This window comes from Dipodomys spectabilis, unplaced genomic scaffold, assembly GCF_019054845.1.
Source record: "Dipodomys spectabilis isolate Male_0828 unplaced genomic scaffold, ASM1905484v1 ptg000257l, whole genome shotgun sequence".
Classification (NCBI taxonomy): domain Eukaryota; kingdom Metazoa; phylum Chordata; class Mammalia; order Rodentia; family Heteromyidae; genus Dipodomys; species Dipodomys spectabilis.
Window position 1 is genome coordinate 24567 of NW_024870934.1, and position 143301 is coordinate 167867.

The 143301-nt window shown below is 51.9% G+C and overlaps 1 pseudogene; it reads left to right on the top strand.

The window, feature by feature from the left end:
• The first annotated feature begins 61461 nt into the window (after positions 1–61461).
• LOC122124979 lies at positions 61462–61928 on the top strand (annotated as a pseudogene).
• Positions 61929–143301: the final 81373 nt, after the last annotated feature.

The following is a 143301-nucleotide window of genomic DNA, read 5'->3' on the forward strand; positions in this document are numbered from 1 at the left end:
ATGCCCCCACGCTACCCCAGAGCTCTCCAATGCCCCCCACCACCCCAGAGCTCTCCAATGCCCCCACGCTACCCCAGAGCTCTCCAATGCCCCCACACCACCCCAGAGCTCTCCAATGCCCCCTACACCACCCCAGAGCTCTCCAATGCCCCCACACCACCCCAGAACTCTCCAATGCCCCCACACCACCCCAGAGCTCTCCAATGCCCCCTACACCACCCCAGAGCTCTCCAATGCCCCCACACCACCCCAGAGCTCTCCAATACCCTCTGTCACCCCCAGAGCTCTCCAATGCCCCCCACGTCACCCCAGAGCTCTCCAATGGCCCCATGTCACCCCAGAGCTCTCCAATGCCCCCACGCCACCTCAGAGCTCTCCAATGCCCCCCACGCCACCCCAGAGCTCTCCAATGGCCCCATGTCACCCCAGAGCTCTCCAATGCCCCCACACCACCCCAGAGCTCTCCAATGCCCCCACACCACCCAGAGCTCTCCAATGCCCCCCACACCACTCCAGAGCTCTCCAATGCCCCCCACAACACCCAGAGCTCTCCAATGCCCCCCACCACCCAGAGCTCTCCAATGCCCCCACGCTACCCCAGAGCTCTCCAATGCCCCCACACCACCCCAGAGCTCTCCAATGCCCCCTACACCACCCCAGAGCTCTCCAATGCCCCCACACCACCCCAGAGCTCTCCAATACCCTCTGTCACCCCCAGAGCTCTCCAATGCCCCCCACGCCACCCCAGAGCTCTCCAATGGCCCCATGTCACCCCAGAGCTCTCCAATGCCCCCACGCCACCTCAGAGCTCTCCAATGCCCCCCACGCCACCCCAGAGCTCTCCAATGGCCCCATGTCACCCCAGAGCTCTCCAATGCCCCCACACCACCCAGAGCTCTCCAATGCCCCCCACACCACCCCAGAGCTCTCCAATGCCCTCTGTCACCCCAGAGCTCTCCAATGCCCCCACACCACCCAGAGCTCTCCAATGCCCCCGACACCACCCCAGAGCTCTCCAATGCCCCCCACGCCACCCCAGAGCTCTCCAATGCCCCCACACCACCCCAGAGCTCTCCAATGCCCCCACACCACCCCAGAGTTCTCCAATGGCCTCCTTGCTCTGGACACTGGGGGGACATTCAGAGGAAGGGAAGGCACTAGAAATGGTGGTTGGGATAACTAGAAGGTTCCACTTTTCTGGCTTCCAGAGAATCAGAGTCTGCTACATTTGTTCCTTTCTATGAAGTTCCTTCTCGCGTATGGCAGCTTCCATTTCTAGAGTCCCAGCCCAGCACTCAGAAGCAGCAGAGAAATGGCCATTGTGGGCTCACTGGGGTGAAGGTGGAATGGGTCTTCGCCTGGTCTATGGACCGTGGACACCAGTGATGTTCCTTAACGTCAGTGCTCAGTCTGTGCTTCATAAGCATGCCTGTGAGTTCTGCTGTCGCGTCTCAGGTTCTGCTCTGGCCAGCGGCTGTGGGCAGGACAATCATAGGGACAGACAAGCATCGGCAACAGTGAGAGAGATGCAAATGAGCGGTGGTAAATAGGGAGCATGGCAGCAGGAGGCACAGGCCTTATGAACAAAAGCAGAGGGCACGATGGGCTAGACGTTCAGAGTGCAGGTGGGCAAGGGCCTCTGAGCAGGTGACACGTCATCAGACGCCTGAGTGAGCAGCAGGAGGAGAAAGAGGAGGTGCTCAGGCCAGGAGCCTGGGGGGAGGGGCTCTCGGGTGTGCTGCACGTTGATTGGTTTATGCTGGAGAACTGGGCATTCAGATGATCTCCTGCGGACGTGATTCCACTGGAAAGGTAAGGGGTCGCTGGTATTTTGAGATGCAGTTGGCTTTTAGTTCTCTTTTAGCTGACAAACACTTAGGACTGAGCAAGTAAAATGTCATTGTTATAAGCTCAAAGAGCCACTTACCCTTCCTCTCCCTCACCCCACCTTTATCTTTTCTCTTTGTGTGCATTCTCCTATCCATCCACTCAGCCACCCACCCATCCTTCATTCCACTCAGGGATCCACCCATCACCAATTATGCATCCATGCACGCATGCATCCATCATCATCATCTATTATTGATCCATCCATCCATTGATCTATTGATATTTTCCCCCAGTGTCTCAACCACTGCTCTCTGAGGGCTTCCTCTCTGCAGCATTAGCCCATTATCCTCCATTGGTTTGGGTAACTCTTCAGGCACCCAGGTCTTAGGACAGTTCAGAAGGGAAGTCAGTGTCCTATGTCTGGCCAAGGCCAAGCTCTATGCTAGAGATGGGGAATGCAGAGGACCGGGGAGGTGGCTGCCCCCACGGATCACCCAGCCTGGGCTTGGATTTCTTCATATGGACAGAAAGGCACACGGGAAGGCTGATCTGAACAGAACGTTTTAAACATCCCAAGCTGACTGACAATAGGGTTGTTTTTGTTTCCACTGCCAGAGTGGGTCTTTCAGAAGTTTCTTGAGAATCACTGGATGATCCTTTCCTGGACGATTTCATTCTAGAAGGTCCTATAGCTCCATCAGTCACCAACAGACCTGGAAATGGACTGATGTTCAACCTGGCAAGCTCTTGATGATTGCTGGCATGTGGACGAGCTCTCTGGCTCTGGACGTCAGAGAGAACTAGTGACTGCTGGCTCACGCAGGCCTGGGAAGGAGGCTGGATCCTAACAGACTTAGCATTTGGAGGAGGAGGAAAAGGGCTAAGGAGGTCCTTCCCAGTGGTATCCCATAGTGTCTGATTTGGGACATGTCCCCGATGGCCAGGTCCTCGCAGAGACAAAGATGTCCCCCAGGTGGCAGAGGTGCCCCTCAGCTTCTATTCAAGGCCTCAATGCATGGTGCCAGGAGAAATACCAGCTGTAATGGTCTTTGCACTCAGGGACCAGAGGCCTCGTTCTCTGCTTCCTGATTCTTTTTTTTTTTTTTTTTTTTTTTATTTTTTTTTTTTTATTTTATTTTTTTATTGTAAAGCTACTATACAGAGGGTTACAGTTACATGAGTGAGGTAATGAGTACACTTCCTCTTGAACATTGTTACCCCCTCCATTGTTTTCCCCCTACCATCCCCTCCCTCCCTCCCTTCCCCGAGGTTCTTTTTTTTTTTTTTTTTTTGATTGTGATTAAATGATTACATAATTTCAAAGTCACAAGTTCATTCTAACTTCCCTGGAGCAAATTGTCTACCACAGTCTGTAATATATAACAGTGTTCACATGTTATATACCATATTTGTGATCAGCAGCATGAGGATATTTAGTAGTGGTTCAACCAGATGAGCGGGAGTTCTTTGTTTCTTAAGTCCTGTTAGTTTTGTCGTATCACCTAACCTTTTGGATTTAGCATCCACTTATGAGGGAGACCATGTACCGTTTGTCTCTTCGTTCTTGGCTTACCTCGCTCAACATGATTCCTTCTAGCTCCATCCATTTCCCTGCAAATGCCATTATTTTGTCATTTCTAATGGCTGCATAATATTCCATTGTGTATAGATACCACAATTTTTGGATCCATTCATCTGTGGTGGGGCACCTAGGTTGTTTCCATATCCTAGCTATTGCGAACAGTGCTGCAATAAACATGGAGGTGCACGTGTCCTTGTATATTGGTTCCTGTTGTTCAGGGTAGATGCCTAGAAGTGGTATGACTGGGTCGTAAGGGAGGTCAATCTTTAGCTTTCTAAGGACCCTCCAGACTGCTTTCCAAAGTGGTTGTATAAGTGTACATTCCCACCAGCAGTGTAATAGGGTTCCTCTTTCTCCACATCCCCTCCAGCATTTGTCGTTGGCTGATTTGTGGATGTGGGACATTCTGACTGGGGTAAGGTGGTATCTCAGGGTTGTCTTTATTTGCATTTCCTTCACCACCAGGGATGATGAACATTTCCTCATGTGTTTCTTTGCCATTTTTATTTCTTCATTTGAGAAGTCCCTCTTTAGTTCCCTTGCCCATTTAGTAATTGGTTTGTTAGGTTTGGGAGGGATTAGTTTCTTGAGTTCCCTGTATATACATGATGTTAACCCCTTGTCTGATATATTGCTGGTAAATATTTTTTCCCAATTAGTTGGTTGTCTTTCTAGCTTAGTTGCGATAGATTTAGCTGTGCAGAAGCTTTTTATTTTAAGGTAGTCCCATTTGTCGAGTCTCTCTCCAACTTGTTGTGACCCTGGGACTCTGTTCAGGAAGTTCCTTCCTGTGCCTATTAGTTCAAGTGTCTCTCCTACTCTGTCCTGCAGTAGTTTCAGAGATTCAGGTTTAATGTTAAGGTCTTTAATCCATTTTGAGTTGATGTTGGTGCATGGTGATAGGCTGGGGTCCACTTTTAGTTTTCTGCATGTGGCTGCCCAGTTTTCCCAGCACCAGCGGTTGAAGAGGCTGTGTTTCTTCCATTGTATGTCTTTGGCTCCTTTGTCGAATATCAGCTGGCTGTAGGCCTGTGGATTTATATCTGGATCTTCTATTCTGTTCCATTGGTCTTCGGGTCTGTTTTTGTGCCAGTACCATGCTGTCTTTGTGATTATAGCTCTGTAGTAGAGTTTGAAGTTCGGCATGGATAGCCCTCCCATATTGTCTTTATCCCCTAGAATTGTTTTGGCTATTCTAGGTCTTTTGTTGTTCCATATAAATTTTTGGACTGTTTTCTGTATTTCAGTGATGTACGTCATTGGGATTTTAATAGGAATTGCATTGAATTTGTATATTAATTTTGGAAGTATCACCATCTTTACTATATTAAGTCGGCCTATCCAGGAGCATGGGAGGTCTTTCCATTTCCTAGTGTCTTCTGCAATTTCTTTCTTTAACTTTTTATAGTTCTCATTAAATAGTTCTTTTACATCTTTGGTTAGGTTAATTCCTAAATATTTTATTTTTTGGGAGGTTATTGTGAATGGGGTTGCTCCCTTTATTTCCCTCTCTTCCTGTGCGTTATCAGTGTATAGGAAGGCAACTGATTTTTGTGGGTTTATTTTGTATCCTGCTATTTTGCCGAAGTGACTTATGATTTCTAAAAGTTTGGGGATGGAGTTTTTGGGATCGTGGAGGTATAGTATCATGTCGTCTGCAAAAAGGGATAGTTTCACTTCTTCTTTCCCTATGCGGATCCCTTTAATGTCTTTTTCTTGCCTTATTGCCCTGGCTAAGGGTTCTAGGACTATGTTGAAGAGGAGTGGAGACAGTGGACATCCTTGCCTTGTTCCTGTTTTTAGGAGGATTGGTTGTAGCTTTTCCCCATTAAGTATAATATTGGCTATTGGTCTGTCATAAATGGCTTTTATTGTTTTTAGAAATGTTCCTTCTATTCCTATTTTCTCCAGAGCTTTTAGCATGAATGAATGTTGAATTTTATCAAAGGCCTTTTCTGCATCTGTGGCGATAATCATGTGATTCTTGACCTTGGCTCTGTTGATATGCTGGATTACATTTATTGACTTACGTATGTTAAACCATCCCTGTGTCTCTGGGATGAAGCCTACCTGATCATAGTGTATTATTTTTTTTATGTGTTTCTGGATTCTGTTAGCTAGAATCTTGTTAAGGATCTTTGCATCTGTGTTCATCAAGGAGATTGGCCTGTAATTCTCCTTTTTGGTTGGGTCTTTGCCTGGTTTGGGGATGAGTGTGATATTGGCTTCGTAGAATGAGTTTGGGATAGCTCCCTCCTTCTCTGTTTCTCTGAAGAGCTTGAGGAGTATGGGTATTAGTTCTTCTTTAAAGGTCTTATAGAATTCTGCTGTGAATCCATCTGGTCCTGGGCTTTTTTTTGTTGGAAGACTTTTGATAGCTTCCTGTATCTCATTATAGGATATTGGCTTATTTAATTGGTTAACTTCTTCTTTGCTCAGTTTGGGTAACTTGTATTTCTCTAAAAATGCATCCATTTCCGCCAGATTTTCTTCCTTTAGAGAGTATAGCTTTTGAAAGTAGTCTGTTAGAATTGTTTGGATATCTTGGGTACGTGTTGTGATGTTTCCCGTGGCATCCCTAATCCTATTAATATGGGTTTCCTCTCTTCTTTTTTTAATTAATCTTGCCAACGGGCCATCAATTTTGTTTATTTTTTCAAAGAACCAGCTTTTTGTTTGGTTTATTTTGGTTATGGTTTTCTGATTTTCTAATTGGTTAATCTCTGCTCTCAATTTGGTTATCTGGCTTCGTCTAGTAGCTTTAGGTCCCATTTTTTCTTGTTTTTCTAGCTGTTTTAGTTGCAACATGAGATTATTTACTTGGTCTGTCTCCATTCTCTTGATGTGGGCACTGAGGGCAATAAATTTGCCCCTCAGGACTGCTTTTGCTGTGTCCCACAAGTTTCTTTGTGAGGTGTTTTCATTTTCATTGAGTTCTAGGAAATGCTTTATTTCTTCTCTGATCTCTTCTGTTACCCAGGCCTTGTTAAGGAGTGTGCTGTTCAATTTCCATGTATTAGAGAAATTTCTGCGGTATGCTTTGTTATTGAGAGCTAGCTTGATTCCACTGTGGTCAGATAGGATACAGGGGATTATGTCGATCCCTTTGTATTTGCTTAAGTTCCTTGAATGAACTATGATATGGTCTATTTTGGAGAAAGTTCCATGAGCTGCTGAGAAGAATGTGTACTGTGTTGTTTTAGGGTGAAATACTCGGTAGATGTCAGTTAATTCCGCTTGAAGTATGGCCTCACTTAATTCGGTAGCTTCTTTGCCAATCCTCTGGTTGGTAGACCTGTCCTTTGGTGAGAGTGGCGTGTTAAAGTCTCCTAGTATTATCGTATTGGGATCTATTTTATTCTGTAAGTTTGAGAGCATTTGTTTAACATATCTGGGTGCACCGATATTTGGGGCATATAAGTTGATGATGGTTATATCCTCCTCTTGGATTGTTCCCTTTATTAATATGTAGTGTCCGTCCTTGTCTTTCTGTACTGATTTTAATGAAAAGTTTATTTTGTCAGATATCAGGATAGCTACACCTGCTTTCTTATTGGGGGAATTTGATTGGTAGATCCTTTTCCACCCCTTCACTCTGAGTTTGTTTGTATGTTTGGCTGAGAGGTGGGTCTCCTGAAGGCAACAGATGGATGGGTCTTGTTTTCTGATCCAGTCCTCAGTTCGTTTTCTTTTAATTGGCGAATTCAGCCCATTTATATTAAGAGAAAGTATAGAGAGATGCATTGTTGTCCCTGCCATTCCGTTTTCCTAAGTTTTTCTTCTTTCCTTTCCTCCTGTGCTTGCTCAGTTAGACTTTGAGTAATGCCTGTTTGGGGCAGGTCCCAGTTCCTGGTTGCTTTCTTCAGGTTGTGTCCCTCCTCTTAGAATTCTTTGTAATGCTGGCTTAATGTTTATGTATTCATTTAGTTTTTCTTTGCTATTAAAAGTTTTCAGTTCTCCATCGAATGTGAATGCTAGCTTTGCCGGGTATATCAGTCTGGGTTGGCAGTTATTGGCTCTCAGGGCTCGTATGGTGCTTTCCCAGGCTTTTCTTGCATTCATTGTTTGTGTGGAGAGATCTGCAGTGATTCTAATTTTTTTCCCGTTGTAGTATAGCTCCTTCTTCATTTTTGCTGCATGCAGGATTGTTTCCTTATTATTCAGATCCATCATTGTTACTATTATGTGCCTAGAAGTGTTTCTCCTGGGATCTTGCTTGTTGGGTGTTCGATAAGCTTTTGTGATGTAGTTAAGATGGTCGTTTTTGAGGTGGGGAAAATTTTCATTGACTATCTTGTTAAATAGGTGTTGCATTCCCTTGCTCTGGAATTCCTCACCTTCGTCCACTCCGATTATGCGAAGGTTAAATTTTTTAGCATTATCTGCTTGCTCTTGAATTTCCCTTTGGTTTAATTTGAGTGATTTTTCCATATCTGTCACTTTTTGGTCCAGTTGGTGTATTCTGTCTTCTGTATCTGACACTCTACCTTCCATTTCATTCACTCTGTTGACCGTGGCTTCTATTGTGGTTTGCATGGTGGAAATGGATCCCTTTATGGATTCAATGTTGGTTCTCAGAGTACTGATCTCACCTCTCAATGAGGTGATATCAGTATGCATTACCTCTAATTTGGCGTTTATCTCACTTCTTACTGAGGTTTGTGCAGCTTCTATTTTTGCATCCAATTTTTGTTTGATATCCTGTATATCTTTTGATAGTTCATCCTTGTGCTCTTTCAATTTCTGATCCATTTCTCGCTTTATTTCTTGAGTCATTGCCTCCAGCAACCCTTGGATGTAGTTTTTGTCTTCCATTCCTGCTTTGCTCCCACTGGGGCTCTCCCCTGCGTGGCTGCTGGCTTTTGAGGTGAGCTTGCTGTCCTGGGTAGTGGTAAACCTTGTGATTTTTCTCTGTGATTTTCGCATGGGGGTTCAGGAGACTGCTCTTCAATCTTGTTTTGGTGTGTCTGTCTTTGCTTGGTTGCTGATTCTCTATTGGTAGAGAGAGTCTGTGCCTGATCTGGATTCTGTTGGGAGCCTATTTCCAGCTGCTATTCACTTAGGATTCTCAGCTCTCTGCTGTAGCAATTCCCGCCTTTGGAAGGGTTGAGCAGCCTAGACTGCTTGTGTTTGCTCCTGCGGGTGCTCTTGGGAAGATCAGATGCTCTGGATGCACTCTCCCAAATACTGGAGTCTGCTATGGGCTCCTGATGTGTTTTTGTTTGTTTGTTTTGGGCTGGTTGTGGGCTTGAACTCTAGGTTTGGGTGCTGTCCCTCAGCTCTTCAGCTCAGGGCTGGCACCCTACCATTTGAGCCACAGCCCCACTTCTGACCCTTTTTGCTTTGTTCAGGCGCCGGTCCCCTGGCCTGGTTCCGGCCCCAGCCTGGAGCGCGCTCGTTAGGCCTGTGCTAATGTGTATACCACCTTGGTTATGCAGCCTGGAGGACACAGTTCAAATTTCTTCTACTGTTGGTAGTCTTGACCCAGGGGCACTGTTCCTGGCTTGAGCCTTTAAGCTCCCTTCCCGGGGCGCTCTTGCTCTGGCCTGGCCAGCAGAGTGTGCTCCACCAGCTGGTGGGGCTCTCGAACAGTTCCCAGTTTTAGTGGGTCCTGTGGTCCGGGTGTTGGGGTAGGGAGTCTAGGTCAGGGTCTGGGGATTCCCTCCAGCTCTGGTCTCCCTTGATGGATTCCCTGTCCCCTGATGGGTACTCACCCTGTAGGTCGTCAGTTGTTGTTGCAGTCTGTCAGTTGTTGTTGCAGTCCGAGTTCAGTTGGGGTGGTTGCGGGCTGGGTTGGGCGGCCCCCCGCCGGGTCGTTGCGATCGCGATTGGGCGGGCGTTCTGCGGACAGGTCCCTTTGTGGCGCTGCTGGTGCCGGGCGGCTTTGGCGGGATGGAGCCTCTCCGCTCCGGTGGAGAGTGATGGGTGGGGTGGGATCCTCCTGGAGACTCCCGGCTGGTAGGTTTCTCTGTTCCTGGCGATCCGCTGTTCTGCAATCCGGTACCTGGTGATCTGCAAGCAGCCCCCTGTGTCTCTGTGGCTCCGGCAGCCCCTGCCGGGCCGGCTGGCCGGCGGCTTGGCGCACTGCCGCGCGGCCAGTAAAGGTTGGGGGAGGGGTCTTCGCTCTTCTCTGTTCTGAAATTCTTCTTTTCCTCTCTTTCTTTTTTTGTTATTTTCCACCTCTGGTTTTTCTCTGAGTGTTCGTCTTTTTGTTGTTGTCGGTCTCTTGGGGAGATTAAAGGTTGGAACTCGAACTCTCTTTTTGGTTGGAGAGAGCTGTGGCGTTTCCCTACTGCCCCGTCGCCATCTTCTTCCTGATTCTTTTTTAACCCAAAGCTATTTACAAAGCCAAGCCCCACGCTGGGTACTTCCTCATGGCTTCTGGGTAAAATGAATGCTGCATGGTTCATCTCAGTGGGAGGAGAAAGGCCAGCAGAGACCCCGGATGCTGATGTCAGCTTGCAGCCATGTTAGTCAGGGGTCAAGGGCGCATCTGCCCTGCAGCCCTGGCTCTCCTGACCCTGGTGTCTCTGCCTGGAGCGTGCTCCCCTCCTCCTAACTCAATGAGGAAGAGCCGTTCTGGCTTGGGTGTCATGGCGACTGACCTCTCTCTACTCTGTGTCCCTCGCCCACTTTCCAGTCACCTCCCGGAGAGCCAGCAGCTCCCCACCACCTGCGGCTCCCCGCATCCGCTTCCGTCAGGAAGAGTCAGGCGACCTGGGACGGGAGACTGCCATCATGGAGGCTGGATATCCCCAGCAGAGAGAGGACGGGCCCTGTCTGAGTCCTCCCGCACTCTGCTCAACACAGAGTATGCTCCCTAGGAACACGGGCCCCACCCCATGCCAGGCCTGCCCCGCCCCCATCTCCTTGGAGCCCAAGCTGGAGACCAGGCAGCCACTTTTTATGCAGAGGCAGACAGACAGAAGGACAGGCTGGCAGTGCCCGGAGGAGAGAGTGGCTCCCGGAGCTCTCTGGCTGTCAGCACTGAGCACACCGGGCTGCTTCCCATGCTAGTCACAGACATTTGAACCGCATTAGAATAAACAGAATTCTGAATTATCTTCACAGCAGTCTATGAAATGACTGTCTGTCACCCAAAGGGAAAGAAGGGGATGATGGATTTCTAAGGTAAGAACCCTGCAAGGGAAAATCCACTCCACAGGGCAGGTGGCTGTGAGTCTGCCCCACTGCAGGCGGCTCCTCCCCCCTCAGCCCAGAGCCGGGGAGCGTGGGGGCCTTGCTGGCTGCCAGGGAAATCCACGTTCATGGAGTCTGCAGCGGGTCAGAGCCAAGGGCATGGCGGCAGTAATGCGGCGCTCCCTACTCCACATGGTGCGTGGAGGAGGAGCCCACAATCCCCTCCTGACTTCTAGAAGCTTCTCTGTGGGAGATCCAAGGAGAGTGCTTAGCTTGGCACACGCATGTGTACACACAGAGACACACACCCGGACGCACACATGAACACCCAGACACACATGCACACATATGGATGCATGTGCACACACATACATACGGACACACGCAGACACATACCGGCATGCACATGGATGCACATGCACATGTGTGCTCACACTCACTCACCCTATAGAAACTGCAGAGGTGAGAACAAGCTGCCCTGTGATTTCAGAGCTGCAGAAAGAGGGCAGTATTGAGCTCTGCTCTTCTCTTTCCTAGAGAGGGAGGGCCGGTGGGCATGGCTGCCTGGCGTCCTGATTGACAGTCTGTGTGTACCGTGGATTTACCCTCCTTTGATCTCTGCAGTTACCAGCGCCAGGTCCTCAGCTTCTCTGAGGATCAGTGGAGAGACACTGGCTTGAACGCAGGACCTGGGGCTTGCCAGGCAGGGATCCCCTGTCCACAGGCCCGGGCTCCCGTTCCCCAGGCGGGGCCAGCCAGAGAGCACCCACGTGAAGCCACTGGCCTGCAGCGTTCAAGCCGGAGGCTCCACAACTTAGAAGACAGTGCTGGCATTGCTCACATTCGGTCATCTCTCCCCCCTCTCCTTTTCTAAGCAAAGGAACTTGTCCATCTTGATGTCTGTTCTGGGGCCTGGAGGATGGCTGAGGAATGGGTGTCTCTCCCGGGCAGCCCCTGAGCAGCACTGTGCGTGGCTGGGGCTTCCAGGTCCCGTGATGGCTGAGTGGCTGGGGGTCGGGAGGAGCCATGCGGGATGGGGGACCACAGCCCAGCTAATAATAACCAGCTGAGCCCTTGGCTCCCTGGACCTTGTGACCCCCCAACCACAGCAAGCTTTGAGGAGCAATTAGTGAGTCCGTTGACATCTTCCTGAGAGTTCTTGGGTCACGAAAGCTAATTAACCTTCCTCTTGCATTCCAAACACAGTGCCCATGTCGGAGCCAAATCTCCGGAACAAACATGGGAGAAAGATAACGTCGGCCCCAAGGAAGAGGGGCTGGGAGGAGAGAAACTTCCAGTAGTGTCTCTGGACAGCACCCGTGAGGCTAAACACTGTCAACGGTGGCTGCACGTAGCACTGAGCCTGCTTGGTCTGTAGTAACAGCTCCTCTGGACGGCCTTCCAGACTCATTCTCTGGAAAATTCTAGAAGAGGAAATCCTGCAGTGCCCTGAACATGGAAATAGGCCCTGTTGACACCCCGGCAATGGGTTCATCTGTTGGCAAGCCGGTGACTTTGCTGGGAACATCGCCTGGACGGACGGAGGGAGAAGATACAGCCTTCGCCCAGGAACCATGTGACTTTCAGTGCCCTGCACGGGGCTTTCTGGATTAGAGAGGCCCTCCACATGGCAAGCAGTCAGGACCCAGGCCCTCCAAGGGGCCGCGTGACCTCTGGTTCTTGTTCTGATACTTCCTGGTGGTGCGACCTCACAGGGCAGCCCTCGCAGAGGGGCTCACGGTGCTCATGTCCCGGTCTTCCACAACCAGGCGGTCCTCAACACCATAGCCTGGTTCCAGTTCTGAGAGCCAGCCCCGGCTCACCTCTTTGGGGTGTGATCTCCGGTGTCTCTGGGGAAGGGAGCACCGAGGGCCTGCCCCGGGGCCTTCGTGGCTTCCACCACTCCTTGGCTTGGGGACTCATCGCCTCTCTCCTCACCACCATCCTCCGTCAGCGTCTCCCCCGGGGATCCTGACATCAGCTTCCCTCTGGGGTCTCTGTGCAAAGCTTCCTCTTATGAAGGCAATGGGCACTGAATCGGGAGATCGCCATCCGGGATGGCTTCATCTTCGCCCGGTCACATGTGCAAACCCTCTAGTTCTAACTAACTTACACATCGTTCTGGGGTCCCCGGGGAACACAGCATTCCAGAGCACATCTGTGACTCAGGACCACAAGGGGCCTTTGGGGAGGGAAATCTCCATCTGCTTCTAGTGAGGGCTTCCTTCCCCCCTGGGAAGACAGCAGGTACCTCTGCCGCGCTGCCCCACTAGACACCTACATATTCCTGAGCTCGACATTTCCTTCATAAAACTCCACATTTTTAAAAACAAGACTGCACTAGAACAGTGGTGAGCAAGCCCCGGCCACAGAGCAGAACTGGTTGTGAACCCTACTTTGCAGGCCAGGTTTTAACACAGCCACATGACCTCACTTCCGGATCGCCTGCTGCTGTTTGCACAAGGGATGCGTGTGGGCCGTGACAGAACTGCAAGCCTGGCCCTAGGCTGCTGTCAGAGAGTGCATCTGAGCGGAGAGCTAGCAGCACTTCCCTGAAATAGAAGGTTTCAGAAAGAGAGAAAGGCAGACATCCACAATGCAGAGGCCTGGCTAGAATCGGTGGCCTTCAGAGAGCCTGATGTCTTTTGTGTTCCCAAGATGTAGCAGCAAAGGACCAAGGGGCCATGTTAGCAGCGACACCACGGTTTCTAGTTCTAAAAGAGGGATACCAGGAGCTTTGAAAGTGGAATCTCTTTGTACCCAGAACCCATGGGTCCTGTGTGTGCCTCAGCTCCTGCATTGTGGCTGCAGTCAGTGGGGACAGTAGCCCCAACACTAGCCCTGTGATTTTCAATGCAATCAGAACTGTCAAGTGTTATTTACTTTCTTCTTTACGTTCCCATGTGTGCCTCCCCTCCCCTCCGGAACCACCTTCTTCTCCACACTGTTTGATATTCTGCCAAGGACCTCGCTGGAAGAGCATGGAAGAAGAGACGAAAGTGGTTGTTTATCGTCTTTCACTAAGTTACCGGCTTTAAGCTTTAATTCCAAAGTTCTTGCATTATTTTAAAACCGTCTGGCAGATCTCTAAAACTAATGGTACAAACCAGTGTGTGATAAATTAAAATGCATCCCACTTGCTCCGGTTGCAAACACGTAGCGACTCCCGAGTCTTTGAAAAAGTACTTTCAAGATAAAATGTGTACTTGAGGCTTCCACAGGTTTTTCAAAAGTCCTGAATCTTCACAGATTTACAGGGGAGGAGGGGCTGTCTCGTGTAAAATGTGCTTTTCCTTGACATTTAGGGGCCTTGCAAAGTGGTTTATTATAGATCTTGTGGACATCTTGATATTTAATTAAATCTCAGAAATACATTCTCTGAGCTCCCAAGAAGGAGGGTGAAGAATGTATTTATTTGCTATTTGTTATTCTTTTTCTGTTTCTAACCAAAATTATCAGTTGGAAGTAAGTCATCAGAGGCACTTAAAAATTTTCGGGGTCAGAAATCTAATTAACCTCAACAACTGTGTTTAAAATGTTGAATAATCTAAGACAGGTCCTTATAGGAACCTTGGACGATATTCAGCCTGGGTGCGATAGTCATTGCTTTTTTATTTCCAGCTGACCTTTCATGTCTGTTTTCAAAAGACGTGAAGGAATGGCAGGCTGGCTGGGAAGGAGTCACTTGTGAGGCCCATTTCAGAGAATTATTGCCCAGTGTAGTGGCTGAATTAGTAAACTCTTCCATCACTTTACATTTTTATAGACTGAATGAAGAGCAAGTTCACAGTGCACGAGCCACACGTCTGAACCTACCTCATTCTCCACATTTAAGCTTGAAATCAGAAGGAAAAAAGTGGAATGACTTTGAGCTGCAGATGGGGGCAAATGCATTTTATAGCGAGGCTGTTGGTGGGTCGGTTCTGTTCCCCTCCGACCAACCACCCACATGTCTGTGGCTTCTGAGATGGAAAGGTGTCCCATTAGGGACTCTAGTTTGTGACCGAAAGGCTTCCTACTGTAGCCACGTTCAGGATGCGGTTTGCTTCCATCTGACTGTGTGCTTTGGCTTCCTCATTGGAATAAGAGCTCAGGCTCTGAGGACATGGCCAGTCACAGGGGACATGGCTGAGAGCAGGACAGGAGAGGGATGTCCTGCGTGGCTGTGAGCACGGCGGTGCGCCTGGAGCTGGCAGGTGGTTTGGGTCTAGCCAGCGTGCTTCGTGGGAGCAGTGGGAACCATTTGCACTAACCGCCGTCGGCAAAAACACCTCCCAGCCTCCTGCTAATGAATGAGAAGCGTGGAACCCATCCTTCTGATGAGCTTTCAATTAGCCAGGGTCTAATTTTCAAATGCTCATGAATAAATGATTAATTCAGATCAGAAACAAAATCACAGCCCTTACCCACTTATCAACACAGTGGTTGGGAGATTACCTCATCCTGGGTCCTCCAGCCCTGCCTGGCTGCCTTCCTTGGGACCCAGGGAGGTACACGAGAATGTCCTCGGCCCCCCCTCTGGTGGACAGCACCCCGGCTTTCTTCTGCAGCCTCCTGACAAAGTCATAGGCCAGCTCCGCTTGTTATCTGACCTATGCCAACCAAAAGGCTGACCGCCATCCAGAGGACCCCTGCTAAAAACTAAAGGAGGCACGGGAGACATCCAGGTGCCATGCCGGCTTGGCTCTTTGTCCTTCTGTACTAGTCAATACAGCAGTGAACTCCATTGCAACCATCATCTCGATAGTATAGACGATGACCCAATTTGGTCCATGGGCCAGGGTTTACTGAGCCCTGGAAGCCACCCATGGTCCCAAACTAAGTTGCTAGAGGATGTCCGAGAGAACTTCAAGTCCAGCTCTTCATCATCCGGCAACACCTTAAACAGATTGGATTCATAGGGATGACAGGGACTGGAGCTGGGCAGGACAGACCCACTGGCCAGCCTGGGTTTGCTCTGTGATTTTGCAATGCCAGCTGAGCTCCCCAGGAAAGTCGCTCTGGCGTTGTGGCTCAGTTCACACACATGTAAGGTGGGACCAATAACGGCCACCCATTCCCGACGGAGAGTCCTGGAGCCACCGAGTGGATATGGGTGACTTGTGCAGACAGGACCAAAGCCTCAGGTCTGCAGGCGTGATTGCGACCTTAGCAGAGGAAGCTCTTTCTTTAGCTGGTCTTGACATTTCGGAGTTCTGCCATGCAGGGCTGGTTTTAGAAGCTGGCATGAAGGAAGTTCGTCTGGTAGCTCTGGTTTGTAAAGCTAGCCGGAAGGAGCCTGGGTAACCAGGTAGAAGTGGCAACTGCAGACAGATGGCAGGAGGCTGCAGCATCCTGGGTCTTCTGAGACAAGACCAGTTCTCAGACGAGTTCTCAGACTCGTTCTTCCGTGGGTGTACTGCAAATGGCGAACCTCTCCATGTCTGGCCTCTAGCTGACAGCGGAAGGGACTGTGGTCTTGACCGCAGGTGTCTGACCATTTCCAGGCCCAGGTCAGGGAGGACATGACCCTGCCTGGTGGAAGAGGAGAAATGACCGGATGAAGACAGGTTGAGAACCTGGGGACGGTGGGGAAGCATGGCCATGGTGGTGGCAATTACAGTGACTGGGAGGGGCAGCTGTGTGGAGGGGGAGGGAGGAGATGGGAGGGGGAGGGGCAGCTGTGTGGAGGGGGAGGGAGGAGATGGGAGGGGGAGGGGCAGGTGTGTGGAGGGGGAGGGAGGATATGGGAGAGGGAGGGGCAGCTGTGTGGAGGGGGAGGGAGGATTTGGGTGGGGGAGGGGCAGCTGTGTGGAGGGGGAGGGAGGATATGGGAGGGGGAGGGGCAGCTGTGTGGAGGGGGAGGGAGGATATGGGAGGGGGAGGGACAGCTGTGTGGAGGGGGAGGGAGGATTTGGGAGGGGGAGGGGCAGATGTGTGGAGGGGAGGAAGGATATGGGAGAGGGAGGGGCAGCTGTGTGGAGGGGGAGGGAGGAGATGGGAGGGGGAGGGGCAGCTGTGTGGAGGGGGAGGGAGGATTTGGGAGGGGGAGGGGCAGATGTGTGGAGGGGAGGAAGGATATGGGAGAGGGAGGGGCAGCTGTGTGGAGGGGGAGGGAGGAGATGGGAGGGGGAGGGGCAGCTGTGTGGAGGGGGAGGGAGGATTTGGGAGGGGGAGGGGCGGCTGTGTGGAGGGGGAGGGAGGATTTGGGAGGGGGAGGGGCGGCTGTGTGGAGGCGGAGGGAGGATTTGGGAGGGGGAGGGGCAGATGTGTGGAGGGGAGGAAGGATATGGGAGAGGGAGGGGCAGCTGTGGGGAGGGGGAGGGAGGAGATGGGAGGGGGAGGGGCAGCTGTGTGGAGGGGGAGGGAGGATTTGGGAGGGGGAGGGGCGGCTGTGTGGAGGCGGAGGGAGGATTTGGGAGGGGGAGGGGCGGCTGTGTGGAGGCGGAGGGCAGGTGTGTAGATGGAGGCATCCAAGAGAAATGGGGGCTTCAGAAGAAGAACGCAACCAACCTGCCTCTCTGATCCTTTCGCACAGCAGGCTTAGCTGTTTGGAATCCTTCACCCGCCTTGGCAACATGAAGATCTTTCCCGGGCCAATCAGAACCTCCCTGGGTTTGTCAGCCACTGGTTGTTGACCATGTGGATCCTTCTCAAGGAGCCAGTGTGCCTCAGGACCTCACCAGGTCCTGGCAGTGAGGAGGACTGGGGGTCACCCTTGGCTCTCTTACAAGTGTGCCCTGTGGGTGCACGGCTCCTTTAATTGGAGAGAAGATGAGCATTGAATCCGCCTGCACCCAGTTCATTCTTCCCCTATATGTTCCCGCCCTCTCCAGACCTGAGACCTTCACACCCATCTCCTCAGACGGCAGCTGACCTTCCCTGTCTGCTTGTCTTTCCATCTGTCTGTCTTTCTCTGTGTTCCCTATTTTCAAAATGGAATATTTTCGAGCAGTCTTGTGTTCACAGCAGAAGGTGTAGAGATTTTCTATCTCCAGCCCCCTGGTCACCGCCCCCCCTTCCCCCCCCCTCCCAGCCAGTTTTGTGTGCTCCACGGGGGAGGTGTCTGTCCTGACGAGCTGCTGTTGCCCAGAGTTCATAGCCCACCTCAGTGTGCCCTCCAGGCATCCAGAGGTGTGATGTGTGAGATATGATGATGTGTGACCACACGTGTCCACATCCGCCAATGCACAGGGCATAGTTCCACTGCCCTGGGATCCTCTGTCCACCTCTGTCCGTCCCGGCCTCCCCAGCCCCTGGAGATCCCTGTCCTCTCCAAACCACAGTTTGCCTGTGCAGAGCACCGGAGCCGGAGGGGTGCTGTCTGCGCCTTCCCTCCTGACATCTCAACAACCACTCCGTAATGCGCAGCGACGTGTCCTGTGCCTTGGTAGCTCATTCTGTTTTATCGCTGAGCTGTGTTCAACTGTCCCATGGCCCTGCTGTTTATTTTCCCATTTACACACTGCCCCCGAAGGGCAGTGAGCTGGAAGTGCTCAGTCTCCGCATGCAGGCTTTCCCGTGGACATTGTTTTCTGTCTTTGTTTTTGTTTTTAGGTGGGGATTGCTGAATCGTCTGCCGAGATCAGGTGTGGTTTATGAGACCCTGTCAACAGTCCTCCAACCAGTGAGGGAGAAGGACGGGTCCCCATTGCTCCACGAATCAGCCGCACTCCGAGCTGTCAGGGTCCTGGGCTGTGTCAACTCTAAAGAATGCGTCTGTTCCCTGGTGTTTCTTTATCCTAAATGAGATTAAGTCCTTCCTTTAATTCCTCAAAATAGGATTAATATCACACTATCTTAACATCGATCAAAATTTGACAGGGTTTGGAGAGACATGAGAAGTAGAAGGAAGTCTGTGATTGTAAAGCCAAATTCTTCCACAGGCGTGTTCTCTGCCAGCTGGGGTTCTCTGAACTTCCAGCCCGACGCCAGCCTTCGGCCCCCACCCACCAGGATTTCAGCAGCCCCCAAAAGGCTGTCCACAGGAGCCTTGGGGACCCTTCCAATGGGCTGGGTCACTTTGTGGTTCTGGAGCTGAGAAGTACCATCCCCCAATGCCAGCACACTCTGGAAACAGCCCAAACCTCAGACCCTTCTGGAACTCTCAGGAGTCAGGGAGGAGGGTTCCTCACACCCACCCTGTCTGTGGTGGCCTCTTCTGGTTTGAAGCCAGTGCCTTCTTTGTTTTCTAGAGATAAAGACACTCACCACCCACTCACCACCGCCCGCAAAGTCAGATCCAGAAATTGCTGAGAGCTTTGAACACAGCAGCGTGTCCCCACGCTCACCAGAAAGATGGAGTCCAGTCTCTGTGTGGACTCTGAGTTTGCACAAAGGGAAACTGAAACCACAGTGCACTGTTGTGGAAAAAGCTCCTTCCTGCTGGGAAGGCATTGGGGGCTCTGGAAAGATCTCACCATGCCTTCCATCCAGGGAGTAGGGGTGTTGGTGCGGGCACAGGGCCAAAGGTCAAGGGTCTGTGGTTTGCACCAACTCTTGTTCCACTCACAACAGGAACTACCTTACCACCAGCTCCTCCCGCGTCCAGATCTCTCCTTCTCCTTCTCATTTACAGAGACGCAGAGAGATGCTCAGCAGAGCTCTCTGCCACCCCGCCCGCCTTTGTGGCTTCCCTCATCCCAGAGGTGGGGCTGCAGTGGTAGGGACACGGTGTGCTCTTCTGCAGGCCTCCCGAGCAGCGGGGGCCGATTTGCCCAGCAGAGATTTAATTGGTACCTTTGCATTCTGAAGATAATGCGCTCCATTATCTGCTATTGTTACAAACATGTTATGATTTCAGAGAGAACTTCTTTCCTTTTTTTCCTTTCTGTCTTTTCTATGTATTTGTATTTCTTTGTGTGCCTCTGCTCAGATTGCTTCATTGTCTCCTTTATGTGTGAATGTTTTCCTCTACTTCTGGAACTGCTGGCTTTTACTTGGGCCACCATTTAAGATCGATGGGACATTAAGTATCGATCCAAGCAGCCCAGCGGTCGGCAGGGCCCCCGCTGCGGCTGGCACAATGCCCTGTCTCAGTAGAGGACTCCCCCTGGGCGCCACAGGAACCCGATCCGTCTCCTCTGGGGTGTGGGCAGCTCTGGAGAGCGCGTCACCCCTGCAGATGGTGAGCTTCCTGCAGTGTCTGGCAGAGGCCTCCACAGGGTCACACCAGCCCGGGGTGGCAGCCAGGCCCTAGGGACTTGCGGGCAATCTGTCAGGGTGAGTGTGGTGACGGCTGGACAGCTATCGAGGGAGCTTGGCTGGCGGCCTGGGGCAGTGGTGGAAGAGGCAGAGTCTGATTCCCGTGGTGTCTCTACTCCAGCAAAACCATGGCTTTGAGTTCTTCACCACAGGCTGCTGCTTCTCACACACGAGGACCTGGAGAGAAGGGGGAGCAGGAACCCACAGACTGCAGGCTCTTCTCATGGGATCTCGGGGATGTCTGGTCTTCGGGGCGCCCTGCCTTACCCCAGGTGCAGGACTCAGCCTGTTGCCTCTCCTCTGCAGACCAAGATACCCACCTATCGCTCACCATCTAACAGCTACCGACTGTGAACTTACTAAGTGCAGGCTCTGGGGGAGAAAATGAGGCACGGATACTGCGCGTGAGGTCTGACAGTTTATTGGACTGCAGACCAATCGTCGGGCCAACTGAGGGTCATGACGTGTGCTAGCGTGGTGAACAGCTCTCCCAGGCGTCTGCAGCGCGTTGGTGGGTGGCCATCTTCCCAGCAAGCTGCCCAAGGAAGACCTCTGTGAGGAGGTGGCTTTTCAGAAGTTGGGGGGAAGGGCAGGGGGAGAAACAGAGATGTGTGCAAAGGTCCTGAGGTGAGGAGGAAGGTGGCCACCAGCAAAGCAAGCCAAGGGAAAGACAGAGAGATCAGTGATCCCCGGGATTCAGAGTCCACCAAACAAGGAGGACTTACACTTCCCTTGTAAGCTCAGCAGGAAGCTGAGCACAGACACATCTGGATTGTCCCTCAGAGGTTTAGAATCCTGAGCCAGAGGAGACAAGAGGCCCGGTGAGGCCCTGCGCTGGAGCAGCCACGTGCATGGAGTGTGTAAGTGCTGCGCTGAGAGGCCAGGTCTCCAGCGGTTTCTGCGTTTCCAAAGTTCAATCACCTCCCACCGCAGACCCGTCCTGCAGCCGGGAGCCTGTGCGAGGTCTGTGTCCTCTGTGGCCGGGAGCAGGAGCCGCAGGCTGTGGGCCTGGGTTCGTGAGGGGCCACCAGCGGAGCTCACCTCACGTACCCCTGCGTCAGCCACAGCTCGCAGGGGCCTCTGCCTCCCCGGCGCTCGTGTGACTGGTGGAACGCAAACCAGGGCCCTCCAGCCCCAGAGGGCCGGGCTTCTCCAGGCCAGGTTGCTCTACTTATTAAGTGCCCAAAAGCCATTAAAAAGCAAAGCAAAAATGCAACTGATCTTTCCCTGTGCCCCATTTCTTCCCCTACTACATTAGTGTGCAAGAGACATCACCCTGGCTAAGGAGGGGTGGGTAACCACGCCCGATGCCGGCCTGGCCTGGGTGCACACCCTGACCCATGCAACAGCCAAGCAGCCAGAGCGCTCACGTGGAAATTCCGCGAGGCGTGCGCTCTGAGCTTTTGTTCTGTGTGAATCCTCCAGGCACTGGTTAAACCACCGCGCAGAGTGCACTGGGACCTGTGATCTGAGGCCTGCTGAGATCAAAGGCTGCGGTTGAGAAGCTTTCTGCTGATTTTCTTGGGTGTCTCCTACCAACTCCAGGCACTTTGAGAGCAATTTTGGACCAGTGTGAGATGTGGAAGGTGATGTTTTAATCAGGGCGTTGAGCGTGCTTACCTAACATCTGAAGACGCAGCTGGCCTGCCCCTTGGACAGGCGGCATGAAACACACAATGGTAATTAGCTGTTTCTCTTCTGCACCCTGTAGGCCAGGACCAAACCTTCCACCCAGGTTAGAAGGAGCACCAAGGCTGAAGGCAGCCAGCATGCTGGGGTCAGGGGCATCCGGGAAGGAACCCAGCTCTGAGTTCTTACTCCATGCTTGGCGCTGTGGCCTCATCACATTTCCTTAGCTCTCTGAGTCTTGGGGTTTGTGTTTGTTGGGGGGGGGTAACCTCAGAATCAGATCATGGAGCAGCGCTCTGAGGGTCCGGGTCTGCGTTTCATAGTAATGGTGATACTATGCGCATTCTCCTTACACATAGGATCCCAACCCAGAATCTGCCTTTAACATCCTGGCTCTGTCTTCCGGGGTAGGTATTCACGTTTTCTCATGAATGGTGTCCATGGAGCCCCATTCCTACACCCTGCAGGATGCTTGCCTGTGGGGCTGAGCCGCTGCCCACATGTGCTCTGAATACCCCGTGCATGCGGGGAGTCTCCCCCCCCCCCCCCCCCGGTGCCTCACAAGGAGCCCTCACCTCCCTGGCTTTCCAGCCTACAGAGGAAGTCAGGCTTCCGCGCCCATACTCACTGGTGCCTGAGCAGCTCAGGCATGAGGGAGGGGGCCGGCAGGGCTTCCCGCACTTCTGTGGGGCACAGCCCTGACTCTCTCTGGTTTTCTTTAATCTTGGCCATGTCCCTAGCAGACCCTCCTCCGCAGAGACAGAAGGGGAGTCACTGTTCTGTCGGCCCCTGCGTCCCTCAGTCTCTGATTTTTTGTCACCTGGAAAAAATTCTCTTACCTATTCTCTTTCCCCTTCTTGTTGTTGCTCCTTCACGGTGTCATGGCTCGGCAAAGAGGGCTCCTGTGCTGGAGGCTGTGTCTGTGAAGACGCAGACAAAGCCCTTTAGGGAAAGGACCTGCCCAGCACGCCGACAGCCAAGAGTGGTTACCACATTAACAGTTAAAAGGGAAAAAAAAGGTACTATCCATTTTCCATTTTTAGCCATGAAATTTTCAGCTGTATGCTTATGAGAAGTATTATTTTAACCTTTCTATTTCTCTATACATTACTTTCTGGAGACAAAATTAAAAGTGAAGAATTGCTGTCTGACATCAAAGGCTCAGCATGCCAAAGGGTACCAGCCATGAAAAAATAAGGAGAAGGAATGGCAGGGAATAGAAATATGCCAGGAGGTGCTCGGATCATCTATGAAGACGTGTCTCAGAGAAGTGGCCTGCAAAGATGCATAGGCAGTAATGAGAAAATAAGGCGTGAGTCCCTTGCAGTTCGACTCACAGGGAACATCTGGGGAGATATTCTTCACCAACTCACCGAGACAGGACCTAATCACTGCACTTGTCAGCAAGCCCTGGGTGTGCGTGAGGGGAGGGGGATTGGGGGTTTCCTGGGCCTCCAGGGACTGAAGCCCTGTCTCCCCCTAGCCCTTGGCTTTCCTGACTCAGTGGCTCCTTCGTGGTGGGCTTGTGCAGTTAAGATGGAGAGACCCCCTTCCGGTTGCAGAGCCAGTCTGTTTCCAAGAGCGGGTAGAGAGGAGCTCACTCCAGGGTGTTCTCTCTTTTCTGATTATAAACGTTTCTATAAATGAACCCTGAGAATCAAAACTACAGGCCAAATGATGATGGTGTGGAGGAAAAAAGTCCCCCAAAGACATTAGTAGGCAGAATAAGGAGACGCGGCACCACCTCTGGTGTCCCCTGAGGGCTTGTGGTGCATTGTGTCCTCCACCCTGGAGACTGATTCCACCTCATATAACGACTACTAAGTAACTGATCTCACATCTATTTCATTGGTAGGAACAGCGAGGGAGGTTGGTGAAATGCCCCGCCACCAGGCAGGGTTTCAGAGGCTGCCCTGTGCCAGGACCCTGTGCAGGGCACCCACTGGCCACCCGTGTGACCGGACAGACACACCGAGGCCTTCTTTCTCGACTTCTGCTATCACTTTCCCACGTGGACCTGAAGTGGTTTTGTTTTTGCTGGTCCGGGGTCTTGAACTCTGGGCCTGGGTGCTGCCCCTAAGCTACTTTCACTCAAAGCCAGCACTCTGCCACTTGGCTCCAGCACCATGTCTGGCTTTTTCTGTGATTAATTAGAGATAGGAGACTTTCCTGCTCGGGCTGGCTTTGAACCGTGATCCTCAGAGCTCAGCCTCCTGAGTAGCTGGGATGACAGGCGTGAGCTGCTGGTGCTCAGTGGACCTGAAGTTTTGGCAGCCAGTGCAGGAACAACGTGGCAGTGTCCTGAGGATCCTCGAACTTCTGCACTTTGGTCAAGGTCAAAAATCAGATGGTTCTGGCCCTTCCTGCCTCTCCATATTGGTCTAAATAATGAATGCCCATGTTGCCTTAGGATGACAAATCTTCCCTTTATTGCAGATCTTCTCAGCGGGGAGTGAGTGATGGATTCTTCAAAGTCACTTCAAACTTGGTAACTTCAGCTTAGGGCTCTCCCCCACCTCTGTTGTTTTGGGGGAGCAGAGTGGCCCATTCGCACTTGTACAAGCCGGCTTCCAGCTCCCAAAGGGGCAGAGAGGGTCACCCCCAGGAAGAAGTAGGTCACACACCAAGGTCAACAGCAGCCTGGCAGGACCCGGGAGAGACTTCGAGGAGGGGACTGAGGAACCCGGGGTCGTAGACACCCACAGAGGACTCAGGGAGGGCAGCAGGGCTGGAACTCCAGGTGAGCCCTGGAGGGCAGCCATGAGGTAGCCACAGAGGGGCTGTGGACCACAGGACCCTGCTGGTTGGAAGAAACAAAGGGCAGGATGGAGTCAGACATCTTGCTAGGCCCGGCTGTCCCGTCTCGTGATCTGCCGGATGCCCGAGGTGTTCCAGGCTCCGCCCTCAGCGTGGGACTGCTCCTGTGGTAGGGATGGAGGAGGCCCCTGAATCCCCGCGTGCACAGAGACCCTGGAGCTCTTGCTTGCTCCAAATCAAGGGAGGGAACATGGGACGGGGCTCCACCCTTCCTGGTGAGAGGAAAGATCAACCCCAAGGAAATGTGGGGATTTTCCGGGGTGGGGAGGGGCAGCGCCCATAGCCAGGGAGATCGCTCCAGTCCTCAGGCCCTCGTCCTGGAGGTGAAGCCACGCAGGCACCAGGCCGCTGCTGCCACCTCGCATCTGAGCTGCCTGGTTCTCCCACAGGTGTGTCCTTTGACTGGCAGCTACGTCCTGAGATGTAGCCCAGGCTAGAGCTTGGCTGCTCAGGGTCCTCGTCCTGTCCCCTCTGTCTGTCTGTCCCTGTCACTCACTCTTCCCCATTTCTGCAGATTCAACCCCACTCCAGGATCTGATCCTTATCTTCTGTCTTCTCTGCACCCTCTCCCGCTCCCGCCTCGGATACCAGTCTGGGTCTTTCCTGCTGGAGCCTTTGCACTTTCTACTGGCTGCGTTACAAGTGTGCTTGCCCGGATTCCCCGGGGTCCTGTCCTCACGGCCTCACCGCCAGACTGGCTTCACAGAGATTTTATCATCTGCTGCTGGTTTCACCATCTTAACCCTACATATTTCTGTATTTTTTTGGCTGCCTCTCTCAGCAGAAGGTTAACCCACTGGGAGAGTGGCTGGTTCTGTTTTAGTCACCACTAAATCTCCAAAGGAAGACTGCAGAGGCACACAGTAGAATGAATGATAGACAGACTCAAGTTTTGGGTTCCTCACAAGCAGTTTCCAAGGATCCCCAGCTCTTTCTGTATGTGTTTGCCGGTACCGAGACTTGAACTTGGGGTCTTGTGCTCTCCTTGGTTTTTCTGTTAATGCTCACCACAGGTGCTTTACCATTTGAGCCAAATCTCCACTTCTGGCTCTTTGCCTCTTGATTCATTGGAGGTAAGAGTCTCATGAACTTTCCTGCCAGGGGTAGCTTTGAACCTTGATCCTCAGACCTCAGCCTCCCGTGTTGCTCTGAGTCCAGACCCAGGTCACAGCCACCTGGGAGGATTCCTAGCTCTGGAGTCTATGCCTGGGGACTGAGTCTGCCTCATTTCTGGATCCCACAGAGTACATCCACTTCTATCTTAATTAAAACATAAGAAGAGACAATAAAATGTGCTGGTACAGATTGGCTGGGCGAAACGATGGGCTTGACAGTAATCTAGGAATTTAATTATAGCCAAACATGCACATGTAACGCACACGCTCAGGAAGACCGTGTTGAAGAGGTCCAATAAATCATTGTTTTTAAAAACAGGCGGAACCTTTGCAGGGGTCCGGTGTGTGCTGATGAGGCCATAAAGAAGCAGTGAGCGGCTTGGGCGCCACGCTTGGGGGCTTTAATGGGCTTTAAAGCTGCCCGGGACGGGCTCAGCTATGGAGCTGCTAGTCTTGAATGGAAGGCAGGCAGTCCCTGGGGTGGGCTGCTCAGCCAGGCTCCGCCCCCCTGCACTTCTCTGAGTAGGTGTCTCAAGAGCTAGCAGCAGTGTGAGTCCAGCAGAAGTCCACCACAGCTTCCTTCCAGTGGCCTAGGCAGACAGGGCAGAAGATGGCACAAACAGGAGCCTGGCTGTCCTCCCTCCAGGTCGAGGGGCGTTGGGGGCAGCCCCAGGGGCCCATGGCCAGGGAGGCGCCAGGGGCTCAGAGCAGGTTCTTTAAACCTTTGATTCTGACACTGCAGGAACGCCAGCTTCACACATGCCTGCAGCCACCGCCCTCCCTCCAGGCCCACCCGGGTCCACCGCACAGCAGTCCCCAGGGCGCCTTCTTTGTAGGGAGCCTGGCTCTGAAAGCCGCCCCTGCACCCAGGCCAGGCCTGGCTCTGGGTGACCATGCTGAGCACAGAACACGGGACAGCACCGACTCCGCTGCTCTGAGGGAAGCCTTTCCCACACAGCCCCTCCTGACACGGATGCGGTTGAACTGGGGGCTTCTGACCCAGCCCTGGGCCTGCAGGTGGGCCTGGGGAATGCAGATTGCAACTTACTTTTAATCTTTTAAAGCATCCACCTTGGGCCCCACCCTGTGAGTGGCTCTCATCACACACATACATATGCTCACGCACGCGCACAGGCACGTACAATGTGTCCTGTTAGCAGTGATCCTGTGTCCTACGGCTGCACTGGCCTCTCCTGTGGATGATAGCTGCACACGGTAGGATCCATGTTTGGGTTCTCAGAATTTGTCTGGCCAATCCTCCCTGAGAGGAGCTGGCTGAGCACTTCCTCATTCAGGAGCACCGACAACTGCTCTTCTTCCTCTGGATCCCTCAGCCACCGGGCACGGGGCGGCTGCTGGAGCAGCTCTGTCTTGACCAGACCAGAGCTTCCTGGGGTGGACCGTCCACTCTGAGGAAGCCTGCTCACTGAGAGCTGACCCTTGGTGCCATTAAGTTGCTTTGATTAGAAAGCTGTTTGCTATGATAGGACAGTCTTCCCATCCTGCCACATCACCACGCTTTATTATTTTCATTAAAGAAAAAAAAATCCCCTATCAACAGAAATGAGTGAAACTCATTCTAAGTCTTATTACTAAGAGATATGTTAATATTTCAGAGAACATATCCTGCCAGGATATGTGTACATGTATAATAGCTGCATATTGAATCTCTCTAAGTGATATCTATCTATCTGTCTGCCTGTCTGCCTGCCTATCTATCTATCTATCTATCTATCTATCTATCTATCTATCTATCTATCTATCTATCTATCTATCTGAATTGTAAAAAACTAAGAGAGAAGCCTAAATTGAAGTACCCGCCTCCAGCCGTTTGATTTTCCCATTCTTCCACACCTTCAAGTCAGTCCCTCGGGCCCCGGCCGGGGCCTCGGCGTGTGGGGGCGGCCTGCCTGTGACAGCCGAGCAGCCTCCGCGCACCCACCCGCAGGCTCCCGCCGCGCTCCTCCCACTGGGTGTCTTCCCTCGTGATGGAGGGAGTTTGCACCTTCACCTGGAGAGAAAGGCCTTCCAGACGCCTCCTCCAACCTCCTCCGAGAGTCACGGGGGCTCTGCGTCCCTTGCCACCCTCCTTCCTCCCTGTCTGTGTGTCACACTGTTTGGGTCTTTGTGAGAGACAGAAGACCCCCCCCCCCCCCAGGCCTCACCTACGTCTCCGTGGGTGAACTTCAGCTTCTTTTTTTTCCCCCCTACTCTGTTCTTATTAGGATGTATTAATTGTACAAAATAATGGGTTTTATCATGACTTTCCCATTCACCCCCTTGCCCTCCCCTGGCTCCCCGGAGACTGCGCTTAGCTCACAGAACTATTTGAGGATCCCACGCAGGCCCGATCCTGGGGTGCTTGCCACACGCCTGGCTTCCTGAGCCGGCCTGCTGGCCATGTGGGTCTGGGAAACGCCCATGTGGCAGAGCCCCAGAGCAGGTCCTCCTCCCACCCCCCACCCCCCCAACTGAGAAACACCTGGAAACTGTGATCCAGGATTACCAGTCTGGGGCTCGACTTTGATTACCTGTAAAAATATTGGTGCCTAGGGAGTGGAAGATAAAGGTGGACGGCCATGTTTCTGAAGAAAGCGAAGTGTGGAGGCCCTGTAGTAGGTGTCCGGCTGTCTTTGATAGGATCGGCTTCAGCAGGTCTCTCCTGCAGTGGACAGCTGTGCCTAGCACCGCCTCCAGGGAGCGGACCAGGCACGTGCCCACTGTTGAAACTGCAGCCTCTGTTAGTCCTGAGGTCCTGAGGTCTGAGCCATGAAAGCCTGTCTGACTGCCCAGCAGACAGCTCATCCTGTGTCTCAGTGACTTCTTCACAGATGATCAGAGCTGACCTGTTAATCAAGTGGCTCCTGGGCTCGAGATTGGGGTCTCTCTCTCTCTAGGGAGAGTTCTCTCTTGGCTGGGGCCCAGAATAAAACGAATAGAACTGAACATGACCCTGAATGTGGGGCACGTCTACCTGCCTGATGGCTCATGGGAGCGGGTGGCTTTCTTGTTTAAATGCGCCGATTTGTATGAGGTTTCTGTCTCTTGCAACCCTAAGGCCCAGGCTGATGCACCTGCCTCTCAGGCCCCAGCCTGGGCTTTGAGAGCAGTCTATGACACCAGAACTGGGCTCTGAGCCGAAGTGCTGTTTGAGAAAAATGAGCAGGGCCGCTTCGAGTAGTTGTCCAGTGGCAGTCAGCCCCAATTACTCAGGATGCCATGGGACATATGGCCAGGGACAACCACACTTAGATGGTGTCACTCCACAGATGGCAGGAGAACGGCTGGTCTGCTCCACTGCCTTGGGCACAGAGTTCCCGGAGATGTCCTGGCTTGTCCGTGGATCTCACCGACCTTGTGAGCCTGGCTCAGGGAGGGCCTGCTGTGCCCTCCGCTGGCGCCCTGACAGGGACATTTTCAGGAAAGCCAGCTGCGTGGCTCTGCTTGTGTCTTCATGTCTAAGAACAGAGCAAATCCAGCGTGCCGCCAGGAGTTCCCATAAACCCACCTCAGGAATGTTCCCAAGTAAGACGGAAGGCAGGCTCCCCCGTCCCCCACCTCCCCGCAAATATAGAGTTGGAGCTTCAAATAGCAGTGGGAACCACCAGTGGGGCAGATCTCTGTGCTGTGGGGGACGCCTTTCTCTGGCATGTGTGGTTGGACTTCCCAAGAGGCTGGAGACAGCTTTGGAGCCTCAGTTGGAGCCGTCTCTGGGGTGACACACTCCTTTAAGACATGCCTTGGGGGTGTTTCCAAGATGAAGATGCAAAGTGCCTTCTCTCCTGTCAGGGCTGGGGAGTTCCTCAGGGTGGATTTGGGGCCCCAGAACCAGGTGGCGTGCCTTCAGAGCTCATTCATGAGCTCTGTGAGGATGTGCTTGCCTGTCTCCCCACTCCCTTCCATCTCCAGGACCAGCCTTCACACCTGATTGGTGCCCAACCTGATGGGCCTTAACAAGTGAGGCGATGAAGACACTTGGTGGAAGACACAGTCGGCGTGGACACGGGTGGACCGAGGGTGCAGAGAGGCTTTTTGTGGAGAGGGGTCGTGGATTCTCTGCTCACGGCTTTAGATGTTTCACCAGCCTGGGCTGATCAGGGTAAAATGGCGCTCCTCTAATCTGGGCCGTGGGCAGGAGTCAGCGAACGCGGGGTTGCCCGGGAGTCGGAGTGCGTGGGCTCACGTCAAGATTTCTGCCTCACATCCTGGATTGCCCTGGGTGGGTCCCGGCAGCACATCTCTGCATCTGTGGCTGTGTTGAACTAACCCGGATTCTTCTCTGTGATGGCTGATGCCCGTACCTCTGTTCCTTCTGAAAGCCGACGGCACTGAACTCCATTTGTTGAGCCAATTTCAGGCAGTTGGAGGTATTGGTAATGTGTACTATTTGCCCTGAGAAGTCTGAAGTCCCTATGCCTGGGTACCATTGTGCTTTCTTTCCTATATTTTACACATATAACAATCAGATGTTAGGACCGAGTCAGGGGGCAGGGTGCCTTCTATTCGCAGGTTTACTGCCAGGGTGGCTGCTTTCTGAGTGACACAAGGTCACCCCGTGGCCTGGAAGGGCAGCCTGGTGGGAAGACTCCTGAGGAAGCAGCCCCGGGCAAGGGGCGGTGGCAGCGGAGCACAGTGTGACCAGCGGGTGACAGGAAGCCCCGAGCCGGAGGTGAGTCTGGAGTCTGGAGTCTAAGTCGCGTACCTCAGGCTCCTGGTTGTCGGAGGCAGGACACCGTTGGTGGGTGCTCCCCTTCTTATAAAATACACGTGAGGGTTCCTAGCATCTCACACAAGCCCCCTCAAGCCCTGGAGAAGAAACATGGGGGGAGAGAGAAGGATGTGTGCATGAGCCACACACACACATGCTTGCTCAGCTAGGACGTCTGTAGAAACAGCTGTGTCTACACAGATCCAAAGAGCACTCCAGAGTGGCTGACGGGTGCTTGAATGAATCAGAGTTCCCTTTCTCCAAAGTCTCCATAGTTTTGAAAATTTCTAAATAAAGTGTAAAAAGCTGAAGGCCACTGGAAGGTCAGCAAGATGGTCCCAGAGGGCTACGGTGATATTTATACAAAGGTCCCAGGAGTCCTCCACCCACCTGGACCACCAAACATAGTGTGGGCCCCAGAGATCCAGATGACTCTGGCCTGGTCCAGATAAGCTGGGTGCTCAGTTTCCCACCATGAATCAGCCTGGTCCCCAGGGCTGTTCCTTTCCAGGCTGAGGGGCAGGGCCGGGCCAGGCAGCTGCCATAGAGGCCCCTAGCTCCTCCCAGGCCGGGAGATGCCCTGGTGTCCCATCCATGGACCGGGCCCGGGGGAGGAAGAGATGGTGGCTCTCTTCCCACGTGGTATGGAAGACAAACAAGGGTGTGGGGCTTTGCCACTTTCTTGGACCTCTGTCCTGGGGCTGAGGACTTCCAAGTGCAGGTGTCATGGCTGGGGAGGTGGAGAGGAATCAAGTCAGCCTGTAACCACACGATCTATTCATTGATCTATAAGCGAATCATTTTTTACCTTTTTAGCATTGTTTTAGATTTAGAGAAATGTGAACCTGCTGCCTGGTCTCTGATCTTCCTGTCCTGCAGGGGTGTGGGCATTCCTGGAAGCCGTTCCTACTGAAGCCCGTGGCTGTGTGGGGGCCTGCCCCTGGGGTCAGGCGTCCTGTGGGTTTGGACAGGTGTCTGGAGAGCTGACTCTGCATCACGAACGGGTTAATGAGACAGAGGTTCCCCCCCCAGCCTCGCCTCTTCCCTCCCCCCCCCTCCCCTCGCTTCACTCCCCTCCCCCCACGAGACTCCCAGGCATCCCATGCTTTCATTTCCAAAATATCAGGAACATTTTCTTGTGTCATAAAATATCCTTAAAAAGCCAGCTTTTTAGAGATGTCCTACTTTTATACTCTCTAGCCAGTAGAAAGAGATCATAACCAAGTGTCCGTGTTTGAGTATTTAGGCCATTTCTAATGTTTTTCAGATTCTGACCTGAGCCTTCTCCGTGCTGGTCCTCAGCGTTGGCCCGGATGCCTGGGGCACTGGGTATCGCCAGGGGGGAGGTGTCGATGGGCATCGCCGGGGGGGAGGGTGGTCAGCGGCCTCCTTGCGCTGCCCGGGAGATGCCCATCACACCCACCCTCCACCTGCTTGTGAGGAGAAAAGCTCCCCGACATGACCCGAGGCCGGGGAAACTCCCCTGGGGTTGTGTTCTTTCTGTCCGTGTCTCATTATTCTCTCCAGTTTGAGAACTGAGATTCATAGCTCCAATCCTTTCAGTATTGGTCCTTCCGTTGGCAGATGTTTCTTCTCTGCTGTTTGTCAGGACCTGGCCACGGACCCTTCTCTACCCGGTTCTGTGCAAGCAGCAGCTGCTGTGGAGGAATCCAGGTCCGGCAAGTGTGACCTGAGGCGTGGGTTCTCCGAGACCTCCAGGCAAGGCTGGGCAGGAAGAGCTCCAGACCGAACAATGGAGTCTTCCTGGGCGTGATCTTGCCCAGCATGATGGTTGAAGGCGTGGGTGCAGAGTCAGGAGTTCCCAGCTTTCTCTCCAGCCCCCCTCGCTCTGGGGAGGGTGAGGAGGTGAGCGCTCGCACCACAATCCCCGCGCCCACAGAGGGCACGGGGGCCACGGCCCACGGTGCGCAGCCCAGGTGGGAACAGCCACTCCGTGAGCGACGCAGCTGGGCGCAGGTCTGCCCATGTTGGTACCAGGCAAAGCTCATCCCTGCCTGTGCACAGCTCCTCCTCCTGCTGGACACCCCAGTGTGCTCCCCACCTACACTGGGATTTATACAGGAACAGGTAGCATTGCTCCTGAGCTTGGCATATTCACCAAGAGAGGATGTAAGGGCCCCAGGGAGAAAAAGCCAGCTTCAGCAAGGAGCCATCAGGAGGCCTGAAGCTTGCTTCTGCCTTCCATCTGAGGATAGAGACCTGCCCTGAGCCTGAGCTCCCATCTGAGGATAGAGACCTGCCCTGAGCCTGAGCTCCCATCTGAGGATAGAGACCTGCCCTGAGCCTGAGCTCCCATCTGGAGATACAGACCTTCCCTGAGCCTGAGCTCCCATCTGAGGCTAGAGACCTGCCCTGAGCCTGAGCTCCCATCTGGAGATACAGACCTGCCCTGAGCCTGAGCTCCCATCTGAGGACACAGACCTGCCCTGAGCCTGAGCTCCCATCTGAAGATACAGACCTGCCCTGAGCCTGAGCTCCCATCTGAGGATACAGACCTGCCCTGAGCCTGAGCTCCCATCTAGAGATACAGACCTGCCTTGAGCCTGAGCTCCCATCTGGAGATACAGACCTGCCCTGAGCCTCAGCTCCCATCTGAGGATACAGACCTGCCCTGAGCCTGAGCTCCCATCTGAGGATACAGACCTGCCCTGAGCCTGAGCTCCCATCTGAGGATACAGACCTGCCCTGAGCCTGAGCTCCCATCTGGAGATACAGACCTGCCCTGAGCCTGAGCTCCCATCTGGAGATACAGACCTGCCCTGAGCCTGAGCTCCCATCTGAGGATACAGACCTGCCCTGAGCCTGAGCTCCCATCTGAGGATACAGACCTGCCCTGAGCCTGAGCTCCCATCTGAAGACACAGACCTGCCCTGAGCCTGAGTTCCCACCTGAGGACACAGACCTGCCCTGAGCCTGAGCTCCCATCTGGAGATACAGACCTGCCCTGAGCCTGAGCTCCCATCTGAGGCTAGAGACCTGCCCTGAGCCTGAGCTCCCATCTGAGGACACAGACCTGCCCTGAGCCTGAGCTCCCATCTGAGGCTAGAGACCTGCCCTGAGCCTGAGCTCCCATCTGAGGACACAGACCTGCCCTGAGCCTGAGCACAGGCTCTCAGAGCTCAGCTTTGCATTGCTGGGGACAAAGGTCTCACCTTGAACTTAATATGGGGCTAAGACAGGCCTGTGGGGTGCCTCATATGTCAAGGCTTCTACAGAAGCTGGGAATGGAAGGAGACCTCAGCTTTCCAGGGCTATGGAGCATGAACGGGTCTTCTTGCCCTCTAGAAGATTCCAGGGCCATGGAATGTGAATGAAGTCTTCTTGTCCTTTAGAAGTTTCCAGGGCAATGGGGCATGACTTCTTGTCCTCTAGAAGGTTCATCAAGTGAAGGCAAGTGCGTGGGATAAGAGGCTGCATCTGGACATGCATCCTTCCACAGCGGCTGCCCGGGGCCTGGACGGTGTGGGTTGTGACAGGAATCACGTGGCTCTCGGAGCGCCTCTTACTTCCCTGGGCTATTCCTCTCTGAGGAATTGAACTACATTTTGGATCAAAAACTAAGATGAGAGAGAGGGAGAGAGAAGGGGGAGAGAACAAAGGAGGAAGGGAAGAAAAGAAGGAAGGAGGGATGAAGGAAGAAGTAAAGAAGGATGGAAGGGGGAAAGAAGGAAGCAAGGAGGAAGGAAGGAAGGAAAGGAGGAAGGGAGGAAGGAAAGAGGGAAGGAGGGAAGGAAGGAAGGAGGGAAAGAAGGAAGGAAGGAGGGAAGGAAAGAAGGAAGGAAGGAAGGGAAGAAGGGAGAGAAGGAGGGAGAGAGGGAGGGAGGGAGGGAGGGAGGAAGGGAGGAAGGAAAGACAACTGTCCTAAGTTCCAGCTGTACACTGTACTCGCCCACAGCCCCTTCCATCCCAGTGTAACCCAGTGACCATTCCCAGCCCCAGAGGACCTGACGAAGGGGCGAGAGGGGGAAGAGGACCAGGATGTGTTGACCCACAACTTGTCTCTCGTGCCTCAGCTTACTCATCATAGCTGTAAAAATCTGTGCCCAGCCCCCAAGCCTCCCTGTGGGAGCCCTGAAACTGTAATTCGAGAAGGGATAGACCAGTGGTCTTCAGATATGGCTCCCAGGTTGGCTGAGAAGTTGGCTGCAAACTCAAATTCTAGGTTTTCTGAGTTACTGCTGGAGGTGGAAGTTCAAGGCAGACGCTGACCCCTTAGAAGATTCTAGTGCCTGCTCAGGTAGAGAGCCCTTGGGACGTGCAGTCTGCAGGCATCTCCTCTCTGTCTCCTGCACAGAGCCCTGGCTGTCCCGGCCAGTGAGGTACTCTAAATGGCTGAGAACTAGAGGCCTGGGCACCCTTAGACCACAGAGGCCACTGCAGTTTCCAGGCCGGGGGGTGGGGGGGAGAGGAAGGGGAAGGAGGGGGTTGAGGGATGGACAGAATGGCCGCACCGCAGGGAGGCAAGGCCTGGTATCTAGGCAGGCAGGTTCAAAGGCAGGCAGGCTGCTGTGTCCAGCAGTATATCTTGGGCTGAATTCCTTAGTCTCATGACATCTTGTTTGTGTTTTCAAGGAATGAGGATCTGTAAAGCTAGCTGTTGGAGGAGCCAATTAGTTAAGGGGAGCATTTAGAAGCGTGTGGGGCAAAGGTCTAGGACCGGTTGGTGGTGGTGCCATTCGCCCAAGCTGGTTTCCTTTCCCGGCATTGATACATCTCTGCTGTGTTCTTATCCTCCCAGCAGCAACTCGTCAGAAAGCAAACAGGCCGTGATCCTCTGTCTCAGAGAGGATCTGAGAAGACTTAAGGGATGGACCTTCTGTTCAAACAGATGGGTGGAAGTTTCCTCACACAGGTGCCTGAGGTCTGATGGTGGCTAGCCTGCGTGGTGTCTGCAGTGTGACCCCGCTCGGCGGCGGGACATTAGGACGGTTCCGGTGGGACTGAGAGGAGGAGAGCGCCATGCCAGCTTGCCTGCCGCAGCGCCTCCTTCCATGCCACCCTCGTGTCCAGACAAAGCCACCGCCCGCCTCCTGATCACCAGTGTGTGACAGCGCTGTGGGAGGAGTCTCACCCCGATGTGACCCTGCTCGATAGATTGTGTGTGGGGGGGTATTTCCTGGGGTGCTGGGCGTGTGGCCTGTGAACTGGGCTGCGGTGGGAACAGTCACCTGGCTGTCACCCGAGGCCCCAGCCACGCCCTTGCTCCCTCCCGGTGACCCCTCGCCTGCACCTAGATGCCCCCGAGTGAAGCCAGGGCTGGTGCTGAAGCGGGGACCCCACAGGAAGGGAGCGACAGAGGGAATAGCTACCTCTTGGAGAGCCAAGACCTCTCTGGAAAACACAAATTCCAGTAAATCCCTTCCAATTTGGACATGGATCGATACCTTTTATTTGAGTACAAGATCAGGTGATGTTACTATAGCTTTATACGCATTGGGTGTGGAGCCCTGAAGGCTGGGCAGGGATGCGGGGAGGCGAGCGTGCGTGAGCGTCCATGCAGGGAGCGTGAGAAGAGCCGTGGAACCCCAGGGTTCCTTGTCCCTTGCCACCATTCCAACGACCCAGAGTCGCTGGGGCCCAGTGCCTGGAGAGCGCTCCCTGGGGGCCCTCAGGTGGCAGGGAGGGGGGCTGTCTCCTCTCCCAGGGGCTCTCCTCACCCCTGCAATCTCTAATGGGTCTTTACTAACCTCAGGATGGACGAGGAAGGGGGTCAGGCGTAGCAGTGTGGGTTTTGGTGGCTGTGATGACCGCTGGGCCTCGGCCTCCCCCCCCCCCCCCGCCCAGTTCTTCCTGCAGGACCCCTGCAGGCCTGTGAGCACCCGCTAGCTCCGGCTTGCTGTCACTCCCCTTCCAGCCAGGCTCTGCACTGGACAGGTGAGCGGGAGAAAGCATTGGAGAAGTGGCCCTAGGCGGGTCCTGGGAGAGGCTGGCTGGCGGTCTGATACATCAAACCATTAAGACATTTTCCAGCCAGGAGCAGGAGGCCCACACTGAACAGAGAGGCTCACAGCTCCCTGGGGCAGACAGCATTTGAAAGATGTGCCTGGGAGGAGGCTTCTACTTTCTATTTCTTTTGAACATCTGGAACTCTAAAGAGTGTTAATTTTTAAGCGGCCACTAGGAATGATGAAAGAGAGTGCTTATCCATTTAGAGGATGATTATGAAGTTGCAGCCTGCATGAAGTCAATTTTTATGGCTTGCTTCTGACCCCCTGAAATGCAGAGTTTATAATGACAGTCTGGGTAGTGCATTGAGTTCGGCGCCCAGCAATAAAGACGGCTAAGTGGGGAGGGTTTTGCCCTCCCGGATATGTCCTTCTATCAGCAAAAATTCCTTTTGAGTGTCTTTCCATAATAAAATAATTCTGCATTCCAGCTGAGAGCCCCATGCTTCCACTCCTGACTCCGATGGCGCTTGCTGGGTTTTACACGGCTGGACAGGATTTGCTAATGGGCACTTCATTGCTAAGTGCATCGTCTCTTTGGGAGAAAAATAATTTTATCCCAGCACATGTCTCTTCTGCAAGTGTACTGATCAGTTTGGCTATCATCCTTGCAGGAGTGATTTGTGAGCCTTTCAAGTGCCGTGCTGGTGACCCTCCCTCCACCTCCCCAGGTAAAAGAAAAAAACAAGTGCTCAAAGCATAAAGCCATGTCTCGAGGGTGGAAAGAGATACCTCTGCCTTCAGGTCTAGCTTCTTCTTCCAGGTATGCTCTGTCAGGTGGGCCTGGATGGCTGCTTCTTCCTGCCCGTTTCTGAGGTTGCTGCCCTATCAAATAGAAGCAGGGGACAGGCTCAGATATTGGAGGATCTGTCTCATTTGCTCAGGCCTCATGCTCAGAATCCGGAGCCTTCTTTTCTCCTGGGAAGAGAGGAGACAACGTGCTGCTATTCACAGGACTGGAAATTGAGTAAAGGAGGAGAAGCAGCACCCATGTGGCCCCTCTCCTGACTGGTCTGGCTTGCTTCCCCCGGCTCCTGTGGCTCTGAGTTTGGGATGCTCATTCTCACCTCGGCTGTTCGTCACAAGCCCGTGGGTGGCGCAGACAACATCTGCTTCTTTCTTTTGTTGCTTCAATCTTGCTGACTTGGTTGGAATGCAGACTTGCCTAGCACTTTCTGTCTTGTGTTTGTAACCAACGCTCAGTTTCCTGTACTATGTTTGATGACCCCCCCAGAGGTCTGTGTGAGGGGTTCAGGGACACATCTGCTGGAGAGGGAGCTGGTGGTTGGGGTGTGGTAGCCTCCCTGGGGCGGCTTCAGGAGGAAGCGCCAAAGCCGGAGCTCTGATCCGAGTTGCCTGTGAACCAGAGGCCCTTCCCCGTCATGTGAGATCTGCCATCTTTGCTACCGTTCTCAGGATGAATCAGGTTTGGCCTATGTGCGTTCGAATGCCAGGTGGTGTGGCTGCAGATGGCTGGGGCTCAGCACCAGTGAGCCGCACATCCATGGCTGTAAGCTCCACACGGGTACACAGACTACAGAGCGGGCTCTGTGCGGACTGCCGAGTTCATTTCTCCCAGCTCTAATAGGAGAGCTCGAGTCTTCTTGCCGAGGTCCTGACCTATCCAGCCATTTAATCCAGTGACTGATTAAAAATCGGAATAGATAATTAAGAGGAGGTGGAATGTGAGGCCTACTGGGAAGAGGTGCAAGCTGGCTCCTGGGGCGTAGTTTTGAAGATCATTTCTTGGCTCTGGCTCCTACTGCTACCTGCTCTCTGCTCCCTGGCTCTGTGAGGGGAGCAGCTCTGCTCCCCGACATCCTTCCACCGAGGTGCTCTACCCAAACATCACTGGACGCAGCAGAGCCCTCAAATCAGACTGAAGTCTCTGAAACAATGAGCCAGAATAACTTTCCTCCTTCAGATCTCCCTCAGATAGAGTGGCAAAAATCCTGGCCAGCCTAGCAACATACCAGAAGTGCAAGACAAAAAGCCATGCAAAGACACCCTGCAAGATTCAGACTGGCAAGCCTCTGGAATATGTCCTTAACGAACACAGCACGAAAACGGAAGGCATGGGCTGGGAATGTGTCTTAGTGGTAGAGTGCTAGCCTTGAGCAAAAGAAGCATGGGGACAGTGACCAGGCCCTGAGTTCAAGCCCCAGGACTGGCAAAAAATAAAAATAGCCAACCAACCAACCAAACAAAAGCAATAGAAGGCCCACATATACATACACATGCACGTGCCCCATACATAGTTAGAATGTATAAGCCTAGCTGAAAAAAATAAAATGTATAAATATGATTTAAGGCATTTTAGTGCAATACAGTGATGCAGCTCAGAGTGAGTGAGTCTGTATCTTTTAGCGGTATCTTTGATACGTCTATAGATGACATGAGGTTTAGGGTCTGCTTGGCCATACCTCAGACACGTGTGTGCAGTTACAGACGGAACCGAGCTGCTGTGGCTGGTCCTGCACAGCGCACACAGGCCACTATTCCACTCTACCTTTGACTATGTTTGGAATTCTCTGTACTCACATATTTTCAAAAATAAAAAAGCAGACTGTGACCCAAGCCATAGTTACACCTGCCACATGGTCACATCACAGCGGCTTATGCAATGCTGTTCAACACTTCATGCACATTTCACAAGACACCCCCCTTTCCACCCCTCCCACCCCCACCCCCCACCCCCCACCAACTGGCTTCTCGGGAGACAGGAGATCTCTAGTTCCAGCCATTCTCTGTGGATGTGAGAACCAGTGGGGGAGTTAGGATTGAAATTCAGGTCCTTCTAACCCCAGATCTCGGTTCTTTCTCAACTACCTCCCTGTCGCCCACCTCCCTGCAAACCACAGGTGCTGTTGTGTAGGCCAGGGGAGGGGGGAAGGTGTCCACACCTGGCAGGTGCATAAGCCGATCAGCTCCCTTCCAGGTCTGTACACAGCTCCCCTGTCAACTGGTATCAGGACAGCCAAGCTTCAGAGGAACCACAACACACCTGATTTGTACCCTGGGAATTGCAAACTAATTCCGGGTTGGAAGTGTAAACATGTTCTCCATGGAGTAGACCTGCTTTCAGCTGATTATAAATTGGGAAGGCAGGCAGCTCTTAATATTGACGGTTATTCCTTGAAAAATGACTTCAAGGTACCACTAATCAATTGTCTCTCAGAATGAAGAATGGAGCCCCCTGCTCTCCAGGAATCTTGACCTGCATTTATAAATACATTCTTTTCAGGACAGACAGGAAAAATGAGCCAGGCTTTGGCACAATGATGAGTTATTCACAGTGATAAAGCAATTATTAGCTTCTGTATTAGACTTTGAATTTACAAAATTCCTTTTTGTTAAAAAAAAATGGGCTGCTGCAGCTAATCCTGCTCAGCTCCTTCATGGTCTAAGGGGGACGCGGGCACTGGACCGAGAGGTAACAAGGGTAGGCATTGTTTCTTTTCCTCACAGTAAATAAGTAGCTTTGCATTTGGCTACAAACAGTTGTTGGGCCTGAACACGAGCTTCAAAGTTGCTTTGCTGGGTTTCTTGGAAAGGCTGCTTGGTGGCAGGCACCGGGTGAGTATGTAGCCGACCGAGGCTGCACCTGAAGTGAGGCATGGAAGGAGACTTTAGGTTCTCCAAAAGCCACAGCTGGAGCCTGGAGATCAGAGGGCTGCAGCCATGGAAGGCACCCAAGAAAGGACTAAGGCCCCAGCTATGCTGTGCCGAGTCTCTTCTTCCTCAGGAACGGGAAGGCAATGAACAAACATTGCTTAAGTCTAGTGTCACACTGTTAACACAGCATTATGGCCAACTGTCGCTCAGCACTTGGTTGGGAATGAACCAGGCCAATCGCTCACTGAGTTCATCTGGGTGGCTCATGGCAGGCCTGGGATGGAAAGTAGTTTCTATCCACTCTCCTTGAGTTTCCTGATGACCAGCCGATGAGTGTCACAGAGCACACAACTGGCGATAACTCCTGTAGCTCAGAGCCCAGCCAAGCTGCCCCCAGACCTTGTCACTTGCCACCACCAACCCCAACGTCTGTTTTAGCCATGCTAAAAGCTTAGTCGTGAGTGAACTCGAAGACAGTCGACAGAAGTTAACTGAATGAAGAGTGGCTGTCCCCCCATCCCTCTCAAGAAGTCCCCCAAATGCCACCTGTGGGTCAACATTAGTGCGTGAGCCCCCTAAGGGGTCAGTTTGGGAGGGAGGGTGGGATGGATCTCTGTGAACTCAAAGCCCTTCCAGGGGTCGTAATGACCTAGCGCAGCCCTGTTCAGCTGTGTTTGGAACCCTGCCTGGGCCCGCCTGGGGCAGGCACGGAAAAGTCGTGCAGGTGTGGAACTGGTCATAGGGAAGGAAGCCTGTTTGTTCTGTGGACAGCGTCCTGAGAACAAGAACCATCACATCTGCTGCAGCCACAGGGGGACCACATGGTAGACAAGCAGGGGCAATGTAAGGCAGTGGATGGAAGCGCGACGGGAGAGAAATGGGAGGATTTTATGACTGTAAGTGCTTTGGTAGATATACACAATGGAATTCTATGCCTCCATCAGAAAGAATGACACTGCCCCATTTGTTAGAAAATGGAAAGACTTGGAAAAAATTATATTAAATGAAGTAAGCCAGGCCCAAAGAAACATAGGTCCCATGGTTTCCCTTATTTGCAATAATTAGTATATGTCTGAGTCAAGCAGAAATGGTCAGATAAGTTGATGTTAGGTGAAATGAACCTCAAGATAAGGACTCAAATGGTTTTTCTTTCTTGCTATTGTTTTAAACATATTTATAAGATGATTTCTTTGTTGCTTTGTAGGTCCCTCCCCCATGCTATAGCCCCTGTTTTCACTGTATTTGATGTTGGTATAATTTGGGGAGGAGAAGGGAAAAAACAAATTGTTTAAATAGGGATACAGGTGGACCCATTGCAACAATGAGATGTACAAGATATTACGTCAAAAAACGAACTTTACAACTTTGGTGGAGGTGGGGGGGATGGGAGGGCAGGGATGGGAAGGGGAAACAAAGGAGGAGGTAACAATGTTTGATAAGAAATGTACTCTTTATCTTGCTCATGTAATTGTAACCCCTCTGTATGGTATTTTCACAATAAAAAAAAAAACTTTAAAAAAAAGTTGGTGAAAGCACTCAGCTAAAAATACAGGAAGAAAGAGAAATCATCTTGAGAGAGCCTATAGAGAGTCACTTTTACATGACCAAAAAGCCCTGTGGAAACAGTGATGATAAGCTTTTGAAGAACACTAGAGGATTAGCATGACGATTCACACCTACAATCCCAGCTAGAGGATTAGCATGACGATTCACGCCTACAATCCCAGCTAGAGGATTGGGCATGATGATGCTCACCTACAATCCCAGCTAGAGGATTAGCATAACGATTCACACCTACAATCCCAGCTAGAGGATTAGCATGACGATTCACGCCTACAATCCCAGCTAGAGGATTGGGCATGATGATGCATGCCTACAATCCCAGCTAGAGGATTGGGCATGATGTTCACGCCTACAATCCCAGCTAGAGGATTAGCATGACGATTCACGCCTACAATCCCAGCTAGAGGATTGGGCATGATGATTCACACCTACAATCCCAGCTAGAGGATTGGCATGATGATTCACACCTACAATCCCAGCTAGAGGATTAGCATGACGATTCACGTCTACAATCCCAGCTAGAGGATTAGCATAAGGATTCACACCTACAATCCCAGCTAGAGGATTAGCATAAGGATTCACACCTACAATCCCAGCTAGAGGATTAGCATAAGGATTCACACCTACAATCCCAGCTAGAGGATTAGCATAAGGATTCACACCTACAATCCCAGCTAGAGGATTAGCATAAGGATTCACACCTACAATCCCAGCTAGAGGATTGGCATGATGATTCATACAATCCCAGCTACTTGAGAGGCATACTAAGAAGAATACAGATCTAGGTAGAGCGGGGGACATGTGAGGACTTTTCTGAAAAATAACTCAAGCTGAAGGGGCTAGAGGTGTTCCTTAAGTGACAGAATGCTTGTCCAGCAAGTGAGAGGCTCTGAGTGCAGCCCCTAGTGCCACCAAGAAAATAAATTTTAAAAAATTCGTATAAATTAACTTAGAGAAATGCAGGAGGGGTTGTTGTTTTTTAGAGGGAAATGGCTGAGTTGTGTCAAGAGCAATGAGCTTTGTGATATTTTTACTCTCCTCCCCACGGCCCACGGTGACTTTGAAAAATAGCCACGCAGGTGCACAGTGGTTCCTGAAGGTCACCAGAGGTGGGGAGTGGCCGCCCAGAGGCCCCGCTCTTACCAGGCTACAGATTGATAGGCAGCTCACGCCCCAGAAAAGCCTTCTTCCTGGGGAGTTGCTGGTTTAAAACAATTACTAGCAGTTAGTTTATAAGTTGCCTAAGGAGATAGACAGCTGCAGAACCAAGACAGGCAGAAAGACGTAGACATAAACATGAAAAATCCAATCAGGAAAACATAAACAATCCCTCTAAAAAGGCCAAAAATACATGAGCAGACATTTCAGAAAGGATATCCAGATGACCAATAAGCAGATGAGAAGATGATAGACCTCAGATATCATTTAAGAACAAATGAAAGATGGAAAAGTAAAAGCAATGGTAGCTCTCTCCACACATCTATGATGAGGCTGAAACACAGACCAGAGACAGCACGGGGCGCTGATAGTGACCTGGGGTGACAGCAGTGTTTGTTTGCTCCTAATGGGGACAGAGGAGGGACGGTCACTGTGGGAGACAATTTGTTCCTTTCTCACAAAGCTAGTGGTGTTGTAAAGCCCGGCATCTGTGGTCTTAAGAATTTGCCCAATTGATTTGAAAACTTAGGTCCACACCAAGCACCATCACAAATGTAGCAGCAAAGTTATTCTTAATTGTCAAAAATTTCTAGAGCAGTAAGAGGGCAGGTGAATGGGAAAAAATTGTGGTGCATTCATACAATGAAATCTCACTCAGCAACACCAGGAAAGGAGCCGTCAAGACTCAGACAGAGACTCAGGAACCTCAAATGGCGGGTTGTGAAGGGAAAGAAGTCATCTCGAAGGGCTAGACACTGGAGGACCCCAGCGTTCTAGAAAAGACAGAAAAAGAGGGATAGTCAGAAATCAGTGGTTTGCAGGAGGTAGGAGGGGAGGTAGTGTGGGGAGAAAAAAGGGTGAATGAGTATGGAAGATGTGGGTAAAGTATCCTGAAATTCTTAGAAGGTGATAGTTTAATGGTGGATAAACGGCATCATGCATTTGACATTGTGCAAAAAAGACACAGAAACTCACAATCTGCCAACACAGAAATAAACTGTGATGTAATGCTGGAATTTAGATAATAATAATAATAATAATAATCTGTCAATGTTGGCTCTATAGTAAAAGAGGTGTATGACCATGAGACTTTAATGTTAGCAAAAGGATGGAGGGGCAAAAGGAGCTCTTTTGTTCACCCGAATGTTTTCTGGAAACAAAAGCTGTCCTAACATAATATCTAAGACAGGTACAGTGGCACACGTCTATAGTCCAGCTACTTTGGAGGCTGGGGAAGGAGGATCACCTGAGCCCAAGAGTAGTTGACCAGCCTGATCGATAGGTATAATGAGACACTACCAAGGAGAAATCAAATCCTTTTTTAAAAATGGAAAGGAAACATGGAGGAACAAGATCTCCACGGGGGTTTTGGAAAGCCTTGGGCATTGCCAGGGACAGTGCCGAAGTCTGCACACACGTGGAAGCGGCAAAGACGGAGAGCTACCCTTGCACTCTCTCTCAGCTTGAGAGCCCGTGGAAGCCTGAGGAGGGGAAGAGAGTTGTTCAGCCTCAGCTCCGCGGCAGAAAGCACCCAGGGACAGCTGCCCCAGTGGACTGAAGATTTCTCTGCCTGATCATTATTCAACCACTCGGTAAACAGAGTGGAGTCCTCAACAAAGAACGCAGTCCCGAAAAGTCACCAAGCAAACAAGCACAAACCCCAACAACTAATACAAAGAGCAGCCACAGCCCAGGACGGCGATGCACCTGATTCCTACTGTCACGTAGTACTACAATGCCCACGTTTTCAGGAAGAAAACTAGGAGACAAAGAAGAAGGAAGCGCTGATTTCAACCCTGAAGCCAGCCCTGTTACAACATGTAGAGGAGGACCAAATGCCTTCAACTAGAAGGCAGAGAGGGGTTGAAGGAAGAAAGGCGCAGTCCAAACATGCTTCCTGCCTGCAAGAGACATAATTCAGGTTCAAAAAGACAATTGAAAACAAAACACAGAAGATAATAAGCCACAAAAATAGTAAACAAAAGAGACAAGAGTGGCTTTGCTAATAAGAGAAACAAACAAACAAATAATAGGACAAAAATTTGAACAAGGCAAAGAAAGACATTTTTAATTGAACTGCCTTTGTACTATTACTTAAAGATTCTATATTGATATCAATATAGCTAGGTATAGATATAGAAATATAGATAGATATGGATTTCTATAGCTATAGAAATATAGAAATATCTATGCCTAGAAATGTCTATATCTACATGTAGATAGATATTTTATTAAGAAGATCAATGCAACAAAAAGATATAATGATTTTAAACTATATGCACTTAATAATAAAGTTCCAAAGCACACAAACCACGAGGCCATTGGACTGAAGGAGGAAATGAGCCATTCTCTAATAATAGTGGCAGACTGCAACATGTCACTTCCAACCACGGGTACAATTGGTAGAAGATACTCAGAAGCATTAGATTTGAACAATACTTCAAGCAAGTAGGCATTGCGCTGGCTACCTGTGCAACCTTCCACCCAGCAACAGCAAAATACACATCCTCCTCAAGGCACATGGAACTTCTCTAGGACAGAAAATACATTTTTCCATAAACAATCTTGATGTATTGAAAAATATGAAATCATAGGCTTCTGGGGGCATGTCTGTAATCCCAGCAAAAGCACAAAATGCTATCTCAAACACAAAGCACAAAACAGCCTGGCAGAGCACTTGGCTGGCAGGACTGGGCCCTGATTTCAACCCCAACACAGCAATTCCACCCACACAGAACAGCATTAAAATAAGACTAAAGACATCTCTGATAAAAGCCTCACATTCTTAACTGCTAAAACTCACTTTTGCTTAAAATATTACCTGTGGTTTATGAGTACATACAGCATGCAACTTGCTATCTTACCTGGAATCGGCAATTTAGAACTTGATGTGGAATATAAGATCATATGTGTACATTTTGCTTTCGATATATCATAATATAAAGATATCAGAAGTATTTTATAAAATAAAGCTTAAGATGTTCTTACAGCAATAAAAACAAAAGAAGTATAAAAATTCATAGTCTGAAAACTAAAAAAATAGTTGAATGAAATCTCAGAAATGGAGGCAAGAAACTTCAGCATCTAGAAATGAGAACTGAGCCAAGAATGACTAAACTATTCAAAACTCAGGAAAGAGGAGCCTACTGAGCGCCCATGACAGACAGCCAGCCTGCAGACAGGAAAAGGAAGAGGAGGAAGGATCGCCCCTCACCACACGGCAGTGGCCTCTGGGGTTTCAAGCCAGAATGTAAAAGCCAGTTACCACACTGACAGCTCAACACAGAGAGCTCTTTCCATAGGCCCAGGTGTGGCAAAAGACCATCAACCACGACAGGAAGAGCATAACCCACCAGACAAAACACACGTTTTTCAAAAATATAAAATTGAAAATCTTCTTATGCTGGGCTTGCGGCATGGCTCAAGTGGTACAGTGCCAGCCAAGCAAGCAAACTTAACAATCATAAAGCCTTGAGTTTAAATTCCTGGATCACAAACAAAACAAAACAAACATTCTTCAAAGGACATCATACAAAAGTAGAAGACAGAGCCAGAGTGCATTCAGATACACACAAACTGCTAAAAGAAAAAAAAAGACAATCCATTGTAAAAAGCGGACTGTCTAAATGCTCATCTTTGTAAAGAGGATACAGGAAAAGTCCAATAAAGATCCGAAAGGATACTTGACATCATTAGTAATCAGGGAAGCACTAATTAAACCACAATGAGACGCCACTCCACAGCCAGGAGCTCGGCTATAATCAACCATCAGACGACATGAAGGGCTGCGGAGGGGCTGGGGGAGCAGGGACCGTCACACATGCCCGTGAGCAGGCGGGAGGGGTGGCTCCTCAGCTCCTCCACAAGAAAGCAGCCCTGACTTTCCTCAGACGATTACAGGGCGACTCGACACTCTTGATATATCTCCACGAGAAATGAACACCCGAGTCCCCATGAAAACCTGCACAGCAGAAAAGCCAGGGGGTGGCAAGCCCTCAGTTTTTGCCACAGGACAAATGGGCACCTGCGATGTGGAATACCCACACAACGGAATCTTTTTAGGAGTGAGAAAGAGCGATTGGTCTTAAGTGTGCAGAAACTTGCAAGCGAACTGCTGAGCAGAAGCATGCAGCCACAAAGGCCAATGGCATCTGACTCCTCACCGACTGGAAATACCGAACCCAGAGGTGGACAGGGGCTCAAATCACAGCTGCGGCTGCTCAGGGAGAGGCGAGAGGCGCTTGGAGCAGTAGAGGAAATGGCGGATTTGCCCACATCTGTGGATATGCTGCCCTGTGCCTGCCATTCAACTTATTCAGTCAACAAACCGTAACGATTTCCAAAGAAATGAGGTCCTCGTGTAGCTTTAAAAACTGAAGTCATTTATAACATAAAAAACCCTTCTCCAGGTAATTTCTCTTGCTTACACAATGATTATTCATCTTTCTTCCAATTTCTCTTTACATTAACAAAAACCTCTGAACATTTATCTTCTTCTTCTTCTTCTTCTTCCTCTTCTTCCTCTTCTTCTTCTTCTTCTTCTTCTTCTTCTTCTTCTTCTTCTTCTTCTTCTTCTTCTTCTTCTTCTTCTTCTTCTTCTTCTTCTTCTCCTTCTTCTCCTTCTTTTCCTTCTCCTCCTTCTTCTTCTCCTCCTCCTCCTTTTCCTCCTTCTCTCTCTCTCTCTCTTGCTCGCTCGCTCTCATTTTTGTAAACATCAGGTTTCTATGAAATTGGAATTGTGTAACACCGACTTCCCTACAGAAATTTCTCAAAACACCACCAGCCCCCCTGTGTCAGAGGTGGCATCCAGAATTGGCATCTTGCTGGCATCCAGAGGCTGCAGGACATGCTGCCAGCATTTTCCTGATCCCAGTGCATCCCAGGCAAGCAAAACAAAAGGCATACATAGTGTAAGGCACCACGAGAAACCTGGGGAAGTCAAAGTGTAAAGATTAGATTTCTGTGTTGCTGGCCTGCTTTAAACTCTAAAGTCATTCACTCCCTGTCTGCTTTTTGGCTGGAAAGCTGAGGACATGGTGGTGGTATGAGGGGCTTTCGTTCTGACACGTCCATCCATGCGTGCAATGTACCTAGAGCTCCACGCCTCCATCGCTCCCACACATCCTCTTCTCCTCCCAAAAAGTGTCCCAGCAAGCCTTGCAGTCCCTGTCCCTACGTGCACATGCAGTATGTCGACCATACTCGCTCTCCCCACTGTCCCCCCGCCGGTGCCCTCACAAGAGACAGCCCGGCTCCGCACTCCTGCCATTCATTTTATTCAAGGGCATGTTAATAGTTCAAATGGGGTTTGATGTGATGTTTCACACATATGCAGAGCTCCTCCCCCAGTCTCAACCTGCCTAATTCAACTCTCTCAGTGAGTCTCATTTTGCCATCTTCAATTCCTGTCAGTGAGAGGGAATCTAGGAACCAAAGACCAAGTATTAGCTGACCCATGTATGTGAAGTGGGCAGAATAGGCACGTGTCCACAATAGGCAGATTGTTTATTCTCAGGCTCGGGAGGGAGGTTGAGAATGCCCAGCCTGAGCGTGGGTGGGTACGGGTTTCTTTTGTGGTGGTGAAAATACTCTAGATAGTAGTGATTTCACAACACTATGAATGTACTAGAATACTCCACTTCCTACTTTAAAAAGGCATGTTGATGAAACATGAATTTAAAGAGATGTGCGTGGATGGAACATGAATACATGAATATGGAAAATATAGTCAATGGCAGTCCATTTTCAAGACCAGGTATCTGACCATGAGTGGAGAGTTCCGAAGAGCTCGTTTACACATTGACTTCAGAGCTCATCCATGCAGTGGTCTCCGCAGCTTCACATACTTGGAAGGTCTCTTGACACACAGAATAGGTAAATAGGATGTCAGATGGAAAGGAAGGAGGAAGGAAGGAAAGAAGCAAGGGAGGAAGGAAGGAAGGAGGAAAAGAAGGGAGGAAGGAAGGAAGGAGGAAAAGAAGGAAGGAAGGGAGGGAGGGAAGGAAAGAGGCAGGGAGGGAGACAGGGAAGGAGGGACAGAGGGAGGGAAGGAGAAGGAAGGAAGGAAGGAAGGAAGGAAGGAAGGAGGGAAGGAAGGAAGGAGGGAAGGAAGGAAGGAGGGAAGGTGGGAAGGAAGGAAGGAGAGAAGGAAGGAATAGAGGGAGACAAGCTGCCCCTTGGTATAATCTTCCTCAATGAGTAGGTGATAGAAGCTAACATTTAGGACTTGACACGGGACACACTTAGAGAAATACCAGAGAAGAGTAGAGGCCCCTTAAGATCTGTGCTCACTGAAACAGAATTTAGATATTGTTGTAAATGCTTTGGCTTCACTGAGGTCTTTGAAGAGAGCAAGATGGTCCTTAGAGAGCAGGGGCGGGGGAGGGAGGGCACAGGGCTTGGGGTGAGGCCGTGGACACAGGTGCCATGGAGTTTGGGAGCCGAGCCGGCCGGGAAGCAGGGTGAGCACCCGTGAGCTGATGGCCGGACCTTCCCTCCACGGCCTTCGTGACTCCCTAGGCCGAGGCCTGGCTCGTGGGCTGCGGCGTGGAGGCTTTTTGGACAGCTTCTCCTCACAGGAGAGGCGAGCACCCTGGGGTGTGGACGCTGGATCCCAGAACTGAGGGTGACGGAGCTGAGACAGGTCCTGTGAGGCTGGGGACAGAGGCTGCTGTGGCTGTGGCTGGGAGGACACCGCTGGGCAGCGAGGCTGGGGTGCGGGGGGCCGGTGCTCTGCTGCACAGTTAGTGGGGGACCCAGATGAATGGAGGCTAAGTGCTGGGTGGAAGGGCACGGGGTGGAAGGGCACGGAGAGGGAGGGGACCGGCGTCAGACGCCGGGGCTGACCCTTCCACCGTGGTGGCCACCCCGCCGCCAGCGCACCTGGGGCTGCAGCGACGTCCGAACGCGGTGCTCTGTCCTCCTCGCTCCCTCCACTTCCCTGACTGGGGAACTCTGCTTCTTTCCACATAGGAAAAAATGGCATGTCTTCACGCATCAAAACGAAGCTTACTAAAATATGAAGGACACGTGTTGGTGCCTGTTTTGTCTGTCCTTCTCTCTGTCATGGACACGCTCCAGACTGTTAAGTTGGAATCAGAGTGTGTTCCAAGCACCGTGAGGCAGAAGGTGGAGGGGCTGCAGAGAGGAGGGCGAAGCGCCCGGCACACACCCAGGCGCCGGCCCCATCCACACCGGTTCTCCGGAAAGCTGGGGTCGCCACATGCCTGTCTGGAATGCCCCCCCCCCATGACTTTATTTCCAAGTGACTGATTTCACCGTGTGAAGAGCTGGTGTCTCTGTGTTGAGTAATTCTCAGTGCATCTATGTCAGAGGGAAGAGCATCCGAATAGCCATATGGCTGACCCTTCAACGATGCAGAATGCCCGCTCGGCTGTGAGCATGGGGCGGTCAACACACGATGCCCTGCTAGATGCAAACCTGGGCAGCCTGGTGCCTTTGGAGGCCGTGGTGACGTGGCTGTGTGTTGTGCATACAGTGGTGGCTGCCGAGAGGCGCAGAGCAACAAGGCGATGCTTCCTCAGTGGGTCCTTCTAGGGAGGGAATTGAGGCTGGAACTGTGAGGCCTGAGATCGGAGAGGTTTCTGGGGGGGGGGGGGAGTGGGAGGGAGAGAGGGGGAGAGAGAGAGAAAGAGAGAGAGAGAGAGAGAGCATTCTTTTTGCACAGACTGGATGGTGAAATACAGTGAACTCTGATGGACCCGATTTAAAAACATGGCTGGACATCAAAAGTAATTTTCCTGTTCGATTACCTTTAATAAGCAGTTTAGATCATCAAATACATTCACCGAGCTGCGGCTCCGTGCACGTTTGGTAAGGGGAGAGAGCGCCTCCGGTTGAGTGCCATTTTCTGTACGACGGCATTGCGCAGTCTGGGTTGTGTGGGTGGAAATGGCTGCGTCCACACAGAAGACCCACGTTTGTCAGTCACATGCTCCTGGGAATATTCACCCAAGGGTCTTCTGTTAAGTTAGAATAGGGTTGATAAAGAATCTTATTGTATATTTTTAGATCTTGAAGAAATAGAAATGCGCAAATCCTTTCCTGGCAAATCACTGAAAAGAAACACATTAGTAACCGGATTCCCATGTTGCCAGATTAGGATTCAGAGCCCGGCTCGCGAGACCCCAGGACAACATCCATGCATGACTCTCCCCTCTGAAAAGGGCTCAGACAGCCTGGCCCACGGCCTCGGGTGGCTCAAGTCCGCGGCTCCACGCAGAGATCAAACCAACATGTCCCTGATTCTCAGTCAAAGCCAGAAGTCCCAGACTTGGCCACAGCTTCCTGCGGGACGCTGGAAGGAGAAGCTGGCCGCTGGCCCCGAGGGCCAGTCAGGGACAGTGGCCCCACCTGGCCCCAGGAGCCGCTTGTCCTGCCTGGGCCTCCACTCTGGGTGGTCCGGACCCAAAGCCTCCCTGCTAGGCCGGGTCAAAGGCCCCGACGGCTCCTGCGTGGCTTTGGAATATGGACCCTGACAGCAAGGGGCCACCGCGTTGCTGGCTTCTGTCTAACTCTGCCCCCAACCCTGCCTTCGCTCTTGCTGTGCCCCTGATGAGGCCCCAGACGGGCCGAGACTCACGCATGGCTGTCACCTGTCCATCCCTGCCAGCGCCTGTGCCTGCGCACACACCCTCCAGCCACACACGTGGGAGCCGGGGGGAGGGGGCAAGTACACATGTTGGAGCGGGGGGGGGGGCAGTCACTTGTGTGGGAGTGGGGGCAGGGCCAGCCACACGAGTGGGAGTGGGGGGGTGTCACTCGTGTGGGGGCGGGGGGCGGGCAGCCACACGCCTGGAAGCGGCCGGCCCCTCAGGTGCTCCCAGCACAGGACCCAGCACAGAGCCCGGGCAAGCGGAGCAGGACGCAGCCCAGAGGGCGACCTTGCAGGTGCATGGCGGGCGCTGCTGTGCACGCTGAAGCCACGTGCTGGGCTCGGGTTCGCCCTGGCCACCGCCCCACCTGCTCCGCTCCTGGCACGCCACACAAAACGCACCTTCCTCGCCGCAGCAGCTCCCGGTGTCCGGACGGGATGCAGGTGGGTGAGGACCAGCGTCAGGTCTCTATCCCGTGGCTTCTGGAATGTGAGTCTGGACTCCTGCTCACAAATACTAACTGAACGCCAGCTCCGGGGTTGGCGTGGCTCTGGGGATGTGAAGCCACGCAGCCCCGGCAGCGGGAAGAGCAGGCTGCAGGCGGCGTGAGGACCACTCATGGCCCGGCTCTTGACAGACCGGGAGGCCAGGCCATGGCTTGGGGTCAGAGGGCACAAAGGACAGAGGCCAGAGGTGAGGCCCTTGTTGGTTCTGCTTACCTCATCAACTGCCCGTCACGATTTCAAAGCGCTTGATTTTCTCTGCTTTTTGAACAAGTGTGTGGAGCTGGGCGGAGCACTCAGGGAATAGCTGCTCTATGGGATGGATTTGTTCTCACAGTGCTGGGGCTTGAACTCGGAGCCTTGCAATTGCTAGGCTGGCACTCTAACACTTGAGCCTAATCTCCAGCCCTTTCACTTTTGTTATTTCCAAGTAGGGTCTCTCTCCCTCCCTCTCCCTCTCCCTCTCCCTCTCCCTCTCCCTCTCCCTCTCCCCCCCCACTTCCTCCCCCCTTCCCCCAAGCCAGCCTGTACTGCAATCCCCCTGCTGGTACTTCTTCCCCAGCTGGGATGAAAGGCACACCCCACTGTGCCCAGCCTTTTCTTTTGAGGACAAGATCTTCTGAACTTTTGTGCCCAGGTAGGCTTCGAACTGTGATCCTCCTGCTCGGTCTCCTGGGTAGTTAGGGTTTCAGACATGAACTACTGTGACTTGCTGGGATAAGATCTTTCTGACCTCCTGGGAAAGACAGTAATCTATGTCATTGTGGAAAGTCCTGTAAAGATAAAGAAGCTGATCAGAGAGAATAAAAGGTGATATGGGGTCACAGACATGGAGGGACAAAGAGCGAGCAAATGAAGCAGGGGTCCTTACCAGACACTATGCATGGAATGAACTCTGCAACTGGTGGGCAGGGTGGAGAAGGAGGAAAGGGGTGACACTGCCCAAAGAGAAATGCACTCTTTACCTGACTTAAGCACCTGCAACCCCTCTCTATATCACCTTTATATAAACAATAAAAAATGGGCTGGGAAGGTGGCTCAGTGGTAGAGCGCTTGCCTCGCATGCATGAGGCCCTGGATTCGATTCCTCAGCACCACATACACAGAAAAAGCCAGATGTGGCGCTGTGGCTCAAGTGGTAGAGCGCTAGCCTTGAGCTGAAGAGCTGAGGGACAGCGCCCAGCCCAGAGTTCAAGCCCCATGACCAACAAACAACAACAACAACAAATAATAGTAATAAAAATAAAAGTAGGTTATTCTTTAATGGTGGTATAAACTTCCAGGATGAGCAGAGGCTGGGCTGGGTTTGCATCCCAGATGGGTGGAGACTTGTTACCTGCAAGGATGGAACTAGCTTCTCAGTCTTCCTCCCCTGTCATCTGGAAGTGGGATGGGCAAGATGCCATAATGCCTGTGGAGTCCAGCAGGGTTTTGGAGCATACTCCTGCAGTGCAAGCTCCTGGCAGCTGGGACCGATCAGAGACCACGCACTCCTCCATGCGCACACTGAGCCAAGGATGGCTCCAGACTGTGATCAGGTGAGTGATACAATTAATAACAGCCTCAAGCAAAGGCCCCTGAGCTCAGCCAAAAAACACGAAAGTGAAGGTTTTCCTAAAATTCGCTTCAGCATCCTTAAAAAGTTTTCTTGTTCTTCACCCTCTGGATGAGCCAGCGGAGATGCAGGAAAAGTTTGCCTAATTATCAGAGAATCTTTGCAAATATGAAGCAGCTCTCTCTGAGAGAAAAATTAAATATTGAAACAATATGCTGTCTGGTGTGGTCTGAGCTGTGTTCTCCCTTCCTCTAATAAATGCGCTCCGTTCTCCAGGTGCATTCCCATCTTGGTACACAAACAGCCCTGTATAAGAACGTCAGAGCAGTATTAATATGTCTGTTTTTTTCGGAGGGCTGCTGTGAGTGAGCAATTAGCAGGTCCACTTAGGGTTTAAAATTCAGTTCTGTTTTCTAGTCAGCCGAGCGTGACTGGCTTTACAACCTGCAGACATCTGGAATGTACTCTCCTGTCTGTATTCACGACGCCCAGGGTTGAAATGACCATCCTGTGTCTCCCCCACCCTCTGCTGGCATAAATGAGTGGAGTCAATCGCTTCTGGCCTCTGGTCTCGTTCTACATGCCAAGTGCAGCCGGGGTGCACAGTTCCTTTCCAGCACCGGGCTCTGCGGTGCCCTGGACATAAAGCGATCCTGACAGGCCCAGGCGCGGGGCCAGCCGGGCAGCGCTGGACAGCAGCTGTCCCCGCTCCCCTCTGCCATGCGGTGTCCAAGGACATGTAGAAAGGACAGAGGAACAGAAGGGAGCCCCTGGGCTGGGCCCCAACTTGCAGGATGATTTATCATTCCTATCGCCTTTGGCCAAAGGATCTCAGTCTTTGATTTCCACTGTGGTTATTTATGCAGACTACAAAGTGCTCGGAGGTTTAATTTTACCCCCCTACTCAATAATATTATAAAGATAATATTGTCAGGCCCACCTGACATTCCGAAGGCAGATGATGAACAAGACTGAAGTACATCTTTAGGTGAAGTCAGCAAGATGACACGTATCGAAAGCTGTTGTGTAGAGGGAATAGCATGAGGGGTCATACGTAACATAATACTTACGTTATATAAAAAGATAATAAAATATATAGGGCTGGGAAGGTGGCTCAGTGGTAGAGCGCTTGCCTTGCATGCATGAGGCCCTGGGTTTGATTCCTCAGCACCACATAAGCAGAAAAAGCCGAAAGTGGTGCTGTGGCTTGAGTGGTAGAGCGCTAGCCTTGAGCTGAAAAGCTGAGGGACAGCACCCAGGCCAAAGTTCAGGCTCCATGACCAACAAAAAAAAGTGTATATATATATTTATATATAAATAAAACAAAATATAAAATAAATACATAAAAACATAAAATAATATAAACTATTTTGTCTACATCTATCCTCCCCCCATCTGTGCCTCCCACAAAAGCCTATAACCCAGACAGGTTTCAACTTTCAAATATTCTTTTCAAGCAGGTATCATCATGTTTCTCACACATGAATATAGTGTCAGTTAGATTAGTTACACACTCACACACACACACAAGCACAATCCTACAGGTGCTTATGTACACTTATGTTTTAGGTCTAGTATCACATGTGACTTGTTTCACTTAGGATGATGGTCCATCTGTTTCTCTGCAAATGATGTAATTTCTTTCCTATTTATGACTGAATAATATCCCATTGTGCGTGTGTATCACATTTTACTGATTCATCCATCATTTGTGGGGTACTGGGCCTGTTTCCTGTGTTTGGCTGTTATGAACAGCACTGCAGTAGACACTGGTGTGTAGTGTGGGTCCCTTAACTATGTCCTGACTTACATTCCATCAGATGTCTGGATGACAGGCAAAATTGTAAAGGAGTTCTACTTCTTAGTTTTCCAAGGAACGTCCTTACGGATTTCCATAGTGGTTGTCCTGGCCTACAGTTGGACCAGTGTAAATAGGGTTCCTGTTTCCTCTCTCATCTCCAACATTTGTTGTGGTTTTTGTTTCTGATGATAGCACCTTGACTGGAGTGTTGATCTGACCTACTATGATATATGGAAGTTTTCTGGGTGGAATATTCTGGGTTGGCAGTTGTGATCTTTCTGTGCTAGCTTGACTTCCATCAGGCCAAGGCCTTCTTACTTTTAAGGGAAATCCGCTGCTGTACTTATCTTACAGGTTTCCTTTCATGACTGTTTTTATGAGTATTCTTGTTACATCCCTTTATTTCTTTGCTCGTGCTCTGTTTGTGTTTATGTAGTTGCATGTGGATGTCCTCTTTAATTTCACGGAAACTTCTTATTAGCATTCCTTTGAACCCAGTGTATAAGAATTCCCCTAATATGCTGTCATTTTGATCCTTTGTTGCATAATTGTTGACTTCTAGAAGTGTTGTAATTCTCCCTGCTGAAATCCACTCTTTGCCTTGTTCAGGTTGTGCAGTGTGTGTGTGTGTGTGTGTGTGTGTGTGTGTGTGTGTGTGTGTGTGGTGTGTGTGTGTGTCCCAGCAGTGCCCTGGGATAAAATAAAGCCTGGAGAAGACTCCTCCAGGCTGCGGGGCCCACTGAGTAGAGTAACACGGTCTCTGGGGCATGCTACTGCACTCCCTGCCGCTGCTGAGATTCCCTTCTTTCCCCGCTCAGACCCCTGGGTCGGTGTGGACAGGGGCCCCCATGAGAGGCGGAGTACAGAACCCCCCCCTTCCCCGTGTCAGCATGGGGATTTGAGGTCGTCTCTCCACACACTCACACGCACACCTTAGGGGGAGATACAGCATTATTTTCTCAAGATGCTTTTCTGGGTTTCTCCTATGGAGCTGTGCACCTGTTGCTCTGCTTCTGTGTTCAGCTAGCGTGGGCCCTTCCTGGCTGTCTACTGCTCCGTTTCACACTGTGCTAAATGACAGAGCCGCAGGTCCGTTCTGCCTTTTCTCAGGCCAGACTCGCCCTTGTCTGTTGAACGCCCCATGGATGTGCTGGCCGGGGCCACATCAGGAGAAGAAATAAAAACAATGCATGCGAAGATCCAGGACTACTTGCCGTGGAAGGCATGTCTCCTCTGGGCTCCATATGAGTAGGGATTTTTGTCCTTCGAGTTTACCCCCCCTTTTAGAGGCTTATGATTTTGGTTTTCACTGAGCTCTGTCTACCTGCGTTTTGTCCGGTACCCTCTTCTAGCCGGGCTGGCCCTTGGCAAGCCTTGTGCTCCGCGGGTCCCCAGAGATGCAGGGAGTCTGATGTCTGTCAGTCAGCCACACATCCCCAGTTTAATGTCAGTCCGCCACATGCCCCCTCTGTCTCCCTATGGTTTTCATTCCTCTCTTTTTCTTTATAGTACACCTCTGTCTGCACATCCCTGAACAAAGATGTTGAATTAGTTGAGATTACTATGCACAGGCCTCATTACTTCCTTTCTACTCTGGTTGCACGAGGCTGGGGTGGGACCAGCAGCCCGGCTGGAGCAGGCCAGGAGCAGGGAGATCAAGAATCTCCACTGAGTTATCCAGTAGGCAAATGTCTTTTTTTTCTGGTCAATTGTGGGACTTGAACTCAGGGCCTGGGTGCTGTCCCTGAGCGCTACAGCTCTAGGCTAGCTCTCTACCACTTGAGCCACAATGCCACTTCTGGCTTTTTTCTGTTTATGTGGTGTTGGGGAATTGAACCCAGGGCCTTATGCATGTGAGGCAAGTGCTCTACCACTGAGCCACCTTCCCAGCCCACAATGTCTTTAAACTGTGCACTTTCCTTCAACCTGCACTGTACTTCCAGGGTCCATGGTTCACCCAAGGGCTCCTATCACTTCAGTGCTTCCTGGCTTGGGCCTTGTCATCATCTTAAGTCCAGAACCCTAAGAATCTGCTCCCAGAATGAGGCAGCCTCACAGCCCCTCCTGCCCCGCACTGTCATTCCCAAGGCTCTCACAAGTGTGCCCAGGAACCAGTGGCCCATCAGCCCTCAGCCCCAGCCTCTGTCTGCTCTTCTCCCACTCCAGCCCCCACCAAGCAAGGCCACTCTCCCTGCTCTGTCTCGTAGTCTTCTGAAGCTGCTTGGCTTGTTTCCGGTACTCCTCGAGGTGTAACCTGTTTGTTGAAGCTTTCTCAGCCATTCGAACTGTGTCTCCGTATCCTCCCCTGCATCCTCCATCCTGCGTTTATGGGAAATTTTCAACATCACTTAGTGTCCTTATATATTATGTAATTTAGTCGTTTGTGTTGCTAATTGTCTCTCCTACCAGCATAAAATGTTTGATTGCTCGCAGGAAATTGTGTTTGTGTTATTTTCTGATGCATCTCCAGCATCCAGAGGAGTATCTGGCACATGGAAGGCGCTGAGCTGCCGGGAACTGAGTCAAGGAATGACAGCGCAAGTTGTGGGAACACCACCCAGGACCCGAGCCCCCCATGTTGCTGAGCTCTGGGAGGGAGAGAGACACAGCCACGGCATTTGCAACCAGGTGACTGGATGAAATCACCTAGAAGATACCCGGGTGGAATAAGAGGTCAAAACGGTGCCTCGGAAAACATAGGGTGTTGAAGTCCGCAGCCACCCGGGGATGGTGGTGTCCTCTGGGTGGGGAGCTGAGCACCCAGACAAGGAAGGTTGGCTAAGGGAATGGGAGGGGAGGAAGGTAGGATGCCATGTGCAAGCTGTCTGTCTGAGCTGTGGCTCCATGGTTGCTGGAGTTGGGGCCCATCAGGTAACCTGGCTGGCCAGGAGCTACGCAGCCTGGAATGGCAGAGTTCTCCTCTCTAAGTCTCTGGTTCCTCATTTTCAATGTGAAGTGTCATCTTCACCTCACACACATCTTCCAAAGTTGAAGATGGAGAGGTATGTGAGGTACCCAGCATGGCACGGACCCAGGAGTCTACGTGGTTGTTCTCACTGGATTTGATGTCTGCACCACACTCAGCGCCTCCTTGTTGTACACAGGGACTTGGGTTGGATAAAACCTCTTTTATTCTCAAGTGTGTGACTCTGGAGACATTCCTGGGCTTATCTGGGACCTAGTTCATTTAGGAGGATGAGAACTCTGGCCGGCTTCCTGGAGCTGGGGAGGAAATGCTGGTAGGGGTGGGGAGAGGGCATGCAGGGCCAGCTGGGCCCAGTACCACCCAAGAGGGTCAGCTGTGGTCACAGCTCCTGATGACGCCAGGAGGCTGCATGCCTTCATCCCCAGCATTGGTGACCGAGTGCCCAACAGCTCCATGCTCCCTAGGTTCAGTGTCAGCACAAAAGCTCAGGACAAGTCTTGAGGTCCAGACACAGCACAGTGCACCAGCGTGGAGCCTCATGGCTGGCTCTAGTCTTCCCATCCCTTCCCAAGCTGGCTTGACCCAGCCAGACGCACACATCCCACACCCCGGGCCCTCACTGTGCTCACACAGCCCAAGGGACTGGTCGCTCTTAGGCGAGGGCCAAGTCTTAGCATGAAAGGCTCGCTGAGCCCTGTTCCCGCTCTGCTTTGGAGGCTCCGCCATTTGCAGGAGGCCGAGCAGCTGCTACTTCCTTCCTCACGAGCCAATCACTTCTAAATGGAGCAATGCCACAGTCTTAATTTTCCACTCAATGGTGAAAGCAGTCACATTATTCAAAATTATTCATCAGCACTTAGTAATTCACATCCCAGAGCAATCTCAGAGCGCTTTAATGTATATGTTACAGGCGAGATTTATGGGGGGAATTACAGTATGGCAAATCATTCTTTAAAATGGTGCTTAAATCGCACAAGTTTAAAACACTAATTATGTAAAGTATATTCTGAATTTTTAATTTCTACCTTTGTTCTACAATGCTCTCCTTCCCGCTTCAGAAAGAGTGTGGCTTCCATGTCAGCCACACTTGCTGTACATCTGCCTGTGTTTGTATGATGTCACTTCTTCCCATTAAAATAAACAAAAAAGTGAATGGTGCTCACCTGAAAGTCACCGTCGTTGGGAGATAACGAAGCATGAAACCCATTCTGAGACAAGCCCTATCTCTAAGAAGTGCTTTATGAGATGTGGGTGGCCATGAAATAACTATTTAAGTTAAAGATAAAATTTAATAAATATCTCTGCTAATGAGGTAGCTCAGAAAATCTCATTATCGTTCCTCGTTCCTTCAGTGAAGCCATCCGCAGATGACCACTGGGGGAATTGGCAGTTACTTGGTTCTTTTTTTAGCCGTTTAAGAAAACTCTAACTACCTCCCAGTACTGGGAGGCGCCTCCCGTCCCCGGGATGGAACCTGGCTTGGGAGAGGCCTTTGCCCTCCCAGTGTTCAGGAGCCAATCCTAAGACAGGTGGGAGACCAGAGTGTTTTAAAGGGGCCATGCATAGCCTTGTATCACACCCAGGTGTGAGGAGCTCAGCTCAGAGACAAGCTCGCCTGCACACAGCAGCCATCTCAGGCAGCCCGTCTGCAGCTGGAGGAAGGCGGCAGGGCTTGCCCACCTGCTCCCGCGGTCCACACATGTTGCAGGGTCTGCTTGATGCACCAGAGGTGGTGTGCAGACATGGGAGGACACGGTTGGGTCTTTCTTCCATGGAGCTGCCCCTCCCTGTGGGCCTTCTCGCTGTGTTGGGAACGTCCACGGTCCACACGGACTCACCTCCAGCTATGCCGCATCCATCTGCACAAAGTCCAGGTGTTAGTGGCTGGGGCTCAGTTTGCAAGCTAGCTTATGCCGGATGCGGAGGCCGGCTCCGAGGCTCCTTACCTGTCCTACCACCCCAGGGTAGAGACAGCGCCACGCCCTAGAGCACTCTCCGCCTTCTAGGTCTCCCTGTGTTGTTGTTCTTTAATTGAATTCACTAACATCAGGTACTTAAACATGAGTCCAAAGCTTGAGTTTACCCACACCTCGAAATTGAATTGTCCTTCCAGCTCTGAGGCCCTGTTGCCAAAGAGACACTCCACCTTGGCTGGGGGCGGCAGGCCTGGCACTGATCCACTCCGTGTATTTTTCCTCCTTTGAAAACTACAAATCCCTGCCTGCTCTGGTCTGGTCTTCATGCTCAGGTCTGCTTTTCCCATGCCCTGTCATTTCTCAGGTCAGCCTGAGCCTGGGATTTGGTCCTGTTGGACCTGGGTGGGGGGAGGCTCAGGGGTCTGCCCCGGGAGCTCATCACAGCTGCTGCCAGCACCGTGGAGCTGGGCACTGTTGACCTTTTTTCTTTCAGGAGTAGCTGGTTCTGATGAATCAATTTGCAGCTGGCACTTTATGCTGACTCCAGGGGAATTTTGTCCATTCCACTTGAACAGCAGAAGAGAGAGCCAGCGTGGGGAGGGCCAGTGGGTGGGAGGAGGTGCAGGGACCTGGAGAGGACACGAGGGATGGAAAGGGGGTACAGGGGCCATCTGGGGGACTTTTATTTTATTGTTATTGTGTTTTCTTCCTGGCATAGACTGGTTTTTACATGCTTTTCCGGCTCTGGTTTTGCATACCAAGTGTGGCTCTGAGCTGTAAGTACAACGCCGGCTCCCCGTGGAAGGGTGCAGCCTCTAGGGGTATGATGTTCTCACGTCCCCAGACTGGCTCCCTGATGTCTTTAGCAACCCTGGAGAGTAGAAGGGCTATGACAGTCAGACAAGAGGAGGCCTTTTTCAAAACTAGGTCACAAAATAACTTGCCTTCGTTCCTGTTAAAGGTTGCCTTTAGTGCATTTGTACAGCTATCCCAGAGTACTTGAGAGTGAGTAATTTATAAAGAAGTAGATTCCATCTCAGTGCAACACCCATCAAAATCCCAACAACATTCTTCAATGATATAGAAGAAGCAATCCAAAAAATCATATGGGGAATAATAGAATACCCCAAATAGCAAAAGCAATCCTTAGCAGGAAAAATGGTGCTGGAGGAATATCAATACTAAACTTCAAACTCTGTTACAAAGCCATACTTATAAAAACAGGATGGTACTGGCACATGAACAGGCCTGAGGACCAATGGAATAGAACTGAAGGCTTAGAATGAACCCATAGACCTAAAGCCACCTAATATTTGATAAGGGAACCCAAAACACAGGATAGAAGGAAGCAGCCTCTTTGAAAAATGGTGCTGGCAGAATTGGTTATACATACGTAGAGCACTGAAGTTAGATCCTTATATATCACCCTGCACTAGAATCAATTCCAAATGGACCAACGAAATCAATGTAAGACCAGATACCCTGAAAATGTTACAGGAAGAGATAGAGGAAATACTACAGCTCCTTGGCACAGGTCGAAACTTCTTAAATAAAGAACCTGAAACACAACAAATCAAAGAAAGGCTGGATAAATGGGACTGCATTAAACTGCATTAAACTGCAGGGTTTCTGCATGGCAAAAGACATAGCTAACAAGGTAAATAGAAAGTCCACAGCTTGGGAGAAGATCATTACTAGCTATACATCAGGATATCTGGAATATAATTAGGGCTCAAAAAAACCCCAAAAAAACAAATCCTCAAAGAAACAACAACCCTATCAATAAGTGGACTAAAGATTTAAAGAGAGACTCCTCTTCGTTTTGTTTTTGTCACTAAGATGGCACTGAAACCAAAGAAGGGAGCTTCTGCCCCTCCTGAAGCTAGAACCAAGGAGAAGGCTTTAAAGGCCAAGAAAGTGGTGCTGAAAGGCGTCTACAGCCGCAAAAAGAGGAAGATCCGCACTTCACCCACCTTTTGGCAGCCCAAGGTGTGTGGCTCTGGAGACCTCCCAAATACCCTGGGAAGAGTGCTCAGAGGAGAAACTAGCCTGCCCACCCTGTTATCATCATTCCCCCTGACCACCGAGTCGGCCACGAAGAAGATAGAAGACAACAACACACTTGTGCTCACTGCGGATGTCAAGCCAACAAGCATCCAATCAGACAGGCTGTGAAGAAGCTCTGTGATACCGATGTGGCAAAGGTCAATACCCTGACCAGATCTGATGGAGAGGAGAAGGTCCATGTTCCACTGGCTCCTGATTAGGATGCTTTAGGTGTTGCCAACAAAACCGGAATCATCTAAACTGAGTCCAGCTGGCTAATGATAAAAATACATTTTTTCCTCTCAAAAAAATAGAGAGACTTCTCAGAAGAAGAATTCAGAATGGCCAATAGACACATGATAAAATGCCGTAAAAGAAATGCAACTCAAAACAACATTGAGATTCCACCTCACCCCAGTTAGATTGCCCATTATTACGAAAACTAATAACAACAGATGCTTGAGGGGATGAGGCCAAATGGGAACGCTACTACACTGTTGGTGAGAATATAAACTTGTTCAGCCACTCTGAAAAGCTTAGCTAAGATACAGAATCAACCCCCTCAGTGGATAAGTGGATCAAGAAAATGCAGTATATATACACAGTGGAATGCTATGCTTCCATCAGAAAGAATGACATCGCCCCCTCATAAGGAAATGGAAAAACTTGAATCCTATTAAGTGAAGTAAGCCAGACCCAAAGAAACATAGACTCCCTGTTTACCCTCATTTGTGAAAACTAGCATATATCTATAAATCTACAAGTTAATCCAAAGGGTAGTAAAAGACAAATAATTACACTTGGACATGATTAATTAAACAGCAGTCTAAGCATTGTACAGCGAAAACAAAGAAGGATGTTCTTAGGAGAGGATCACAATAGCTCAAGAGCTATGTGCATATGACCATATAAAATGAGGCTTATCGCAATGAACTCCAAGAAATGGAAACCAGAGGTTTTTTATTGTACTATTTGCAGTTCTTTCTTTTTCGTTCAGCTTTACTCCCTTTTGTCACTGTTTTTTATTTCCTTTGTCTTATATGTAAGTTGATCTCATTCGGGGAGGGGGAGGGGAAGCACAGAAACCACAGAAACAGTGGGACAAAGCGTGAGCCAAGTCAGCAGTGAAACCCACCAGACACTGCTGGAAATGAGCTATACAGCTTCGGGGGAAAGGGGCTTGAGGGGGTTAAAGTGGAAAAAAGAGGGAGGGGTGACACTGTTCCAAAGGAAATGTACTCATTACCTAACTTATGTCACTGTAACCCCTCTGTACATCACCTTTACAGTAAAATTTAAATTAAAAAAAGCAAAAACAAACAAAGAAGTAGATTCTATTTCTAGGAGATGGAAAGTCCAGTCAGCAGGCTACTCGCTGCTCTACCCCAGGGCCGAAGGGCACCAGGGGACACGCACGAGAGACTGAGGCAGGGAAGGTGCCTGAACTCAGCTCATTTTGGGATCCGTCTGGTGAGGGCGTGGGGCCTGCATGGGGGCAGAGCCTGGGACTCGAGCACCCGGAAGTGTGCACCTCTCAGCTCGGTTACACAGGGGATTAAGTTTTCAATGCATGAATGTGGAGGAGCCCATTGAAGAGCAAGCACCCGCTTTCTTTCTCCCCCTCCCTGTTTCTATCTGCCTGTCTGGCATAGGCAGCCCTCCTGTCTCGAGGATGAGGATGCATGCCATGTCAGGAGTGAATCCCCAGCCTCTTTGAGGACGTGAAGCAGGGCCCGGCCGTGGCTGCAGCGCTGGGCGACAACGTCTCAGGAGTCACGAGAGCGCTGATGGGGGACCCCGGCCACCCACGTTTACGTAGCTGAAGCACAGAAACCAGGGGTGGCCCGGGGCTGCTCTGCAGTGTAGGTGCCTGGTGGCCAGGCCGCACGCCCTCCCCAGAGAGGCGAGCACCTTGGCTCTGTCTCCGCTGATTTCTGACGCACACCGCCCTTGCTCACCCAGCTCATCATCTGACGCACACCGCCCTTGCTCACCCAGCTCATCATCTGACGCACACCGCCCTTGCTCACCCAGCTCATCATCTGACCCACACCGCCCTTGCTCACCCAGCTCATCATCTGACCCACACCGCCCTTGCTCACCCAGCTCATCATCTGACACACACCGCCCTTGCTCACCCAGCTCATCATCTGACGCACACCACCCTTGCTCACCCAGCTCATCATCTGGAGAATGTCATTTACACTGAATCATCAAGGATGCGATGTTTTGAGATTGGCCCCACGCAGTTCATAAATCCTTCCAGGTTGTTAGGTGAATTCATAGTTTGCTCCCTTCTACTCCTGTGTAGTATTCCACAGTTCCGACGTTCCACAGGTAGTGGAATCATTCACCCAACCATTGAGAAAATACGTCTTGCGTCCTCCCCCCAGCTGCTCTACTGAGAAGATCCTTGTCACTTCCCCACCGTCGGCTGCATTGGGTCCCAGGGCCCGCGTTCCAGGCCCCCGAGGCTGGAGTGCCAGACACTCGACACACCTTGCTCCAGGTGACAGCCAGGGGAGCGTACGCGGGACTGTGAGTGAGGTGGCTTTGGTGCCAGGTGGAGCCCCTGACCCAGGGTCGCTCAGTTGTCCGTCAGGGCAGAGGCTGATGCCATGACAGTTCACTGGTTTCCTCCTCCTTTGCCCATGGAGATCAGTGACCACTTTGGTCTCTCCACAAGTGCTCCAGGCAAGGAGCCTCTGTAGCTTGTGAGCTCACCTCCTAGCAGCCATGGCCACGACAGCGTGGGACTGTGGGGAGCGTCCAGATGAACACCAAGGGTTGGCGAGGGCTGGCCAACCACCACAAGGCCCTGAGGGTTGCTTGGAGATCCAAAACGTGTGCTGACTGCTCTCCAGAGCCGGAGCCTGGCGCCTGGTCCCTGGAGCGGGGCTTCTCCAGGACATGGACCCCAGTGAGCACTGAGCAGGGCCAAGGGGAGGAAGAGAGCTGTGCCGAAGCCTGCGCCCGCTGAGCCATTCCTGATTCCGCATCCTTCCTGCAGATGATCACTCATTCGCAGAAGAACACAGAGGCACTGCGGAGACAGCGCAGGGGAGCTGGCGCAAGAAGGGGTAACGCATCTCAGTTCTAAGCCCAGGCACAAGCCTCACACCTTCCGCTCAGGTTGAGTGTGACAAAGTCCTGCAGTCAGTCTAGCCAGTGCCACCGCCCTAGTGTGGCTGGGCACTGTCATCGGCCCTATTTCCCTAATTGTCCACAAATGGCGTGACCCGCGCCTGGTTGGAGGGAGTCGCAGGCTCCCTGGCCCCTTTCTTCATTTGGGAATTTAAAAAATCTGCTTCTTTCTAATTTGCTTGAAATGGATAAAGAATCGGTATTCTGATTGAAACTGAGTTTGTCTTAATTAAGATGAATCTGTGTGCAGCTCCACGGCCCCAGACGGCCAGATCAGTTTCCCTTTCGACCTGCAATGGCTCTGGCTCTGGAGGGCAGAAGGGAAACTGAGCAGGAGCCAGCTGGCCCCCGCCTGCCTGCCGCAGCCTCTCCATTCATCACAGGGGTGGAAATCGGGGCGCACCGTGACATCACTGGGGACAGATTCAGCCTTTCCTTCCCTTTTTGTGTCATTGAAGTGACAAAGACAGGTATCTCAGAAAAGAGGGGGAGGGACAGAGAGGGACAGAGAGCGAGCTCCATACGGGCTACGGGTTGCATGTGCAGTGTGCTGCGGGCTCCATGTTGAAGGCGTGGTTGCCAGCCATGGCGTACTTTGGGAGGCCCCAGTGGGAAGAGGAAGGCCACTCTCTGAGGCTGTGCCTTTGAAGGGCACACCTGGTCCTGGTTCCCTCCCCTGCTTCTTGTCCACCGTGTGGCCTCTGCCACACACTCCTGACTTTGAGACGTTCTGTTTCCCCATGGGCTCAGCATTGAGGGGCCAGCCGGGACCGATGGAAACTTCTGGAACCAAGCCCAAATCACCCTTTCTCCTTCTATTCTGTTGGGTGTTTCATCACAGAATAAGAGGTCCAGCTACCTTAGCAGAGTGCGTGGGGACGTGTGTGGTGGACACTCACGCATTCTCCTTTGACTGGCAGCGGTGGTGAGGGCAGCAGAGCTCATGCCCGGCGCTCGCTAGCCGGTGGCGCGGTCTCCGGAGCGCAGCGTGCATTAATTCCATCATCCTCATCAGCAGCCTCACGCAGAAGCCACAGTGGTCACCGCACTCCTGAGAAGGAAACGGACAAAGAGTTTCGCCCATTTACCTCGTGTCCTTAGCTCTGAGTGGTGATCAGCCCGAGTCGGCAGATGGGTCAGCAGATGGGTGTGTGTGCCTGCGCGTGGGGGGTCTGCACCGGGCTGCCTTCAGCTCCCAGCAGCCACGGAGCTGGAGTTGCCCCTTTGCCCTGGCCTTCCGCATGGACGGACGGCCTGGCGCTGGGTTTCAACCACTGAGCAAGGGCCACAGGGGCATGGGTCCCGCAAGCCAAACGTTCCACGATTTTGCCTTTTGCAGCCTGCTCTGCGGCCACTGGAGGGAGCGTCGCGTGGCTCAAGGCAGGAGCGCAGGCCGGCATCACCCACAGGCGCCCGCTCAACACAACACCACTGTTGAACAGGAAGGCCACTCTCACACTCTTACTTTCTGCTTGTTCATTTGTCGTTTACTTTTTAATGCAGCGCTCCTGTCTGTGCGTGCATTGATGTCTTCACACACGCATTCGCTACCTTGATCAGCCCCGCCCGCCCCATCTCCTTCCCGCATCCCAAACCAACCTCCAGAGCTTCCCTGTTCCATGTTCACACACATGCATAAACTATTTTGATCATATTCCTAACTGTGACCACACCTGCCTCTCCACAACAGCACACCACATCCCTCCGACATCTATTGGTACAGGGTAACGGAATCTCAGAACCCATGTCTGCCTGAGCTGTAAAGTAACATATGCTTCTGAATTTTTCCCTCAGTCTCATCACTTCTAGTTTAGTAAATATGAACACATACACACACATGTACAAACACACATAACGAAGTGAATGGGCATCTGAAGCTGAACTCACACACGTGCGCACACAATTTTTTCTAGTATATATATGGGTACATATTTAGCCATACAACCCCCTTCTTAGGATGGTCTGAAAATTAATCACCCTAAGCACATTCCAGCTTTTTAGAAGGTATATTTAATTTTTTAGGAGAGACAGGATTAATCAGGTTCTAATGATTGTTCTGCAGGTGTTATTTAAAAAAAAAACAAAACACCCAGGACCCCAAATGACTAAATTCACCTGGAGACTGTTGATTATGGGAGCTGACAAGTTTTATTTGTAGAACAGAAGGCAGGTGGAAAGACAAGTTACAGCTGAGGCCCCCCAGCCTCCCATTTGTTGGGTACACACTCTAGAAAATATTCAGTGAATTGTGGTTCGTGAGTATTACACTTAGAAGGTTACTGTTGCCACTGGTGAAATTTAAGCATTTTGAAAGAATTAATGTGCAGAAAGTATTTATTGGGGAGGGGACAGTGCAAAGCACCAGGCTGGCCTTGGGTGATTTGAAGATGGAAAAGAAAAGTGATGGGGGGCAGCGATCAGGGGGAAGAAAACAGACACGCTCCTGTCCCCATGGATTTTCCACTTGGCAGAAGAGAGGAGCACAAGAGTCACGGTGCCTCATCGGGACAATAAGAAATAGGCACACACGCTGACCACCACACGGGAGCGGGATGAGGGGCAGTGGAGGTGGCTCAGTGTTGCTAAGATTGCTTTCTTTTTCTTTTTTTCCTGTCAGTTGTGGGGCTTGAACTCTGGGCCTGGGCGCTGTCCCTCAGCTCTTCAGCTCAAGGCGAGTGCTCTACCACTTCAGCCACAGCACCACTTCTGGTTTTCTGGTGGTTAATCGGAGATAAGAGTCTCATGGGCTTTTCCTGTCCAGGCTGGCTTTGAAGCTCGATCCTCAGATCTCAGCCTCCTGAGTTGTTAGGATTATAGGCATGAGCCACCTGTGCCCAGCAAGATGAATTCTTTAAAGGATGTTTCCCTAGGAATCCTCCTTTGGCTCCATGTATAGGAAAATAGTCTCACCTCCCCCAGACCTTTTCTCTCCTTTTCTCACTCAAAATCAATGTTTCCTTCCATCAATTTCCAGCAAATTGTTGAAAACTCGAACGTTGGTGCTGTTGAGATGTGTGCCATCACCGTTCAGAATAGCAGAGGAAGAGGACAGGGAGGATCTGCCGGTGCAGGAGACCCTGCGAGTTCATCTCCAGGCGTGTGGCCTCTGTCTCGGGGCCTGCCCGGTGTGACTTTGGGTCCCCCTCTTCCCTGACAGGGGGACATGGAAGACGTCCCAGACACCCATGTCTAGTACAACTGGAGGAAGAGGCTGCTGGAACCCACGGGTTAGAAACGAGGGCGCTGCTCAGTACCCTGAACGCCCAGGCCTGTGGTGCCCTCCCTCTGTGCCCCACGGCAGAGGCAAGATCCGTCAGCAGGTCTGGGCAACCCTGTCTCCTGCCTGGGCTGGAAGGTCCTGGCGGTCACAGCGGAGGGGTGGGGGGGGGGTGCTTCCCTTGCTCCGCTCTGCCCGTCCTCCCGGGAGGACGCCCTCCTGCCAGCTCCCCCTGGAAAGCACCTTACATTCTTCCAGCCGCCGTTTCCTCCTCTGTCAGAGAGTGATATTCCCCTCCCCATGCCCCTTGGTGTTCGCTCCCAGGGCATCCTGCGTACTCGCAGGAGGAAGTAGTCTTCGAGGCCTGGGAGGACACGTGGGACTCCACAGGTGTGTATCCAAATTTCTACCATCCTCTCTCTTAACAGTTCAGACACAGGGGAGGCTGTACCCGATTCCTGGCTTGGAAGTGGCCTGAGCTGAGTGGGGCCTGGGCCCACTCTCCAGGCCCACGTGGTCTTCCGGCCGGAGCCTGGGACCTGCCCCTGCCCCGTGGCATGCCAGTGTGCATTTCCATGGACAGCCAATCAGGAGGCACGGCCGTGCTCCCGGTGGGACAGGCCTGTCCGACTGACGACTGGCCGAGCGTTCAGCTCGCCTCTGTCCTCTGAGCCCTGGCTGAGGGTCTCCCAGCCCGGGTGTCTCCGATGCCAGGCCGCAGGAGCCTCACCAGGGCCCCGCCAAGCAGCAAAGACCTTGTGTGGCAGGGACCTCCCTGAGCTTCGCCCTGGGGGGTGGAATGAGAAGAAAGCCCTGGGGGGCGGGGGATCCTGTGGAGGAAGCCCCTCCCCGGCCTGGGGGCCCTGCGGTGTGGCCCACATTTCCACGGCATGCCTGCCTGTGTGTCAAGCCCCCTCCCTACAACTGCCTGGGCACCGAGGTCCTACGGCTGAGGGGCCGAAGACCACCAGATCCGATCTCCCCCGACCTGAGTGCACCCGGGCTGTCAACCGCGAAGCAACGGAGCGAAGGGAAGCACTCAAGGCTTGCTCACACTGCACTGATGCCTGAGCCGTGGCACCCGGCCTGCCTCCAGGCCTAGCCCTCGCTCTACTTCTCCTGGGGTGCGCGTCATGAACCCCACACTGGCAGGCTGCTTGCCAATGAAACGAGGTCCAAGAAACAAGGTCCCCTCCACAAGAGTGTATTTCCCATTTCTGTTTCCAGTGTGTGACGTGACGGAGTCAGGAGCTGGGGAGAGACTTCGCTGAAGTCTCCTGTGAATCCGCTGAACCCGGCAGGAGACAAGCTGGGCTGCAGGCCTTCCTGGCTTCCCTGGTGGCTGTGGGCGGGGCTGGTATCTGGGCACTACAGGAGCTCTGAAATTGGCAGTCATCAGCTTGGAGGCAGGAGGGACTGAGAAGGGGAGGAGGAGGAGCTAGAGGAAGAGTAAGAAGGAACCAGCCATGCCCTTGAGCCAGGGTCAACAACCCCTGGTGCTTCATCCTGTTCTATTTGTTAGAGGCAAAGCACTAAGCACCTCTCATGCTTCAAGCGGGGGAAGAATTAGCCTCCACCTGCTCGAGTGAGAATTATCAAACAGCCCAACACCCTAAGGAGAACAAAACACACAACTCAGATTCGTCTCGTGGTCTCTGTGTTCTCCTAACTCAGCTCCCTGGCGAATCCCAGAGTAAGTCCGCTCACCTGACCGGCTGTGAATTATGGAAATTGAGAACCCTCTTTTAAGTCGCCCTGGCAAGCTGAGCTGTGAACTTTTGCTTTCCTGACCATTTGTCCCGTGGGCCCCTCTGCTGCCAGCCAGGGGGACACACAGCCCACACCTGTGCAGAGATCAGAGGGTGGAATTTAGACAGCCATGCCCAGGGAGCTCAGCTCTGATACTAAAGTGTGCGTTTCAGCCCTGCTGGGAGACAAGGTGCCCAGCTGCTGGAACTGGAGAGGTGAGCCCGCCCAGGCGTCTGGGAGTTGTAAGTCGGTGTGGCATTTCACCGCTCTGTGTAGCGAGGGTGTACAGGTCCTGCGGGGGCCAGCAGCAAACACAGTGTTTCTGAGAGCTGGCCAAGCATTCTGCCAACAGCCGTGATTCCTGCTGCTCGCGGGAGATCTACAGAAGGCTCCGGGTGTGACCTGGGGTCTGGGGCAGTGTGGGTGCAGACTGGGGGCTGGTGCAGACAGGGGTCCTGCAAGCTTAATGTCCAAAATGTTCTCAGACCTTCTCAAGGTCTCTGATGCTCATCTGCGCCCCACCCGAGCATACAAGGTCCACAGGGGCTAGAAACGCAGCCTCTGCTCCCTCAGGCGAGGGCACCATCCCCTATCTCTGACACTGCTCTGCCTGGAGAGCCAGCATGATGCCATAATGCTGTAGTGGGTGCCCTCATCTGCTTACCCAGGGCCCACGTGCCCAACTCCATGTGTGGACTTCCGCAGCAAGGGCTGGACCGCCTTCTATCAGCAAGAGGACGTGTCCTTGACAGATGGTTGCCAGGCTGGGTTTTTGGCATCTGCCGGAGCTTGGCTTTACGGATCCCATTCCAGGCTGTCGTCCCTGTGGTCACATGCCGGTCTCGTCCAGAGCAGAACTGATGATTAGCTAAAGGCGCTCTCGGTTTGCCATGCATGATGAAAGCACAACAGCCCAGGTCGGAACAGTTTAGAAAGCTGCGTCTGCCCTTGCCCGACATGGCGGATCATTCGTGGTTCCCTGGGGCCTCCATCAGAGACCAACGCCTGGCCGCAAGCGTGGAGGGCCCGGATTCTAGCAGGCTGAGCTGTCCTCGCTGCCCAAGGCTGTCCATGCGGAAGGCAGACGTTTTGTGACCACAGGACAGCCTGGAGCGCAAGCGAGATTCCCGCGTCTCCCCCACGTTCTCCCCATGCTCAGCCCAGTGCTCCTTCGCACAGACTTGTTGGAACGTATCCCTCGCCTGCCAGTCCACCTGGCTGCCCCGCCTGCTCCACTCAGCCCAGAGAGCAAAGCCTCGCGTCTCCTCCCACCGGTGGCTCTCTCCAGCCATTCTGATTTCCACAGACAATTGTAGAATAAATGAATGGATGAATAAATGCATGGATGAGGGTTAACCAGGGCAGCCTACCCACTGCTGGACTCCGGCTGTCAGTCAGGCCTCTTCATGCATGTCAGGTGCTTTACATTAATTGACTGGCATCAATTTTGAATTTAGTTCCATTGTGAACAGAAGACTTGCACCGGGCATGGTGGCCCACATCTCTAATCTCAGCCCTGGGGAGGCTGAGGCAGGAAGATCTGGAGTTTGAGGCTAGCCTAGGCTACCTAGTGAGACCGTTCTTTGGAGCACGCAGATGGTATTGTATTTGTTTGGCTTTCTAGTTGTTTGTTGAGAGCATATGGAAAGAAGATTGATTTTGCCATTGACTTTTGTCCTTCTGCAGCCCGAGTATTCTAGGAAATGTTAATAGACCTTGAGGAGCAGAGTTAGGAAGGGGAGACGGCTTGCCTTTTCCTAACTCCGGAGGATGCGTTCACTTTCCACCGTTTTGTGCAGGTGTGGTCTAGGTTCCCACGGGTCCATCATGTGCAGGTGCTGGCCTAGGTTTCCACGGGTCCATCATGTGCAGGTGCTGTGCTAGGTTTCCACGGGTCTGTTATGTGCAGGTGTAGCCTAGGTTTCCACGGGTCTGTTATGTGCAGGTGCTGGCCTAGGTTTCCACGGGTCCGTCATGTGCAGGTGCTGGTCTAGGTTTCCACGGGTCTGTTATGTGCAGGTGCTGGCCTAGGTTTCCACGGGTCGTCATGTGCAGGTGCTGGTCTAGGTTTCCACGGGTCTGTTATGTGCAGGTGCTGGCCTAGGTTTCCACGGGTCCGTCATGTGCAGGTGCTGGTCTAGGTTTCCACGGGTCTGTTATGTGCAGGTGCTGGCCTAGGTTTCTATGGATCTGTTATGTGCAGGTGCTGGGCTAGGTTTCCACGGGTCTGTTATGTGCAGGTGCTGGCCTAGGTTTCCACGGGTCCGTCATGTGCAGGTGCTGGTCTAGGTTTCCACGGGTCCGTCATGGGCAGGTGCTGGCCTAGGTTTCCACGGGTCCGTCATGTGCAGGTGCTGGCCTAGGTTTCCACGGGTCCGATATGTGCAGGTGCTGGCCTAGGTTTCCACGGGTCTGTCATGTGCAGGTGCTGGTCTAGGTTTCCACGGGTCCGTCATGTGCAGGTGCTGGGCTAGGTTTCCATGGGTCCGTTATGTGCAGGTGCTGGCCTAGGTTTCCACGGGTCTGTCATGTGCAGGTGCTGGTCTAGGTTTCCACGGGTCCGTCATGTGCAGGTGCTGGCCTAGGTTTCCACGGGTCTGTCATGTGCAGGTGCTGGTCTAGGTTTCCACGGGTCTGTCATGTGCAGGTGCTGGTCTAGGTTTCCACGGGTCCGTCATGTGCAGGTGCTGGCCTAGGTTTCCACGGGTCCGATATGTGCAGGTGCTGGCCTAGGTTTCCACGGGTCCGATATGTGCAGGTGTGCCCTAGGTTTCCATGGGTCCGTTTTACTGGTTACTCGGCTCCCTCTCTCTTGGGTCTGTTGAGATAATTGTCAGAAATAAATGTAAGATGTTGTCAGCCGCTGCTGCATAGAGAGCCATTGGCATTTCCTGTTTCAATCTGTTCATGGGGTCATCCTAATTGATTCTTAAATACTAAGTCTCCCTTGATTTCTTGGAGTGAGACTGACTTCACTTGTATGCAATGGTGCATGTGATGTATAGAAGGCTTTGGGAGTGTGGTCCAGTGCTGATGGGAGCTGTGGCCTGTCCTGTCTTTTCTCAGGCTGGTTTTGTTGCAAGGGTGCTGATGCTCTGAGGTGGCACACTGAAACGTGCTCCTCCTCTTCCTCCTCCTCCTTCTCTCCCTCCTCCCCCTCTCCCTCCTCTCCCTCCTCCTCCTCTCCCTCCTCTCCCTCCTCCCCTTCCTCTCCTTCCCTCCTCCTCCTCTCCCTCCTCCCTCTCCTCTCCCCCCTCCTCCTCTCCCTCCTCCTTCCCCTCCTCTCCTCCTCCTCCCCCTCCTCCTTGTCCTCCTCTCCCTCCTCTCCCTCCTCCTTCCCCTATTCTCCCCCTCCTCCTCTCCCTTCTCTACCTCCCCTTCCCCTCCTCTCCCCACTCCTCCTCTCCCTCCTCCTCCACTCTCCTCCTCCTCTCTCCTCCTCCTCTCTCCTCCTCCTCATCTCTCTCCTCCTCCTCTCTCCTCCTCCTCTTCCTCTCTCTTCCTCTTTCCTCCTCCTCCTCTCTCCTCCACTTCCTAGGGAATTTTAGGTTGAATTGGGATAAGTGCTTTGCATTGTTCACCAATGAAGCCTCTGGGCCTAGAATTTCTTTCTTTTTTTTTTTTTAAATATTTTTAATTAATGTCTGAAAATCATGAACTTTATTTATTTATTTATTTATTTTTGCCAGTCGTGGGGCCTGAACTCTGGGCCTGGGCACTGTCCCTCAGCTCTTCAGCTCAAGGCTAGTGCTCTACCACTTGAGCCACAGCGCCACTTCCAGTTTTTTTCTGCTTATGTGGTGCTGAGGAATCAAACCCAGGGCCTCATGCATGCAAGGCAAGCGCTCTACCACTGAGCCACCTTCCCAGCCCTGGGCCTAGAATTTCTTTGTTAGAAGCTTTTAAAACATTCAATTTCCTTAAAAGACACAAGGAATTTGAGGTGATCTATTCCTTTCTAAGTTTAATAGTTTGTGAATTTTATAGTTTGTTTTATAATTTATTGCCTTTTCACAGGTGCCGGTGGCTCACACGTGTAATCCTAGCTGCTCAGGAGGCTGGGATCTGAGGGTGTTAGTACAAAGCCAGCCCGGGCAGGAAAGTCTGAGTATCTTCAACTAACCACCCAAAGCCAGAAATGGAACTGTAGTCAGAGTGGTAGAACATTAACTCTGAATGAACAAGCTTAGGGATAGTGCCTAGGCCCTGAGTTCAAGCCCTGGGACTGACATAAAAATAAAAAGTCCTTTTTCATTCAACTTTTTGAACTTTTTTTTTGCCAGCTCTGAGGCTTGAACTCTGGGCCTGGGCACTGTCCCTGAGAGTGGTAGTGCTAGTGCTCTACCACTTGAGCCACAGTGTCACTTCTAGCTTTTTCTGAGTAGTTTATTGTAGAGAAGAGTCTCATGGGCTTTCTTGCCTGGGCTGGCTTCAACTGTGATCCTCAGGTCTCAGTCTCCTGAGTAGCTAAGATTACAGATGTGAGCTGCTGGCGCCCAGCTTCAACTTATTTCTGTACAGTTGCTTATAATATTAGTTTATTATATATAGATGCTTTATCAATAACATTACTCTTAGTTTTTTGGTGTGTGTGCACATACACATATTGCTTAGTTTGGCAATGGATTTGCCATCTTACTGATCGTAAAGAACTAGCCTTTGGTTTTAGTGGTATTTTTCTAAAATCCTTTTATCTTCCTTCCCTTCTTCCCTCCCTCCCTTCCTCTCTTCCTTCCTTTTTCTTCCTTTCCTTTCTCTCCTTTATTTGCAGAGCTGGGGTTTGAACACAGAGCCACTTGCTAGGCAGGTGCCTCATCACTGCCATACCTCCAGTCTTCTTTCATTTTCTCAGGGCAAGCGCTACAGAGAGTGATTTGAGACATTTGTTCTTCTCTGCTATCAGCATGTAGTACTATGACTTTGCCTCTACCTACTGCTTTGGCTGTATCTCACCCACGTAAGTTGTGAGTTAACATCCACTCAGTTCCTATAACTTTATGGTTAATCTTTTGGTTCTTTGTTGATACACGTACCATTGAAACATACTTTATTTTTAAGTATGGGAAGATGTTCTAGTTGTCTTTCTATAATTGATTTCTGCTTAATTCTCTTATGCTCAAGGAATGAACTTTGTATTCTTGAGTCCTGCTAAGTACATGTAGGCATGGTTTTTAACTGGACTGTGGACTGACTTGGTACATGTCCCTGGTGTATTTTGAATGAGCATTCTTCAGTTGTCAAACAGTGTTCTACAAATGCCAGTTAGTTCACGTTGGCTAAAGGAAATGCTCCAGTTTCAATGGGCTTACTGACTTTCTATGAACTCTATCAAAGAGAAAAGGAGGGGAGAGGGAGAGGGAGAGAGAGAGTGAGCTCTGAATATAACTGTAGATTCCTCCATTTCTCCTTGGAATTATGTTTAGAGTTTGATTCACGTTTTCTGAAGGTCTATTACTTAAAGCCATAATCTTTTTCTAATTGTGTAATTTAATGTACCGAGCTCTTCTTTATCATGAAATTATCTTCTTTTCCTTAATAATGTTTTCTTCTTAAAATCTACTTTGTGTGATATTAAATTAGGCACTCCAGCTTTCTTTTGGTACTGTTAGTACGACTTTCCTTTTCCATTATTCATGACAGACACATTAGTATTTTAGATTTAAAATGGGTTTCTTCTAAGTAACATTTAGCTGGATGCTGGGTACACTCCAAGTGCTGTAAACCTGCTTTGTTCCAGATGCAGCTCAGTTACATGAAAACAGTTGATCACTTTCAGGTTTCCAGGACATTTTGTTCTTCCCTAACCTGCTGGGGTTTTCTCTTCAGACTTCCCCTCTGTGGGTGAGGAAACACTGAGCATTTACGTGGTAGCTCCCTGGGCAGCTCCTCTCTGTCCAGCACACTGGTCTGGGGGTCTTGTGGCCTCTGTGCCGTGTCCTCTATGGGAGAGCGTGTCAGTTCTGCAGGTTCATGTTGTCCCTGTAGCAGCCTGGATGTGGTCATCTGGACCAGTGCAGTCCCCATCGGTCTGGATCACTGTGTCTTACTACTCAACACCAAAGCCAGGACAGCCAATGTGCTGTGTTGCATTGTTCCTCTGGAAAAGATAAATCACCCCTTGCCACGCTAGCTAGAAGTTGGTCCAGGATTAATCTTAACCCTAAACAATGATTTTATTGTATTTTTAAATTTGTGGATATAACCAATATTTGTTGTCCTTTTATTCCTTCCCCCCCCTACAGATTCACATTTTCATCTGATATCATTTCATTTTTATCTGAACAACTTTCTTTTACCTACCTTATTGTTCTGGTCTATTAAAGATAAACTCTCTTCGCTTTTGTTCATCAAAAAGATTTCTTCATTTCACCTCCATTGTTAAAATATATGTGTGTTAGACATGCAATTCTGAGTTGATTTTCCCCAGTATTTAAAGATATCACTGTTTTCTTCCCCCTGACATGTACCGTTTCTGATCAGATGTTTTCTCACATCTTCCTTCATTGTCCTGCTATGTGATGGCAGAGTGGCTTTCCTCTGGTGAGCTCTAGTGTTTCTCTTCCCTGCTGCTTTTCAACAATGACATGACAACTTAGCTGTGGGTACTGTCTTCTGTTGTTTGTTCCTGCGGGATCCATGCCTGGGTTCTTGGATCTTGAACACAGGGATATTTTTATTTATTAATTTTTGTTATGCCTCCTTACTTGCTGAGATGCTGACTGCATGCGTGTTGGACTATCTGAGAGTATCCCTCCTTCCCGAGGGCTGTCCTTCCATTTTCAGCTCTTTTCTCTTTCTGTGCTGTTTTCTGGTGTGCTATGTGTCGTCTTCCGGTTCTCCATACACATGAGCTGCTCTCCGGCTCTTTGAACATTTGCATTCACCTCTCGCCAGGGAAGTGGTCTCTCCATTCACCGTCAAGCACGTGGTAAATTGGGCCCTGTGGCTTACTGAGCAGACTTCAGACATTGTCTCAAGGTCTTGGTCAACAACTCCATCCTACCTGTCACTTATGGATCTCTCTTAGTTGATTTCTCCTCCCCTGATGTTTTGGGGTATCTTTATGATACTGTATTGATGGAGAAATTTGTACTGATCCGACGAACCGTGTACTGCTGGCCTGCGTGCAGCTCGGGCAGTCACACATGGACAGTGGAGGGCATTCCAGTTGTTGCTGGCTTACTGTGATGGACCCTTACCACACAGGACTCTGGACTGAGACGTGGTTCTTTGCAGATCCTGCCTGCTGCCCTGCTCACTGGATGCCTTCCAAGGCTGGTGATCCCACGGGGAGCACTCTGCATAGCTCCAGAGCTGGTGATCATGTGGTGAGCACACTGTAGCTCCAGGGCTGGTGATCACATGGTGAGCACACTGTAGCTCCAGGGCTGGTGATCACGTGGAGAGCACACTGTAGCTCCAGGGCTGGTGAGCACACTGTAGCTCCAGGGCTGGTGATCACGTGGTGAGCACACTGTAGCTCCAGAGCTGGTGAGCACACTGTAGCTCCAGGGCTGGTGATCACATGGTGAGCACACTAGCTCCAGGGCTGGTGATCACATGGTGAGCACACTGTAGCTCCAGGGCTGGTGATCACGTGGGGAGCACACTGTAGCTCCAGGGCTGGTGATCACATGGTGAGCACACTGTAGCTCCAGGGCTGGTGATCACGTGGGGAGCACACTGTAGCTCCAGGGCTGGTGAGCACACTGTAGCTCCAGGGCTGGTGATCACGTGGGAAGCACACTGCAGCTCCAGGGCTGGTGATCACATTGGGAGCACACTGTAGCTCCAGGGCTGGTGATCACATTGGGAGCACACTGTAGCTCCAGGGCTGGTGATCACATGGTGGGCACACTGTAGCTCCAGGGCTGGTGATCACGTGGGGAGCACACTGCAGCTCCAGGGCTGGTGATCACACCGGGAGCACACTGCAGCTCCAGGGCTGGTGATCACACCGGGAGCACTCTGCACAGCTCCAGGGCTGGTGATCACATTGGGAGCACACTGTAGCTCCAGGGCTGGTGATCACGTGGTGGGCACACTGTAGCTCCAGGGCTGGTGATCACGTGGGGAGCACACTGCAGCTCCAGGGCTGGTGATCACACCGGGAGCACACTGTAGCTCCAGGGCTGGTGATCACACTGGGAGCACACTGCACAGCTCCAGGGCTGGTGATCACATTGGGAGCACACTGTAGCTCCAGGGCTGGTGATCACGTGGGGAGCACACTGTAGCTCCAGGGCTGGTGATCACGTGGTAGGCACACTGTAGCTCCAGGGCTGGTGATCACGTGGTGGGCACACTGTAGCTCCAGGGCTGGTGATCACATTGGGAGCACACTGTAGCTCCAGGTCTGGTGATCATGTGGGGAGCACACTGTAGCTTCAGGACTTTTCACTCTTTCTTTTCCTGTGCTCTTTACCTGGCCTCCATCAGATGGTTGGAGCTCATACCTGGTCAGCTAAGGACGCAGCTGGGGACCATGGCCCAAGGCTCCGCAGTGCCCTCCCTGGGGCTTGCTCGGCTTGGCATGCTGCAAGGCCTTCCAACGCCTTCTTCCAGGAGCCCGGCCCCACCTGCGGCCCCGTGGCCCGGCCTGCTTCCTGGAGGCCCCGCCCACTGCCTGTGAGGCCCCGCCCACTGTCTTGAGGCCCCGCCCACTGCCTTGAGGCCCCTTGCCCAGTGGTATTCTGGGCACGGCCGAGCGCACGCTGGGCGCCCGTTGGTGAGCGCCGGGAAGAGCCGCTGGGCGCCCGGCTCAGGACAGCCTTCTCTCACAAAGCGGAGGCCAGGGAGCAGAGCGCATCGGAGGAGCGCGTGCCTGGCCGGGGCGCCCGGCTGGAGGCCTCTGGACGCTGGGAGGCGCAGCGCCGGTTCTGGCCCAGCCTGGGGACCGTCCTTCCGCTGGAGTGGACCCGGGCGGGCGGGCGGCTGCGGGCGCCTCCTGCCAGGCCGCCGCAGGGCCCCGCTCCCCCGGAGCTGCGCGTCCCTGCACCCCGGCACCCGCGGGAGGCCCGCAGCGAGGGGCGGCGCGGTGCGCACAGGGGCCGCACGCTGTGTGACACGCCAGCACGTACGCACGCACGCACACACGTGTCTGTGTGCACAGTGCAGACTCGAGTGTGTGTACAGACATGCCTGTGTACACACACATATATATACACATACATACACACACATGTGTCTGTGTGCACAGTGCAGACTCGAGTGTGTGTACAGACATGCCTGTATATATACACACACATATACATATATACACACATACACACACACGTGTCTGTGTGCACAGTGCAGACTCGAGTGTGTGTACAGACATGCCTGTGTACACACACGTATATATACACATACATATACACACATGTGTCTGTGTGCACAGTGCAGACTCGAGTGTGTGTACAGACATGCCTGTATATATACACACACATATACATATATACACACACATATACACACACGTGTCTGTGTGCACAGTGCAGACTTGAGTGTGTGTACAGACATGCCTGTGTACACACACATATACATATATACACACACATATACACACATGTGTCTGTGTGCACAGTGCAGACTCGAGTGTGTGTACAGACATGCCTGTATATATACACACACATATACACACACACGTGTCTGTGTGCACAATGTAGACTCGAGTGTGTGTACAGACATGCCTGTATATATACACACATACACACACACGTGTCTGTGTGCACAATGTAGACTCGAGTGTGTGTACAGACATGCCCGTATATATACACACACATACACACACGTGTCTGTGTGCACAGTGCAGACTCGAGTGTGTGTACAGACATGCCTGTATATATACACACACATATACACACACACGTGTCTGTGTGCACAATGCAGACTCGAGTGTGTGTACAGACATGCCTGTGTACACACACATATATATACACACATGTGTCTGTATGCACAATGCAGACTCGAGTGTGTGTACAGACATGCCTGTATATATACACACACATATACACACACACATGTCTGTGTGCACAATGCAGACTCGAGTGTGTGTACAGACATGCCTGTGTACACACACATATATATACACACATGTGTCTGTATGCACAATGCAGACTCGAGTGTGTTTACAGACATGCCCGTATATATACACACACATATACATACACACATATACATATATACACACATACATATACACACGTGTCTGTGTGCACAGTGCAGACTCAAGTGTGTGTACAGACATGCCTGTATATATACACACATACACACACGTGTCTGTGTGCACAATGCAGACTCGAATGTGTGTACAGACATGCCCGTATATATACACACACATATACACACACGTGTCTGTATGCACAATGTAGACACGAGTGTGTGTACAGACATGCCCGTATATATACACACACATATACACACACATATACATATATACACACATACATATACACACGTGTCTGTGTGCACAATGCAGACTCAAGTGTGTGTACAGACATGCCTGTATATATACACACACACATATATACACACACACACACATACACACATATTCACAGACACACATATACACACACATATACACACGTGTCTGTGTGCACAATGCAGACTCGAGTGTGTATACAGACATGCCTGTATATATACACACACATATACACACATATACACACACATATACACATAATATACACAGACGCACATGCACACACACATATACACACATGTCGGTGTGTATAATGCAGACTCGAGTGTGTATACAGACATGCCTGTATATATACACACACATATACACACATACACACATATACACACACATATACACAGACGCACATACACACACATATATACACACACATGTCTGTGTGCACAATGCAGACTTGAGTGTGTGTACAGACATGCCTGTATATATACACACACATACACATACACACATACATATACACACATATACACACACATATACACATGCACATATACACACACATATACACATGCACATATACACACACATATACACACATGTCTGTATGCACAATGCAGACACGAGTGTGTATACAGACATGCCCATATATATACACATACACAGACATATACACACACGTGTCTGTGCACAATGCAAACTCAAGTGTGTTTACAGACATACCTGTATATACACACACATATATATACACACACATATACACACATATACACACACACATACACACATATACACAGACGCACATACACACACATATATACACACACGTGTCTGTATGCACAATGCAGACACGAGTGTGTATACAGACATGCCTATATATACACACACATATACACATATACACAGATGCACATATACACATACACACATATACACACATGCACACATACATATACACACATATACACGCACATCTACACCTAACCTTGTAGCCTCTCATCTCAGTAAGCGTGCTTGCAAAGGGTTATTCAGAAGGAAAAAGAATCCTCATATTCAAAACATTTCTAGTTTTTGGGTGGCTTTGCCTGATTAATTTGTTCATTCAAATACTAATGACCTGAAAGCCTTGATTTTTTGTTTCTAAAAGGTGCCAGGTAACCACTCTTCGCTGTGCTGGGGAGACACGCATTTGAGTATCACGAGGTTGCAGAGGAAGTGGCGGTGAGTGACGGAGCACACACAAACGGGGGTGCCATCAGATATCCAACCCGGTGCCCTTCATTACTCTGCCCTGAAGAGACCCAAATCCTGCGAGTGGTTTGCATGGACATCGCTTGATCTGTAAGTGGACGATTTCTCTTACAGAGTTTGTAACTATTTTTGCTTAACACTGTTCCCGTGACATTCTAACATCACCACCTGCCAAGGTCACTGCAGCAATTTTTCTTAAAAAAATACATTTTAATATTAATAAAAGATTCCCTAGTAATATACTGTCTACCAAGTAAGTCTCCAGGCTCTTATAATAACATTTGCCCTTTGTTTTGTTTAGTGTTTTATTTCAATTACTCTGACATTACCAAGCAGCACCCTGACTAATGGTAAAATTCACAAAATTGTAGGGAGCGTTTGAAGCCGGAAGGTTTCCTTCTCCAAGCCCTTGCTCTCAGACCTACTCGTCTCTCTACCAGACGCCAGGAAGCAGCCAGACAGGTGCAGCTCTTTGTTTAATTTTTGCATTTTGCTTCAGAGTCAGAGAGAACATGCACTAGTTTCTATTTGCGGGTGTAGCTTCTTGTCCAGAGCCCACTGTCATCCACGTGAGGCTGATCACACAAGCACTTCTCCTCCTCACCCCGCAGTGTCTCCCCGGCTGCCATTCAAGAGAGGCTCATGGATTCGTGGCCTGAAGATGCCCACATCTCACCTGCTCAGCCATCACGCCGCAGCCTGCCCCGAGCCCGTTTCCCCGAGGCCCTAGAATCCACCCACGTAGAAGAGGCGCTCAGAATGTCAGCCAGCTCATTTTCTGAGTGACGAAATAGTACGCAGAATGCGGAGGACTTGATTGGGTGGATCAGTGAGTTGTGCGTGAAGGGAGGAACGCAATGCAGCTGGGCGGGATCCAACCCTCACGGAATATATTGTGGTGTTGTCATCCAAGAAACTTACCCTGGCAAACACACTGCAATCCACACTGTCACCAGAGACCGGCTGCTTCCCAACGCAACGTCCACTGAGCCTCCTTTCCAAGGGTCCCTTTGTCCAGCCCAGCGTCATTCACCAGAGGAATCAGAGAGGAAGCCGGTGAGGGGACTCCACCGTGCCATGTGATCCCGGGAGAAGCCTGAAGAAAGCTCTGCGGAGCCGGGCAGGCCGCCTGCAGAGCCGGGGGGACACAGCCAGGATGGCTTCTGTTTCCTTACGAAGCTAGTGGGCCATCTTTCCTGCAGTGAGGGAAGATGGACAGATCTGGAAACAGAGGCCTGAGGAGATGCCATGGACAGACTGGGCTGTCTGCCAGGGCCCAGAGGGGGACCCAGAGCCGGAGACCCCTTCCCACACAGCGGCGGGAAGTTTGGCAGCTTTGTGCTTTGTAGAATAATAGGAAGTGATGGGTGAGTGAAGAAGACACTTCCCGGTGCTGTGTTGACGGTGCCCTCAGCCTTGTCCTACCTGTCACCAGTGAAAGGAGAGAAACTGTCACACAGTCCTTTACGTCGAGAGGAGACGGCTCATCATGGGCTCCACATCACAGGGCTTCCCCCAGGAGCTCCCTTCACACAGCAAACTGGTCTCGAGTTTCCGACAGCTTTCCAACAAAGCCACACCACACTGAAGGGTCTGTGAGTCAGAGGCAGCCCTGAGAAATCCCCAGGATTTGACTTCAAACCTTGAAATATTGAGAAATATTTGAGGTGAGCTTGAGACCCTTGGAAGGAGACAAGGTCCCCACGGGCCGAGCATACCCCAGAGCAGCCACCAGCTGCTTCCACCGGCGTCTGTGGCCAGAAGGACGAAGCTGGGCATGGGAGCGCTGGCCTGGGAATTTGTGAATGTGGCTTTTCTCAGATACACAAACTCCAGTAGGTTTTATAAAATACCTTCGGAGTTGGGGAGATAATTCTGTTGCCTAAAAAACTACCCCCTGAGATGAGAGAGAGAAGAGAGAGAGAGGGAGATGCGGGGAGGGAGAGGAAGAGGCCTTTTGATTCCAAACACTATCATCCAGGAAGCAAACTGACAGCCAGCTCTGCTGCACACAAGCCACTGTCCACGGTGGAAGGAGATTTCAGAAAGTCCCTCAGGAGCGCAGAGGGTGATGCCTGGGGCTGTGCAAAACCACCTCTGTCCAGTGGACTCCACGGTGTCCAAGAGCTGGTGCACACGCCCGTCAGGTGTGAGTGGCTGTGGACAGGACTCCTGTGGGAGCAGGGAAGATGGCATCGGTGGCCGCTGCCCATCCCGAGACACTGTGTTCAGTGTAGGAACGAGAGGAGGCTTCTCGTAAGCCTTGGGGGAGGAGGTGCTGGCATTCGAGGAGCTGGACCCAAGGAGCGTCCTGGATGCACCCACATGCGGACCTGGGTCTGCTTTGGACTTGACCTCCAGCTGAGGGGAGAGAAGGTCTTGGGGCAGAGTGCATGCAGTTTGTAAGAGAGGTAGAAGTGCGTTGTGGTTCGTGTGCAGTCATTCGGTGTCTTCCGTCCTGTGTGAAACACAGCCAGTGTGGCCGTGGATGCCGGTCTGGGGAAGGGAGCAGGCCTGGGCTGTCACCCCGGGGCCCACGCTGCTCTGCCACACCCCACCTTACAAAGCTCCTGCGTGCAGATAGCCCAGCAAAGAGCCTTTGCTTGACCGAGGTCCAGGTAAGGGCGGTGTCCACATGAGAAATCCCACCTGAGACCCAGCCAGCAGGATCCCCGCCCCCGGCCAGTGAGAACCGGTGACAATCATCACAAGGAAGGTGACGGTAATAAGCAGCCGGTGTTATCATCCACTGAGGCAGGGCTGGTTCATCATGTAAACTCCCAGTGATCTGTGCGGCAAGCCAGGTGTAGAGGTGTCTGGGAAAGGTGGATGTGGGGTGTGGCTGAGGATTTCCTTCCTGGCTTTATTTATGGGACAAGACTGCATGCTATTTCACACGTGTCTCTCTCCTGTTAGCTCCGTCCACTCCTTCCCCTCCCCCGCCTCCTATTAAGCAAATCTCCAGTGATTTTCAGTATGCCGTTCTGTGCACAGACACAGTGTATCTTCTGAACAAGCAACACTCATATAAAATAATGAATGGAAAACAGGTCCCGGGGCCTGTACTAGAGAAAGGAATAAGGGTGAATGGAAAGAGTGAAAGAAGGCAAATAGGGTCCAGGAGCTTCATACACATGTATGGAAATTGCATCAGGAAACCTGCTGAGGCTGTGCTAAGGATTCAGGGTGGTAAGAAGAGGGAGAGCGACGGAGGGGGTGATCTGACCAGAGTCTCTCATAAGCAGATGCGGCTATGTCCAAATGGAAGCCTGGAACAATTCACAAAGGCAAGTAATAAACAGTAAGATATCAGAGTTCGAGGAAAGCTGGAAATCCCAATGCCCATTGAGTGCATCTTTATCTTGTGAACACTAGGATGGGCCAGTGGAACCCATGTGACCTCTGTACCACCCCGGGATGTGAGTGTCCGCAGAACTAGGGCTTGGGTCCGCACACACCACCACCATCTGGTCCAACTTCGCTTTCCCCACAGTGCTGGCTGCTTCTCATCCTGGCTGGCCGGTGACTGGAGAAGAAATGCGCATCCGGCAGCCGGCCACAGGCCCGGCTCTGGAGGACTGCCTGGCCGACCTCGTGGTGGGGTCCGAGAGGTCGGTGTCTTGTTTGCAGGAATTTCTAATGGCTGACCAGAAAGGCTAGACACGAAGACCGCAGAGGCTGTACTGGCAGTGCTGGGGGCTTTTCAGGGCCTCACGCACACCGCAGGGGTGATGCTTATTTATTCATTCTGTTTAATACAGTTCACTAACCTTTAGAAATATTTTGAAATCTGAAATACACTCTGCCTCCACTGGCGTCAGTGTCTAGACAACTTCGTTTGGCATTAATTAAGTCTCTGGAAATGAAGGTTTTTTTTTTTTTATCTCTACTCTGCTTTTCAGGGGATTGTCAGAAAATTAAATATTTTGGTAAGGCAATTTTTTTTAAGGAGCATGTGTGACTCCTGTCATTAAATCTGAGCAGATACTTTTCCAGAAGAGTCTTGGGGTCGGCAGCAGGCTTTCCCACGGCTGCCCCTGCTGGCTTCCTCTTCACTGGGCTTGGCTGGGCTTTGGAAGGCTCCCTGCTGACCCCGGGCCCTGACCTCCCTCCTCTCCGCCCCTGATCTTCTTCAAAGAGCTTGTCACTGAAAACTGCCTCTGCCTCACGGAGACGTAAACCTTGGAAAAAGCATCTTGTCAGAATTGCAGCCTAGAATGCAAATGTTTTCCTAGGACCCAGGAGCCTGTCTTGGAGCTGCATTTGAGAGCTGGGAAACCTGGGGAGGTGTGGGGAGAGGAGAACCCTGGCTTCTAGAAGGCAAGGCTGGCCTCCTGGAGGGGGGGGGGAAATAACTGCTTGCAAGCTCATGAATAAATCCGTGTGCCTGGCACGTGCCACAGACCTGCCTCCCCTCCACGTGGCTGCAGCCTGGGGAGCCCTGTCATCATAGACAAAGGCTTTTGGACCTGGGTAATTTTTCTAATACATGACACTGCTATCTGCCAGTCATTTGTGTGTCTGTGTGCGCATGCATATTTGAACCGTGCTGTAAGAAAGTCCATTTACTGAGTGCAGGAGTTACAACTCCATGGCTGGCTCTGAGACGGAACGGAGCACTGCTGGTCCAAGTGCTTCCTGTGCCTTGTGAGACCAGAGGGTCCAAGTAACTCTGGGTTCAGAACTCAAATGGTAGACAAACGAAGAGGAGAAGGGGGGTGGGGAGATGGCAGCAAAAACCTCAAAGTATAACCTAGAAGATTAGAAAAGTGAGGGCAGGGGTGGGGTGGGAGGGGTGGGTGGGAATGTGAACGAAGTGACACTCATCAAGATGTTTTGTATTCATAAACTGCTCTGTCAGTGGCAACTCCTTTGTGCAGCTACTTGAAGATAATTTGAAAAAAGGAATCAGAAAGACGAGCATCAGAACAGAACTCAGGACCTCCTAGAAAGCCTGGCATCAAGCCTGCCTCCGTCCTCCACCTGTCAGTCTGACAGGAGCACCGTGGTGGGCAGCGTGTCTACGCCTCCTCCATACCTCAGACTCTGGAGAGGCTTCCTCACTATGCTGAGTTGCCAGAACCCGTGATAAAGGGCTTTGTTCCCCCCCCCCCCCCAGCTTCTCCAGAGAGACGGAAAGGTGCGGTGCGGGCAGCAGCCGCCTTTCCCACCCCACCGCAGGGCGGGGCAGGCCCCACTCCGCACCCTTGTGTCTAACTTGCTGACCTCATTTCCCACTCGTGAGCAGGGTTTGCATTTGGGTGAGGTCTGTGGGTTTTGGCAAAGATTCTCCGGAGCCCGTCAGGCAAAATTCAGTTCCCTCTCCACTTCCAATTCCCTCTCCAGACGCAGAGTCACGCTGCCGCCGGAGTGCTGAGCAGAGTGCCCGACGCGGGCGGGAGCGTTTCCTTAACCGGCAGTTCATCCAAGAAGCCGACTGCCTTTGTTAATAGACTCTGGCCACCTAAGTATTCCTTTACTTAATGAATATAAAATGCGGTTCGATTCCTTCTAAATCAATTTACCACGTAGTTCAAGCCCTCCTCTCGTGTGTGAAGCCGCCTCTTTCCTTGGGGGAGCAGGAATGGGCTTGCCTGTGAGTGGGAGGGTCAGATGTCCTTATTATCTTATTATAATGATGATGTGTCAGGCGATTTGGCCATCTTTACGTGTTCAAACTTAATTCTCATCACTTCTCTGTGATAGGTGGGGTCATGATGTTTATTTGACTGACAGGGCTAATGAGTCTGATTGCAATTAAATATCAAAGCCAGGCATCTGTGTGATGCAAATGGACAGAGCTGGTGAGGAGACAAGCCTCCAGGAATGCTAGGGTCCAGGGTCCCCCCAAGAGCATGCTAAGCCTCCCGCTCGGTTCAAGGAAGCAGAACATGAGGGAGATTATTCTTCAGCCACCAAAAGAATGAAGTGCAGTGGATACTCACCACAACACGGAAAACCCACGCATCATAAGCTAAGTGTTAACAGCCAGCCACTGAGGGCCACATGATTCTGTCAGCATTTAATATCAAGACAAGACAAGTTCTCCAACACAATGCAGATTGGTGGGGGGGGGGGGGCAGGCAGGAGGAATGGGGAGTGGCTGCTGATTGATATGGGGTTGGGATTTCTTGTTTGTGATGATGAAAATGCTTGAGAGCTACGTAAAGCTGATCATTGCACACTATTGCGACATGCTAGATGCCACTAAATTGTAAGTGTTCTGTGTTTATGTTACTTAACTTCTAGAAGATGGGGAGGGAAGAGGGAAAAGTATCAGGATGAATGATCTTGGAATACATTGCAACTATGTACAAAGATGACACCATGAATCTCAATGAAAGCTGTTGGTCAACAGCTGAGGGAAAGAAGTAGGGAGGGTGATCCTGAACAAAATGCAGCGAGTTCACAATTGAAGAATGAGGGAGGAGGAGGAGGAGGAGGGGAGGAGGAAGAAAAAGGAGGTGGAGGAGAAGGAGGAGAAGGGGAAGGAGGAGGAGGAGGAGAAGGAGGAGAAGGGGAAGGAGGAGGAGGAGGAGGAGAGAAGGAGGAGAGGAGGAGGAGGAGGGGAGGAGGAAGAAAAAGGAGGTGGAGGAGAAGGAAGAGAAGGGGAAGGAGGAAGAGGTGGAGGAGGAGGAGTAGGAGGAGGGGAAGGAGGAAGAGGAGGAGGAAGAGGTGGTGGAGGGGGAGGAGGAGGAGGGGAAGAAGAAGGGAAGCTTATGTCTTGAACCCTCAGGTTCAAGGGCGTTTCCCTGCATCCCTCATGCTTCCTGGGGGGTGTCCACACACCACGTGGCTCTGTCAGCAGTTGACATGGGTCTGGGAACCCCCTACATGCTGGTGAATGTAGGTCCTGCGGGGATGAGGTGTGAGAGGCAAAGTTGTCTGAAGGCCAAGTTGGTGTCATGGCCACAGAAGACCGTGGCTGTGTGAACTCAAGCTCTGCTTCCAACGGGCTAAGTCCCGCCTTCCTACACGGCTCCTCCAGAGCTCCTCCCTGCCTGGGCTTCCTCACCTGTGATGTGTTTGCATGGTTGCCTCGAGGGCCAAGGAGAAGGGTTCCTAAAGCCCCAGCACCTTGCCTGACCCACTCAGGAGGCTCCCGGGGGGAGGATGCTGGGATGGCATCTTAGCCATGGGGATGAATGGGAGCATCCATGAGTCACACAGGGAAGAATGAGCCTCGAACGGCTGACACCCTCCCTGAAGCCCCTTCTCTCCCAACACCGAGCCTGGAATGGAGTGCGAGCTGATTGTGTGTTGACTCTTCACCCAAGCTACGGGAACCCGGGCTCCGTGTCAGCGGTCCGGCCGTGCGTGGAGCCCCTGGGGAGGCCCCCAGCCCCCAGCCCCCAGCCCCCAGGGGCCCTGGTGAGAATCACGGGTGCTCCTGAGAAACGTGCAGCCGCTGCCGCCGCCGCCGCCGCCGGTGGGAATCAGGGCCGAGGAGAGGACCAGAGCGCGTGGTGCGAATGGCTTTGACCCGGGGAACAGAGGCCCTCGCCGCGTGCTTCCGGGGCCTCCGCAGCCCCGGTGAACCCAGGGCAGCTGCACCACGGTGCCCGCCGGAGCCCGCAGCCCGCAGCCGGCCTGGCCTGGCCTGTGGGAGGCAGAAGGGCTGTGGTCCTTTGCCTCTGAAATTCGAAGCTCTTGGGGATGCTTCCCGCATCTTATCCCTGGGGGAAAAGAAAAGAGAAGAAAACCAGCTTTCTTCCTCTTGAGCGTGAACCCCAAGGTGCTAGTTCACCGGGGGAAAGCCCCCTCCCGGCCAAGCAGGTGTGTCGCCGGTGTCTGCTCAAGGAACCAGCGGCTCTCGCCACCTCTCGCCCCCAGCTGAGCCCAAGGTGCTCAGCCTGGGGCACTGGAAGCAGGCCTGGACACTCCTGGGGGACAGAGACTGGCCAAGCTCCCCTCCCCCTCCCACCTGGCCCAGCATCTCAGCCCCAGAGCCCCTGGCTTTGCTAGGCACGGTTCCCAGGGCAAGCAAGCCACCGTGGACCGAGGCAAGACGCTATTGGTCTGGGCGCTGACGGTAGAGATTCGCTCGGTCTGAGAACATTCATGAGGTGCTTGTCATTTCCGGGGTGGATGCCCGCACTGACTTGGAGTAGTTCTCTCCATCCCGTACCCTAGCGTCATGGGTTCCAGACCCCTGTGGAGAGGCCATAGGAACAGGTAAGGGCTTTGCTGCAGGACAAGGCAGGGTGGAGCGAGGGCTCCAAGGGACACATCCTCGGAAGGCTGTGCCTTGTTGATACCTGCTGGGGGCACACACGTGCCCACAATGACTGAGCTGCCGGTGACAGTGAGTGCCTCAGCCTTCCAGGGACAGCCCGGCCACCTCGGCCACCCACCCACTGCCCCTCCCCAGATGTCAGGATCTGCGCTCAGCTCGGCTTCCCCAGGTCTCTATCTCTCACCCATGTTGGCTTCTTGTCCTGTGGTCTTGGCTCACTGGTCCTGTTCTTATCTGCTCCCTGCTCACTCATCCGATCCCACTTCTTTGGCTGTTTCTGCCTTCACCGGTTTTCGGTGTGGGACACCTGGTCTGCGCATGGGTGCCAGGCCCAGTCAGGCTGCCGCCCTGTCTCATCAGTGCCTGCTCTGCCAGCGAAGGCCTTCCTTGCTCCACCCTTCCACCCTAGTAATACCAGAGGACAGACGCCACCTCCTCCCAAGAGGAGGGGAGGTCTCTCTGTGAACTGACTGCCCACCATGCAGAAACAGCATGCAGCAGAGCCCCCAAATACAAAGCAAGTAACTCTCGTCAAATGCTAACTCTTATTGGAGTAGGCTGAATAGCATCCTTAACCTACACAAGTTTAAGTTAAAAAAAAATGAAATGGGCACTAGTGGCCAAAGCCTATAATCCTATAATCCCAACTACTCAGGAGGCTGAGATCTGAGAGTCGTGGTTCAAGGCTAGTCTGTGCAGGAAAGTTTCTGAGACTCTTCTCTGTAATTAATCATCCCCCACCAAAAAAAAAAAAAAAAAAGCCATAAGTGGAGCTCTAGCCCAAGTGATAGAGCAGGAGCCTTGAGCATAGAGGCTAACAGACAGTGCTCAGGCCCTGAGTTCAAACCCTAGTCCCAGCACAGAAACACAAAAGCCAAACCCAAACACACATGCAATGAAGATAAACAATTTTATTCTTATTTAAACAAAGGCATTCAGAGGCTAGTTTATGTGACCTGACTTTCTTGGGGCGGGGGTGGGGGGTGGGGGGTGGGGGGTTTAATGCTGTGTTCAGCAGGGGGTTTCAGGAAAAGCTGGGCCACTGGGAGACTGGGTGGAAACAAAGCCCCCTCATTACAGATGGGGGGCATCGTGATGCCTGGCACCTCAGGGAGCACTCTGAGCACCTGTCAGGAAGCAGGAACGAGACAGACTTCAATTTCAGAAACAAATGCACATGAAAGACCATCCTTTATGGGAGAGCATACATTATCTTATCCCTTTTTTCAAAACGTAACAAGGAAACAGGACCTTTCCAACGCCTTCCTGAGCTGCGGTTTTAGGAGAACAGCATAAATGCCACCAGATATTGTGGAACAGAAAATACAAGATTCGACAAATTAAACTTGGGTGCACAAGCCAGAGTCACCCAGAATGGGCCCGTGTTTATAATGACTGCTATTGTATTGGTTTTATTTTCCATCAAAAAGTTGACATTCTGAATATTCAAGAAATATGACTGCCCTTTCAGGCTTCAAATTTGGATTTATTTCCTGAGGATGCTGTGTTCATTTAGCTTCGGATTAACGGCATGCATTGGGAATGGGTTTCCATGAAAACAAAATTTCTTCCTTGACTTTTTGCTCTCCAAATAAAGCCCGAATCCCATTATAAGAATGAAATCTCAAGTTCGTGTTGCTGCACTGATAGCTCCTTGGGGGTAGAAATGTAGCCAACAATCTTTTCGAGTGCTATTTTCTTTCTGTCATTTAGCTCACGAGCATGTAAGAGTTAAGGTTATCAGGAGCAAGAAGTTGAATTGAATATCACAACAAAAGGAAATGGAATAAAAAGGAGAATAGACTGAACCATGTTTTGGAAAATGCTCAAACTTCGAGGGTTTGGGGAACTTTAGAAGGAAAGCCAGTTTCTGATGTGAGTGTTTATATTTCTCCCAGTAGTGAAGGGCAGCCACTGGGTTGGACTGGTTTTCCTGGGGGTTTGTTTGTGAGTTGATGCCCACTACCACCACTAGGCTACCTCAAAGCCAAGTATGGTTAATACGACCCGCCAACTCTCCTCTCCTCCTCGATTCCCTCTTCCCATGGTCTGGTGAGTTATCGTTGGGGATTTGGGATCTGACAGTCTCTGTGTGTGATCACGGGTCATGCATGTCTTCTGCTCCACTGCCAGGCACTTTCAGTTCAAAATATCAAGAAAAGTAAACTATCTAACCTTTGGGGGAGTAGACATGAACAACCATGTGTCGGGAAGGAGAGGAAGCGAGACTTGTAAATCTACTTTCTTATCCACAATCAGCACAAAAGGATGGTTCTCAGTTTTAGACCAGCAAAATGTGTTTATTTTGAATAACCCTTCACTGTCAGAAAACAGATACCGAGTGAAAATCAAGTTGTGGTTGGTGTTTTAATATGTAGCCTTGAGCTCACTTTAGTTTGCATTGAAGAACATTTCTTATTTGAGAGCATTTACATGAGTGGAGACACCACAGCCAGGTGTTTGCTGAGCCTTGGGAAGCTTTGGGCCCTGGTAAAAGCCGCCCAGGGGACCTGGTGGGTGGGTGTTCTGTATGCTGACGGCAGAAAACATAAATGTTCTTCATGCTGAGTGGGAGAAGCCGCTCCTGGGTGGCCCGAGGAGGGAGGCAAGCTTCAGAGGCAGAGACCAGAGAGCTGCCCAGACAGGACTGGCTCCTTCTGAATGGCTGAGGCTCTGGCAGTGCCTCGAACACCTCTCCTGAGCAAGCTCCATGTCCTTGTCAGAGCCCAGCCAGCACATCGTACCTGACAGGAGCATTGCTTTCCATCCTTGCTCGCCTCTTTCATACTCGTTCTCCACGTGGCCACCAGCGCCCACCCTCGAGGACTCCCCTGTTCGAAACCTGCCCCCCCAGGCCCGTCCTGACCTTGCTGCTGCCCCGACCAGCCGCAGCCCTGCTTACTCTGCCCCCACCCACCCACAGTCCTCTTAATTCCGTAAGACCCCCGCTTCTTCTCCTGCTACCGCCTCTCCCCACCGTGTCTCCTTCTCTTGCTCTTTCAGTTCCCAATTTTACAGGCATTGTTCTAGAACGCTCTCTTTCCCTCCTTGCCTGCCCTCTTGCCTCCTGGCTTCCTTCAGATCCAAGCTAGTCATCTGAACATCTCTTCCTTACGGAGCCATTCCTGACCCCCCAGGAGACCATCGGAGTATTTCTCATCCTTCTTTGATACTTACCTAAAAAAAAACCCAAACGATAGAACAGCAGCCTGTGAATGATGCCCTTAGCCACAGTGCAGTCCACTGTCTGTGATTGTACACGAGCCTTCCTCAGCGTCCCTCGTCCTGCCGTGTCCCCTGGTGCAAACTGAATGAGACACGCCACGCACACCCGCAGCCCCGCGATGTGGATTATTTGGCCCCTAGAAGAGGAAGTTTGCTGACCCCAGCTATTGAGTGCTGGGTGGAGAGTCCTGGTGCTTTTCCATCATTGGAGCCGGAGGCAGTATCTGGCAGTGGCCACTCTGGACGTTGTGAAGGACTATGTGAATTAATGAATGTGTGAATGGATGGATGACGGAAGGAAGAAGGGAGGGCTGAGCACGCAGGAAGAGAAGCGCAACACTGAGGGCAGCCTGTGGAGACTCCTCCTGTGCGGGACATTTGCTAACGGGGAAATCCTACACACAGAATTCAACTCTTCTCCCAAGTACATTCACACATTCACTGCCCGCGACTGAGCACAAAGGGGCGCACCTGGGTTTCCTGTCTCACCCTCTGAGCAACCACATCTGCCAGGCTGCTTGTCATACTGTCATGCCTATGTTACAGAGAAGTAAACTAACCCTGAGACAATTAAAGAGACTGGGCCGTGATCCCACAGCTCGGAAGTGACCCCCAGGGCACGTCCTCCTTTCATCTTCCTGGGACGTGGTCTGTGAAGCACCCTTCATTAGTCCCCGCGGTCCCAACGTGCCCTGCCAATGCCTCTTCGGGACAGTGCCTCCAGGCAGCTGTGCCTTCATGGGAAGCATGAACACTTTGGGATAGGGGGGTAGATGAGCCATGCAGGTCAACAGGATGCATGAGTATAAAGATGGAATGGCAGCGAACCAACGCCAGGAACTCACTGGTGGGATTATGCCCCAAGACCATGTGGGCCTCAGTCCAGGAGCGTGAGGAGTTTGGGCTCATTGCATCAGGCGTGTCGGGGCGGAACACCACACTAACAGAACAAGGAGCAAAACAACCAAACCAACTCAACAGTTACAGGAACAGAAAACAACATTTGATCAAGTCAAATTTGATTTTATTTCATCTAGCATTGTTTCTCACATTGTCAGAGTCACAATGTCCAAAAAGACGACACTCTGAGAGTGTAAGGGATTTATGAAAACCCAAAGCTAATATAATGCGCAATGGTGAGGAGGTGGACGCTTGCTCCTAAGATTAGGAACAATATAAAAATACCCACATTCACCATCTTTTGAGTACAGTGCTAGAATTTCCAGCCAGTGCAATTACAGAAGGAAAAGATTAGAGAAACACAGCGGAAAAGAACCAACAGTACTATCTGTATTCACAGATGTTATAATAGTATACACAGACAGCTTAAAGAATGCACAGAACAAAACTTATTAGCACTAATTAATGGATTCATTGTGACAGAATAAAATAGTGATAGACCATATGAATAGAAATTAAGGCAACAACTCCCTGACAACAGCATCAGAGGAATCAATTTACCCAAGAGATATAAGACTTTTGCAGGGAAAATAAGAAGATATTGTTTTAAGAAAGTAAACAAGGTCTAAACAAACAGACATTCTGTGTCCCTGGGTTGGAACTCAGTACTATTGAGATGTTAATATTCCATAAATAAGTCTTCAGATTAATGTACCCATATTATATTACTGTTGTTATTATTCCAGTGGCACTTTGTGAAGATAGAAAAGATGAACATGCAATTCATATGAAAGTTTAGGGACCCAAAATAACCAGCTCTACTTTGAGACCTGAGAGTAAAGGCGGAGCGATTCCTTACCGGAAAGCAAAGGGTGGCACCGCAGAGGTCGGTGTGGCCTCACGCTGGGCTGGGAGAGAACAGTCAGAGATCCACGGACAAGAACCAGCACAGAGGGAAAAGGGCCTGTGGGGTGGAGAGAATTCAACAGATTGAATAAACTTTCCAAACACTTTAGCCATAGAATATCATATGCAAAAAGAACAAAGATGGACCCTTGTTCCACATATGAACATATTGATAATCAAGGCCCATGAGATACCAAACTTTAAGAGTGTTAGGTTTTTAAAAAGAGGTAGCCGAGTAAGAACTGCACCACGGGGCTGGGAAGGTGGCTCAGTGGTAGAGCGCTTGCCTTGCATGCCCGAGGCCCTGGGTTCGATTCCTCATAAGCACCACATAAGCAAAAAGAAAAAAGCTGGAAATGGTGCTGTGGCTCAAGTGGTAAAGTGCTATCCTTGAGCTGAAGAGCTGAGGGACAGCCCCCAGGCCCAGAGTTCAGGCCCCATGACCGGACCCAAAAAAAAAAAAAAAAAAGAACTGCACCACACACGTGGTATTCAGGTAAGGGGTAGGTTTATTCAGTAGACCTGCTAGGACCAGGCAAGGTTGGCACTCCAGGCGGCTGGCAAAAAAGAGAGGCCGTCTGGCCCCGGGTTAGGCCTTATATGGGGTAGGGGGCAGGGAAGGGTGTGTCCAGGTAAAGGGAAGTGGGATCAGGTGGGAGAAAGGTGTGGCCACATCAGATTAAGATGTGACCTCAGCGGATGCGGATGTGACCTCTTCCAGGTGTCCCAATTGCCTAGGTAACGCAGGTACTGGGCGAGGTCTGATCGCTGTCCAGGAATGGACCTTACAAAGAGTAAAGGAGGCATAAACATGCCGTCATTCTGTGTTCATGGGATAAGACTTCATGTTGTTAAGACATGAAGGGGATTCCTAAGGAAAGGCACCGCAATACATAGAAAGAATTCTGTGTTCTCAGACTAAGAGATTCCATATTGTTAAAATACTCTGTTTAACTCTTTCTATAAGAAAGCAGAGGGATCTGTTTTCATGTTCTTGGATTGACAATAGATTCCTAGATTTGACACTAAAACTGTGAGCAACCACAGCATAAAATATAACAATGGGAAATTGTCAGCTTTAAAGCACTCCTTTGCATTTACAGGACCAATCATGGGACTGAAGAGATAGAAAAGCACTTCTGCATCATAGATCTGATCACCACCTGGCATCCACAATACTTGAAGAACACTCACAACTCAAGAACAGAAGGTCGAACACACCAATCTTAAAATGAGCTTTAAAAACATTTCCCAAAGAGAGCTACACGAATAGTCAGCACATATGGGATCCTATCACAGAACTCAAAACTATTCACATATACAAAGAACACTGAAAACAAAATAAGATACTACTACTTTAATCCACCAGGATTACTGCTACTACTACTAATGATAAACAGATACATAAATGGAACAAGTATCTGAGACTGTGAAGAATATAGATGTCCCATTCACTGCTGGTGGGAGTGTAACTTCTGCAGCCACCATATAAACAGATAGGCATCCTCCACAGGGAATCAACCAAGGACCCAGCAAAGTCACTTCCAGCTACAAACCCCCAAGAACTGGAGACCAATGTTCAATGATTTTCCCGTGAATATTCATAGCCATACTTGTCTTCTCTGTCAGCAGTGGAAACAACCCAGATGTCCACCTGATGAATGGATAAAGCCAGGTGCACATCCGTAAAGTGGAATACGATTCAGCCATCAAAGGGATGGAGTTCTTAGAAATGCTCCCACAAGGGATTGTGGCGGCCAGAGAGGCCACCGTGTGATAACCAATCCCATCCTGTGGGGTGTCCGGAGGGAGAAAGCACCCAATCTCCTGGAGAGCCTAGAGGAGGAGCGGAGCGAGGAGGGGCTACATGGTGAATGTGGAGCTTCCTATCACCTATCTGTCTGTTTATCTGTCTGTCTGTCTATCTATCTCTCCAGTGTGCTTCATAGGTGAATGTATTTAATAACACTGAATTGTACACTTTCAAGAGGTTACAATAAGTTTCAGATTTTTATTTTTTCTTAATAAAAAGCTTAGATGTTACTGTCCATGCTTTCTAGCAATAAAATCAATTTTTATAGTTTTATAATATTTTAAATATCCATTTTAAAAATTAAGAACATACTGTTTATTCTCAGAGGTTTTAGACACACAACAGTATTTAAGAGAAAAACAAAACTCACCTACTTGCATTCCCACTTCTAAGAAGTGACTGCAAGAAAGCTTTGAATGTTGGTTCTTCTGGTCTACTGCACTTTCTTTTTCCCCTCCCCCCTCCCTCTTTCTCTCTCTCTCCCCCTCCTCCTCTCTTTCTGTCTCTTTCTCTCTCCCCCTCTCTTTCTCTCTCTCTCTCTTTCTCTCTCTCACACACACACACACACACGGATTCACACACAAAAATGCAGTTATTTTCATCTTCAGCGAGTCTGTCACCATACAGAGCATGATGTTTGTAATCTGCCTTCCTTTTTCCTCTCATTTGTCATTTTTATTCTCCCTCATGCTATGGAATGGCTAGATACCATTCCACCCTACAGATGTAGCAGGATTTATTTAGCGGTTTCTGCTGTTGGACTCGTTCTAACACTTGAGAGTTGGAGACAACAGGATGGCCGCCAACTTAGCCCTTTCCCAGCTTGGAGCTGCCAGCTTTAAACACATGGCGCACAAAACCCATTCAGCCCTCTGAAAACAGAGTTGATTTTCCACGTTCCAGCTGGATTTCTGTTTGTCTGGGCTTTGGCTTTGCCATTCAGGAGCCTAAGAGATGGAAATTGCGGAGGAGGTGGTAGGAGTGGGGAATGAGCCAGGTGTGAAATAGGCCCTAAGCATCAGAATTTCATCCTCAATTGTTTGTTTCCCTAAAACAATAGCTATGGCAGAGCTCAGATAGGCTGTGTTGGCTGCTGGTGATAGTTCTGTCACAGAGATCATGGTGGGAGAGAAGTGCTACTCAGGGTTGAGTTTCCGGCTGTGAATGCACCCCCCCCCCCCCCCGTGTGGTGCAGCAGTCCTCAGAGGTAGGAGGGGGGCGCGGCCTGTTGGGCTGCCCGGCCTCCCCCCCCCCCCCCCGCGCCCCCGGAGCTTCCTGAAGCGGGAGCCAGGCATCCCCTCTCTCATTGCTGCTGGCCTTCAGCTGCTGGTTGGAATCACAGCACCAGAACATTGTCCAGTCATATGTCTTCAGAGCTGCGCGGCCCCCGAGGGCCGCTTGAGATGCTTGAGTGGAGCAGATCATGCGCTTCCTGAGATGTCCATGGGGAGACCCCCAGCCAGGGAGCCCTGGTCATAGGCCACACCCCTAGGCATGGTCCGTTCCCAGTCCCTTGGCCGGCTGAGTTGGCTGTGGCAGGGTGCACACAAGGTCCTGTTCACTTGGTTCAGTTGGCTTTAAGTTCAATGGGAAGCTCAGAGCTTAACTAGCTTTAAGTCTGAGTTAGGCAAGTTTTCTGCAGCTTGGAATAGAACTTTCTTACTGGATTATGCACCCATGAGTTACATCCTGCAAGTCTTTCCACGTTGGCTATGTGGCAAATGGATCCCACGTATTTTATTTGTTTTATTTATTATTATTTTTCTTTGTTGGTTGTGGGGCCTGAATTCTGGGCCTGGGCGCTGTCTGTCAGCTCTTCAGCTCAAGGCTAGTGCTCTATTGTTTGAGCCACAGTGCCACTTCTGGTTTTTTCTGCTTATGTGGTGCTGAGGAATGGAACCCAGGGCTTCAGGCATGCAAGGCAAGCACTCTACCACTGAGTCACCTTCCCAGCCCAGATCCCACGTATTTTAAATTGTCATCATTATATTCCTGATGCGTAGAAATGTTAAAATTCTAAGTAATCAGTGAGAGACTGAATTGCATTCTTCGCTTTATGACTGTGGATTTTCTAGGATTCAGGTGGAACAAACACCAGAATGGAGGTGAAACAGAGTAGAGTTTGGACTCAGGGCCCTGAGCTTGTTAGACAGTCACTTTCCCACGGGAGCCCTGCCCTCAGACCATTCTTCGGTTAGACTTTTCTTTTCCTGAGCCAGCCTTGGACCCTGACCCCCCCCCCCCCCCTTTGCCTCCGGTGCAGCTGAGATTTCAGATGTGTACCACCGGGCCGATCCACTCAACCTGCAGAGTGGCCTCTCACAGAACCTGGTCCCTGCTGGAGTCCATCCTACGTCTGTCCTGCTACCTTCCTGACACCTTTCTGCTGCAACTTCCTTGTATGACCTCATATCTGCTTGCTGGTGCGTGGCAGGAGAGGCCAGCAGAGGGGGAGAGAGGAGAGGGCATGTTCTCTAGCCAGTTCCTCCTTTGTCCTTTTGTCCTTGGCCTCAATCAGATGCTCGCCCCTTGGCTACTATCCAGGGTCCTGACTGTCCTGTCGGGTCTGGAGTCTCTTGATAGGAATTCCCTGACTCCAGGGGCTCTGCTTTCCTAGGAAGGGCTGAGGCTGATGAGGCTCCAGGGAGCTCAGGTCCTGTGTGCCTGGCAAAGCACAGAAGACTTCTCAGATTCAGGCTCAGTGTTTTCTCCTCCCCAGGCCCAGGAAAGGCCACTTCACTGTCATTAAGCACGGCCCTAGCCCTGCTGGTTCTGGTCAGACATAATGCTAGGTGCAAAGGGAGGCCAGCACGGAGAAAGCTTGTGGAGATGGACCTCAGGCTGGCTAAGGGCAGCCTGGCTGAGGCTGGCTAAGGGCAGCCTGGCTGAGGCTGGCTAAGGGCACCCTGGCTGAGGCTGGCCAGCACTTCCAGAAGAGAAGCCTGAGCCTCGCCACCGAGCAGCTGCGGGGCCTCCATGCCGATGTGGCTGAGTGAGCCTACTGTGAACTCAGGTGAGCTTCAGCTCCACGGCTGAATGAGGCCTGGCAGGATGAGCTTCAGAGTTCACTAAGTGGAGGCCCTGGCAGAGAACGCAGCCTGGGAGACGCTTCCTGAGAGCTGGTGAAGGCTCTTCAAGGTGTGCTGACAGCTGGCTCACAGAAGGCCTCTGTGCTGAGGGCCCTGGAGAAGTCCCCATGGCTGAAGTGACAGGGAAAGGCTCTGGGAAACGGTGCCATCTCCCCTGACAGGCTAAGTGACAGAAGGCTGTTTGTTGTCTGGGCTTCAAACCAAATGCTTCCCCAGAGCCAAGCTGGGCTGCTTAGTGGACTCAAAGCAAATTCTAACCTAAAGCGGGGAGGAAATCAAGTCGAGTGTTAGAGGCAGCCATGTCCAGTGTGTTAGCCGCCGCAGCTCCCAATCCCTCTTTCAGGCCGTGCACTATGCAACCCCTGTCCTCTGAACTAGTGCTGCATGTGTGTCTGTGGGGTCCACCGGACAGCAGGCATAAAGCTCAGAGAGACCAAAGCATTCACATCAAGTGACAGACAAGAGGAAGAGGCCAGACTCCAGCCAAGACCTCTGCCTCCTCCATGCCACACAATGTGCAGATCAGGCACACCTGATTATCATGTGACCAAAGATCCTTACCATGTCTTGTTGCTGTTGGTGGTGGTGGTGGTGGTGCTGATGATTGAACTCCACACCTCAAAGATGATCTTTAGTATGCTTAACCGAAGGTGGAAAGCAGGCAGGAGCACCTCGTGCAGTTTTAACTCTGTACCCCTCACCTGGTCTTTGCAGCCGCCGCCGTGCCCACAGGAGAGCAGGATGCTCTCTCTTCCCCGTGGTGAAGAGCTGCAGAGCGGTTTCCTTTATTCTCTCTAACCATGGTACAAAGCCTCAGATGGCACTTATCCCCATTCATGTATTCTCCAAATATCTGGTTTTCTTCTCCCCTGGGATCTGACCCACATGTCGGTCTTTCTGCAGTGTTGGCTGCACAGAAAAACCTAAATGGGTCCTGTAATTGCCTGGCCAGGTCCAGTTGGGATGTGGGTGGCTGAGTTGGCCCCGTGTATGTGTGTGTGTGTGTGTGTGTGTGTGTGTGTGTGTGTGATGAAGAACTACAGACTAGTGAAAATAACCATGCTCTTCATGCAGGTGGAAGTGTGACCTCATTGTGTGGCCAGCCACCTCACTGGGGTGGCTGAGGTCTTTACAGCAGCAGGTCAGATAGAAGCTGTGTATGTGTGTGTGTGTGTGTGTGTGTGTGTGTGTGTGTGTGTGTGTGTGTGTGTGTGTGTGTGTGTGTGTGTGTGTGTGTGTGTGCTCACAGCTTCCTGGTTGCTCAGCAATCACAGATGGAGATGTTCTGTTTGTTGTGGAAACATCGCTTTTGTGTGAATCATCTCAGTTTCTTCCCCGTGCCTCCAGCTCACAGCCTGCAGGTGCAGGAACAGTCACCCCACCCTGTCTCCCCTCCGCCCCGCATCTTTGTGGAAAGGGTGTAGACATTTCCTTCAAAAAGGTTAGGTGCTCATTTACATGTTTCTTGCATGTACTTAGCATATTGATTGCTCATTTCCAGTGTCAATGCCAGTGTGAACCTCCACAGCCCCTCCTTCCTGCTGCTACCTACCCCATCCCCAAGTGGAGAGAGGTAGGGTGGAGCTGCAGTACCAACATGTACCTGTGGCCACTCCCATGGGGGAGGGGAGGCTTCTTCAGGACAATGTGACTGATCACTGGGAAATAAGGAGCTAAGGTGATCCCCTGAACAGGTGAAGTCCCGGGAGTTGTTTTCTTCTTAAGAGCAGTGCAGTGGCAGATCTGTCTCTACTGATAGGAGAGGCCTCAAAACTGCCCACATTCCCTGGGGAGGTAACAAGATTCACGGAGGACACGCGCTGTTCAGATACAATCACGGCCACCTCCAGAAAGCTCACACAGCCCTTCCTGCGGGGTCTCACTGGTGTCAGGCCGTGTTGGGTGCATGGCTGGGCTTCTTTGCCCCTTAGGCAGGAATGTGGGCTCACCTTGATTCTCACCACAGCTTGACTGCAGCATGGGAGGTCCCCTGGGATTCAGCTCCTGTCCCTGCCATGTCCCCCTCAAGGTGGCTCTGTCCTCTCTCCCAGGGCTCTGTCCTCCCACTTAGGACTCCAGTGGAGCCCGGTCCCCCATCAGAGGCAGGAACGGCCCCTCACCAAGGTGCCTGCCCCCTTGGGGCCCACCCATCTACGGTCACACCTGCCAGACACAGGCATGCAGATGTTGTCAGAAGCCTCCGGACCCTGCAAGTCCTCTCACCCCTGGGGGCTGCGTGGTGGCGCTGTTGCGGGCCTGAGCAGGCTTCGCACTGGCTGTGAGGAGGCTGCGCCTCTAGAGGCTGCCCCAGGAAGGAGCAGAGCTGAGACACTTGTTGCTGTTGTCATGCCACAGAACGCTGGGGTGATTCATCTCGCGGTGACGGTAACCGGCCCGTCAGAGAACACTCCAGACTCAGCTGCACCCAGTAAAACTGCTCCCTTCCCACCGCTGGCTGTGGGGAGGACTCTCCTGGCTGATCCTTGGACCTGGCTAAACCTCACGGTCTCCATCAGCCAGGGGATACATTACTTTCACCTGGGACTCAGTGAGATTGTCACAGCAGGGTCTCTTGCTGTGTGACGTGTCCCGAAGGTGCTCACGGAGAAGAGGGCAGGTTTCCCACTTGAACAGTGTCCGTCCTAAGGGGAGCATAGATTCCTGACCCATGGAGTTTGAAGTCTGAGGAGGCATCGTCCATCTTCAGTGAGAGGCTCACAGCCACACGGTGAGTGCAGGCTCTTGGAAGTGGTCACTTACTGCTAGCAAGCACGCGGCTATGCTTTGTGCTAGCTCTGACCTGCTGTGCTCACAAGCATTCTCCTGTCTACCTGCAGAGTGTCATCATGGAGTCGTCAGGTGGCTGGAAGAGACTTATTTTTTTCCCCTGTAATGCAACTATTTGGAAATGAGAGCTCTGAAGTGTGCATTCCTGCCTTGGTCATATTTGATAGAAGCAGCGGGCAGCCAAATGTAATGGCCGGTTGGAGCTTTCCAGATACTGGGGCCGCTCTTCTCTTCATCCATACCCTAGAGGAGGTTCTGATTGCTGGGAGGAGGTTCTTTATCTTGGTACAGGTCCCAGCAGGACTTGCCAATGTAGTGGACCATGATGTAAGGAGGAGTCAGGGTGTGACCCAGCCTCAGTAGGAGGGCTGCTCCCTGCTCTCTGCTCTGGGCGGCCTTGGTATTGGCTCCTGTTTCCCATTTGCAGAGCAAGGGTAGTGGTAGATCTTGCTCACAGTGCCGCTTGAAGGACCAATGGGTTAGCAAAAGACAGTCAGTAGATTTGCTGTCACGGTTCAGTTTGGAGAACTGGCTGTGGTTATTCGAGTCCTGGTCTGTGAGCTCTAGAAAGGCAGGGCTCAAAGCTCCGGACATTGCGGCGTTCAATTCTCACCAGTTACAAATTGCTGAATAGATCTTAACAATCTTAACAACAACAAACTTTCAGTAAGTTTTCTAAGAGGCAATCTTCACGGGGTATGGTGCTTGTGTCCCCGTTTCTGCTCTGATCGCACTGCCGCCTGGATTGGCACCCCAGATGTCACACCCATTCAAGGAGAACACAGTGCTGTTTTCTGTGTTCTGCTTTTGTGCAGAAGTCTACCGCACAGGCCCTCCCTCGCCAGCGCTGCTGGGGTTCATCTGTGGTCTTTCAGGACATCCATGTCCTGTTCCAGAGCCCCCCACTGGTCCAACTGGAGCAGGGACCAGACTAGAAATGCACGGTGGGAGTGTAACCAAGTTGGCAGTGTGTGGAAGCTCGCTGTGGCCCTGGTCCCCTTAGCGTTCTCAGACTGTTGAATGAGTTCTGCTGCCCCCAACAGGGCGGTTAAAAACCAATTGCAACTGCTGTTTATTTCTTCTGTGAGAGGAGTAAGGAAGACAGAATAGAATGCACGCGGATGCCCAGAGGTCTGTCCCGACAGGGGGAGAGGGTTGCCCTGGAGACGCACAGCTCCACCCCTTCCCATTTCCAGCTGTTGTCTGCTTCCCTCTTCCACGCCACCTTTCCAGGCACCAGGCACAAGTCTGCAGCATCTCACTGTAAATGCATCATGGAAGAGTGATCACACAAGGGTGGAGAAAGAAAACTTGAAAAAGAGTGAGAGAGAGAGAGAGAGAGAGGGAGGGGGGGCAAGCGGGAGCGAGGGAGAGCAGTTAGAACAAAGCTGCAGAGGAATTGGTTGCTGGGTGGTTAGTAATGTATGAGTGTGACTTAGCACCGGCATGCGTTTCCACGACTCCGGAGACCTGCCAGCACCCCATCTCATTCCCTCCATATCGTAGTCTCTTTGTAATATGGGCAGGGCTGGTCTAGCTCTCATCTTTGAGGCTTATGATCAAACATATTTAATTTGGATGTAATACAGCCAGGAGGACGATTTCTCTAGATGGTGATTTAAGTGACAGATCAAGAGATGAATTAGGCCCTGCGCTCCCTCAGGCTTCCGAGGGCCTGCTGGCTGCAGGACTTCCACAGAGACGAAGCCTCTCACTGGCCACGGGAGCTCCAGCCTCCGCCACGGGCAGGCGATGATCCCGATAGTTTGCTGTTTCTTCCTGAGTTGAGGAAGCTCATGGAAGGTGGGCTCTTTGGGCTGTAATAATGGAATCCTACCTCTGGGGGAGAAGCTGTTGATGGATGTTTTGCTGCAAAAGCTAATTCCATTTTGAATATGAAGCAGGATGAAAACAAAACAAATCTAATCAATAGCATTTCTCCGTGGAGGATCTCAGGGTAATTTAAGATGAATTAGTGCAAAGCAAGCTGGGCTTATACATGCTCGTGTCCCCGAGGAGCAAGGCCCACAGGGGTGTCTTGTGTGGTGGGCCTTCTTGGTAGGGCTCACAGACTAGTGTTGGGGTCTGTGCAGTTCTGGAAATGGAATCCCAAGGACAGAAGTCATTTTAGTGGGAAAAAAAATCCTGATATTTTCTTCCAGTTCTGTTACCGATGGCTTCAATGGTCCATACTGCCTTACGAGCCGAGGGCGTGGCCTGGCAGAGGTATGCCTCAAGGGTGAAAGCACTGGCCCCGGAGCCACGTGCTTGCGTGGGAGTCTGTCTCCCATGATGTGCGATCTGAGGCAAGACCCCAAGCCTTTCTGTGCTTCATTCACGTCCCTGCTTGACAGAGCGACGTGTTAGCTGCACGCATCAGAGAGGGAGGCTCTGTGGGTGGAGTATGCACAGCGCCTGGCACACAGCGAGAATGCCAGCCTGAGCCCTGCTGCTCCCAGACACACCCCAATGCTGCCAGCGGCTCTGTAGCCACATCCTGCTGCTCCATGCACCTGATCCGGCCTCTGACACCGACACACGCTTGGCACAGAGGGCTGCTCAGGCGACGCTGGTTTGGGTCCAGGTTCTTCCCATCCATCACAGCCTCCTAGTGAGAGAGCCGTTCCGGATGCCCACAGCACCCAGATTGCAAATCTGATGAAGACGGTACTTCTATAAATCCCTTTCCTCTTTTGTGCTGGTGGCAAAGATTTTTATATGTATTTTCATTGCCTTTCTCTCCAGTGATAAATCCTGGGTCCTGCCACTGAAGCTGCCTTCCAAAATGTAGCTTGGAGATTTTATTTGAGATAAACTCTCCCGTGAATAAAGATAGATACTGTATTTTAATCTGAGAACACTGCATCCATATCTTTGTTTTAAAGTCAGTGTTAGTGGTCCATCATTCAGAGGATGGACGTCGGGGGGAAATTTACATCAACTGTGACTGCAAACCTTCACCGTTCCTAGGTCATTTCACGCATTTCTCTGCAAATGACAGAAGATAGGGGTGTAATACACGATGTCAGATTGCAGTCACCAAACCTGGCTGGTCTGTCTGGCCAGGCGGGGAGCTGAGAGGCTGACACGCCTAGTCTAGGACAGCCTCTGGACGCAAGCTGAGTGCAGGAAGCCGGAGGAAGGCAAAACCGAGGTCGTGGTGGAATGCGCCTCGGGTTGAAATAAACATGCTTTCATTGTCATAGCAACAACGATGAGAGTGATTGCATCTTGTTCTTTCTGAGATCTCTGAGATTCCACCTGAAGGGCAATTCTCAGGGTGTCAGCCCCTTGGCTTGGTGCACACTCAAGTGCCCAGAGGAGCTGTGACCCCTGCCCTGTGTGCAGCCCTGACGCAGGCGCTCGGTGCCCCTGGGTAGTGCGAGAGCCAGGTGATCTCAGCCGTGGGGAAGAGCCCTGGAGGGCCGACTTCCTCCACACTGGCTTCCGACTCACACACTGCAGATTGCTTGAGGCCCACAGAGCGGTTGTCCAGCACCCAGAGAGCAACATAAAGACATGACACGGACGCCCAGGGCTTCAGGGTTCTGGGTGGTACCCGGGTGGACAAGCCTGGTAAGACTGTGCCGTGGGAACTCCGTGTGGTTCTTCCCCCGCCCAGCCCCTTCCAGTGCCATCTGGCTTTTGATTTGCTCCAACTGATGAGGTCCGCCCCCAAGTGACTGGAACTAACGCCAGGATCCCAGAGAGCAGGATGAGCTCCACCACCGAAGGGCGAGGCCAGCACATGGCTACCATAAAGTAAGACTGGAGCAGGAAATGGATTTGGAAACAAAGTACGAGAGGAACAGGTGTGTGCCACAAACAGATTGGTTAGCTCTCTTCAAGTGCTTGGGGCCAACCTGAGCCTGGTAAGAAACAAGTAGGCACAATCTGTACCTTCAAGACACCAGTGGCAGATGGGCAGATGGATGAGCAGCTGGGACCGTGGAGCTGGAGAGGGGGTCAGGGGAGCGGCAGGCTCGGCAGGGCTGGGGGCCTGGCAGGGTGAGGTGTGGGCCTGAGTGTAAGATCAGTTGTTCCCACAGTTGACACCTGGGCAAGGTTGGGTACAGAAGCCAGCTCGGCAGCATTTTGCGGTCACCGGTATGTGATGTCTCAGGCTCTGGACAAGACCCAGATGCATAGAGTCGAGGTAGAAGGTGCAGGCTCAGCGGCTGCTTACGAGCCTGGCTTGAGTTTGTTCTGCACAAGCACGCAGGGCACCAGCAGCCAGTGGTGTCTCCTTCCCGAGCTGGAGCCATGCTGGGAGGTTGGGCAGGCGAGGGCCAACAGCCGTGGTGGCCACGGCAGCCCTGTGCGGAGTCTGGGGCTAGTCGTCTGCTGCCAAGAAGGGGAGCAGGGGGAAGTCAGAGCCCTGGGGCCTCCCGTGGGGTCCCCTGATGTCCCATGAAATCTCTCAGCTTCTCGGAAAGAGCAGGGAACCCATGGGAGACACATCTGAGAGGCCCGTCCTACACCAGCCTTGGCCCACAAATCTATCTCCCCGACGCGTCCCGGGGCAGTCCAGAAGAGTTGGGTGTAGGACGGTTTTGCACGCGGGGCAGCATGCTTTGAGAGTCTCTGGAATGCCGCACAGCCTTACTGAGATCTGGGCTCATGGTGCGGCCCGGAGGACAGACTGCTGCTCTCAGCAGTGGGACGATGCGACAGCAATTTCTGCCAGGGCTGAGAATCCGGTCACCTCTAGATACTGCAGTTCTCTCAGAAAAAGGCTCTTGTGGGGCTGGTACAAAGAGAATTCTTTATGCTTCTGAGATAGGATGCCAACAACACATAAGAACCACACCACCACAAAAACCCACTCTCCGATTTACTCCTCGCATTACTGACAGCCTGCCACAGTGAAATAAAACACTGATATTCATTTCATGGGCTTCGTTTAAAGTGATTTGGCTTGCCGGGCGCTGGTGGCTCACGCCTGTAATCCTAGTTACTCAGGAGGCTGAGATCTGAGGATCGCGGTTCAAAGCCAGCCCGGGCAGGAGAGACCGTGAGACTCCTATCTCCAATAAACCACCAGAAAACCAGAAGTGGCACTGTAGCTCAAGTGGTAGAGCGCTCGCCTTGAGCTGAAGAGCTGAGGGACAGCGCCCAGGCCCAGAGTTCAAGCCCCACGACCGACAAAAAAAAAAAAAAAAAGTGACTTGGCTGAAGGAAGCAGGTACTTTCTGTGGACCACTGGGAACATGAGCTCGAGCTGTATCAGGGGTGTGGAGAATTTGGGAGACCAAAAGAGCCCTGTGTGTGGAAAGTAGGAGGCCCGGGGTCTGACAAACACCGCGGCACCTCGCCGAAGTGAGCGGCGGAAGCAGAGGCCAGGTTTGCAGAGGTCAGAGGCGCCAAAGCTCGCCCTTGGCTTGCAGAAGATGCCTCAGCGCGGCAGCAAACCTTGAGGGGCAGACATTGCTGTGAATGGCAAGAGCTTCACACCTGCTCCCTGGAGCTGGGAGGAGAGCTGCTCGGAGGAGGCCGGGACCTGCAGTGGACATGGAAAGCCGCCACCTGGATCCATTGCAGAGGGCAAGCTCCTCATGCTAGACGAATGGTTCTGAGCACCTGGAGCATTCGTTCAGCTCGATCCAGAAGGAAAAATGCACTGGGGGTTCCATGGTCACGAGGGGAACACCAGGATGCCCCTGGATTACCTGCCCCAGCCCCAGCGAGCTGTCCCGGCCACTCTGGCACCTGCTTGGCCAGCCTGGGCGTGGACAGATGTGGGTAGGGCCCCTGGGTGCCCTACCCATAAGGCTGGTTTTTTGGAAGACTTTGTCATGAAGGTACACACCGCTCGGTGCCCCCCTCCGAGGTTACAGTGATTTACAATTGCATTCATGTTTCCTGCAGTCAGCAGGGATTCAGCACCCAGAACCCCCGGAGCCTGGAGATGAACCTGGTTTGATAGGAAGTGCCATGGTAGCTAGTTTTGTTATGCGTCCTTTCCTGTGCATTCACAGTTAGAAAGCGCTCCTCCCATGAACACTCCAAGGCAGAGTACATTATCTGTACTTCACAACCGAGGACAGTAAACGGGGGAGAGGCTACACCATCGTCAAGGTCACACACCCGACTCAAGGTGGGAGTCCTGGTCTGTCTCCAGCCAGGCCTGCCTAGGCTCGGTCTGTGGCTGTCTTCTCAACCAGCAGCTGTAAGTTGTACACGATCGTGGGCAGTCTGCACACACAGTGCGCACACACCCTGGCAGGAGTGGCCCGAGCTGTCACCACACTTGTGACTTCACATACCGCCCTTCCTGGGAGAGCAGGTCAGGGCAGAGCCCCCCACAGGCAGGCAGTTCCTGCTGCCAGCTGCCTTCATGCAGATCCGCGTCACACGAGTCCCCGGAGTGTCTTCATCCTGCAGATCTGAGCTTCGGAGCCTCTGGTCAGCATCTCCCGGTACCCGCCCATCGCGTGCCTGCGTCTAGGCACCAGGCACTGTGGCAGTTTGCTCTGTAGGTGAGAACAAAAGGTCCGAAGCATCCAGTTGGCCCGTGTGGCTGGGCCAAACCCTTTCAACAAAGCTGCCTGCACCCACCCCGCACAGGGCCTTGGTACTGGAGGCTAACACAACCGATCTTAGCCGTTCATTCTGCAGCGGCCCGAGCTCTCTCATTCTTCCCAGGATGTGGTCATTCCAGAACACAGGGCAGCCCCCTAAATAAGCCAGGGTCAATTATGGTTCCAAAGTGGGACAAGGTGAGAGAAACAATGCTCCCCGTGTGACTAGTGGGAGGGCTATCGAACCCAAAGCCAGCCATGGGCTGTGGTGCTCCCGCAGGCCGGGGCTACGACATATGGACAGGATTCACGGGTGAGTCCTCCAGAAGAAACAAACAACTGCTGCTCCACGAGAGAGCAGAGTGACCGTCTGCACACGTCCCGAGCCTGTCCCTGCCTTTCCTGCTTCCGCTAGGCACAGCCAGGCAGACGCCTTTGCAACAAGCAAGCATTTAGTACGTCTATTTGCTCTTTTATAACGTGTGTGACTTTCGCTCTGTCCCTGGAACTGAGGGACTCATGCTGGAGGACACGCAAACAAGCAGGCGCTCCTTCTCCCCGGCCCCTGACTGCCGCAGCGAATGTGTGGCATAGCTGCACATGCGTATCATTCGTGAAAGACCGATCGCTCTGGCAGCTCAACGGCCCCTGCATGCTCCACGAGGTGGACTTGAGATGTTTCCTCTGCAGCTCCAGCTGGATCCGAGTGAGCCAAACGTGGCCACAGACTTAGCGTCTCGAGCAGCAAGACCCCAAGCGGCACATGAGAGGGTCCCTAGGCAAAATCTATTTCTGTCTTCACTTGGGGCTTTAGTGGGGTGGGGACATGGTGGCAGCCTGGTGACTCTGGAGAAACTCGAATCAGGAGGAAGCGAGCAAGAGCACAGAGCTCAGAGAAGGGGGCATGGGCAGGGAACAGGGCATGGACAGAGAAAGGGGCATGGACGGAGACTGAGGTCCTCCTTGGGTCTGGGGCCTGTGCTCAGACTTTCTCCTGAGCAGGTACCACTCAGACTCCTGTCGTGCACCCAGGGACGGTGCTCAGCCCCATTACCTCACCCTTGCAGTCCCAGAGCTGCCCGGCCAAGAGGCTCCACACTGGCCTGTGCGGACGCAAGCCGCCACCATGGGAGCCCCGGTCCCACCTTCAGCAGCCTGCTGGCCTGGGCCGACCGCAGGCGGGCTTCTAGGCTGGAGAATTTGCTTGTGGTCCACTGGAGGCCATGGGAAGACCGGGCAATGGCACTGGAACAGAAGCAGTGTGTCTTCTCCCCCCCTCTCCCCTGCCACCCGCCCCTGAATATTCTTCCTGAGGCACCGAAGCTTCTTAAAGGTCAGATATTACCATTGTTCATTTCCTCATCAGCCACTAATCAAGCATTGTGTGTGCGCTAAGGTCACAAGCGCTCCACGCAGATGAAAATAGAAGTCTGCTCTCCTAATGTAAGAAACTCATGACAACCATCCAGGCCCAGCCGGATCTGCCTGCATGCAGAATGGGGAGATGGAGCTCAGGCAGAGTCCTGGCTCCAATCTCCGGCCTTGGCAGAGAAGTGCACAGGGACCAGCACCACACTGGGGGGGACTTTCAGGATGGTGGTCTGGGTGGCTTGCCTGAGCTCTCTGGGTGGGGTGGAAGCCTTCACCTGGGGCAGGAGAGCATTGTTTGAAGAAAGGCAAGTATTCAAAACATGTAACGTGCTGGGCCGCGGTGGCTCCCACCTAGCTATTCAGGAGGCTGAGTACTAAGGATTGCACCCAGTTCAAAGCCAGCCCAGGCAGGAAAGTCTGTGAGACTCTGATCTCCAATGAACTGCCAGAAAACCAGAGGTGGTGCTGTGGCTCAAGTGGTAGAGCGCCAGCCCTGAGCTGAAGCTGAGGGTTAATGCCCAGGTCCAGAGTTCAAGACCCACAACCAACAAAAATGAATGAATAAATAAATAAAACCCCAATAAACAAACACCATGCAGCGACTGACTGCCTGAACTCCAAAGCCCGGAGCTCTGGGCTGGAGGAGGAGGTTCTTGGGAATGTGCTGGGGAAGGCAGAGCCAGCCTGGGCAGGAAGCATGGAGCAAATAACAATTGGAGTACCCGGGGGCGCCTCCTTCCCTCCCCGTGCCCTGACCTCCAGCGCTGTCTCCATCTCTAGCACCTCACCCCACAGAGGCTCTTCAGGCCACATCCCAGGCGGGCCGCAGCAGCCCGTCCCTGAGCAAAAGGAAATCACTCGCCTTCATCCTCACCAGTTCACCGGGGTGCAGTGCTGCCCCTCGGGAGTCCTCCCCTCCCTCCCCTGCTCCTCACTGGCCCCTCCTTCAAGGGGTCTGGTCCTCCTCTGTCCACTCACAGCCCCTGCATCCCTCCCACGCCCACCCCTTCTCTCGGGAGCCCACTTCCCCTGCCCAGACTGCCTCCCGGTCAAAGTCAGCGAGGCGGCTCCTGGGTCGTGGCTGCCGCCTGCGGGGGGCCATCGGTGCTGCGGGGGCAGCCAGGCTTTGCGGGAGCCACGGAGAAAGCAAAGGTGCCGCTGAACGGGGACAGTGGATTCTGGCAGCAGCGACTTGTCTCTGGAATCTTCTCTCTTGGAATGACGCCCCCGGGCCTCCCCACCAGCTCAGGAGAAATGACTGTCCACTGAGAAACTAGAGGAGCTCGGGTCCATTCTTGGGGCTCCTCTGTCTGCCTCCCCTTGTCCTGGCTGCTGCACCCGGGGAATCACACCACACAGAGCCAGGGCGAGGTCTTCACACCAAGCCAGTCACCGGCATCCATGGATGTCACACTCTGAGCTAGACACCCTGGAGGAGGACAGGCAGAAGGAGCCCACCTGGCTCTCTCGGGTGTGACTTGTGGGAGAAGCCGTGCAGTGGCCAGACTTTCTAACCCAGGCAGCAGGTGCAGCGACCGGGATGCCCCGGGACCTGAGGGTAGGGGGCGGCATTTGCCACAGCCCCTGGGGAAAAGCCGGGCTCCCGAAACTGGCAACTCCAGCACTACCCTCTTTCCTACTACCAACTGCATCCAGCACACAGAGCAGTCAGGTTCCCTGTGGCATTCGCCAGCCTAAACTACAAAGGCCGGACGCTCTTGCAGACCATGGTATTGTATGAAAAGCAGCCTAAAAATAGTTTCCACCTGCTACCTGGCACAGGGGCATCACAAGCTCTGTGCTGACCACTGTGGGGCACATGGGGTGTGCAGCCTGGACCCCCTCCCCCACCACGGGGCACAGGGGTGTGCAGCCTGGACCCCTCCTCTGCTGCGGAGCACGCGGGGTGTGCAGCCTGGACCCCCTCCCCCCACCACGAGGCACAGGGGTGTGCAGCCTGGACCCCTCCCCCACCACGGGGCACAGGGGTGTGCAGCCTGGACCCCCTCCCCCACCACGGGGCACACAGGTGTGCAGCCTGGACCTCCTCCCCCCACCACGGGGCACAGGGGTGTGCAGCCTGGACCCCCTCCCCCACCACGGGGCACACAGGTGTGCAGCCTGGACCCCTCCCCCACCACGGGGCACACAGGTGTGCAGCCTGGACCCCTCCCCCACCACGGGGCACACAGGTGTGCAGCCTGGACCTCCTCCCCCCACCACGGGGCACAGGGGTGTGCAGCCTGGACCCCCTCCCCCACCACGGGGCACAGGGGTGTGCAGCCTGGACCCCCTCCCCCACCACGGGGCACGCGGGGTGTGCAGCCTGGACCCCCTCCCCCCACCACGGGGCACAGGGGTGTGCAGCCTGGACCCCTCCCCCAATGTGGGGCACGTGGGGTGTGCAGCCTGGACCCCCTCCCCCACCACAGGGCACAGCCTAGACCCCTCCTCTGCTGCAGGGCATGCAGGGTGTGCAGCCTGAACCCCCTCCCGCACTGCAGGGCATGCAGGGTGTGCAGCCTGAACCCCCTCCCGCACTGCAGGGCATGCAGGGTGTGCAGCCTGAACCCCCTCCCGCACTGCAGGGCACGTGGGGTGTGCAGCCTGGACCCCCTCCCCCCACCACGGGGCACGTGGGGTGTGCAGCCTGGACCCCTCCCCCACTGCAGGGCACACAGAGTGTGCAGCCTCTGTCCCCTCCCCCACCATGGGGCACAGGGGCTGTGCAGCCTCTGTCTGCTCAAGGAAGCCATCATTTGTGTTCCGGGGGACACAGAGGTGCTGGTCCAGGGCTGTGACCCACATGCGTCAGCCAGCATGGCAGTGTTTCATTTTCAGCCTTCTCCCTGCCTCTCAGCTCCCAGTCTGGGAGCGGCACATGTGCAGGCACGGCTGGGCATTGGGTTGATCACAGAGCGTATGTAAGCACTCAGTAAGCACTGGCCGTTGTTTGTGGGTGACAACACCAGGCGTGGCTGCCCCATTCCACAGCTGTACAGGAGGCTGGGCAGGACCAGGACAGAGCTCCAAGCACACCAGAGGGGAGCCCTGCGTCAGGCCAGGGGTGGTCTCGGAGGGGCTACTGCAGGGGCAGCGGGCTCCAGGGACACAGAGAAAGCAGAGGAGTGGTATGGACCGTGTGGCACTCCCCGAAGGTTGGGGTACAGAGGCAGGAGCACCAGGCATGGCCGCAGAGACTGGGAATTCACATGGGCCGGGACGGACATGGGGGAAAGGGAGGAAGCAGGTTAGGACCTTCTGCCTAGGGCAGAGACCTGCAGACCCTGGGAGCCTCTGGAGCTGCTCACTTGCTGAGTCCTCTGTCCAAGACAGAGTGCCCTTCACAAATGCTGCCCCATGCCGCCATGCACAACTGCCGCCCCGGGCCACCACGTGCCAGGCCTGCTCTGCTTCCCTGCTCTCCTTGGGTGCCACGCTCTCTCCGCCTTCTCAGCCTCTCTGACATGGTCTTACCAAAAGGATTTGTGAGCCAAGACTTGTCTTGCCAATCTCTTGTTTCTGGATTTACTTTGCTGTTCTCGCTGACGTTCACCTTTGCGGTGTGAATGACTGTGCTGTGAGAATCATTGGATGTGCTTCCATTTGCTTGTGTGGGTGGGTGTGCATGTCACAAGCATGGTAACCCCTCCAGGCTGTGGGACATCAGAAGTATCCTGAACTCTCATCCGTGTGTGAAGCACGGAGCCCACGTGGGAGCCTCTGGGGTTTATGTGGGTCAGGCTGGTTTTCCTACGGGAGGACACGCAGGCCCCTGCCTGAGGAGCGCAGACGCAGAGGCCATGCTTCCTCAGGCCTCTGGTTCTCCAGGCCCCACCCTTCCTTCCTGTGGCCTTCCTTCCGGCAGCGTGGCCAGCGGCTTCCTCTCCGGAAGCCCTGGCTCCTGGCAGGTCTGGCATTCCCCGTGGAAATCACAGGCTGTAATGACTGGTTAACGCACTGACTGCTCCAAGAAGCCCCAGCTCACCTCTCACAGAGACCAGCCAGAAGCCAGGGGATAATGACTATGTTTCCCTGATTATTAGTTACCTGCCTTCAATTAAAACTGGAACACGCACAGAGCAGAACATTTGTCTCAGTTAAGATCGGGAGAGATGCATGCTCACAGCAATAATTACCCCCCAAGGGGGCGTGGGCTGGTATAGGAGGCCCGTGGACAAGATGGGGCTGCCTAGGCTTTCTGTGGAGATCAAGAAGGCACATGGCAGTCCTTGGGCTGGGTGAGCTGACCCTGACACCAAGGGGGTGAGGGACCCAGAGGCCCCCGGGACAGGCACCTCCTGCTGGAAGGCGCCCCTGCCAGACAGGCACGCCTCAACCTGTGCCAGGGCACGTGCCGGAGCCCCCGACGTCCAAGTCTCCTCCGGGCAGACTCTGCCGTTAGAGCACGTTTCCCCTCCCCCCCCCCCCCCCCCGCCCCGCCCCGGGCTCATGTTCACACAGACGCTTGTTTCCAACCCCTACTCCATTGGGAATACGCCTTTCCTGTGCATAAAATGAAAACTCTGCTTCTGCCTGTGTGAGAGGTGAGGCCGTCCCAGGCCGCGGCTCTGCCAGCCCGGCTGGGAAGGGGCACCGTCCCCCTGAGTCACCAGTGACTCCAGGAAGAAGACGTGGCTCTTGTCCCCTCCGGACACAGAGCCCTCGGTAACTCCGTTCTGGAAGACTCTCCCAGAAGGTCGGTTACAAGGAACAGCTGCAGACAGCTTACCCTCTGCCCTCCCCAGGTGGGGCCCAGGTTCCCCGGCCTCAACCCAATTCCTCCCTGCCTCACTCCTGCATCTGCTCTCTAGGCTGATGTGACTCATTCACGTCCATTGGTTCCAAAACCAGCAACGTGCCGAAGGAAAACGAAAGAAGTGAGCGTCTCCAAGTCTCTGTTGTCCCAAGTGTGTTTTTCCAGGGGAATCTGTAGACACATCACACAAATACTAGTTTTATCTGCTCTGTCCATGTTATTTATTCGTTTACTTATGTATTTATTTTTCAGTGATCTATGTGAGAGTTCATTTAGGAGTTCCTCCAGGTGAGTACAGGCAGGTAAGATCAAGATCCTCAAAACAATGGTTGTGCACAAACTCAATGTTAGTGTGCATGGACTCAATGTTAACGTGCACGGACTCAATGTTATTGTGCATGAACTCAGTGTTAGTGTGCACAGACTCAATGTTGGTGTGCACAGACTCAATGTTAGTGTGCACGAGCTCAATGTTGGTGTGCACGAACTGAACGTTAGTGTGCACGGACTCAATGTTAGTGTGCATGGACTCAGTGTTAGTGTGCATGAACTCAGTGTTAATGTGCATGGACTCAATGTTAGTGTGCATGAACTCAGTGTTAGTGTGCACGGACTCAATGTTAGTGTGCATGAACTCAGTGTTAGTGTGCACGAACTCAGTGTTAGTGTGCATGGACTCAATGTTAGTGTGCATGAACTCAATGTTAGTGTGCATGGACTCAGTGTTAGTGTGCACGAACTCAACGTTAGTGTGCACGGACTCATTGTTAGTGTGCAGGGACTCAGTGTTAGTGTGCACGAACTCAACGTTAGTGTGCACGAACTCAGTGTTAGTGTGCATGAACTCAATGTTAGTGTGCACGAACTCAACGTTAGTGTGCACGGACTCAATGTTAGTGTGCATGGACAAAGTGTTAGTGTGCATGAACTCAGTGTTAGTGTGCATGGACAAAGTGTTAGTGTGCATGAACTCAGTGTTAGTGTGCATGGACTCAATGTTAGTGTGCATGAACTCAATGTTAGTGTGCATGAACTCAGTGTTAGTGTGCATGGACTCAATGTTAGTGTGCATGAACTCAATGTTAGTGTGCACGGACTCAATGTTAGTGTGCATGAACTCAATGTTAGTGTGCATGAACTCAATGTTAGTGTGCATGGACTCAGTGTTAGTGTGCACGGACTCAGTGTTAGTGTGCACGGACTCAGTGTTAGTGTGCACGAACTCAGTGTTAGTGTGCATGAACTCAGTGTTAGTGTGCATGAACTCAATGTTAGTGTGCATGAACTCAGTGTTAGTGTGCATGAACTCAGTGTTAGTGTGCATGAACTCAATGTTAGTGTGCATGAACTCAGTGTTAGTGTGCATGAACTCAGTGTTAGTGTGCATGGACTCAATGTTGGTGTGCACGGACTCAACATTTGTGTGCACAGACTCAACGTTTGTGTGCACGGACTCAGTGTTAGTGTGCACAGACTCAATGTTGGTGTGCACAGACTCAATGTTAGTGTGCACGAGCTCAATGTTGGTGTGCACGAACTCAGTGTTAGTGTGCACGGACTCAATGTTAGTGTGCATGAACTCAGTGTTAGTGTGCATGAACTCAGTGTTAGTGTGCACGGACTCAATGTTAGTGTGCATGAACTCAGTGTTAGTGTGCATGAACTCAGTGTTAGTGTGCATGAACTCAGTGTTAGTGTCCACGGACTCAATGTTAGTGTGCACGAACTCAATGTTAGTGTGCATGAACTCAATGTTAGTGTGCATGAACTCAGTGTTAGTGTGCATGAACTCAGTGTTAGTGTCCACGGACTCAGTGTTAGTGTGCATGAACTCAATGTTAGTGTGCATGAACTCAGTGTTAGTGTGCACAGACTCAATGTTAGTGTGCACGGACTCAGTGTTAGTGTGCATGGACTCAATGTTAGTGTGCATGAACTCAATGTTAGTGTGCATGAACTCAGTGAGTGTGCACGGACTCAATGTTAGTGTGCATGAACTCAGTGTTAGTGTGCATGAACTCAGTGTTAGTGTGCATGAACTCAGTGTTAGTGTGCATGGACTCAATGTTAGTGTGCATGAACTCAGTGTTAGTGTGCATGGACTCAATGTTAGTGTGCATGAACTCAGTGTTAGTGTGCACGAACTCAATGTTAATGTGCACGAACTCAGTGTTAGTGTGCATGAACTCAATGTTAATGTGCACGAACTCAATGTTAGTGTGCACGAACTCAATGTTAGTGTGCATGAACTCAATGTTAATGTGTGTGAACTCAGTGTTAGTGTGCACGAACTCAATGTTAGTGTGCGTGAACTCAGTGTTGGTGTGCACGGACTCAACGTTTGTATGCACAGACTCAATGTTAGTGTGCACGAACTCAATGTTAGTGTGCATGGACTCAGTGTTGGTGTGCACGGACTCAACGTTTGTATGCACAGACTCAATGTTAGTGTGCACCCACAGTCGCTTAGTGATCTTTGCCCCGCTGCTGGGCACTCATTTGTTTCCAATCTTGGGTTTTCTTTTTGGCCATGTTTCTGTGTTGTAGTATGTTCTTGTGTGCATGCTCTAAATGTCCAGAAACCCGGGGTTTCTTCTAGAACCTAGTTCCCGATGGATGCTCATCAGAAGGGCAAAAGCTACTCACAAGTCCACTGGGGTCTTGACCTGGCCGCACAGAGGAGCCTGTTCTGGTTCCCAGAGCTCACAGGTTCTTACAGTGCCTTGGGGTCCTGATTCCCCCCCAAGGCCGGGCCAGACTTTCACTGTTACCACGTTGGCCCTGTGCTTCCCGCTCAGGTCATGAGTATGCCTGGTCCTCTTCAGGGGACCCAGGAGTGAGCAGCCAATGGCTCTGTTGGAAAGCAGGCCTGGAAGTTCCTCCAGGTCCCTCCTGGGTGCCGGCCTCTGTTTGCATCAGCAAATACCCTCTCTGAGACTGTTTAGAGATGGAACTCCCCAGTGGGCCTTCTCTAGGGCACCTGCCCAAGGCTAGGGGCAGGGACAGCATGCCTTACTCCGGGCATTTGTGTGGCCAGTGTAAAGATTGTGTACTGTGTGGAGGGAGAGCCGAGATCCCACGTGGGGTAGAGAAAATCCTTTCAGCAGGGCAGAGTGGGCCAGGCTGGTCTTTGCTCTCCCAGGGAGAATTTTTTTTTTTTTTTTTTTTTATCGGCCGTGGGGCTTGAACTCTGGGCCTGGGCGCTGTCCCTCAGCTCTTCAGCTCAAGGCGAGCGCTCTACCACTTGAGCTACAGCGCCACTTCCGGTTTTCTGGTGGTTTATTGGAGATAGGAGTCTCATGGTCTCTCCTGCCCGGGCTGGCTTTGAACCGCGATCCTCAGATCTCAGCCTCCTGAGTAGCTAGGATTACAGGCGTGAGCCACCAGCGCCCGGCTCCCAGGGAGAATTTTCAGCAGGGCTGGTTTCAGTACTCAGGAGCAGGGGCTATGCGAGGAGGTAAAATTCAGATACAGTTTCAACGTAGTCAGGAGAAGAACCGGAGTCAGAAAGAACGCAATCCTTGCCCGTGGTCTACATAAATAAGGTAACACCTTGATTCCTGGAGGACAGTTGAGGAAGTCTGATAGCCTCGTAGGCTTGGAGGCCGTGGGTCTAAGCCAGACCGTGGGAAGTTCTGCAGGCTGGCTATCCTGTGCAAGCTAAGCCGGCCTGCTCCAGACCTGCCCCCTCTGAGTTCAGGGGTGCTCTCACCTGTGCCCCAACAGTGGAGTCCATCTCCTGGCTGGGCAGCACACACCATTAACCAAAGGAAGTGCACAAAGGAATCGAGGAGACTCCAAACACAAAAGACGATGCATACTTCACGCTTGGTCCAGAAAGGCTGAAAATGACAACGTTTAGTCGGAAATATTGTTTTCCCCGTAAGACACCTGAAAGGCATTTTAATAGGAAACTCCCGTGCAGGGTTCCTGAGGATGATGTATCATTCCATTTACAACTGTAATCTGGGCAACAAAATGAATACTCCATCATTGTACCATGAATAGAAAATTAACCCAGATAAAAGTGTTCTACATCCAATCAGAACCATTAAGTAACTAGGAGATGGAGATTGGGGAGGACGCGGTGGAGACAATTATAACTAATGAATACATTAACTTCGAGAGGGCGGATGGGTCCGGAGGCTTCTTGGCCGCTCCAAATACAATTAGGGTAGTAGGTGTGAACAAAACTGAAATAATTTAGTAAAAGGGGCAGAGTTATTGATCGACACAGAGCTATTTAGAAGAGGAAATGGTTGCTTAGGAGAAAGAGGAGGCATCACGTAACTATTAAAGCATGACAGGAATTTTCCTCTTCTACACCTTCCACAGGCAGCAGGACTCTCCCAAGAAAGCACCTCCTCTGTCCCTGCATATCCATCCCAGGGTGGAAGATTTTCTTGTTTTCTTTGAAGCTATGCCATTTGTTTTGCTTTCAAGGTAAAATTAGGGCCTACTAATTATGGGCAGCATGGAAAATACACACATATGCATGCGTGCACCCGCATACATTGTGAGAAATAAAACAGAAACAGTCATCTACTTCCCAGAAAACAACCATTACCCGTATTTTGGGTAAGTCCTTCATGTATACACCTCTGGGAGTCATTACAAGATTGTTTGGTTCACTAAAGAGTAATGACTTTGAGAATTTGGTAAAAATGATTCACACTATTATATAAAGCCCGAGGTATACAGAAAAATTCAGGGACCTATGTAAAATCCATCCATCAGCCACTGCTAGCACCCCTACAGCACAGCCTACAGGCAGGTGCAGGGGACAGACAAGGATGGCTCTGTACATAATGAATGTCTTAAGGTAAAACATGCTTTGCTTTTAATTTAGTGCAAGAACATAAATGGTCATGGCTCTCTGAGCTGTTGCCCGGGTGTGGGCTTCCTGCCGTTAGGATGTGGAGGGCAAAGGGGCTCTACTCTACTCAGGACACTGTCTCCTTCCCGTCTGTCAGCTGGGAATACTACTTGTATTTTTTTGTGGGGGTTATGGGGCTTGAACTCAGAACCTGGGTGCTGTATTTGAGCCCCATTGTGCTCAAGGCTAGCACTCTATCACTTGAGCCACAGCACCACTTCTGGGTTTTGAGCGGTTATTGTAGATAAGAGTCTCATAGGGACTTTTCTGCCTGGGCTGGCTTTGAGCTGCGATCCCCAGACCTCAGCCTCCTGAGTAACTAGGATTGTAAGCTTGAACCACCAGCGGCCGGCCTATTTGTATTCTTTACAATGGTATTGTAGCATCTGTTTTCTTGCTAGTTTTTAATTCTTTTTCTCAGTGAGTGTTAAGGAAATAATACTGGAATAAAAGTGTGCTTTCTTACCATCTTCCATCGGCAGTGCCTATTATCTGCCTTTTGTAATTGAGCATCATAGAAGGAAAATTTCATGGCCATTAAATATTGTAAAATACATAGTTTCTTGTCTCCCTATAAGAACCTCTTGTGAGTTTACCAAATTAACCTTAGCTAAAGCTCAATTAGATTTAACACTCAGAAATCCCATGTGTAGGGCTGGGAAGGTGGCTCAGTGGTAAAGTGCTTGTCTTGCATGCATGAGGCCCTGGGTTCGATTCTTCAGCACCACATAAGCAGAAAAAGCCGGAAGTGGCGCTGTGGCTCAAGTGGTAGAGTGCTAGCCTTGAGCTGAAGAGCTGAGGGACAGTGCCCAGGCCCAGCGTCCAGGCCCACAACCGACACCCCCCCCCAAAACAACAACAAAAAAAGAAATCCCATGTGTACACACCGAGCTAAGGACAGAAATTAGCCGGGGAAAGGACAGGAGAGGAGGAGGAGAGAAGCGTCAGCAGAGGACACCTGGACTGTTCTTAGAGGCTAAACATGGCGGCCACGCCTGGCCCGTGACGGGCTCCGCCACGTGCCTTGCACGCACGTGTCCAGGATTTCTTTGTCTCCCCCAAGTCATCTGGGAATCCCTTCTGATTATCTGGACCTCTGTTAGCGCCTAATAAGCTGGTAATTACTCGTTTTATCTTAAGACAAACCCTGTTGGCCAGGTTCGGTGTGATTAAGGAAAGTGCTTCTTGGAGCTATTACATATTTTTTCTGGGAGGATGATTCCGATGTAATTAAGCCACATTGTGAAGAAACAACTTGATGCATTGGCTCAGTTTGGCTCTGACAGTATGATTCAACACCAGGCTTTTCTTATCACTTTGCTGCGAAGAATATTGCCGTGCCATTTGATATCCTTTGGATATCGAGAGCCAAAGTGCATTTCTCCACCAGGGAGGAAGATGCCGGTGACCTTGTGAAAAGCCCCTCTGGGGTGGAGCTTGCAAACACCCTGCCATCTAGATCCAAGGTCCAAGAGTCTTGGCTAAGACTGCCTACCACATGGCTGCTGCTATCTTTTAAGATTTAGTAGTGGCTTTGATTGCTATTTTTCTAAACTTGTGAAGCTGGTTACGTAGGAAATGTGAGGGGCTTGTTTAGCTTTCAGACATACTTCTAAGCTCTCTCGTCACTTCTGCAGAGGGTTGAGCTGGCCTTTCCGTCGGTGGGAGGCTTCAGGCCTCAGTGCCTGCAAGCCAGGAAACTGCCCTCTGCTGCACAGGCCAGCCCCCAGTCCTGTCTACCACATTACAAGGAAATGAAAGGGGAAAGGAAGGAAAAGTAGGCTGCTGCTGCTTACACCTCAAATCCTGTCTACTCAGGAGGCTGAGATCTGAGGACTGAAGTTCAAACCCAGCCTAGGCAGGAAAGTCTGTGAAACTTTCAGGGATAGCACTCAGGATCTGAGTTCAAGCCCCAAGACCAGCACAAAAGGAGGGAGGGGAAAGAAGGAAGGAAGGGAGGAAGGAAGGAAGGAAGGAAGGAAGGAAGGAAGGAAGGAAGGAAGGAAGGAAGGAAGGAAGGAAGGAAGGAAGGAAAAAGGAAGGAAAGAAGGAAGGGAGGGAGGGAGGAAGGAAGGAAGGAGGGAGGAAGGAAGAAGGAAGGAAGGGAGGGAGGAAGGAAGGGAGGAAAGAAGGAAGGAAAAAGGAATTATCATCACTGAGGCAGCTAGGATGAGTCAGATGCTTAGAACAGCCCTAAAATTCTGAGTTTTATTCTAGAAGGGAAATGAAATTCTTCCTGGGTCCAAAATGCTAATCTATCCGATTATGATTTGCACCTGATACCCCTCCAGAACTGAAGCCATCAAGATAAATTGTCAGCCATACTGTCAGTGTCCTAAGGGAGGAACAGGAAGAAATGGACCGGAGGGGAGCAGCGTGGAGTCCTCTCACAGTGTACTGTAGCCAGAGACCAGGCAGAACATCACCCGGGAGTCTCCATTGCTAGCAAGATCCCAGCTTGATTTTCAGACAGGACTGAGTTAGCATAGTTGCTGCCCAGAGCTTGCTTTGACTTGTAAATGATCCAAGTCTGGAGTGGAACTCAGTGTTGGAGGAGAACGGCAGACTGTCACGTTCTCACTTCTGCAATCACACACTGGGCCAGGAACTAGGGTTGTTGGTAGGATTTAAAGTTCTTCTGCCCGTATGTTTCCTATCATCATTGGCAAGCCTTCCTTACCCAGTGTGCTGTCCCTGTTTGTATTATTGCAGGACTCACCACAGAGAGAATGGGAGGGGTTGGGGCTCCGGCCATTGCCCACCGCAGAGGATTGAAGGCCGTGCTTCCCCTTGTGTCCTGTTCCCCCTGAGCTGAGTGGAGCGACACTGCCATGTTCGCAAGGTCACACGGCCACACACGTGGTGGATGAGAACGTGGCTCACGAGGTGCATCCGTAAGGAGTTTCTTCTGGCTATCTACAGGGTTGCGGAGGCCACTTCTGCCCAGAAGGCATCTGTGCGGACTCCGGGCGTGGTTCAGCTGGCCCACACTTCAGGTCAGGTCTGTGTGGACTGGACAGATAGATGCTGAGGAAGTCGATCAAGTCTCCGTCCCACTGAAAGGGGACCAGAGACACTCGCTGGGCGCAACCCCACTCCCTTCGGTTGTCCTGGGTGCTTGCCTTACTTTCCACCCAGCTTCCTTTGAACACCACAGGGCCATGGACACAGCTGTCTCCTGAATCTTTCCCCCCGCAGCATTTCTAAGACTGCTTCTCCCGTCCTCTATTAAAAACACACACCTATCGAACACTGACATGTGGAAAAGAAGGAATTGATCCCTTCTCTTGAATCGAGTTGGCTGTGGTTCGATTGCATGGGGTGGGGGGGGATGTTCAGGGGGTGTCTGTGAATCGGTGGATCTCACACACGAGAAAACCGCACGCAGCTCTTTCTTTAACAAATTTGGTCTCAAATGCTGTGTCATTGTTCTCGACCATTCTTGTATTATCCCTCAGCGTGGGCATCAAATTACCATGGAGTGCTCGAAGCCACCGCAAATAAAAGTTTGGAAAAGATGCATCCAACCCCTAGGACATTGCTCAGCGAATGCTTTAGGTTTAAGCTTCCTAATGCCCATTTTATGAATGGCTTAAACCACGTTCAAATATAGGTCAGAAAATTATTGGGGCTTTATTCCATCGCCTTCCTCTCAGGCCAGCCCAAATGGCATACGCTCTCCTCGGAAGGTGTGGACAGAATCTGTTGGCCCTCAATAGATGCTCCTCAGTCTCAGCACATGCGCACAGCAGGCGTTTTGAATGTCGTCAGTGAAGATATGAGGCCAGTGGAAAAACAGACACATTTGTTGTTTTAAAGACAGAGTTGAGGAGGCAGAGTGGATGCTGTTAACCTTTACGTCAATAACAGCTCACACGGCGTGCTTGGGGAGATCTCTGTGCCTCCACGTGTCTCTGCTCTCTCCTCCCTCCTCTACTAAATATGTTCTGAGGACTCCTTATGTATGTCTGAACCTGGGACCCAGCATTTTAGAAGCACGTTAACCCACCGGAAAAACTTTGCCCAAAGGTTGGCAAACTGCGACCCACAGCCAAAACCAGTTCCTTACCTTAGAATGGTTTTAAATACTTTTGATGACTCAAGAATCATTCAAAATAAAACAAGGAAAAAGATCAAGAGAAGAACCTTACGTGTAGATGCCTGATCATTACATGAAATTAAAATGTCAGTGTCCATAAAGGGACTGCTGATAGACAGCTGGGCCCTTTGTGTGTACAGACAGGTCTGGACTCGGGACGGCAGAGGCTGTGTGCAGGGACTTGTGGCTCTCACCCTCTGCTGGACAATGCCGACCCAGGCTGTGTGAGTGACTCCCTCGCTCTTCAGATCCAAGCCCCTGTGTCCATGATGCCCCGGGACGTCACATTGGCTGGGATCTCGGAACCACCTGCTTGCTCATGAACTGCTTCTTTCTCCAGACCAAGCAGCCAGCTGAGCAGGACATGAAGCTGGAAAGCACATGGCTTCTGTCCAAACTCCGGCAGGGCAGTGGTGGTATAAGAAGGATGCGGATGAGCTGAGGTTTAGAGGATGGAGGAGCTGGGACGCTGGAGTGGTGATAGTCACAGTGACAGGGGCGGGGAATGTGGGGGTTATGGGACTGGCAATGCTTTGGGGTTTGGAGGATGGTGATAAACGGGGCTAGGGGAAGGTGACAAGTTGGAGCTACGATGATGGAGGGGTGAGGTTCTGGGGAGGTTAAGCTGGGGCGATGGGAATGGAGGTGGGATGGGGTGACAGCAGCAGCGATAAGCTGGGGTTCTGAGCATGGCGATGATTGGGGTGACAGGGAGGGTGGTGTGTTTGGGTTCGGGATGCAGCAATGAGTCGAGATCACAGAGACGGTGGAGATGTGAACGGAAATGGAGATGGCTGAAGCCAGGTCCGGGCTGTCCCGGCACGCAGCAGTCCTGCGGGGTGAAAGTATAGTAAAGCGGCAGCCGTACACCCCTCCTCTCCTGGCTGTTTCTCTCCACAGGATGATAGAAGGGATCGTTGTATGTGTGTCCTATTTTCTACCTATTCCTTGAAGAATTCAAGGCAATTTTCAGGCAAAAGGTACTTGCTAAAATATATAATTATTTAAATCCCCAAATCCCAACATTCCGACAGCTCAGTTTCTTTATAGCCACTGCCGGGAAATCTCCGATGATGCTTTTACTCGTTTGGCGTCATCGTCCTACAACTCACAGCGAAGCTTTGAAGCTGACACCTGCTCTTGGACGCGGCACTCACGATGGCCCTTGGAGTGCTGTTCCTCGGGTCCTTGCTAAGCCTGCCCTGACCCAGGAGGCCCCCGCTTAGCTGCAGGAAGCGTTTTAAGTCTTGAGTGGGTAGTGCAGAATAAATACTGTCACCTCACAGGGCCTTTGTGCAATGGAAAGAAAGCTTTCATGAGGCTCCAATGATCATTTGTCCAACTACAACCTAATATCCTGTGAGTGCCATTACTAATTGCTTCTGTTCATTCATCACTGAGTTATGACACAGTCTCTGTTGTTTTGATTTCTGCTGTCAGTTAATACCAGCACTGCTTCAAGCAATGCCCTGATGTGGGGTTACATCTCTGTCCACGGAATTCTGAGCTGGCCAGCAGCTCTGGTCCGAGCCGGGGACAGGGATGGCTGAGCCCAGGACCTAGGCCGTAGAGGCTCCTTCAGAAATGGATGACGCTGTATCCTGAGGTTTGGGCCATACTTCTGGATGTCAGCTCACCTCGTTAACTCCGGCCTGAGTGGAGCCAAGGCTCATCCGTTGACTCTGTCCGTGACTTGGAGCAGGTCCTTCGTCTTTCTGAGGCTTTGGCTGCTTGGTCTGCCAGCCAAGGGCTCACAGCCCTGACTCCTGGGCTGTGCTAGCTCTCTTGCTGATGGACACAAGAGTAAAGGCATTTGGCAAAAAGGAGCCATTCTCGCGGTGCTGTTTGGGGTAATTTCTTCCAGTCTGTCGCCAGCTGATTGATTCTCCTTTGGGCACTTTTTCATTCTGGTCCTTTGATGGCTTGAATTTGTAACTTATGGAGCTGCAGTTTTCTTTCAGAAATAGAACCTTCTAGACCTGCCATTCCACTGTCATCACCCCTCTTCTTATGTTTTCTTCTCCCTCCTGTTTTAAACAGGCTCAGTTTATTTTATACGAGGTATGTCCACCATTTACAGTGGTGGGTTCGAGTCCTGTGCCCTGCACAGAGGGTGTGTCCTCTCCGAAGCTCTGTGCTGGTGTCTGAGAGTTAAGCTAGCAACGCTGCCAGCTCCGTGCCATTCCCAGTGCCGTCGTGGGCTTGGAGATGTGGGGGTCAGGGTCGAGTTGGCTTTGAAACTGAAGTCACTATGTGACTCAGGCCCTGATGGACACTGCCCGTGGCAAAGGGGCTCTTTTATTTGTCTTTCCCAAGCGATGCCAGGTGGCGATGGCCGGGAAGCATGGTGTGCAGGGCAGATGAGGCCTTCCTGGGTTTCCCTGCCACCAAGGCTGTGGCTGTGGGAGGGCCTCAAAGACACCAGCCTCACCCACTCCGTCCTTAGCAGGATAGAGAGGATCTCATAGAGCTACCGCATCATTGGGACCGATTTCGAAGTGGCTGGAATTTTCCTCACACCCACACCAGAATGGCTGTCAGGCACATGGCTGTGGACCCAGCAAACCGTGTTCTAATCAGGGGCACGGCTGCCCTGCGCACGCCTGCCCTCCTCCCACGGCCCGCCCTCCCCCCCCACGGTCCAGCCCCTCCCACGGCCCGCCCACTCCCAGGGCCTGGCTCCCCTGCCGCCTCACAGTCCTCCCCTTCCTCCCCCGCCTGCACCTGGACAGTCCCATTTTCTTTTCCCAGGTGGCTTGGCTCTGTTTATTGTTTTATCTGTGTTTTAAAATAATAGCAGGAGTGCTTTTGATTGTCTTGTCTGCCCTATTGCTAGAACCAGACATCTATAATTATATTTTTTATGTGTGAGTTGTTTATTACCATCGCTAACTCACAGACGGTCGGCCTGAAGAGGCCGGTGCCGTCCCTTCCTGAATGTTCAGCTCTGCGTCTGGGAGGGAACTCGGCACGCCTTTGCACGATGGATACATAAGTGAAAATGAGGCCATTAAACTCCTACTGTCTCTGTGGAAGAAGTCTGTCTCAGATTGCCCTTAGATTCACGCTGTCAGTCTATCACCCCTCCCCCAACTCTACTGTGGAAACGTCACCGCCGTGTGTTCTCTACAGGTCCACGAAGCTTCCTGGTGTGGCCACAGTCCTTCAGACTGGCCGCCCTGGCCTGTGGCCCTTGTGCCCCGGCTGAGCGGGCTCATCAGCTACTGTTTCTATCACCCAGTGGTGACTGGCCGAAGTCACAGGGCTGGTTTCACGTCCAAGCTTTGCCGTCCACGGCCTCCGTGGATAGGAATTACAAACCACCCTGCCCGACGCGGCTCGAGGAGCCGAGACCCTGGGAAGCATGCAGCGCGGTGCACGGCACACGGTAGAATCCGGAGGCCCACGGTTGCTCATGTTCCCTGGGTGCCTTCCCCACGGAGCGGCCTGCAGCCTCTGTGCCCGCCCAGCCTTGCCGCCGCCGGCCTGGCACCCACACGAAGGGGCTTGTGCAGTGACTGTGCCACCGCAGGGTGGCACTGGTGACGGGGCACACGGACAAATCTACACAGAGCCCTGGACCCAGCACTGCACCGCCAGGCTCCCGCACACACCATCCAGCCGCGATGGTGAGAAACAACGCCCACATTTAAACACCACCGTGTGATTCACAAAGCCGGCTCACGTCAGCCATTTCACTGAGCTAAAAATACAAGCATGGTAAATAATTGACCTTTGTTAAGAACACCCAACATCAACTCCATGTGATGCTCACGTCTAACAGCCTGGCTGCTCAGGGGCGCAAAGTCAAGAGGGCTGCGGCTCCCTTCCAGTCTGGGCAAGAAATGCATTGTGGCGCTCCATCTCACTGGGAGAAGCTGGGTGTGGTGGGGCAGGTCTGTCACCTCGGCGAAGGAGGGACGCATAAAAGAGGTGGATCAGGGACCAGGCACAGACCCAGGCAAGAAGCAAGACCCTCCCTCAAACATAACCCGCAGCACAAACTGGCAATGATAGGTACAACTGTAAAGTATGCAGAATAAATTAAAATAACCAGTGGAAAAAAATGTCTAGAGGCATGACTTAGGGGTACAATGCTGATGTAGCAAGCATGAGGCTCTGAGTTCAAAACCCAGTACCATCAATAAATCATGCAGACGTGATAAAAAAGGATCAAATTCCGCTTGCCAGCCTTAGCCCAACCCCATCTCCACTTTGTCACTGCTACTTAGTTGGTGTCCTTCTAAATCTTTCTCCTTAGAATGATAACACAGACGTCCCATGGTGGACAGCCAAGGTTTCTGTGCATGTGTTACACACCGATGGGGGTATTCTGCAATGTTTGTCTGAGCTCAATGGCTCCAGCCTGGAAACCTTTCAACCACAGGTTAGTGCTGGCTTGTTTGCCATGAACGCTGTTCTGTATTCCATTGATGAAGCAGTTGTGGAAATCTCCACTTCCAATTGGGAAACACAATTGCAAGTACAATCACTGTCCTCACCAATCCCTTATTAAGTTATTGAGATACAATTTTATTATAAACAATGGTTAAAAGAGTGCCTTTGAAAGCAACAGGTGGAATTCTCTGGTTCTGTATCAGGGTGCATCTGCACAGTGTAAGTGTCTTTGGCACCTGTGCTACAGTATTCACGGTGCAGGCACAGGCTAGACTCCATGCCCCCATCAAACACCACCCCCCCCCCCGTGCTGGAGCAGGGGTCCTGCAGCCCTGTCTGTCCATCCCAGCACTCCTTTCTTGTTCTACCTTCAGGTTGTACCTTGAGATCCTCATTCTCAGTTCACATCATGCTTCAAGTTTCCTCTGTTTCCTTCCAGCTCAGTTTCATTTAGGGAAAATAGATTTAAGACATTATAATCTACATAGGTATTGTGCTTCGTTCAAGCTTTTCAGCCTAATTATTAAATAAGCTCGAGGCAAAACTCTCTGTTGCTAAGACCACTTCTCTTCATTCAAGCTGTGGAAGGCATTCCAAGCTGTGAACAGGGGTCTGAACACACACACACACACACAGAGGCATACTCTCACATATTCACATGCATACTCACACTCCCTCCCCAGTGAATACAACAGGACCTGCAGGGCTGTATTGATCTCTGCAGTGCTTTACAGAGCTGTGGGGATAGCCAATCTTTAAGTGACTAGTTACTTCTGTGCTCCAATTCCAGCGGCCCCACCGATCGTCTCCCTCCCCACCAAGAAGGAGCAGAGGCCATGTTGTCATCCTGTTCCCCTCTCCTGCTTGGTGGAGATGCTCCATGCTCTGCGGAGACAAATTCTGCAAGGATGTCCCCGTGGTTAGTGGACTAATTTAAACCTAGACCATACCTTGTTGCTAATGCAGAGGGGACAGGAAGGCTGCGAATACATTTTACTAGTGCTAACGTAGATCCTTGCCCTCATTGCTCCCACTGCTCTTTCTTTTCCTGGTGTGAAGTGCCCGAAAACAATGGACTCCACAATTAAGAAAACTCAGCAGAACTAATGGGCAACAAGGCATGGCTCTGTTAGCACAGGCCAGAATGCCTTGTCTCCCAGCTCTGATCCATTAGTACCAGTCAGTCTAATTCTTCTGAAATATGTACATTCCTCTATCTTCCATATTTATTAGCCAACTTTATTTCAGGGTCGTATCTCCCTACTGAGGGATCTGGAGCTATCTTTGTGTGTGTGCGTGCGTGTGTGTGTGTGTGTGTGTGTGTGTGTGGTTGTGTCTTTAAGTAATTGTACAAAGGGGTTTTAGTTCCACATGTCAATTTGGGAGGACAGTGCATCTTGACCAATGTCACCTCTTTCATTATTCTCCTCCATCTTGCTCATCCTTACCCATTCCTCAATTTACCTGGTTTCATATTCGCACTTGAATCCTATGACTGAATTCACCCACCCTTCTGCATACTATTGAAGGATAGAGACCATACAGAATGGACGGATCCAGGACTTACAGAAAGGGATTCACAGGTAAGAGTGCTAAGTCAAGATGGGAATATGACTCAGTTCCTGGAAGAGCTCTGCCCAGAGCACCCACCACCCTGAGTCCTAGCCCCTCTGGCCTGCTTGGTGAACTCAGTACAACAAAAGAAGGAGGAAAGGAGGGAAAGAAGAGGAGGGAGGGAGGGAGAGATGGAGAGTTTTGTGATCTTTGTCCATACTACCCAGTGTGTGACACGTTTCATATTGTTGTGTGGAAGGCCTTATACACCGCGCGTTTATTCACTTACCAGTGACTGGAATAGAAGATGGCTTCCAAATGTGGGTCTATTACAAGTAAGACAGCTATAAACACAGCCGGCACATTTCCAGTTCACAGTGTGTATTGTTTCTGTTGCATTTTCCCTGGGATTTGAACCGCTGGCTCGTGGGTCGCCTGCCGGCCCAGGAGCCCTCCGGCCTTTGCCGTGCCAGGACACGTCCTCCTCCACTGCGCCTCATCCCCTCTGGTGGCCAGCCCTCTGCTGCTTCCCTTCTCCCCACGTCGCCATCTGGAGGTGTGGAGACTCGGCACCATTCAGGTTGAATCTTGGTGACAATCAGTGCTGCCAATCAACTTGCCATACACGCAGTGCCCCTGGCATTCACTTCTTGAGAAAGGATGGGATATTTGTCTTTCGCTTATTGACTTGGAAGAGTTCCTCGTCACACAGCAGATCAGCAGCCTTTGCTGGCTGGGTGCATGCGCTGTAAATACATCTCCTGCACTGTGGCATCTTGCATTGTGTGTGGTGTTTTGTCTGTTTTAAGGATAACCAATGATTCACTCTTCCATTATACTCAATGCTGTGTCCTGTTTAAGAATATCTACCTAGGGGCTGGGAAGGTGTCTCAGTGGTAGAGCGCTTGCCTTGCATATATGAGGCACTAGGTTCAATTCCTCAGCACCACATAAGCAGAAAAAGCTGGAAGTGGCACTGTGGCTCAAGTGGTAGAGTGCTAGCCTTGAGCTGAAGAGCTGACGGACAGCACCCAGGCCCAGAGTTCAAGCCTTGTCATTGACAAAAAAAAAAAATCTTTCCCTACCCTGAAGTGTGCAGATATTCTGGGATTTCTTCTGACAAGCTTACCATTTGTCATTTACATTCAGATCTACGATCTTTCTGGTACTTGCTGGCTTTAGTCTTCAGACGTGTCAGGACTCAGCATCCCTGCTCCATCCGTAGGATGTGAGCGACCCTGAGCCATTAGTCTGAAAGTCCTTCTTCTCCTCTCTCCTCTCTCCTCTCCCCTGTCCCACCTCTGCCCTAACTGCTGGGGGAGGTCTGGAAGGGCGGCTCTGTACCATTGGTCTGTGTTCTCGCCTCTGCTTCAGCGTGCATGGGCCTGAGGAGCCCTCACCTGGGGCTCCTGGAGTGGTTCTGTAGACCCTCCTCCTCCTCCACCGATTGCTGGGAAATCTGCCCCACTTTGTCGGTTCTGTTCTCCTTGTGGTTTCTAGCCCGCCACCCTGCAGAGTTCAAGGGCAGACCGTCTCCTGGCCACAATTCCTGGACTTCAACTTTAGCCTTCCCAGGGCAGTAAGAGGGCAGAATGTGCCCATCCCACATCCCCCCCACCACAGGCTCCCCGCCCCCACCCCTGACCCCAGGCCGTGAAGTTCCGTGGCACGCTCCCAGGACCGGGGCGTGCTCCTCCAACCCCAGCCGCTGTGGCGTGGTGAGCTGCAGTGGCCTCCCGTGTCACATGACTGTGTCACATGACTCTCAGAGATGGTGATGAGCCATCACAGACATGTGATGAGCCAGGCCTTCGTAGCCCAGATGAGAAGCTGAGATTTGGTCATTTAAATGATGACAGATTGCCCCTCCCAGCTGCCGTCCATTTGATGACATGTGTACACTTCAGCCAAAACTCTAAGAACATGATCCCTAAAGGAAATACACGGACCCCCAAGACAAGGACTTGGTGCTTTTCCGCCTATGCCTCTGGGTCCACTTATAACATTTAATCTTCCGTCGTTCGCGGGAAGCACGCTTTCAGCCCACATCAAAGGAGCACAAATAAGCCTTTGATGGTTTAATAGTGGCTGGCAGGAGAAAGCCAGGTGGCTTGACCGGCTTGGGGGTTTCAAACAGACTGCAGACTCCGTTCCTGACGCCCGCTTTCTGCTTCCTTTGAAGCACAGTTCCTGGTCTTTGTCACAGGGACCAGGACCCGGAGGCACTCAAGCCATCGTAATGGAGGAAGCCAAGCTGCCTGAGCAGGTAGGTGCGGGCCAGGCCCGGGAGCCCTGCTCTGTGCTTTCTGCACCTGGGCAGTGGGGTTGCTAAGGCTGAACTGCCGGAATGAAAGGAACTCGCTCGTGTGCTTGTTTCCAGGACAGACTCTCCACGGAAGTGCTGTCCCCAGCTCTCTCTTCCACGTCAGGACAAAGGCACCGGGGCCACTGCCAGCTCCTCCCAGTGGCTCTGTGCTGCCAGCCACCGTGTCTTCTTGCTTTTGCATTTGCTCGTAGCCAGCATGCCAGGGGGCTGAAGTGAGCCTTGCAGAGGTCTCAAGTCAGAGAAAGCAGAAATGACAAGCTCTCTAAGATGCTTTTCACCCCTGCTGCCTTTTCCCCTCAATGCCCTCCCAGAGGAAGGGCACCTTCCCTGGCTTCCACGTCTGACTGTCCTCCAGCCTGGGGGAGGTCACCTGGGCTCAGCACACAGCAGTCCCCTTCAGAACTTTGGACAGTTCCTCCCAGGCGGACTTGGACTTCAGCCATGAACCTAGTCAGGTGTGCCCATCCGCATAAAGTTCCTTTCCTTGTAAATGTTTTCCCTGTGCTGACAGGCTGTAGGCACAGAATTTGCAGGCAGGATAAATATTCTAGGGGGTGAGTGTTAAAGTTCAGAAGGTTTTTTTGTTTGCTTGTTTTAGACTCTCAAAACAAAGGTGTTTGAAGCTAGTCTGTTGTCTGCTCTTTCTTCAGGAGTGATGTTTGAACACTGACCACCCAAGAGATGGGAAGGCCCTTGAGAAATGTTTAAAATGACTATCAGTGAGACATCAGCACCAAATCCTTTCTTTTCTTGCACCTGCCTGACACAGCAGCAGCCTTAGGCCTGGAGAAGCAGCAGGGCCTGGGCTTGCTCTCCACCTGCTGCTTCCAGAAATTTTGAGGTCCTGAGACCCAACTCTCCAACAGGCCTGCCAGTTTACCTCCATGCTTCATTCCCTCTGGCTCCAGCCCTACTGACAGCCCTCCCACTGTCTTTGGCCTAAATTATTTAATTACTTTTGAACAGAGCTCCTCAAAACCAATTTGCCTCATCCTTATACTGAGCCAAGACTACTTTTCATTCATTGCAAATGTTTCTGTTTTAGCCTCTGCCTTCACCGGCTTTCAGGTGTTTCCTCATCCTCCCTCAATCCCTAAATCAGCTCTGTTTGCCTGGCCACTGCCTAGCTTTCTATCCTGGAAACCTTAACCTATAGCTTAATTGGAAGCAAGAGGTCTTGATTAGTGAACTAAAACAAGGCCTGGCAGTAATACTGTTCTCCAAGTTTGACTTCAAAGCTGAGAAGCACAGCCCTGCCGTGATTTTGGTACAGCCAGGTATCCTTCCAGGATTCTTGAGGACGTGCTCTTGTCTGTCTCAGAGCCTTACATTTGTTTCCATGCTCCTGGAAGCTCACCATCACTGAAATTTTAGCAGTGGTGGGTTTCCTGAGAGCAGCTGGTCTTCTATGTGAGCCTCTGTTTTGTGTTCTTGCTGCGTCCTTCAAGTCTGGCGTGGTGAGCAGCCCACGGCAGACAGGAAGAGCCGGGAAGTGTGGGCAGTGAACCTCTCCGGCCCTGCCTTTCCTCCCTTCCTCCCATTCCACACTTGGGGAGCAGGCTGCGCTCTGCCACACATGGCTGCTCTCGCTGCAGGATCATCCAGGCTCCTTCCAGCCATGCTCTGGGCAGCTGGGCTTAGCGCAGGTACACTGCTCCCCTGCAGGTGCTGGCCTCAGTGAGAACGAAGACAAGCAGGATTTGAGCTTCTTATTGTCCACGTCTTTGTTGCCTGCTTCCTTACCACCATCATTTTTCTGATTTTAGACATGCAATCAAGCTAGTTTGCACTTGCTTTGGTTTGCTGCATCCTGACAACTGAACAGAGCTGAGGAGACCCCTCCCGGGCATGGCAGAGTGTGTGTCCAGCTCTCCCGAGGGTCTCCTGCACCCCTCTGCGCCCCGCTGCTCCCAGCCTCGGCCCGCCCCACCACCTGCCTTAGTCGCTCCAGTGTCTAGAACGCCGAGTGAATGAAATTGAGCTGTGTGCTTTATGCCTTGCTTCATTCACAGAATACAGTTTCACAGCCCCACCCACAATGTCCGGCAGCTTGTTTTGATTGCTGAGCTGTGTTCGAGGCCTGGGTGCAACTGATTCTCATTAGCACAGTGCATCATGGCACTTAGATATGTCAGGTGTGGCCTCTGAGAAGATTCCAGGAACTTGTGTCTCCAAGGCTCTGTGTGGATGTGTGCTTCCCTCCCTCCCTTCCTATTGCCCTCCCTCCAGGACTTCTTCTCTCCCTTCCTTCATCCTTTCCTCCTTCTCTTCCTCTCTCCACCCTTTTTCCTCTTCCTCCTCTCCATCTTCCTCTCTTCCTCCTCTCCTCCTCCCCTTCTCTTCTCTCCCTCCACATTATTTTGATAAAACTTTAGTGGTTGGGCTATGTGGAAAGTGGTTGTTTATAAGAAATGATCCGAATTGCCCCACTTTGTCCTTGTGCCATTTCCACGGGCAGGGTGGGAAATTCTACTTCCTCCATGTCCTGCCAAAACTTTGTTCCAGACGCTCTGGTGAAAGTGTGCTGGGATCTAATTGTGATTTGTGTTTCAGATGACCAAAGCTGTGGAACTGCTTCACGGGTGGATTTGCCACCTTTGTTTTCTGTCTTTGGTGAAGTATTAAAAGAAAAAGATAATCATGTTTATAGTGGGTGCAATGATTGTCACTTTAATGAATCACATTATGGTCATAATGTCTGGACTTGATAGTTATTTATTTCCATTTGATTTGTCTTTGCTTGTAGATCTTTAGTCCAAAGAAGGGTCTTACATCTTCAGAAGTCTAATATTTCCATGAATATTTTGGTAAGTGATAATCTTGGTATTGGTACTTAAGTAGACTAGCTAGAGATACATGCATATAGAGATATATATGTGCATACCATTCACATACACATATACGAGTGCATTGTGTGAAACACATGCATAAAAATGTTATGTCTACATTGTATTTTTATTAGATATCACTTATTAGATGATTGATTAATGTTCATAACTCACTGGATAGATATAAATAACTCCTAGAACACACAAAACTATATTAAAATTTTGCTAATTAAAAAGGTACATTTATAACTTGTTAAGGAGACACTCTTTTTGGAAAGGTGTTCTATTTTCTGGGAATTAAAACAGCAATTGTCTACATGTGTTGTACCAACTACATCTCAAGGCAATGTTTATTTTTCCTTGACTAGACTTACAGACATAGACTGATGAACTCTTGGCAAATGTTTCCAGCTAACTGCCCCTTTCCTCACCTCCCAAGTGGATGTAGCACCCAGATTTCCCACTTTCTTTGCAACGAATAACCTAGTTGTTACGTGAACAATTAAATTGATCAGTGGTCCCAAAGTGAAGGCATGATTATTCATGTTTATTAGACATGGAATAACATTTACCAGGAGCACGCCACTGTAGACTAAGTAAACTAGAGTTTCTGAGGCCACAGTAATGAAGCGTGGTAATCTTCAACCTTTCTATTTCTTTTGGCTATCCAGACATAAGCTATGGCAGGGGTGGAGGTGGGTTTAATTTGGAAATACAATTCTCTGAGCAAAAGCAATTCTGCAGAAAAATGAGGAAAATATTACTCAGAATCTGCTTTCTGTAAATAGTCCAGGTGGAAAAACGAGCTTGTTTTATTAAAGTTTCTCCATTCTAAGCAGGTAGCCCTTATCAGGCATTCTAAATCCAGAGAATAAATGGAGTTGGGCCTGCCAACTTATTTTCTGCCCTGGAAGCGACCATCACATCCTGGTCCTGCCTGGCCGTGGAGGTCCAGGGCATAATTCACCACCTTGTGTTTACATAGCTGTGTGTACCCTCTGCCTCAGAAAGCTGACAGACAGGGCCTGAACTTCCACTGAGAAATGCAAAAGTTGTCATTAAAACAAGTAGGACCACTCCTGGGCAGAAATGTCTGGTCAGTTTGAGTAATGCTGGAATTTTCTTTCTGCCACCACCTTCCTCCTGCCCCCCCCCACCCCCCCCCCCCCCCCGTAATGTGATTTTTGTCTTTGTGACCACAGGACTCTGACACCACCCTCCTCCGCTCCCAGTGAGATGCAGTGGACCCTGGCCTTCCACCGGGTGCTGTGGTCTGTGATGCCCACGTGAGCAGCATGTGATCTACCTCGTGGGAGCCTCCACTCTGCCAGGGGACAGGAGCCCACCACCACGCCGCCACGCCCCAGTGTGTGCACACCTGGCCCCAATTAAAACTTAGAAAGGCAGCTGGTGGATTACGTGGTGTTTCTCAGTGGACTGAAGACAAGATGCATAGACAAAAGGATTTTCAGTTTTAGCTCTTGTCTTGCAGGAGTGCTGTAGTTCCTCTCAGGCATGTTAATTCCTTGCAGGTAGCTCCCTCCGCCTGGCCATTTCCATGGGGTCAGTCCCTCTCTGTTGGAGGGTAAACAGGTCTGAAAGGAGAGGAGGACTTTTTAGGTATTGGTAGAGGGCCCCAGGCTGTGGCTCTGGAGAAGTCCTCATTAAGAGACCGCTAAAGAGGAAGGGAGAGAAAGGCTGCAGGGGGAAAGAAGGGAGAGAAGAGAGGGACACTGCTATGTGATTATAAGGCTGTCCTCCATTTTCACCTCCAACCGTCATGTTGTAGTAGAAGACTATTTTAACCAGTCTCATGTGTAGTCTTCTTCTTGGGAGAGACTCTGAAGGAGATTCGGAAACCTTTTCATACATTGTAGCTAGCGGAAGAAATAGACCATCTGAATTCACTGTGCATTCAGAAAGGGGCAGAAATTTGCAAAGATTAATTGGTGGTGACAAGATATACTGTTAATAAAAGTCCTGTAAAGGAAAATTACCAGAGTATCAATTTTCTACTCTGTGTTAGAACTTAGCCCAAGGATACAAGCAGACTCCTAAAAATGAGTTTTAATAACTTTCTCTTTTGCCTGTGTTAGTCTGTAGGCAAAAGTGTGGTTTTAATAATCATTTCTGACAGTAATAAGTTTCTCTTGTGTTTATCCTCCCTAACAATACATGGTTATAATTATTGTAGCTAGGAATTTAATAAGTCACAGAAAGTAGAATAAATATGGCATTGTATTTTCTGGAAAATATTAATCCCCTTGTCTTTGTGTTTCTGTTATAGGAGTTTTGAGATAGGAACCTTTTCTCAGTGCCTCTTTGCCTGCTGAGACTTTGGGCTTTGGTATCAGGCCCCTCAGCACTGGAGACATTTTGGCTGTTTTATTTCTTCCTTGGGTGAAAAATGGCTCACTCGTCTCCAATTGCCTTGGGCCTCCCAGGAGATGATGAGGCTGATTGCATAATACCTCCCTCTTCTGTCTCTGGGCTAAATAAAACGCACTTCTCAGATTTGTTTCACCTGTTTCTTAGCCACGTGCAGACGCTAGCCCCTCCACCCTCATATCCACTGAGCCGGAGCTTGGGTTCCCCTCCCACCCTCCCACCCTCCCACCCTCCCTGCGGTCTCCTCCTCAGCCTGTTTCTCCTGTTCCTTCTCTGTCACCCAGCAAGGACAATCCCTAAATCGGGAGTGAGTGTCCCCTCAGGGGGCTCTTGGCCAGGGGGGCGCTGTGCTTTGTCACTGCTGTCACCTCTCGGGGTTGGAGAGACACTGCAGGCCTACAGGTGCTGGTGGCTAGAGGCCAGGGATGGGGTGGAGCAGTCTGCAGGCCTCAGGGCAGCGCCACGAAACTGTCCACACTGCTATGTGATTACATGGCTGGCCTCCATTCCTCTCCTCCAACCATTATTTTATAATAAGTAGTCAACACTGCCAACAGGGACACACCATGCCAGAGATCCGGAACACTTCCCGAAGCCCCGCCTGCGCCCTTCCCTCCTTCCCCCTCATCTCCCCCCCCCCCCCCCCCCCCGTGCCCACCCACCTCCAGGCAACACCACTCCCACTGAAACTTCAAACCTGTGGCCCAGGGCTCATGGGGACTCTGGAATCCTAGGTCCGACTGCATCCCTGTGTGTTTAACAGGGTTTTGACCTTGGCCTTCCTACCCACTCCTCCCAAATCCTCCTCGTCCTCACAAACAGCACCCACGGTCATCCAGTGTCTCACACCCAGTCCAGTATGGCCACCACTCAACGCCTGAAAGGTCGCTTGTCTAAATCCGGGTTACTTTGGCTGCCTAGCTCAGCAGGTATGAAAGAGTACAAAACCTGGAGCCAAGAAACGCACGTGGATTTTGTACCAGCAGCCTGCTAAATGAAATGCGTTATTATAGAGGGTTATTATATAGGGTTCTGGGGAGATGGCAACCAGGCAGACCAAGAATCGAGTAACTGCTAGAATCTGCAGCCCACAGAAGGCAGGCAGCTTCCGGGGGCAGTGGCTTCCATGCGCTAGCGAGGTGAGCGTGAACTGAACTCCATACACATTGTCGGTGCCATGGGAAGCCGGGGAATAGCAGACAAAACAGCTTCTCTGACCAGAATGGGATAATGGGAAGAAAAGCCTGGAATGTTCACAATTTTGTGAAAATTTGAGAGTAAGCATACATGTAGAAGGCCCTAAAATCTCAGCAACGAAAAAACAGCTAATGAGTGAATCAAATACAGTAGCAAGATAAATGCTAACCCAGACAATCATTTGTGTTGTGTACATTAACAGTGAGCACCTGAGGCAGGAATCACACTGCATGTCTGCTCACCACAGCCTCAGGAAAGAGTAAGATGCTTCAGAACCAGTCTAGGATATAAAGGAGTGTCACAATAAAAACTACAAAGCCCAGATGAAGAAATCAATAAAAAACATATTATTTTCATGGATTAGAAGACTTAATATTGCTAAGATGTTGCTATTACCCACAGGGTTAACACCATCTTTATCGAAAACTCAATTATGTTTCTTACAGAAAAAGAAAAATCTCTCCTAAAATTTATGTGGAATCTCAAAGCCAAGACAAAATCACCATGGAAAACAGCAGAGCTTCAGAGCTCCCACTTCCTGATTTTGCAACTTACTTACTATCAGTTTCAATAATTAAGAGAAGTTGAGCCTTGCATAGAGACAGATATACTGAGCAATGGAATAGAAGAGCAAGCCCAGAATCACGCACGGCCGAACTACAAGGGTCATTTTCACAAGACTGTCAAGACACTCAGCAGTCTTCTTACTACGTGGGGCTGAAAAAGTGGAATTTCCATGTGAAACAATAAAGTAGGATCCTTACCTAACACCATATATAAAATTTAATTATAATGTATGATAAGTCTAATTATAAAACTGACAATTACAAAAGTCTTACAAGACAACAGGCCAGAAGTTACATGACTGACATATATATTTCTTGGATATGACATATTAACAAAGAAAAATTGACTTCATGAAAAGGTTTTGAAATGTATGTGTCAAAAGAAACCATCAACAGAGCAGAAAATCAACTAAAGACTAGAAGGACCTATTTGCAAAGTATGTATCTGATAGAAGATGAATGTCCAGACTATACAGAAAACTCCTGAAACTCCACCACAAGACACTCGAACAGAATGAGCCAAGGACCCGCACAGAAACTTCTCGAGAAGAAACGAGCGTGTGAACAGATAGTGCGCGTGGCTAGCGGTGAGATAAAGCCGAGTCTGAGGGCAGAGGCCCCCTGCACACCACGCAGAGAAGATGGCTGCTGCAAGGCTGCACGCCTCACCCGACTGTGTCAGGCGGTCTCTCCGTCCACCACGCCGCGGGCCTGCTGCCTTCGCCTCCCTGCTCCCTCACCTTCGCTGCCTCCAACACAATGCCAAATGCACAGCCCTGGAAACCACCTTGCGCTGGCTTTCTTCCACAGGCCAGTCACGTGAGTTTGTCTAAGCTGTCCGCACCTGCACACCTCCTGCTCCAAGCTCTCCAAGGCCTCCTGTATAACCTGCCCTTCCTCCCCCCCTTCCTGTATAACCTGCCCTTCTTCCCCCCCTCCTCTCCTCTCCTGAATAACCTGCCCTTCCTTCTCTCCTGTATAACCTGCCCTTCCCCCTCTCCTGAATAACCTGCCCTTCCTCCCCCCTCCTGTATAACCTGCCCTTCCCCCTCTCCTGTATAACCTGCCCTTCTTCCCCCCCTCCTCTCCTCTCCTGAATAACCTGCCCTTCCTTCTCTCCTGTATAACCTGCCCTTCCTCCCCCCTCCTGTATAACCTGCCCTTCCCCCTCTCCTGTATAACCTGCCCTTCCCCCTCTCCTGTATAACCTGCCCTTCCTCCCCCCTCCTCTCCTGTATAACCTGCCCTTCCTCCCCCCTCCTGTATAACCTGCCCTTCCTCCCCCCTCCTCTCCTGTATAACCTGCCCTTCCCCCCCTCCTGTATAACCTGCCCTTCCCCCTCTCCTGTATAACCTGCCCTTCCTCCCCCTCCTCTCCTGTATAACCTGCCCTTCCTCCCCCTCCTCTCCTGTATAACCTGCCCTTCCTCCCCCCTCCTCTCCTGTATAACCTGCCCTTCCTCCCCCCTCCTGTATAACCTGCCCTTCCTCCCCCCTCCTCTCCTGTATAACCTGCCCTTCCTCCCCCCTCCTCTCCTGTATAACCTGCCCTTCCTCCCCCCTCTCCTGTATAACCTGCCCTTCCCCCTCTCCTGTATAACCTGCCCCTCCTCTCCTCTCCTGTATAACCTGCCCTTCCTTCCCCCCTCCTCTCCCCTCTCCCCTCTCCCTCCTTTCCCCTCTTTCTCCTTCCTCCTTCCTCCTCCCTCCCCTCTCCCTTCCTCCCCTCTCCCCTCTCCCCTCTCCCTCCCTCCCCTCTCCTCCCTCCCTCCCCTCTCCCTCCCTCCCCTCTCCCTTCCTCCCCTCTCCCCTCTCCCTCCCTCCCCTCTCCCCTCTCCCTCCCTCCCCTCTCCTCCCTCCCCTCTCCCTCCCTCTCCTCTCCTCCCTCCCCTCTCCCTTCCTCCCCTCTCCTCCCTCCCCTCTCCCTTCCTCCCCTCTCCTCCCTCTCCTCTCCCCTCTCCCTCCCTCCCCTCTCCCTCCCTCCCCTCTCCTCCCTCTCCTCTCCCCTCTCCCTCCCTCCCCTCTCCCTTCCTCCCCTCTCCCCTCTCCCTCCCTCCCCTCTCCCCTCTCCCTCCCTCCCCTCTCCCTTCCTCCCCTCTCCCCTCTCCCCCTCTCCCCTCTCCCTCCCTCCCCTCTCCCTTCCTCCCCTCTCCCCTCTCCCCCTCTCCCCTCTCCCTCCCTCCCCTCTCCCCTCTCCTCCCTCCCCTCTCCCCTCTCCCTCCCTCCCCTCTCCTCCCTCCCCTCTCCTCCCTCCCCTCTCCTCCCTCCCCTCTCCTCCCTCCCCTCTCCTCCCTCCCCTCTCCCCTCTCCCTCCCTCCCCTCTCCCTCCCTCCCCTCTCCCTCCCTCCCATCTCCCTCCCTCTCCTCTCCTCCCTCCCCTCTCCCCTCTCCCTCCCTCCCCTCTCCCTCCCTCCCCTCTCCCACCCTCCCGTCTAGTCTCCCCTTTTCCTCTCTCCCCCTCTCCCCCCTTCCTCTGTCTCCTCTCAGTGTCATCTAAAGCACCCACAGACCTTACCCCTCGGTCTTTTTGTGGATCCTAGGATGCACCATTGGAATCTTTGTGGTATAAATGCTCTCTCCTCCTAGTATATTCTTCCTGGGGATCATTGATAATGCAATCCATTTTCTTCTGAGATACGAGTTTGAATGCGTTGTTGAAGAACTTCCTATTAGACAGAGGCTAGAGTGCGCACTAGGCCCCCTCCTGCGGCGCTGGGGTGCCCCCCCCCGCTCTGACGCGGCCCCGCCCCCTCCTGCGGCGCTGGGGTGCCCCCCCCCGCTCTGACGCGGCCCCGCCCCCTCCTGCGGCGCTGGGGTGCCCCCCCCCCCCGCTCTGACGCGGCCCCGCCCCCTCCTGCGGCGCTGGGGTGCCCCCCCCCGCTCTGACGCGGCCCCTCCCCCTCCTGCGGCGCTGGGGTGCCCCCCCCCTCTGACGCGGCCCCTCCCCGTCCTGCGGCGCTGGGGTGCCCCCCCCACCCGCTCTGACGCGGCCCCGCCCCCTCCTGCGGCGCTGGGGTGCCCCCCCCCCCGCTCTGACGCGGCCCCGCCCCCTCCTGCGGCGCTGGGGTGCCCCCCCCCCCGCTCTGACGCGGCCCCTCCCCGTCCTGCGGCGCTGGGGTGCCACCCCCCCCCACCCCACCCCCTCCCCCCCCCCGCTCTGACGCGGCCCCTCCCCGTCCTGCGGCGCTCGGGTGCCCCCCCCCCCCCCCCCCCCCCCGCTCGGACGCGGCCCCTCCGGTGGCCATGGCCGTCCACATCATGGGTTCACTGGTTCCAGGCAGGTCGTGGCAGCCCAGTGTCCCCTTGAGCATGAGAATTCCTGTCTCCCAGCGTGAGTGGCAGGGCACTAGGCGCTTGGGAGAGTTTGGCCTCGAACCCACCGTCTGGCCAAATCGCAGCCAGGTTTCAATTCGGGGTTTCTTCAGGCAGAAATGTGCCTTGCGGTTCGCTGGGTGTGGTAATCCCTTCCTGAGCACCTGCCACTCCGGCTTGATGTTGCCATTCAGACTCGATTTCCCCTTCCTACGCAGGAAGGCTGCTTCCAGGGGAAGTCTCCACTGTCTTCTCATCTATCACCATTTCCTTCCCGGTTCACCCTACTCTACCAGCTGCTGCCCCAGGGTCCCACACCCCTGCCCTGTGCAGCCCCTCCCCCTGTGCAGCCCCTCTCCCTCCCCCTGTGCAGCCCCTCCCCCTCCCCTGTGCAGCCCCTCCCCCTGTGCAGCCCCTCCCCCCTCCCCTGTGCAGCCCCTCCCCCTGTGCAGCCCCTCCCCCTGTGCAGCCCCTCCCCCCTGCCCTGTGCAGCCCCTCCCCCTGTGCAGCCCCTCCCCCTGTGCAGCCCCTCCCCCCTCCCCCTGTGCAGCCCCTCCCCCTGTGCAGCCCCTCCCCCTCCCCCTGTGCAGCCCCCTCCCCCTGTGCAGTCCCCTCCCCCTGTGCAGCCCCTCCCCCTGTGCAGCCCCTCCCCCCTCCCCCTGTGCAGCCCCTCCCCCTGTGCAGCCCCTCCCCCCTCCCCCTGTGCAGCCCCTCCCCCT